This window comes from Xyrauchen texanus, chromosome 31 (assembly GCF_025860055.1).
Source record: "Xyrauchen texanus isolate HMW12.3.18 chromosome 31, RBS_HiC_50CHRs, whole genome shotgun sequence".
In the NCBI taxonomy this organism is placed as follows: Eukaryota; Metazoa; Chordata; class Actinopteri; order Cypriniformes; family Catostomidae; genus Xyrauchen; species Xyrauchen texanus.
Window position 1 is genome coordinate 33,557,455 of NC_068306.1, and position 144,179 is coordinate 33,701,633.

At 40.2% G+C, this 144,179-nt stretch overlaps 1 protein-coding gene across 2 annotated transcripts; it reads right to left on the reverse strand.

Annotated features, from left to right (window-relative positions):
• Positions 1 to 4,068: 4,068 nt before the first annotated feature.
• Positions 4,069 to 119,865, reverse strand: LOC127624600 (gamma-aminobutyric acid receptor subunit beta-4-like). Of its 2 annotated transcripts, XM_052099385.1 has the most exons (10): positions 119,741 to 119,865; positions 118,021 to 118,115; positions 65,440 to 65,507; positions 46,815 to 47,035; positions 27,811 to 27,893; positions 17,501 to 17,638; positions 9,621 to 9,773; positions 7,599 to 7,855; positions 6,060 to 6,149; positions 4,069 to 4,422 (listed from the first exon to the last, which is right to left on the reverse strand). In XM_052099385.1, exons 1-10 carry the CDS (start codon positions 119,836 to 119,838, stop codon positions 4,069 to 4,071), a joined length of 1,557 nt encoding a protein of 518 aa, XP_051955345.1. In that variant the 5' UTR covers positions 119,839 to 119,865. The 2 variants fall into 2 exon arrangements, with proteins under 2 accessions (XP_051955345.1, XP_051955346.1); XM_052099386.1 differs by lacking the exon at positions 6,060 to 6,149.
• Between the last annotated feature and the right edge of the window lie 24,314 nt (positions 119,866 to 144,179).

Genomic DNA, 144,179 nt, shown 5'->3' on the forward strand with positions numbered 1-144,179 from the left:
ATTGTCACTTCCAGTACTGATGTTGTATCGAGAGGATTGATTCTGGAGCCACATGTTTTTTTATTTGACAATTTAAAAAATGCAATACACTAAGCATCATATTATCTGCCAAAAAAACATATGTCGATGCAAGTGAAAACACTGGAGACTTTAAAACAGGCTACTGTTATAAATCATGTAACACTACATGTTCAGGAAAAAGGTGGATTGGTATTGATAGTACTTGGTGTCAGATAGGAAAGAAAATAAGTGGTATCTTTAAAGGATAAAAATCTTTAATTAGAAAACATAGATTTCTTTATTATTTCATTGCTAAATGCAGAGACAAAAGAAGTTCCTGGTCTGAGAAAATTGTTGACATGTATATTTATTATACAGTACAAACCAGTTGATGAAAGCAAACATTTGGTCTCTTACTGGATTTAATATTTAGTCTCATAGTCAATAGTCATAGATCAATTAAAAGACAATATAATCCTACACCTGTACACATTTGGTCAACAGTGGAAACGTAGCCAATGTACCAGCAATAGACAATTGTGGGAGCTTATTAGACAATATATTTTCTCAAAAATGTGTTACTGCTAACTAAACCTCAAATATCCAATGATCAAATTATAATGCTCTACAACCATTTTAAGGCTTGAATTGTTTTGAAAGAGAATCACTCTCTCATGGACTTTATGGTATTTGCATTGTATTGCTCTGAAGTATTTCATAAAATGCTTAGTGATCTCATTAAGGCAAACCTTGCAGGACAGGCATCAATGCCTGCAAACCAGGACCCTATCAAAATGTCTAATCCAGGGTTTAAGTTTACTGCAAATCAACAGAGTGCTGGTGCTACAAGAACATGTTGAATATCAACAAAAAGTTAACATCCAGCATGTCTGACAGTGGCACAGTATGGCTGCATTAGCATCTAGCTAATCCCTAGTCTTTTGAAAATTGAATTCCTTGCCGTTTGTGATTGGTCAGGACGCATGGACCAAAATTGTTTCAGGTTACCCTATGGGACAATTAACTGACCAAAGACTGCATAGTGCCAGCAAGTCTACTTGCAGATAATGAAGCTATGTAAACTAAGTAAATGGATGGCAACTTACGTGCATATATTTGTGAAACACCTTGTTCGAACTACTTCTAGGAATTTCTAATCATTCATTACACTCATGGTTATATACCAAATCAGTTTATGATTACTACATAGTGTACGTGATTGTTTTGATCTACTATCAGTTGCTCAAAAGGGAAAACTAGAGCACCTACCTACATACGTTATACGCTGGTTGATAACTTCATAGAGCACTAATATCTGATAAAAAAATATATTGATATCCTTTAAATTGTCACATTGTGCAGTCTTATCAGTTAGTGGCTGGCGCCTAAATTAAATGAAACTTAAATGTATGTGCCACCTAGTAGTCATGCCACTCTCCATTTATAATATCCCATGTATCAAAGCAAAACAAACTTTCCAGTTTCTGCAAAAATCCTAGGCCTAAACTAGTCTAAGATACTGCACTAGTAGAGGTGGATAGATATTGGAACATAACAGATCTGATCTTCATTGTAAATTAAGGTCTAAACCACATGAATTACATGTACAGTATCTATCGAATCCCAATTACACCAAAGTCTTCCAACTTGGCAAAACCTAATATTTGACTTAGAATCTTCCTTAATTAACAAAGAATGGTAGCATCTTGAATGCCTCCTGGGAGTTGTAACTAGCCAAGGCACCCACTTTCAAAATTATGGTCATGAGCAGCACTCAATCCTTATTTAGTGCAAATTTGCACTTAACTTAATTGCTACACTTAATATCTGTGCATTTGCCACTTTGCACTTGAGAATATGGACTCCCTTTCACAGGTGTTATGGCTCACAATAATATATAAAAACAAATGGAAATCCCTCCAACATGCTTGTATATTCATCTGCTGAAATTTAACTTAGGACCCTGCTTATACTGTGAAGTATAGCCTTCTGTTTCTTCAGTTGTCCCTGATTATGTTGTTTATTCATGTATGAATGTTCTGTCAGTGGTTTTGGTCTGTCAAGAGGTCTGTGGTACGATGGGGTTTTAGAGCCTAAGGATTCTGTTGAGCTCTGAGGTTTGAGACCTGCTCAAAATATTCTTATCAAGAACTCAACATAGTCCAGGTCTCTCATGGTCCTACGTCCCTAAGGCCTCCACTGGCCCCTACGTGCTTTTTCCTTTCCTAGTTATCCTGCAGTTCAAACCCTATTAAAATCTGCAAGAATGGACCCAATGTTGCTTTGAGAAACACAAGCTGGGTTGCTTTCACTCAACTGAGCTACTGAGCATTGAGATTCTAGAGGCTTTGTGAATGAGTATTGAATGAATATGGATGATAGATGTAATGGTGCATGGATTTGAGAAAGGAGTTTGAGCAGATAGAGATCTGGCAACCTCAGTGATGATGATATTGTGAAGAACCCTTCCCAGAGAATATCAATGAAGCTGAGGAAAATTAAAATAATGCAAACTCCAAAACAAAGTGGAGGTGGTGGGTAGGTCTGAGGTAAATGGTGAAAAGAGAAATGGATTATAGGCCTTTTTGGTTGTCACATCAGTTCATGGCTTGTATCGTACATGTCATTTTGCCCCGAAAAGACTCAGAAGCTTTTTTTTTCCTGATTATGCTAATGTCATCCATCTTCGAGATTCAATCACGAGATGCACAACATCAGAGCTGTGGGTGGGTCTGCAGTGCTTAAAGTGAAAGGTTTCAAAGATCAAGGGCCATTCTGCCCTCTTGCACTGAATAATGAACTGAGAACACATCCTTCAGGTATCAGACAGGCACATTTTAGAGAAACTCAAAGCGTGGATCACTACAATGACCGAATACATACGTATACAGAATCAGGTCACACTATGATAGGATTGGTCAACTTAAACATGAAACAGATAAAACTATGGTCACATCCCCTGTTTAATACATAATAATCATTTCTTTTCTTTCCTTATTTTGTACATTTTCACATATTTGATGGATTAACTTCAAATCCACTAAAGGTTTCCCTCTATTCCAAACAATGCAAAGCTCTACAAGATGAATACTATATCAATAGAACAAATGAAATGCACTAAAAACAAGAGTAAAAAAGGTAATACTACCTGACTGTGTCAATAAGGCTACTGAATGAATGAATGTACTCTTCTTTTTTTCTTAATTTTCTTAAATTCCAGATGATGAAACAGTGGCTTATAATCAATGAACTAACTCTTGAAAATGTTTTGGTGACGCCTTCCAAAAATATGATTATACCTTTAGACCAAAATGCAAAGAAAAGAGAATCGCCAAAGAAAGGGAAAAAATAAATTAAACGTACTGACTCTGGGCAGGATGCATTGGTTAAAACTCTATATGGCCGTCCAGTGTGTAAACTATTGACCAGAGCTGAGGTCTGTTAAAGAGAACACTTGTCACTTGCAAAACCAATGAATGACACATAATTCCAAAATAGGTTGCTGTACAGTGTAGAAACGGACAATTCCGTGAGTCTCTTTCCATGGGGTGGGGGAAAGCAGATCGGGTTTGGGGGTCTGCTCGGTTGACACCCCAAAACACACAAGCCACTTCTGATTTCAAGAGCTGCGGTTAAGAGAGGCTGATTACAGTATCAATAAAAAGCTGATGAGACGCTCTGACATGTCCATTTTATCTTGCAACCTTTCGTTTTCTTTTAGCAAAAATATCATGCAGTCTTTAGTTCCATACCCTCGAATGGAGGGGGGGTCTGGGTTGGGAGGTTGATGTTTGTGTATTTGTTGTTTGTCTCTGAAGGAAAAGAAACTCAAATACTTGAAATGTTTCTGTTGTATTACTCTTAAACATTCAAGTCATTCAATTTTTTTACACCAGAAAAGTCCTTTAGATTTTACACACGCATGTGTATATAGAAATATAATATATAGAAATATGCATATACATATGTATCAACTTTTCATATATGTGTACACATATTTTCCAATTGTATCAAAGCCAATTCAATGTGCTCTCAAAATATGGCCAATGTTTCCTAGGGGAACGCATATCAATTCACATAATACAACCAGTAGATAAGGTTGAAGAATCCAAAAGTGATGGGGAAAATGACCCGGGACCACTTGTCAATGGTGCTTACATCCGTCAAGTTAGGAATTTTGAGCTTCAGCTTGGATGAGCGCCTCCTTAGCCGGCAGTTGGCACGACTGCGCATGGCGCCACGGTCCAATGAGTGGTGGCTGAAGCCATCCCGTGATGCCATGGGCTTACGGAACTGCACCCCAGAGCTATCGAAGGACATGACGGAATTCCGAGAGTCACTGACGCTGCTGCCCACGTCCGATGGCATCACCTCATTGTTCATCTCCAAAGTGGTGAGAAGAATATTTCCGTAAGCATCCACCTTGAGGAAAAACAAGACAGAGATGGTGTCACGTGTGGCCACAGGAAAAGAGTGGTCCTAAACCAGGGATTAAAAACGGTTCAAGGAACAGCAAACAAAAAACAAACAATTTTTTTAACAGAACTTGAACAAAAACCCTTGAAATTGTTCCAAAGTGAAATTATTATTTTTAAATGCTGGTAACCAGTTAATATCATTATTTCTTTATTAGGGCTGTCAATCAAGTAAAATTTGTATTCAAATGAATTACATGATATGCCGATTAATTAATCGACTTAATCGCAATGAATCCCCTACACCATCTCATATAAGATCATATAAAGTTCATATAAATAATACATCATAATTAAAATATTAATAAACATAATACGTAGGGCCTATAATAAATATATAATACGGATTGAAATTCAGTTTGAAATAAATTGTGTTATTGTGGGAGATGAACTCATGTGTTTGTTTTATTCTAATGTCATTGAACAAGCCTGCAGTTGACAGCAATATGTTTGCACTGAGTTCATCAATGTGTCCAGATCTCACAGTAGGTGTTCTTGCATTCAGTCTTTGCTATTTTCAATTGTCACTCTATGTACATGAGAGATGCATTTGGAATGTCTCACTGGTATTTATTTTTAGGACGCTTTGTCAAGTTAAAGTTACTGGAATGTTTGAAAATCACATTTCAAGATTTGTATTTCTGTTGTGATTCCTACTGAAGTGAATGGTTCTCATTCTGTGGCTGGGCTGCTTGTGAGGTTTGTTGAGGCCTGCTGCCACCGATTGACGCAGCTCAAAAAAACAGATGTACTTCTATAGATTCTGTAAAATCTATACTTTTAGTACGGAATTGATGTACCCGTCAGTGGGCATGATTATTGTGTAGATTTTTTGAACGCGTTATTTTTTTAATATAATTAATCACACTAAATGAACTTGTTAAATCTGCAGACCCATTTTTTCATGAGACCATGACGTAGTTTTTAGAATTACACCCCTTCCTTATTAACCATTCTTTAATTTCATTCTAATCAGGTCCAATTGGTAGACATTATTAACAGTTCTTTTATTTTGCTCTTACTGGTTACACTTTTTATTTTTATTCTGTTCTAACGGGTTACCATTTGAAAAATTTTATTAACCGTTATTTACTTTGTTCTAGTGGGATACTATTTGGCAAATTGTATTAACCGCTCTTTTATTTAATTCTAACTGGTAACCATTTGGAAAACATAATTAACCATTTGTTTATTTTGTTCTAATAAGTTTCCATTTGGAAAATGTTATTAACTGTTATTTTATTTTGTTCTAACTGGCTACCATTTGGAAATAAACTGTGGAATGCTGCAACCAGAAAGTAAAAATACAGTTTCTGTCCAAGAACAAACAAAAAATAAATAAATAAACTCAAATCTCAAAGAGCATTACTTCCTTTAAACCTTTCATGCACATGCAATGATTATGTGATGTCAGATTTTTATTATTACTTGGCAAGAAAATTTTACAAAGCTTTGTTGAAAATGCGATTGCTGACACACACACACGCACGCACGCACAAACAAACAGTAGAATGAGAACATTTCATCCACTTCTTGGTGTAAATCTCCACTGTTTCAGTTCATTTGAGTTCTAAATGCATGTACCCCGACTTTTCTTTGTTCCTCAAGATACAGATTTCTTCGCTGTGCATATGACCTGAGGGTGTTGCTTTGAAACGGCGCTGAAATGGAGTCCTTGCGATGTGAAAGAAAAAAATGAAGAGAACATTAAAACGGCTATATAAACTCTGACAATCAAGCAACATTTTGCTAAGAATACAAAACTGTATAAACACAAGGGTCAATAACAACAACTTTGCATAAAGAGTGACATGACACACAGAGACAAATACCTTAAAGGACTACTTCACCCAAAAGTAAATATTCTGTCTTTACTCACTCTGATATTCCAAGTTCCAAGTTTCGTTTTGATTTTATGTCTTTCTGTGCAGCACAAAAGTAGAATATTTTGAAGAATCATTGATTCACGAGAAGCAATATGGTTTTGCAGTCAATGATGTCAATGACTTTGATGCACCATTTTATTTATTTATTTTTGCCTGTGTTTGACGGACCAATTTTTGGGGCTGAATTTGTGCGCAAACACAGACCAGACGTAAGCTTTGGCAAAGGGTAAAGTTATCAGTGAATAACATTCAATTTCAGTCTGTTGTGTATAATCATATGCTATCATATGACTTTTGAACTTGAAATAAAGGGCACAAGTCATCTTGACTGTTTTAATTGTGTTTTTTGTCCTATTGAAATCTTGACAGATTTGGTCACTATGAACTGTTTTATGGAAAGAGCTACGTAAATACTCAAGAGAAAAAATAACAGCATATTGGTTTGGAACAACATGAGTGTGAGTATCTAATGGCAAAATGTTATATTTTGGGTGAACTATCCCTTTAATTAAATCAAACATGTATGGAGTTTGTTCCTCATTACACTATTTTTGAGACTGAAATTAATCCACACAGTTGTGAAGTATGGAACTGGCTGACACATTTTTGTGAAGGGAAAAAAATACACCATTGTTACTAAACTAAGTTTGAATGAAGCATATGGTGGTATAGCAGGTTAGAAGATAAATCTGTCTTAATAATAAAATGTAGCTTCAATCAAATAAAATATATCACTGATTAAGAAATAACAATGGTTAATAGGCTGTTGAATGTTCATTTGTAATGGTGGTTTGAAGCGAATCATTCAGGTAATAGTTGTTTTGATGAATGAAGCTGGTCTGCTTACATACTAACTGTATCTGTAACTATTTAGACATGCACTTATGACTGAAAGTACTTATTAAAGAGATAGTCCATACAAAAATGAAAATTCTGTTTTTCATTTTTATTCAGTTACTCACCCTCAAGTCATTCCAGACCTGTATGTCTTTCCTTCTTTCATGGAACACAAAAGGAGATGTTACACAGAATGACTGAGACTAACATTCTGTCTAACATCTCCTTCAGTGCTCCACAGAAGAAAGAATGTCATACGTGTTTGGAACAACATAAGGGTGAGTAATTGATAACAAATATTTCATTTTTGGGATGAACTAACCCTTTCTAAATTAAAAGATGTCAAATTTTGATTGACACAAAGATGATATGGTGAGAGAAAAAGGTTTTATATTTGAACCTGTTCCCTTAGACGCTTCTCCTCGTAGCGCGGGCGCTCGTTGTTGGCTTTGTTTAGCCTCTCGTTAATCCTTTTCTGCTGTTGTGGTCCCCGTCCAAAGAACACGTAGTTTACAAAGGCATATTCGAGCAGGGCCAGGAACACAAAGACGAAGCAGCCCATGAGGTAGACATCGATGGCTTTCACATAGGGGATCTTTGGGAGGGTCTCCCTCAGGTGGGTGTTGATGGTTGTCATGGTGAGCACCGTAGTTACACCTGCAAGGCAGCCAAGGTCAGTTCTTAGTCATGTGAACAAAATATTGGAGTGATTTGCTATTGGTGTAAATAGCAATGGCCACAGGGGGCAGATTCGAATCAGAGTTTATATTAGCAGAAATTAAATGTTTGTTTAAAGCTGCACTACATAAGATTTTGTATTTATTTATATTTTGGTTACAATTAACAAAAGTTCATTTTTGAATGAGTACATAAAAATGCATGTTCAAAACCCTGTCCTGGTCTTACCCCAATTAAAAACGGTAAGCCACAAATAATGATTTTTATTTAGAAATGTCAGGTCGGATTTGGCTTGAAATAGCAGGCATATGTCATTCTTCCTTAAGTATTTACATCATGTCCGTAAGCTCAGAAAGAAGGATCGCCTGTTCAGTCTATGACATTAGCAGCAGGACATCAGTCTCCTAATGGATGTTTAACTAACTCAACTGTTTGACGAAGTTGTTTACCTGCTATTATGCTTGGATATGTTTTCTGGTAGGGTTGATGAAGCTTAAATTGGTTGTCATGCTTTAATGAACAGAACATTACTCATGTGTACCAATCGCAATGTGTTTAAGTTTGTTTTTTTCTCGGTGAAGTCACTGTAATACGTTTACTCATATTCATGATTTTTTAGTATTTTATAACACTGCTGCAGTTTCGAGGTTTCTTAAGTGTGTGTGCCGCTATTTTCTTATTGATTTTACTCCAGTCGCAGAAATTCACAAGCTGTTATCACTTTCCATTGTCCTTTGAGCAGACATTGTGTTTTAACAAAATGAGCCATTTCAAATTGCCTCTAAAGGTCACTAAAGGGACAAGGTGGTTCCCCATGAATGTGTCCAGATCTCAAGTTGCTTATAATATACAGATTTGCACAGTAAAGTAATATTAATTTGTTTAATGTGTAACCATCACACTATTATACATTAACTTCCAAAGAAACAATGAATTATCCATTTATTAATTGTTATATTACATATTTCTGCATATTATTTGCATGCTTAATAAAGTATGTTTCTTCCCCATCATTACTGAATATCTTTGTTTTGTGTTTTTAGATTACAGTCTTCTTTTTGCAGTGCACAGATATGCTATTGTAGTATTACCGTTCACTTGTATTGTCCACTGAGGCTGTAGATTGTAATATCAAAACAGCCATTTCACGAGTTTCACCTCTTGAATTGATATGTGCAGTACAATACAAACATTAATGTGTAGTAGATAAACACTTGAGTAATCGTATTAAAAAATGTAATTAAGTGTGTTATTTATCTTCCTCAATCAAGTAATATATTGGTTATAAATGTATAAACAAATAAAAATATCAACATGAAAGTTGTATGTCATGAATCTGGCTCTACTGGTAAAGATCTCCTAGTGATAAGGTAACCTCAAACAATGAGTTTCAACCACAGATGCTGCTAGAGAGCCCAAAGTCCCGTAGTCCAGCTAAAGCCATTAAATAATATCACATTTTCACTGAAGTGTATCTCTGAAATGTATCACAACAGTCTTTGACAGGGAAAGAAATGCATATTAACTGTCACAACTTGCTAAATTTGCACAAAAAGTTTATAGCTAGTTGACACAATTGCTAACACTTTTGGAAACAAAATTGCAATTTTTCATGTAAGTGGGCCTATTTGACCTGTAACATATATATTGTTATTTCCAACATTTGTACTCTTTGTACTCAAAAATATAAATGTTCATCAACTTCAGACTCTGAATGCATTTTGAACAAAATCCTGATATTTACCCAGGGCCACACGAGCAGCAGAGGCATCATAGTTGATCCAGAAGGAGACCCAAGACAAAATGGTGATCAAGATAGAGGGCATGTAGGTCTGCAGGATGAAGTAGCCGATGTTTCTCTTGATGCGGAAACTCAATGACAGCCGAGGGTATGAACCTTGGGAGACACAGCAGAAGCCAGAATAAGAGAGAGAGAGAGAGGCGCACGCGCGCGCGAGAGAGAGATGTCAACATGTAAGAGAAAAGACAAAAGAGCAAGCACAGGAAAAATAGAGCTACAATTTGCAACGGATAGTCATTTTCCCATTTGTTCAGATGGAGCATTTAATTTCCCCAAAGCAATGGATTCTTTCCCATGGACTCGTTCCATTCCAATTAAACATGGCAGAAAGTTGCAAACATGGCACATTTTTCTGAAAGCCCCTTCTCAGCAGACAGCAACTAGGTCCCTCTGAGAATTGTCACAAAAGACTGTAGTGTCTTTTACCATTTAGACATCTTAAACAGAGAGTTTGTGGGGATAGATCTCACTTTATATTAGGTGACATACATATTTATATTAGCTGCCTAAATGCTATGTACTTTCATAAAAAATTTAACATACAACTTAGATACAATGTGAATTACAATGTAATCAGTATTGGGAAAACTTCTCTGAAACAAGCTACTCATAACTTTTAAAACAATTGTGAGCTGCACTTCAAGCTTTTTAAAGTAGCAAACTAAATTGAAGCTATTTAAAAAAGAAAATAAGTCAATATTAAATTAACAAAAGATAATTTTTGTACACTTAGGGTGTCACTTGGGGTGAATCTATGTGTGCGCTTAGCGGTGTTGTGATGTAGGGGCATTTACATTTAACTTTTACTTTGAAGAGAGCTTGTCTGATTTCATGAGGACACACGTCAATCACTATATCAGTGCATTACTGAATGATAAGAAACAGCAAAAAAATCATAAAAGACAAAGAAAGTGCAAACAAAACCGGCGTGCTGTTTCTCCCAAACCCAGTTGAGATTTTGTAGTTCACTCACTTGACATTGTGTTGATGTAGTGACACTAGGGGTCTCTCTTGAGAGCCTCAGTTGCCTCTGAACTTGAGAAAAGTCCAATGAAAAATTGTTGAACAGAATTTGCATGTCCCTCCCCCAGACATACGGGTACAAAGGAGGGTGCAATATGCCTGTTCATTCAGATTTCTTCTTAGGAGCCGAGCAGTTGTGTGTTCAGCAAGCTGACGTTTCCACTACTGTTCCACTCACCTCTGAAGAGATTTGATGTTGGATCTTACGGCGCGATACCAGCAGCATTTCTGCTCTATGCACGCCAGTGCAATCTATGCCTCTGGGTGCTTCGACAGCGCTTCTAAAAGAGCAAATAAACTCTAAAACCATATTTTCTACACATTACACATTGGTGTTGAACATCTTTATAAAGACGTGTCTTTTTAAAGATTCCTTTCCGCCTTTGTGTAGTTCCTGGATGCAGCAGATATCTCTCCGCTTCTGACGGTCATGGGCGCTGCCTCACGTGTCTGGGCAGCGATCACACTGAGGCAGTGTTTATGAATGGTTCATGTTCTCATTGCGAGACCATGGCAACGTTGCTGTCGAGGCTTTCCTTTCTCCGAGGGAAAGCCACTTCAGCCGCCCACATACAGGACAACGTTATCCCTGGTGTCCAAAGCCTACAGAGCCACCGGACGGGCCGCTTACGCTCTGCATGCCACAGCCCTCCTGCAAACCCACCAGGCCAAGCTGGCCTCTAGACCACTCCATCCCCCGGTGGAAGGCCGGCAGGGAAACCTTTTTCCACCCCCCAAACTGGGCTGTGGTACCCAAAAGAGCAGCCTCCTCACTCCTTTATTCACATAACCAGTGTCCACACACGCTGTTCTCACGGTGGTCTGGCGTCAAACACCTACAGTCATGGCACCGTTGATGTGGTCCCTTCACCTCCTTGCCTTCAACTGTAGACTCTCGGTGGGCCGGTTCTGATGAGTCTAGAGGACGCCTCCATAGGACCTCCTCCTCAGTCACCTTCCCGCCCCCAGCCAGGTGTGTGAGCATGGTAAGTGCTTTGAGTTTTCCCTCAGCACAACTGTTTCGGGACACAAATTTGCTCCCCGACATAATATTACCTGCTCCCCTCTACTGTGAAGCCCCACCAGTTACATGAAAGGTGATCGTCCCCTTATTGCCCCCCACTCGGAGCTTGGACACGTCGCTTACACTTTCCAACCCGTCATGCTGGCTGGCCAGGTCCATCCGACTCGATTACATGATTCAGTTTGCCAGGTGCTCACCCGTTTCAGCGGCATCTGCTTCACTTCGGTGCATGGCGAGAATGACAACACCCTGCGAGCGGAAATCGCAACACTTTTACACAAGGATTTGGTAGAGCCTGTCCCAGCCGAGATGAAGAAGGGTTTCTATATCCCTCACTTCATCATACCCAAGAAACGTGGTGGGTTGTGGCCAATCTTGGACCTGCGAGTTCTGAACCGGGCCTTACACAGACTCCCGTTCAAGATGCTCACGCAGAAACTTATTCTAACGTGCGTCTAGCATCAACATTTTGCCTCGACACAGACCCGTCGTATTGCTTGCGTCCGATGGCCCGACGTAATATTTCCAGGTCCTCCTCTTCAGCTCGTCCCTGTCCCCTCGTGCCTTCATGAAGTGCCTTCCCCTCAGGGATGTCGGGAACCTAAATTGTATATGACGTCTTATGCTCCTTATGCATGCAACAGCTTTCTTGCACCTGCATCAGCAGTTCATGTAACACAGTTCAGTGTCGTGCCGTTATTGGATAGGGACCCCTAGTGTCACTACATCGACACAACGTCGGGTGAGTGACAAAAGGGGAATGTCTAGGTTACTGTTGTAACCCCTGTTCCCTGATGGAGGGAACAAGACGTTGTTTCCCTCTTGCCACAACACTGTACCAACTGATGTAACGGCCGAACATTATTCTCGGCTCCTCAGTGCAAAACCTGAATGAACAGCCGTATTGCGCCCTCCTTTGTACCCGTATGTCCGGGGAGAGACATGCAAATTCTGATTGCCAATTTTTCATAGGCCTTTTCTCAAGTTCAGAGGCAACCAAGGCTCTCAAGAGAGACCCCTAGTGTAACTACATCGATACAACATATCGTTCCCTCCATCAGGGAACGGGGGTTACAACAGTAACCTAGACGTTCTCATCCTTGGGTATCGCTTTTTAATGTTGTCCAATCAGATGATTATTTCCATTTAAATCCACACGGAATTTTAATCATTTGTTCGGCTGGTAATTGACAGGTAAGAGGTGGTGCTTCGCTGTCATCCGCGACGCAACAGGACGCTGTATTAATAAACCTAATAAACCCAGGAAGACTCCCAGGAAAAAGGTGGAAATATCTGAATCCAAATTTTTTAATAAACAGCAGCAATTAATGAAATATTTAACTTCTAAAAAATTATCTATAAAAATCCCTTCAACGCTTAGCAGGCCTCAAGTAAATCAGTGAATCATTTATGTGAACTAGTTAATTTACATGATCACTCTGAATAAACCCCTCTTACTAAATTAATAAAAAAATGCTAAATATAAGCAAATCTTTAATTTCAATCGATTGTTTACATGAACTGACAGAAAGAAACGATTCACTAAATGATTTGGATTTCCCAGCACTACATGAGAGAGAGGAGAGAGAGGATGGTATATATGAGAGAATTTGATTACCATCTCAGCTCCATTGCTGTCTTTGCAATACAATGTGACAAATGTAGCATTTTATGATGCTTCAGTGCTACTTGTAATATGTAGGTTGTTACTGGAAAAGCTACACTATTGTGAAAAAAGCTGAGCTACGGTAACACTACAAAATGTGTTTGTTAAATTAGTAGCATCGCTACTTTTAGTTAACTAGTCCCCAACACATTATTCACAATAATTACATCATATAAAAATGCTTAATTTTCTTTTTGTAGATACTGTACAAAGGTACAAAGACACTTGATTTAAAGAAAAAAAATTTAAAAGTTTGTCTTTGCAATCTTTTAGCAAAATGTAAGACTTTACTTTTCGGCTGATGTTATGAATCCCACTTCTATACCACTGGATCCATTGTGAACACCCACTTTTCACAATCCAAACAACTCTCAGTGGATCAAATTATGTCCTGCCCTACATTTTTTTAGTCAAACCCAATCCTTTTTCACTCTGAAATATTTCACATTACAGAAGTAAAAGGGGTTGGAAATAGAGCCCGAAGCCATTTGTTTTGAGAATAATGGCTGGCTGATGAAGTTATTGACTGGCTAGCCGGCTCAGCCAAAACCTAAATGGCTGCTGCAGCCGCCAAACTTTTCATAGCTGCAAATGGCTGAAGCTGCCACTTCATGTCTACAGATGTCTATGTTCAGTGGTGGACAGTAACGAAGTAAATGTAATTCGTTACTGTACTTAAGTAACTTTTTGTGTATCTGTACTTTACTGAAGTATTTAAATTTGGGGAGACTTTTACTTTAACTCCACTACATTTCAAAGTCAAATATCTTTTTACTCTACTACATTTTCAAAATCAGTCGTTCCTTTTTATTTATGAGTGGATAAAAATGTAACTGGTCAAACGAGCCACCAATCACAGTACAGCGCGCGCGCTTTGTTTTGAACTTGCCTTGGCGGCATCTACTAAGCGCAAACCAGGGGTGCGTTTCCCAAAAGCATCGTTAGCCAACTATGGTAGCAAGTTCCGTCGTTATCATCATAGTTCAACGAGTCGGTGTTTCCCGAAACCATCGTTCCAACAAACATTCGCAAACAGCATCGCAGAGTTGTGTGGTTGGAACGACAGCTCTCGACCTGTGGTTAGAAGCAGAGTTTCTTATTATTATAACATGTGGGCTTAATAAATTATTATCTTGAGCCAAATAAGCAAGATGACATTCAGTACAATCAGTATCTTTTATTTAGAAGACATACAAATGTCCTTTATGTCTTTTAGTTTGTCAATAGATTTAAAGCACCGTTTTTGAAGTGTGCGCATGTGTAAACGTGCTCTAGTGCGTAAGAACGAGCCTATGATTGAATCTGGAAATAAAGCAAATAACTGAGAAAAATATGAGAGAGTCCTCAGATGACATGTCCGTAATTTATAGCAAAACATCTAGCATTAATTCGAACAGATTCATTAAAAGTAGTTTTTAATCCACCATACTGAATTGTAGTCAGTAAAGTTTAGCCTGGGCCAAGAATTTAGAGTTGGTTTTAACCCTATGCTGGCCAGAGCTGTGGAGACACTAGGTAAAAGTAATGATGCTACAAAGTTGGTACACCAGCTAGACCAGAGCTAAATCAGCATAAACAAGCCTTGACAAGCATAGTCTTTTCTGAAGGTGTTGTCTTTTTTAATATGACATTATTTCCACATGCAGCTTTGCAGCCAAGCTAGCTGAGTATTCTAATGTCTTCTAAACTCTCTCATGTAAAGCGTTGGAAAGTCAGATACTTTTTACAAGTGGTTTACTTCTAAATATTAAGTTAAAGGTGCACTCAGTCATTTTTTGTTTATGTTGTGCTGTATGGCAGTCATCTTGCACTTACACTGACACCTAGTGGCATGGATGTAGCATCATTCAAATGCAATAGCTTTCAGTTACACATGCAATTGTAGAAATTCACAATACACAGTGAGAAATTATACATTTTCCAATAACTGGGAAGTTACTGAGATAAAGTGAGAAGTATTAAGCTGGTCAAGTGATTCTAACATGGCGGCCCCCTTGTAGAATAAACCAGCTTTAGAGGGTTACTGATGTGTCCTCATCTAAAGTGAGTGCTCATGATTTTATACATACTGTATTTTTCAAAATTGTTCTTAATTTTCTTTTTAGGAGTTAAACTTATTAATTAGGAAAATATTACTGAGTGCTCCTTTAAAAAGCTGTTCATCACTGTTTAGCATCTTTATTAGTTGTATTTAGTGTCCATTTATCATCTCAAGTTTAGTGATGTCCCCCTAATTGTGATCTTCATTGTTTTCGAGACTGCACCGATTGTACAAATACATTAAATAATCTGATACATTTTTGAATTAATATATTGCCCTTTTAAATAGCTTTGAAGTAGTTAGCTACTATTCTTTAGTAGTGAGTTGTGTAGCTAACAACTTTTTCAAAAGGGTATCTTGACTGTAGATTAACTGATTTTAAGTTCAGTCATGAAACTCTACATGGTTATTGTTATTGTTTGAATCCAAATAAACAAGAGCACACAAGGGATAAAGCACTTAAAGTGATAGCCACATTTTCAGTTGAGCAGCACATGCGACAGCCTTAAATCTTCTGGAGATCTCTTTCACCGAATTGTTGTCACCGGATCGAATCCCGCTCTGAGCGGGTCAAGCAGGACCGTTACAAAAGCTGATAGGTCCTTTGAACATGTAATCTGTTACTCAGTTGGTTTACATTACCTATGGCCTAAGCCAAAATATCTTTGAGATGTAATCTGTTAGCCAATCAACTTGCGTACACTCTCTCAATGTCTAACATTTAAATGGCTCAGTTACTTGCAGTTAGTTTTAATCTGGCATGCTAGGAGAGTATTTTTTTTTCTCTGAAAACCTCCTCCCCAGCACCACTTGTCTAGATCTGCTTCAAGGGAATTGTATGCATGTCTAATTGTGCTGCAGCAGCAGCAACATGTCTTACTTGCACAAAACGACATCCGTGTGCAGCATATCAATCCACCAAGACTAAACCTACCCCAACTTGCCATTTCCATTATAACACATTACATTTATTCTGAGAGTTGTCATGACTAAACTACTTTAGAATATAGCTGCAAGCAATATTCTAAGCCAATTATCAGCACCATGAGCAGCAAAAAATGCTTTGTGATATGTTTTTGGTTAGAGTCCGATTAACAGTGTATGAGGAGTTAGAAAAAGTAAACTTTCAATCAGAAACAAACAAGATTTGAGAATTAACTAAAAATAGCTAGTTCTTAGAATTTTTGTCCAGTGGCGCATATTATATTCTATAATAATAATTTTATTCAAAATGGCCAACATAGGAAAATGTGGTATTGTTCAACTCAGTATGTAGCACTTGATCTAAAGAGACAATTTTAATAATTTTTAAGCAAAAGATATATTTTACCTATCTCCTGACCAGTAGGGGGTAGTGCCACAGAATGCTGCAGGTAACCTCAGGGCCTAATGGTGATGACACATACCAAGTTTCATCCCAATCCCTCAAACCATTACGGAGATACAGCCTTCGATTTTGCATGTTCTTCATCAAATTCGTTAAAGCGCCATTGGAAAACGGTATGGTTTACCAAAATTCTGTGAATAACTTTTTGTCGTGTGTGTGTCTCTAGATGATTCAGGCCAATTTTCATGCAAATCTGACAAACGGCCTAGGACGAGATCGAAAAAGTAGGTTTTTCAGAAAATGTAAAATGGCGGAAACATTTTAATGACAGAAAATTACGTATTCGAATTGTCTTGAGCCCTGGAATCAGAGGAAAACATTATTTCGTTTCTAGGACACATGGTTCAAAAGTTATTAAAATAAACACTGATGTTGTCTTATAAATGCAATCAAATTGGAGAGTATCTCAAATATGAAAACTATATTGAATAATCTTTTTCCACATTATGTAAAAAAAATGTATGTTAGTAATTTATGCCAGAATTTGTATCTCAATTGGTAGAGCATGGTGCTAGCAATGCCAAGGTTTTGGATTTGATTCCCAGGAATCAGAGATTTGACTGCGCAATAAGTTGCTTTTGATAAAAGCATCAGCTATGCATGAATGAATACTGATATTATTTCCATGGCATACTCCATATATGGACTATTTCCTCTACAGTTTGAGATGATCCGTCCATACCTGTGGTGAATCTCACTTCCCTGGACACAAGACGTAGCTCCACGATGGAGAACTGAGGCAATTCCAGTTTGTCCACACCTGTGACCGCACTGTCCCCTCCTTGCCAGAAGAATATAATATCATCTGTGGTATATCCATCTGCACAGACATGGTTGGCAGAACAATTAATTCTTATGTTACATTGTGCACAATTCAACAACAATAATTTTACAAACACTTAAGCCACACCAATAAATGTATTAATGTCATTGCATTGCACTGTATAAAAAATATCAACAAAGTGGATTTTAAAGAAATATGGCCAAATCTCAAGTCAATTCGCTGCTATTCTCACTCGGTCACCAAAAGATTGCTTCAACTTGTCAATAAAATGTATTTATATTTCATTTCTACACATTCTGGCAGTCAAATGTTAGTGGAACGTGTCCATAATTAATGTGCTCAACAACTCATGAGATTAGTCTGTTAAGACACCTACGTGAACTTGAGGGAACTGACTTCATACATCCGCTAAAATCACCTTGACTCAGAAAAGTGAAGTTAGTCCTGAAAAATACTTCTAGCATTATGTAAAATTCATAAATTTTTAAATGTGGCTTAAGTGTCCAAAAGTGTTCAAAATCTTTCGGGGTATCAGTCAATGAAAAGCACTGCACGATTGTTGCAGACACATCAGAATATCAAACATTATTGTTTCAAATTAAAGAAAATGTTGAGCAAGCAATTTCGACAATTTTTATACCTCAGAAGGTATATGACCCATTGATCTGCATAAAGCGACACACAGTAGGCTAAGCAAGAAACAATGTGTATTGCATAATCATTGGAAACACAAGCCTGGCTATTTATCTGGGCTCCACTGACGTACCAGCAGGCACATGCACACATAGACATCAAAGGGGTCTTGAGCACCTGCCCTTTTTTTCCTGGGTGCATTTTTATTATTATTTAAATTAATGAAAAAAAAAATAATAATAATTATATATACTATAATTAAAATATAAAATAATTATATATACTATAAATACACTAAAAGTGTCTTACAAAAGTTAAAGTACTATATTGTTTTGTATGAATGAGAGATCAGGATGGTTTTCACATCATTTTGTAGCAAAAACTCTAGGCTACAAGATCCAGTTCTCAAAAGGTGTCATGGAATCCAGTTCCGTAATCCACCCCACTTCTTCCAGTTCCCACACTCGCTCTCAATCCCCCGAATATTAGTTTCACCTGTGCTGTTTTGGACTCTATTTATACCCTGCCAGTTCACCTTTAGTTTGTTGGTTATTGCATGTTGTTACCCTGCTTTGCTAACTCCTCTAGAGTTTACTTCTAGTTATATCTAACTTTTGCTTCGCGTTTATTCCCCACCTGCCCTGTTCCCTCTGTTTGTTTATTGGATCTCCCGGCTCTGACTTTGGACTCTGTTTTTCACCTCGATTTCTGGATTTGCCCCCTGTGTTTGTTGAGTATCCTGCATTAAACTTTTTTTGCATTTGAATCCATCTCGTCCTGTTCTTGTCACAAAAGGCTTGTGGAAAAATGTTGAGTATGTGTTATATGGCCTTATTTCAGTGACTTAAAATTTTTGTTTTTTCAAAAACCATGCATAAACATTATTTTCTCAAAAATACAAACATGTACACACATGTTGCTCACATATTATTGTAGCCCAGTTTGTGCTGAATACAGTGTTATCAGACTTTAGTCATTAATGGGTTTTGTCAACAAATGTCAAGGCATGTCAAAAAACACCCTCAGACCCCAGAGGGCTAATGGAGACAATACATGTGAATACAGTAAAATGTGTGTCTATTAACATCATATCAATTGCCTCATTGATATGGAAATGAGGCATTACCTAATTAAAATGCACAAATTTGCATACACTGAAGTGTTATGTATTCCAATATCACCAAAATAATTAAAAATATTTATGGCCTTGTGCAAAATAAACAAATTATTAGTGAAACTATGTCCCTATGTACATTTTTAAAAAATAAATAAATATGAGAAGTGCCCTTTTTTTCCACTTGAGCCCCTGCCCCCCAAAATGTCTGTGCACATCCCTGTGTACCAGTGATGGACAGAGTGCACGGCCTTGTATGGCTATCTGAATGATAGGGCAGGGCACCAAATTGCTAATTGCTACAGTACACGTTCAATCTTACCTGCATCTGTCAATTCTTCCTCAAGTCCTCAAAGTCAAAGCCCTTCAAAAGCATTTATCATGACTGACACCCAAAGACAGAGTGGACAGGACTGCAGATATGGCCGATTGCTCTAAAAGGGCTTAATGATTACGTTTGCTTACATTAGGTCTCTGTGGCGTGTGACAGAGATAAGAAGCGAAAAGTTAAATTGATAGTTGGACGTGTTTAAACTCCTGTTGGCCATGGTCACTTTTTTTTCCAAGGTGATGCGGTTTGAAAATGAGTTAGTGAGTAAAATTGCACAGAAACATTATGGCATTTGCCCAGGAGCGGACTGCCATATGGAGCACCAGGAGTTTTCTCAGTGGGCAGCAGGGCAATGTGGCCCATTCTAAAGGCGATATAGGCGGCTGCCTAAGGCACCAACATGCCTGTGAGAGCCCCATTAAAAAACAAATAATTAGCCTATGCTAACATCAATGACTTATACTTTCAAATTAACTTTCACTAAGGGCACATTTCATGTGACGCTTAAATGTGATGCTTATTATTTTATAAAAGCACCAAAATTAATTCTGTTAAAATACACACATTATTTGAGCTGTAAAGTTGTTTAAATTGTCGTTTTGACTGTAATTTTATTGTTTTAGGGTTTGTTGACTACATGGTCATCAAACAAAGTTGTAAGATTGGATATAATGTTACACAGAAAAGGTTAGTAAGAAATCTCATAATGCTAAAATCATGATAAAATGGATATTTATGTTTAAGTCTTGTAGCTATTCTTTTGAAAAAGTGAGGATGCTGCAACCTGTGACTATATACATTTTTGCAAAACTTATTATACGTGTCTCCAGGTACAATTCCCTGCAGTTTCCAGGTGAAATGAACACTAGAGGTTCTACAACAACTGTGTGTTTTATTCACTTTCACTCAAATCGTGACTTTAATGGCTGATTATGACTTTATAAATACATATTTATCGCTCTATTACTCAGACCCTTCTATTTTTTGATATCAACACACTTTTACTCTAACACATCTTTTGAAAAACAATACATTTTAATGCTTGTATTATAGACTCACCTACATATACAGTATATATATATATATATATATATATATACACACACACTTATTCCATAATGATTTGCTTGTGCAGTAGCTCACCTGATAGGGCGTCATATTTAGAGTGGGAGGTATGTTTTAAAAACATCCATCTAAAATTCACCTTAAAACCACATCTGTAAAAGACCCCATTTTACTCCCTTTTGGCATCCCCAGCTGAACATTTCACTGGAAATCTGCAGCCAAACGTGTTATAGAGTAAAGGTCGACCGATATATTGGTTTTACCAATTAATCGGCAAGGATAACGGTTTCTGGAACTATCGGTTATTGGCAAAAATCCGCACAGATAATTTCTCCCCATTGTGTCCAGTGCTGAAGTGGCTGGGAAGGGCACGCTGTCATTATACAGTATGAGAGCGGCCTTTAGAGGGAAAATAAAAACTATCACTGTTGCCTCATGGTGGTTGTTTTGACACGTGAGACTGCACATTGAATGCAGCGGAACACTGCACAGAGCTGAACAATACAGATTTAAAACAACAACAACTAAAAGGTATGTATACAGTACATGTTGTCATATCTTTATAAAGTAATTCATTTCTTGAATAGATGCTGCATTAATAGAGAACAGCAGAATGTTTGCAGACAAGGCTGAGAGGATGCTAACATTAAAGCTAACCTCAAGCAGTTAGAACAACGTAACAAAAAATTCTCAAGTCCTACCCAAATGTTTAAATAAAATGTATTACCATCTATTTGTATTAGTTTATATCCAGTCACGTTTATGCTTTAGCCATCTAAGTTGTATAAATATACAACGTATACAAAGTAGTGAGAGATTTGAGAAAAATATCTTCATGCAGTCAAGAGAAACGTATAAACAAACCAGAAACGCATCTGTGGCGAGTTTCTTGGAGAATTTAAACAAGCGTAACAGCGCAAAATACAAACAAAAATATCAATGAATCTTATAGAAGCGTTAAAAAAGCATAAGATATTGCAATTCACCAGTTTGCCCCAGTTTCACATTAAATACCCCTCACCAGAAGTGAAGTGATCAGCCACTTGAAGACGTGCAATAGCTCTGTGAATCACAAAAGGTTGTGTTTAATAAGTAAATATATAGTATGTGCAGTGCCACTGCATCAGTGAATGGTGAGGCTCTGTTTACACACACTCATAGCTATTCTTAGCCTTCACAGCAGTGCACAATATTTGAGCGCTACTCAAGAACAACATCTCAGATGTAGATGCTCAATAGTTTAGTTCACTTATAATATGCATTTAGATTGGCACCAGAGGTGCATTTGACCAGAATTTGAATAAGAAGCTAATTAAACTATTGTAAACTTGCCTACAAACAGACACATACAGAACTTCTTGGAGTTTGCATGCAATGTCAAAATAAAAGCGTGAAGGTTTAAAAAATGCTTGACTTAAATATATTACTGTTGTGAATAAAGTCAAAATAATTATATTAATAACTATTTATTATTATTATTGTCATCATTAGTATTATTTTACAATTTATAACAATATATAAATTGAATGGGTTCCAAAAAATAACTGTGAATGAAAAGTGGACTGATGTCTTACAACTAAATTAAACAAAAAAGAGATCTGAATCCTTTAAAGTGCAGATGTAAGTTGAAATATTTTTTGGGGAAAAAAGAAAGAATGAAAAATTGTTTCTTTTCTACTGAAGACTTGAAGACTGGAATTACCGTTAATTTTGCTGCTACATTATCCAGTATACTAGATAATAATAATAAAGTGTTTCTTAATAAGCTCTACATTTATATTGAAATAATGTGTAGTTAGAGGTTTGTGTTTCTTTACAAAGAGTACTCCCAATTAGTTCCACACAATAATGTAAAGATATCCTACAATGATTATGCAAAAATTAATCAATTATTAATCAATAATAAGCCACAAATGCTGTCCATTGAGCTTAATTTGTATTAAACCGGAATATTCCTTTAAGTATAAAATGAGCTCTGAATAATCACAAAATGACAACTAACTGAAAGGTACAACAAATAATAAAACAGCAGTGTAAATAAAATCTGCAAACAATAAAGTCATGAGCAGACACTGTCTTATTCATAATTAATTCATACTATTGAAGCATTACTGGGAACTGTAGCGCAGCTTCTTATCACTTATTCTCACCAAATTTTGGTGCTTATTTGTGCTTATCTTGTCTCATTAGACACAGATTGTACACATTGCTGAATAGTGTTCATCATCAGATATGCAAAAAATAAGTAATGAAAAATATTACTTAGTGGCTATTTGAGTCACTGAGACTTACTTTGTTTAAGGGATGACTGAAACAGCGTTTGTCAAATTCAAAATCAAGAATAATCTGAAGAAGTCTTTCAGACACTGCCCTCATAGAAGCAAAACAAAAAAGTCACAAAAAGGCATATTTTCTGGCTAACTTTCTGTTTTCTTTGATTGTTTTGCAGTAAATAAACATTTACACAAAGTTATGTGGGTAATTGACATGAAATTTCAAGCATTGTCAGCAGTGTCCTGCGGTGTGAAATTTTCTTCATCTAACTAATTTAAACAATATCGTACCTATTTTGCCTAGGGCCACACAAACCCCCGGGCTGTCTGTGGTAATGATAACATTGCTTCTGTCCTTTGACCCAGGTGAATGGCACATGGGGCCCACTTGATAGGGTTTAGTCCACTCCATTGAGTTACTTAAAACACGCCCCCTTTCCCACCTAAACACTAATTCAAACAGACAGTGATATTGATCTATTCTGTCTTAGATTTTGTTATAGATATCTTCAAACAGCGCTGTGGAAATAATTAATCAAATAGTTTTTCATGGATAAAAAAGCAAGTTTCCTTCACTCACCAGTCCATGGGCACAATTTACAAGACTAATTTCAAACATTTAATTCTTTAAATTATTAAGGTCTTTTGGAATATGAGAAACATTCATTCAGCCAGGTGTTCAAACTTCTGGTCGGAGCTCTGCAAGTGATGAAATTATCAAACGATGAAATGGTCTGTGTTTGATTAAGATAAACACCTGTTAATTCAAAATCCTATAGGAAATACATTTACATTTATGCATTTGGCAGACGCTTTTATCCAAAGCGACTTACAGTGCACTTATTACAGGGACAATACCCCCGGAGCAACCTGGAGTTAAGTGCCTTGCTCAAGGACACAATGGTGGTGGCTGTGGGGATCGAACCAGCTTTTGATTACCAGTTTACCAGTTATGTGGTTTAGACCACTACACCACCACCACTCCATTGACATTAAATTGAAACATTTGCAAACATTAGCCGTCAATAAATATGTCTTTTTTAACACAAACATTTAAAATTGAGCCAGAATTTTTTTTATTCCTAGTCTACACTGGTTTTCAATGGTATATGGGACACTCCTGCAGCTTCTCACAGTGTGATGAGCCAATTATCTTGGAGCATATTCCCATACAACACTTACTATTTATGAAGAATATAGTATGCACTGCAATATACTGCATATGGTGTAACATACTAGTTTAAATATTAGGCAGTATATATTGTGTACTATGCAGTAAAAAGTATGTGAGTATGTCACTGTGGCACTGATCCAGGGTTTTGGCACCAGTGTAAAGGGATCAATGGAAAGGAGGAGGCGAGAACCAGCTTGACAATATAAATAATATTTTAATTAACAACTTAAACAAAAGACAAACACACATGACGGACATGTCCGTAAACTATCTCTCTCTCCCGCACGATCCTCTGCAGTCAACCTTTATCCCTCACTGAGGCTTGACTAGCCTAATACAGGACCGGGTGTGTAGGATCACGACCCGGCCCCGCCCCGCCCTCCGCCCTGCCAGAGTCACTCTGTATCTTTATAATGTTTATCATTACATGATATTGCATACTGTTTCACATATTTTTAAAAATTGAATATTTGGCAGTATACAGTATATACTGTGCAGTTTTTAGTAAACAGCATGCTAGTTCACGTCTGTCGCTCACTTTGACGTTGTGTTGAGTGACGCGACACTAGGGGACTTTCTTGAAGTTGAGAAAAGGCCAATGAGAATTTGGAAGACAGAATTTGCATGTCCTCACCCGGACATATGGGTATAAAGGGAGGGAATCATGCCTCTGTTCATTCAGATTTCTTCTTTGGAGCCGAGCGGTTGTGCGATCAGCGAGCTGAGATCACTTACTGTTCCACTCTCCTCTGGATATCAGTGGCTTTCTCCTTCTCTGCACGACAGTGCAGCTTTGCCCCTGGGCTTCGACAGCTCTGCTAAAAGAGAGTATTTTTTCTAAAAGAGTTCATTACTCTAAAAGAGCAATACACAGTTGGTGTTGAACGTCCTTTTCAGGACGCATCTTTATAAAGATGCCCTTCCGCTTCTGTATAGTTCCTGGATGCTGTTGATTTCTCTCCACTCCTGATGGTCACAGGCATTTCCTTGTGTGTCTGGGCAGTGATCACACCGACATAGCGTTTGTGGATGGTTCGTGTTCTCACTGCGAGCATGGCAATGTTGCGGTCGCGGCTGTCCTGCTTAAAGAGCAGCTGCCATTCCAGCCGCCCCCCCGTGTCACTCCTTCTTCCCACGGGATTGAGGATGACCCGGCTAGAGATGGAGACGATTTGCGGATGGCAGCAGGTTCGGTTTCGCCGGGTAGATCCCCACGAACCACCCACCCCGGCACGCTTGTTGACTTCCATCCGAAGCCCCCCGAGTTGGATGATGAGTTCGCCGCTGCATCCGAGAGCGTTCTGGTGTCTGACACAGATTAGTCTGTCTGTGGCCTTCAGGTCGGCATGCCCAGTCTGAGGCTGAAGCCCAGATGGCCGAGTTGCTTGCCCAGGCCGCCATCAACGTGGGGTTGGACTGGAACCCTCTGTCCTCCCCACAGCCTTCACGGCTAGACGATTGGTTCCTTGGGTCTGGGCGCCGCTCACAACCCCCCCCCCCCCCAGTTCCTTTCTTCCTGAGGTGCATGATGAGCTGACAAGGCCGTGGAGGGCACCTTTCACTGTGATTGCGATCCACCTGTGTCCCGAGAATGCGGCCACCAGGTGGGATTGCCCGATGCTCCCGTCCAAGGCCTATAGGATAACGTCGTCACTGACTACCAAAGCCTACAGCCTCACTAGACAGGCCGCCTCTGCCCTCAAGGAACTCAAAGATCTGCACTTAGGTAGTCCTGTTTGTAGCAACTCCTCCCACTCAGCAGGTAGGATCTACCACCGCACCATTTCCACATGTGGCCTGAAAACCCGAGTGACGTATTTCCCCACTCTTTACCTCCCCCCAGCCTGGGTTGGTGGTGGTCTCCACGGGGTCTTTTCCCCCTGAAAGAATAGGAGTTGGAAAAGAACGCCTTCCCTGAAGCATATAATAGCGTTAAGATGACCCCAGATGCTTTAACTCTATGCAAGATACATAGAGAGAGAAAAGGCGTGGCCTGCTCCTATGATTGGCACGTCGCTTTGTTGGGGAAGTGTATGTGCAGTCTGACACAGCCTGTCGTTTTGGCACACAACTACCTGCCTGCACCTGCATCAGCAGCGCACGTACACGGTTCAGCGCATGGCGTGTTGAATAGGGACCCCTAGTGTCGCTTCACTCAACACAGTGTCGAAGTGAGCGACAGACAGGGAATGTCTAGGTTACTTTTGTAACCTCTGTTCCCTGATGGAGGGAATGAGACGTTGTGTCCCCCTGGCCACGATGCTGAACCGAGCCACTGCAATGGCCAAACTTTATTCTCGGCTCCTCAGTGCAAAACCTGAATGAACAGAGGCATGATTCCCTCCCTTATACCCGTATGTCCAGGGGAGGGACATGCAAATTCTGTATGCCAAATTCTCATTGGCCTTCACTCAAGTTCAGAGGTAACCGAGGCCTTTAAGATAGTCCCCTAGTGTCGCTTCACTCGACACAACTTCTCGTTTCCTCCATCAGGGAACACAGGTTACAACACCTAGGTAACCTAGACGTTTTCTATTACAAACAATGCAACATGCTGTTCGTTACAACATTGCATCATTACAAATTGCATACATTTTCACATACTATTTTAAAATAGGATGCAAGTATTACATATTACACAATGTAGCCCAGTACAGTTTGAAACGTTTATCTTTATATCTTGCATTCTGTTTCACATACTGTTTTTTTATTCGGAGTATCTATTTGCACCCTGTTGTAAAGAGCATCTGCCATACAGCTCAGCTATTTGCACCCCAATAGTCAGGTGGAACCACCGAAATATATGACAAACTAACCAACAGGTGTGAGTGCAGTGGCTTGGGGTGTAAAGACATTATGTGGATGTTTACTGTTGTCCTAGCGACTGCAGTTCGAATCCATGTTCTGTACCCTTCTTTTTCCCTTTCTACTCGTCTATTTCCTTTAATACTACTTAAATTTGAATAGAAAAATTCAAATTCATATTTAAGAAACAAATCATATGTAATTTAAATTCTCATCTTGGCTCTATATTTTTATGATTATAATCTGGCTGCCGAAGTGAAGTTAAATGTGTCAAATGTTTCAATACCACATGACATTCACATAAGCCTGGTGTCTTTCTCCTCCAAAAGATGGCGAGCAAGGCTGTTTTAATGTAGGATCATTCTGAAGCATCTCAATGAGGGCATGCAAAACGGAAATTAAAGCTGCTTTTGCCAGTGTATGGGATACAATGTGCTGTAGTCGCAGACTATGACTTTGCAAGCTCCGGGAAAGTTTAAACCTCCATGGCAGCGAAGTGCTGTTATCATTGGGATGGCAGCATTCTGTGAACTTGTGGCATCAACCAAATGGGTTAACAAGACATTGTGTACAACAATGTTTGAATTTGTCCCTGCAGTATATACTGTGCAGTATGCAGTTCAAAGTATGCTAGTATCACATATCGAAAATGTAGCATACTACTGTTTAAATGCATACTGTTTTTACATACTATTCGTTTAATATTAGGTAGTATGCAGTATATACTGTGCTGCAGGCAGTAAAATACTAGTTTTTCATTTTGAACATAGTGTGTGTGTGTGTTCGTGTTTCCACTCACTCAGTGATACTCACAGCTTTCAATCTCCAGGGTGCAGTTCTGTTCATCGAGAGGGTACCGCCTCAGGTCCATCATACAGGCTGCTGTCGTGGTTATTCTGGTAGAAAGACAGCGAGGAAATGAGTGATGGGTAGAAAAAAAGTAGAAGAGAGAATGAGAGCAACCGTTACCTTGGTAACCTTAAGGAAATCATAACTTAGCCTTGAATGTGCCATGTGAATATCTCTGTCATGAGTAATTTTTGCCAGCTATTTCTCATGTTCTAAGAAACAGAAAATCGGCAAAATGCAATCGTTGGTTTGCAAATGCTGTATGGAGCCTCTCGTTACTTCCTCTTAGAGGAGACCTGTGATATCCTGAATATTTCTAATGTTCTGGAATAATATGTTTTGTAAAAATATGATAAAGGAGATGTCATCTTTTTATAAGTTTATAAGCATTTGTTTGAATTGTGTGTGTGTGTGTGTGTTTATCAAGGATGCCTTGTGTCAGGCGTGTGCGTGCAAGGGTATACACAACGTTCAATTTCCATAAATCTAGCGGCCAAACAAAATGTCTTGTGTTACAAATGAGTGGCGTGTCGCCGCTTAACTGGTATTTACTAAGGCAGAACATTTTCATAATTACATTGGCGATGTTAAATCATAGTGACTTCCTTTGGTTTTCACTGATACCTTGTGAAAATGGAATGGGTTGGGGGGCATGGAAAAAATAAATACATTAATTTCAATTTATTAACTGACTAAAAACATGCAAATGCATTCATGGCACAATGAATGATGGGCTGTTAATGCATGTCTGTTTGCGCTTGTAAAGAAGTGAGAGTCTTTATGTATATTTGTAAGAGAGTGTACATTTGCATACTGAATATCTCAATATTTAGCAATATAAATTTTTGGGTGAACAAACATTTTAAGTATACATTCTTGTACCTTTGTCTTTTTGTCTGATTTTAAAATATTGTTTGGCTCATATCAAATTTTGTAATGTGATTCACATCAGAGCTGGTTGTGTTGGTTCATGGCTTAAAACTCAATTTCAATTTATGAAATCCCAATAAAAAAAAACATTATAATTCATCAAATACTTTTTCAGATGGCCAAAAAAGTGGCTTGATAACATTGTGCTCTATTATACACCTTTTGTGCATCCTTACTTTCATTTTGTTGCCAAAAAAAAAAAAATTCTGTGTTAGTAAGTGTAAAATAGAGAAAGAACTATAAATTTCCCACATCAAAATCACTTGAACATTTTGTTGTAATTACAATTTCTGAACTCGTAAGTAAGAATTTCCCAAGAGAATTGAAGGCAGCATAAGTAGAGAAAGAGGATTACATAAAAACATTCAAATACTGAAATGTTCTAATGTCGTAATTATGTGAGACCAGAAAAAAAGACAGTCCAAGTGGTTTGTTTTAGAGACATTAATAGCTCCTGATTTCTCAGAACTACACTTGGTAGTTTACTGGTTGTGAAGCGTTTCCACTGAGGAAGGGACGGAAACAGCAACAGGTTTCAGGTAAGGTTGCTTTTTAATTCTCAAATAATGTACAGATACAACACAGTAGCTTCTTGGCCTTCGTGTCGGGCTCTCCCTTGGGCTCGGTTGCTGCTGCTTTTTATGCCGCTCTCCTCACGCTACTGCAATTAGAGACAGTCGTTAGACATAATTTAGCTCAGGTGTGAGCGCCCTTACCGCTTTTCTCTCCCGGACGGGCGCTTGACCACGCCCCCCCTGCCACACTGGTAAATACATTTTTTGGTATTGGCCTTTGACTTCAAAACTCACATTCAGGTTCAACTGTATGGTGTATGCACAACCCTGACAGAAACTGCCCCCCACAGAACTCCAGAAAAAACTTTAGTTCTATATATTTGTAATGTTCATGCCACTCTCCATAGACCACAATTGTAAGTGCATGACTGTAAACATGATTTTAGAAGCCAATCCTAGCCTTTACCATTTTAAGAGCCTTAGTCATAGCAGCGAGCTGGGCAACACCCAAGGGCCTCAGTTGCCTCTGCAAACAGAATTTGCATGTCCCACCCCTGGACATACGGGTATAAAAGGAGGGAATCGTGCATCTGTTTAGTCTGGTTTTGCGCTGATGAGCCACGGGTAAGGTTCGGCCGTTACAGTGGTTGGTACGGTGTTGTGGCAAGAGGGACACAACCTCTCGTTCCCTCCATCAGTGGACGGGGGTTACAACAGTAACCTAGAGTTCCCCTTCTGTCACTCACTCGACGTTGTGTTGGTGAAGTGACACTAGGGGTCCCTATCCAATAACGCCATGACACTGAACCGTGTTACGTGAACTGCTGATGTGGATCCAAGCAAGTTGTTGCGTTCCAAAGGAGTAGCCAGGCTACACGTAACCTTCCCCAACGTCCCAAAGAAAAACGTAATACACTTACACGTAAAACGCTATAACACGCATCGGGGAAGGTGTTGTGTTCAGACTCCTATTCTTTCAGGGGGAAAAGACCCCGTGAAGACCACATCCTGCCCAGGCTGGGAGGTCACATGTGGCAAATACGTCACATGGGCTTATGAGCCACACATGGAAGTGGCTCGGTGGTAGGTCCTATGTGGTAAGGGAGGAGCTCTACAAACACAGCAACCGGGGAGAGGGGGAGCTACCCAAGGGAGACGTGGGTCCGTCGGCAGGGGGATCATACCGTGAAAATACAACACAGGGGGGTAATCGTGATGACTGTTACCTGTGGAGAACCTATTCCAGTACAGAGTAATTATTGTGTGGTCTGGTTGGGAATTCCTCCACCGAATTCGTGAGCCAGAGGGCTATGGAGGAAAATCATCCAGGGAGCGCAAACTTTTTTGGACTCACCTGGGGGTAAAAACACACGGGTTTGCCTCAGAAGAGGGGAAAGGGTGCTATGTGCAAACGGTACACCCGATCAGCTGTCCCGTGTTACCGAGTTCTACATGCTTGGACCTGAAGGGCCGGGCCAGGGCCGACTCAACCCTCGGAGGTTATTGATCTCACAAAGGTATTGGGTGTTGCCCAGCTTGCTGCTATGCCCATGTCTGCTAGAAAATGCCACGCTCCTTATAGAGCGTGCTCCAACCAGCAAGGGGCTTAACGTCCACTGCATCATGGTGGGCCAGTATAGAGGCTACAAAACTTTCAAGGTGGAGGGGGACAGCCGTGCCTCCAACCTCCTGTGCAGAAATGAGAGCACTGACCTGACTGCGCATTCACAGGGACGCCCTTGGTGAGCAGACAGGGGTCAGCTCGAGTTGGAATGGCGCAAAGGCATGAAATGCTGGATGGTCTATATCTGCTTCTTTACCGCAGAGAACTGCTGGGCGAAGTCCTTGACGGTGTTGCTGAATAGGTCGAGCTGGGAGATGGGTGCCTTGAGAAAGCGTACTTTGTCATTGTCGTGCATCTCAACCATGTTCAGCCACATATGTTGTTCCTGGACCACGAGGGTGGCCATCAGCTGTCTGGGTGCCTGCGCTGTGACCTTGCAGCTCCTGCAGCACGTTAGGATCAGGCCTACCCAAATGCAGATCTTTTAGCACCTCGGCCTGGTGAACTTGCAAGAGGGCCATGGCATGCAGGGCGGAGGCGGCCTGTCCAGTGGCACTGTAGGCTTTCGCCGTCAGGGATGATGTCGTTCTACAGGCCTTGGGAAGATCCCGCCAAGTGGCTGCGTTCTGTGGGCACAGGTGCATCGCAACCACTTTGTCTACCTGGGGGACCTACGTGTACCTGTGGGCCACCCCATCGTCGAGGGTAGTGAGAGTGGACGAGCGAGGATATCAGATTTGGGAAGTAAAAGGTGCCCTCCACGACTTCATCAGCTCGTCATGCACTTCCGGGAAGAAGGGGACCGGGGCATGGCTGTGAGCAGCGCCCTAACCCGAGGAACCAATCATCTAACCGCAAGGGTGTGGGGAGGATGGAGGGTTCCAGTCCAGCCCCACGCACATAGTGGCCCGGGCAAGCATGTCAGCCATCTACACGTCGGCCTCAAACCGGGCGAGCTGACCCGAAGGTGGCAGCCCAGTCGAGTCCTCCTTGTCAGACACCGCGACGCTCTCCGATGTAGCGGCAACATCATCATCCAGCCCGGGGGGTCTGAAGTAGACATCAGACTGGCTGTGTGGTGAGCTTGTCTCATCTCGGACCCAGACAGAAGCAGACGGGCGTGCTGGGGAGCGGGTGGTTTGTGGGGTTGGTTTGTGGGGTTTTTACCTGGCGAAGCCATGCCCGCTGAACTCCCCAAATCGCATCCATCGCCAGCCGGGTCGACCTCCATCCCGTGGGAGGAAGGCGCGATGCAGGGGGCCGCTGGAGTGGTGTTTCCTTTCAGAAAGGAAAGCTGCGACTGCAACATTGTCATGGCCAAGTTTTCACAGTGAGAACAAGAACCATCCACAAATGTTGCCTCTGTGTGATCACAACCCAGACACAGGAGGCAGTGCCTATGACTGTCAGAGGCGGAGAGACATCTGCCGTATCCAGGAACTACACACAGGTGGAAAGGCATCTTCAAAAAGATGCGTCTAAAGACGTTCAATGCCAAATTAGGATTTATGCTCTTTTAGAAGTGCCCAGGGGTGTAGACTGCACGGGCATGCAGAGAAGAGTAAGCCACTGGTAACGTTTCTCTAGCCTTTGCACAACTGCTTCTGGGTACCTTGAGACTGGTGGAAGCAAAAGGTATATTGGTTATTAATTGATCAGAAATGCATCATTTAGCATCCAAGAACAGGAGACAAAGATGAAGGCATTTCCCACTACATACTTACTCATTATTTATGTCCATGCATAGTTGCTTCTTTAACTATGGGCCTAAAAGGGGCCATTGCCGCTTAGATTTTCTTTGGAAAACCGATACATTTAAGAAACTTTATTAAAAAGACTACAGGGCTAAATATGCCCATATTTGAAGAAACACCCATATCATCAAATGTACTCATTGATGTGACAGTCTGAACCCTGTCTCTTTCCTCTTCTCTTGTCCACACTTCTCTGGACTCACTTCATCCAGGGCTGAATGATTTTTGGAGCCACACACTCAGTGCTGACTCAGTCTCTCCAGGGAGCATCTAGCTGCTCATATCTGATGCTAATAGACATGTGCACCTTAGTGAAGTGTTGATGTATGAAATATTGTGACAGACATTAAAGATCCTGTAAGAGAAGCAGATGATATACCAAATCAAGAAATGTGCAGGACTAATAATTACATTTTCAAAAGTTAGATGGTGGGTTGTCTGAAAGACAAGTAGACTAGAGCCAACAGTCCTTGCCCACTTTTTAAGTTAGTAAAGTATGTTTTCCTGTTCATGTTTTCCATAGGAATATCATAAAATCCTTTAAGCCATGAACCAACCCAACCAGCTCTGAGGTGAATCCCAAAATTTCATACAGACAAAAAGAAAAAGTTATACACTATAGTGTACTTAAAGTCTTTGAGGGAGTGAACTGCAATCCCATGAAGCATTGTGAATCAGATTTTTTTTTAAACATGGGAAAACATAGAATTATTGTATAAACGCAATATATTTTAATTCTATTGCAATATATTCAGATATATGGAAGAATCAATTGCATGGGAATGGACGGTCACTGCAGAGCATTTTTGGCGTGCTTTGTGCGCTGTAATTCTGTGATTGGTGGATAATTTCCATTAAGGATCATGGGTAGTGCAGTTCATTAAAACATCCATTTCAAATTCACCTTGAAACCTTGCCTGATTATGACACCATTTCACTTGCTTTTGGTGACCCCCTGCTGGAAATTTCTCTGGGAAACTGCAGCGAAATGTGTAATGAAGCACATAATTTTGTTTGCAAAAATGTTTCCTGGGTCAACTCATTTTCATAAAATCTGGCTGTACATTTAAGATACTGTGAAAACGGTATTTTGTAAATTTTCAGTGTCTATCCAAACATACATAAATATGAAATCATCCTGATTGTTTCTGCATTGACAATATAAACAACTGTCAAATTTGCATATTGCAGGGCATATGCAGCTCATGGTAATGTTCATTCACTTTAATGTTTTATATTAAGGGAAGGGTTTGCTACTGTGTTGACACTTGATTTTCAATGTTAAATCTAGGTTCTGAAGAAAATACAGTTGAGAACCACTGATATAAATTATCCTTACAGAAAATTGCAATGAATATGACAAGAGTGAACACCATACACATTGATTGTGAGGTTAAATTAGGTAATGAGCATGGGCGTAACATAGTAATGTGTTTACTACACTGCCTTCTGTGCATTTAACAGTGAGCGTCTTATAATTCATATTTTGTGTTGTGTTTGTTTTTAGCCACAGAACATTTTGAATCGCAACAGCATTATGTGGCTAAGAAGCAAACAACATCCGTATAAACCCATTATTTCTATTTAACATACTTTGCGTAAATAAGAGCTGTGTGTTGGACATGAAATGATGGACATGAAAAAATGGAAAAACACTCTGTCACTCTGAATTCTGCCAAGATTTCTGAAAAATATGGAGTAAAGAGTCCAATACCTTAGATGCTCAATAAAACATTCTCTAAAATATGTTCCCATTTAACACTGCTTTGAGCATTAGCCTTTTCCCTCCAAATCTCCATAAAGCACACCCTCTGCATATTTATAAATCTGTGCATTTATGGGTCATATGGAGGATGCTTTGCATACATACTGAAGCTGTATTAATCTGACTAAGGCACATTAATTTGGATTCCTTTTTAGACATAACAGGGCATATTATGATAATTAATCATTAACAACAGCTCTGGCTTATGAATAATTTACAACTAAAAAAGGCTCATCTTAAGGCATTTCAAAAAATGGAAATATCGATAATGCAAACATTGCAACATTCACGCTGTAGCCTCCCTCACATTGATATTCTCCACAGCTACACAGGTTTGAATAGGGTGAGCTCATTCATAATCACACAACATGGTCTCATAGAATCATTTTACTCTACCTACATATGGCAGTGGGGGCGTGGTCGAGCATCTGTCCGGAGTGAGGGAAAGCGGTAAGGGCACATACCCCTGAGGCAGATTATGTCAAACACCTGTCTCTAATTTCAGTGAGCATGGGGAGAGCTGCATATAAATGGCCACGCCACCAGCAGAGGCAGAGAGAGTCTGGCACAAGGAAGCCTACGATGCTTGAGAAGCTAATGAGTTTATGTTGTGAAGCTAATGTGTTTATGTTGTGAAGCTAAATTAGTTTGACTGTCTACGTGCCTCTGAAACTGTTGAGTATGTGAAAGTTGTAAAGCATTGAAGTGGCGATTAAAAGTCTTACCTGAGTCTGGAAAACCTGCTTCCCTGTGTCCTCCTTCACTATTGTTGTGGAGTCATTCACACAGGTGCCGAAAACTGAGTTTGAATTTGGAGGAAGTATGCCCCATAGAGCCCTCGCAGTTGGCAGAGATCCTCTAGTTCCTCGCCGGCCTACACCAGTTCCACCAACTTTCCCTGCTTGAGCTTCTCGAAGACCAAGATCGCTGGTTCTGCTAGATCATACAAGCTCAAGCAGAGGACCTGCATGTGATCCGGAGCCGCCTCAGCCAGGATAAAGCCTGGCTGAGACCCTGGACAACCCCAGCCCCATACCCCCACCCACGCTATTGAATATGGGGGCAGAAGATGACCCTGAAGCCTTCTTCGACTTGTTCGAGCAGACCGCAGAGATCTGGGGCTGGCCACATGACCAGTGGGTGGCTAGGCTCCTCCTTTTGCTGTCCGGGGAAGCCCAGCTTGCTGTTCAACAACTGCTGGCGGCTAACCTCCTGGCTAATGAGCACCTGAAGAAGTCCATCCTGCAGTGGGTTGGCCACAGCTGTTTCATTCCATGAAGCTGGAGAGGACCGGCCGCCAGTTTTCCTTCACCCAATGGCGCCGAGACGCATGCAGGAAATGGCTGAAGGCTGGGGCTTGCAATGTTTTGGGAGTGATCAACCAGGTGGTGCGGCTAATCCATCAATTAGCAAAAGGGAAGGCAGAGTAGGTCCAGTGCCACAGTGCGGTGTTGCTGGAGGAAGCTGTACGACTGGTGGAGGACCATATGGCGGAGTACCTGAGGGCAGAAGAGCCCCCCTACTCTCTCTCCCCCTATGTTTTCCACTCTGCTCTCTCTCCAGAGCCTGTTCCTGCCCTGCGGATGTGAGGAGCCCCACCACTGAGGCTCAATCTGGGTTTGCACCGACCCCTGTATCTACAGTGCCCAACCAACCTCCCCCTTAGGTGGAAGTGTCCGTCTGTACAGGTACGGGCGTGGCACCTGGTCCAGCCTGCTGGAGTTGTGGGAATCCGGGACACTTCTGGGATCAATGCCCTGTGATAGAGCTTGGGATGGTGGTCCGGGTCCCTAACACTCCGAAGGCTTCACCCGACCGTTCAAAGCATACCGGATAGCGGTAAGTGGTAATTGTCAAGGGGCGTACTCACTAAGCATTGGTGGACATGGGCTGCAATCAAACCACTATCCACCAATGCTTGGTTCAACACAGGGCTTTGGGCTCAGCTAAAACGGTGAGGGTGAAGTGTGTGCATGGGGATATAAACTCGGATATAAAACCAGGATCTGAGGAGACAGGTGGACCTTCTTGAGTCTCCTCAGAAAGAAGAGACGCTGGTGAGCCTTCTTGATCAGGGTAGAGGTGTAGAGGTGTTGAGGGTCCAAGAGAGGTCCTCAGAGATGTGGACACCCAGAAACTGGAAGCTGGTTACACGCTCCACCTCAGTCCCGTTGATAGAAATGGGTGTGTGTGCCAGCTTTAGACTTCCTGAAGTCCACATTGAGCTCTTTGGTCTTCTTGGTGTTGAGAGCCAGGTTGTTGTCAGTGCACCACGATGATAGGTGCTGGACCTCCTCGCTGTAGGCTGTCTCATCGTTGTTACTGATGAGACCAATCACCGTAGTGTCGTCTGCGAACTTGACAATGGTGTTAGAGCCATGTACAGGTGTGCAGTCGTAGGTGAAGAGGGAGTAAAGGAGAGGGCTCAGCACACATCCTTGTGGTACGCCGGTGTTCAGGGTGATGGTTGAGGAGGTGTGGTCTGCTAACCTAACAGACTGAGGTCTGTTGGTTAGGAAGTCCAGAATTCAGTTACAGAGGGAGGAATTGATGCCCAGTTCACTGAGTTTGGTGATGAGTTTGGAGGGGATGATGGTGTTGAAAGTCAATGAACAGCATTCTCACATAGGTGTTGCTATTGTCAAGGTGGGACAGGGAGAGTGAAGTGCCGTAGAAATGGCATCCTCTGTGCTCCTGTTCTGATGGTAGGCGAATTGGAAGGGGTCCAGTAAGGGTGATAAGCAGGTCTTGAAATGGGCCAGGACCAGCCTCTTGAAGCACTTCATAATGATGGGGGTGAGTGCAACGGGACGGAAGTCGTTAAGGCTTGTTGCATTGGTGTGTTTTGGCACCGGCACGATTGAGGTGGTTTTAAAGCACACAGGGACAGCTGCTTGGTCTAGTGACAGATTAAATATGTCGGTCCAAACCTCAGTCAGCTGCACAGCACAGGCCCGGAGTACCCGTCCGGGGATACCATCAGGACCAGCAGCCTTGCGTGCATTAATTCTGCTCAGTGCCGCACACACATCGGTTGAGGAGAGTGTGAGGGGCTGGTGAACTGCAGAGACCACAGCCTTGATGGCCACTTCCTTGTTGTCCTACAACAACTTGTTGTCTCTACGCAGCATCTCAGCACATAGTGTTGCAGAGGCACTCTTTAAAATAATCTCCTGGGTGTGGATTCCAAAAGAAATCCTCACCGACCAGGGCACAATCTTTATGTCATGGACACTATGTGAGCTTTACTAATTATTTGGCATTAAGTCAATTCGCACCAGCATTTACCATCCACAAACAGATAGCCTGGTGGAGCGATTTAATAAAACCCTCAAAATCATGATTCATATATTCTTGCACAAGGATGCTATAAATTGGGACAAATGGCTCGATCCGCAGTTATTCGCAGTCGAGAGGTCATGCAAGCCTCCACTGGGTTTTCCCCATTCGAGCTACTGTATGGGAAGAACCGGCGCGACGTGCTTGATGTCATACGCAAAGCTTAGGAGGAGGGACTTTCAACCAGTAAAAGTGAAATTCAATATGTTCTTGATCTTAGAGCAAAACTCCACACCTTGAGGCAAATAACAGGAGAATTTGCTCCAAGCTCAAGTTCTAATCATCTCACCCCGATCGCTTGCGGAGCCCACCTCTCACCGTATCAAGTCGCAGAGGTTGCCAAATTTCAACAGGAATTTTCTGAATTTTTTCCCTTTACCGGGTTGTCCGAACCTCATCCAGCACCACATCGAGACCAAGCCGGGGGTGGTGGTACATCCCGACCGATTGCCCAAGCACAAAAAGAAAATAGTTTGGGATGAATTGAATGTTATGTTTGATATGGGGGCAATAGAGGAATCCCACAGTGATTGGTCCATCACGGTTGTTCTAGTTACTAACAGCGATGGGTCTGTATGCTTCTGTGTGGATTATAGAAAAGTCAATGTGGTGTCTAAATTTGACGCATACCCAATGCCTCTCATTGATGATTTACTCAATCGGTTGGGCACTCCTTGATTTTATTCGACATTGGATTTGACAAAGGGTTATTGGCTGATTCCCTTGACACCAATTTCCCATGAGAAAACAGACTTCTCCACACTGTTTGGATTACATCAATTTGTGACGCTTCCATTCGGTTTGTTTGGGGCTCTGGCTACGTGTCAGTGCCTCATGGACCGAATCCTCAGACTGCATTCAACGTACGCACCTGCCTCTTTAGATGACATCATCATTTACAGTAATGATTTTCAGCGGCATATGCAGCATCTAAGTATGGTTCTGAGATTGCTGTGACGGGCGGGGCTCACAGCAAACCCAAGAAGTGCGTGGTTGGGCATGTGGGGGTACGGTATCTGGGGTTCCACTTGGGCCACTGTTCAGGTGTGTCCCCAAATTGACAAGACTGCAGCGATTGCGTCCTGCCCGAGACCCAAGACCAAAAAGGGGGTATGACAGTTCCTGGAGCTGGCTGGCTATTATAAGAGGTTTGTGCCTAATTATTTGGACGTCACCAGCCCACTGACTGATCTCGCTAAAAATGGAGCTCCAGACCCGGTCCAGTGGATGGAGCAATGTCAACAGGCATTTACTGTATGTGCACCAAATTCCTCTCTCCCTTTCGTATTGCAAAAGGACGCTTCAGACAGGGCTGGGAGCCGTACTCTTACAGATGGTGGAGGGGGAGGAGCGCCCGGTGCTGTACATCAGCTGCAAGCTACCCTTGAGGGATCAAAGTACAGCACCATGGAGAAAGAATGTCTGGCCATCAAGTGGGTGGTCCTCACTCTCTGTTGCTACCTGCTGGGCGGGCCTTCACCCTCTGCTCTAATCACGGCCCACTCCAATGGATCCACAGCATGAAGGACACCAATGTGTGAATCGGTGGTATCTGGCTCTCCAGCCCTTTAAATTCAAGGTGTTCCACAGACTGGGGGCGCAGATGGCTGTCGCTGACTTCCTTTCCAGAAATGAGGAGGGGGTATGTGGCAGCGGGGGCGTGGTCAAGCCTCCGTCTGGAGTGAGGGAAAGTGGTAAGTGTGCTTATGCCTGAGCCAGATTATGTCGAACACCTGTCTCTTATTCCAGTGAGCATGGGGAGAGCGGCATATAAACAGCCACGCCACCAGCAGAGGCAGAGTGAGTCTAGCACAAGGAAGCCTACGATGCTTGTGAAGCTAATGAGTTTATGTTGTGAAGCTAAATGAGTTTGACTGTCTACGTACCTCTGAATCTGTTGAGTCTGTGAAAGTTGTAAAGCATTAAAGTGGCGATTAAAAGCCTTACCTGAGTCTGGAAAACCTGCTTCTCTGTGTCCTCCTTCCCTAGTGTTGTGGAGTCTTTCACACAAAATTTTTGCTAAATGATTTTTACGTGGCTCGTTGTGTCACAAAAGTTTCCTGAGGAAATTAACACTAGTGGCACAACAACAACTTTTAAAGTTCATGAGATAAATGGCATATTATTAATTTCAAGCTTAATAATATATATATATATATATATATATATATATATATATATATATATATATATATATATATATATATATATATAGATATAATTTATTCAATTAAAACTTAACCTAAAAGCATTAACCTAAAAAGCCTCATCTGTTAGGGGTACAATTTATATAACTTTTAGCACCACACAGTGGAAATTTCACCTCAGAACTCTAGCATGCTGTGTAATAAAGCAATTAATATAATTTTGCAAGAAGCATGTCACATTCACGTAATTTTCACGATATCAGACTTTAATCGTATTCATATACATGAATACTCACTCTGTATCTTCAAAAAATGGCTAAAAACACATCTTTTCCAAAAGCACTTACAAGTCAATAAAAAAATTATAATAAATAAATAAAAATTATTTACAATTCTTGCTGCACTTAAATCTGTTTTGTATACTATTCTGATGATAGTGAAACTTTGTAGTATGGCACTTTTCGTACCACTGTCTCCTTAAGATGATTCGCTTATGTTTTCCTCTTTTGTAAGATGCTTTGGATAAAAGCGTCTGCCAAATGAATAAATGTGAATGTAAATATACATACAACATACACATTTATTTAATTTTTTTTATGTTTACATAGATACAGATAATATATGTATTTATTAACAGCATCTAAAACATAAACCATTTTACTTATGTAAAACTTTAGGGACATACAAATCTTAATGAGTCTACTGACAACTGGTCTCAACTGAAATTGCCTGAACCTTTGCGAGAATACAGCCACAGGTGAATGAACACAACACTCTCATAAAAAGCAGGACTCTTATTTATTATTAAATGATAGATAAACTTTGTCTGAAAAGGACCTTTTTAATGGATGGGACTCATAAAATAAAGCAACTTGCACTTTTTTTGTATAAAATACCATGGGTAAAATGTCCAATTAAGTAAATTTGTTAACTGTAATAAATAAATATAATTGAGTTTGACGTATATATATTTTTATGAAAAAACAAACATGAATCCAACATGGATTTGATCACAAGGGAAATCAACATTCTGCTTTCGAATGTTAATGTACCCTGAAATTGCCTTCAATTCCAACACGATCACACAGGAAGTCGGAATGCTGTTTCCAAAAGTTACGGTACCCTAGGATCGACATCAGTATGCCGACTCACTGACATGCCCTATCTCCCATTGGACATATTTGGAATGGCTCAACAACAATTAATTTTCCTTGTGTTACAACTGGTAGCACTTTGTATCAGTTGCATGGGAGACCACAGTGCAATCCCCATTCAAACGAAAAAATAATCACATTTGTATAAATAATCACGAGCGTGACAATTTTATCTCTAACATTGCATTTTGTCTCTATTAATGGTTAGAGTTAGATTTGGGTTTTGGTTGGGGGGCAGATTTATTAAAATAAACATTTCTCTTCTTTGATTTACACCCTGTTCAGCTGAAAACAACTGGCTTCTGGAGACCTCTCTGATATATATGGATGGCACACTTGTTTACATGCTCTGAAACACTAACCGTTTTAGCCTCTGGGTGCAGTGTTTTCAAATTTGGTGAACGTATACCGATTTCGGCCAAAAAAAAAATCGGCACACACATATCACAATTTTTATGTGAGATCAGGCTGCCAATTTTGCCGAATTACTGACAAGCACCATCCACATCAGACATAGTCATTGTATTAATTCGGAATTGTTCACTATTCCCTCTAATGCTACTGAATGTGTGTTCTGTGAATGTGTGCAGCCTCAGAGACATGTGTAATGGTCCCTTGGTAACCAGGAAGTAATAACATTCACATAAAAATGGTGAGTGTGATTCTGACTGCTATGCTGCTTGGTACTGCACCCAAGACTTTCACCCACTGTTGCATTTATGTATATGGTTGAGTGACAATAAAGTGATTTGATTTGATTAGGATGTTGCAATATTGCTTTAAAATTACATTTTGACTCCACTTACGGTTACATTTAGGATTGGGGTTTGGGTGTATGGTTAATAAAATATCCCCTCCTGTTAGCTGAATTCCAAAATGTACAAAAAAATTAATAAATAGCTTTTGACGCCACCCTGTGGACATTTTACCCGGAAAGTGGTCAACATTTCCAGCTTCAGCCACTGGGGCAGTTGTTCAAATTTTGGTACGTGCAGACCGTTTTCAACTGAAAAATGTACCTACTGTCATCAAATTCAAAAGAATACCTCAAACATTTTGTATACATTTTTGCAAATCCTTTATGTTGTAGATGCTATCCATATGTTTATGTTGGGTCCATCCAAACTTACAAAATTACTGTGTGCTAGAACCTTTATGTATGCAAACCACGAATACTAATGAGATCACGTTCATTTGAGAGCCCTTCAGGGAGAAAATGCTCCCAACTCCCTCATTCCTCTTCCTCATTTCCACCTGTGTCTGAGCCTCTTGGAAGAGGAAAAAGTTTGTCATCTTTTATAATTGATAGTCTGATTGAGTGGGGCACCCAGAGCTTCCTATCCGCCTTGCCAGAGCAGATCCAGGTTACTGCATCGCAGAGTAGGGAGGGAGAGTGGTTTGTTTTTACGTTTTTTTGTTTTTGATTTTAAGAAGAAATAACATTTATATCCAAACAGAAATATCCAAATTTACGTTTTTAGCAAATCAGGACAATCTTATCCAATCTTAAATTCAGCCACGGAAAGAAAATTTTTTGACAAAGTAGTTTGAAAGGCAATGCTTCTTCATGTGATCACATATTCCACCAATATCACTGGCACCTTTATTTTTAACACGGTCTGTCAGTGCTGTGAACCACTAAAATATGTATTTCACACACCCCAAATAGATGTCTTCCCATAGATAAAATGTCCCCTCAGAGTGATATCAAGAGTGATTTGAAGTTTTGCCTACAATTACAGTTAAGCAAAAAAACGTTGATATTGCTACAACGGTGACAGTTATAAAAGGTTTAAACTGTTATTTTTTTCAAACGTGACCACATGGGAAATCAACATGTAGCTTCCAAAAGTTCATGTATCCTGAAATAAACCCGTTACTGCTGAATTACTGAAAAGCACCACTCCCCATCAGACATTTTTGTATCAAATAAAGTGTGAAAACCTTTTACTCTAGCACTACTGATAGTAGTACTGTGGATAGTTGGACTGCTCCTATGGAAACCAGGAAGTAATCACGTTACTTAAACAATTGTAAGCAGTGGTGGTGGTGTAGTGAGTGGTGGTGGTGTAGTGGTCTAAACCACATAACTGGTAAACTGGTAATCAGAAGGACGCTGGTTCAATCCCCACAGCCACCACCATTGTGTCCTTGAGCAAGGAACTTAACTCCAGTTTGCTCCGGGGGGATTGTCCCTGTAAGAAGGGCTCTGTAAGTCACTTTGAATAAAAGCGTCTGCCAAATGCATAAATGTAAATGTAAATGTAAGCATTATTCGGAGGATGTTCTTTTGCTCTAAAGTTCAATTTTTACTCCTCTGATTGTTATGTTTAGGGTTGGGGTTTGCCTTTGGGCATATGGTTAATAAAATATGCATTCCTGGTGACTATTATATCATTTACAACTAAAAATCAAACGCGATTTTGGTGACGGAATTCATAGGGAGACTGGCACGCCCTTGCCCATACAATTAACAACACTTCCTGCTTCAGCCACTGGGGGCAGTAGTACGGATGTTGGTAAACACAGATCAATTTCAGCTGAAGAACTTTGGACCTACTGTTGCCGAACTCATTGGGCACTTCTCAATTGGAAAACTGCAGCTCAGTTAGGCTGTGTCCTTCCTAGACCAGTCCTTCTGAGGCTGTAGGCTAGGCTCCTCCTCAGCATTCAGTGCTAGAATGAGATGGTCTAGTAAGTGTGTATGGCTACGTCATAAAGGTTTCCACCACTGCGGTCACAGCATGAAAACTTTTAAAGAGAACAAGCGACATTGAAGATGACAGATGTGTAAATTGTGCTGATCCTCAAGAAGTTCTTTGTAGATATGGAGGAAGAAACCAGGACAGTGCACAGTCTTGCAAAAATAAAATACTTTATATACTGTATATGTTTTTTTATTTCTCACAAATGTTCATGTGATGAGTAAAGATGTGATGTTATTGCTTTAAGACAGCAAGTTCATCAGTTTCCATGAAATACATGTTTATTGAAATGTACGTGAAATACAGTTTTAAACCATGTAAATAAAGGAGTTTAAGAAATCTATTTAATTCAAATATGTATATGTTAAATGTAAAATGAATATGTAATATGTACAGATAATTTGTAAGTCACGGCAGGCTGAAATTTTAAGTTCAGTTTAGTTCAAATCAATGCAAACTTAGTTTAAGTTCTACAAACATGTAATGTTTTACACTATTAATAATTAATAATAAATATAATAAAGTGCAATAATGTATAAAACACCACCTATAGACATTTGCATTGCTTTTATTTCAATATATTAAATACATTTTAATTTTATGGACCGTGGTGTGCTAATTTGTTCAATATATTAAACAAACACATTTTGAATTTATTTTATGAAGTTATCTGAAAAGTGTGGTAAGCCATTTCTGGTGCTGTGCAGCAAAAACAAAATCTTTCTTAATTAATTTATTTATTTTTAGAGACAAATTGTATGTCTATAAGGTAAAAAAAATAATAATTCCACCTATTAGGGAATAAAAATGGGATACTTAGTCAAAAAGAATAATGTCATTATTTGTAACAAAATGTGTCTTGGACTAATTCAATTGTGTAGTCTTACGGTGTTGAACTTGTTTGAATTGCAATTCAGTACATTTCAAAGACCCTGCCCAAAGGGTCACGCTGGTTGCTGTAGCCTAAGCCATTTGGTAGAACGTAAGAATTGCGTTACTGTGCTGAGGGTGGATGTGAGGGGATGCCATCCCCCTTGTTGCAAGAAATACCAAAAAGTCTCCCCCTTGTAAAACCACCCCCATTAGATCAATTGTGTCATGTATTTTTAGAACTATTCATGCAATTAAAATATTTAATATACGTTTGATAAATAACTGACTTTAAGTAAGGGCGATTTGCTGGTCAGAATTAGATTTCGACATGTGAAATCCACCAAATAGAACATGACACTAATACAGTTTGGATATATGCTGCCAGGGTGACGCTTAATAAAGCAATCTGGCAACCTTCAGCAAGCAAGCTCAAGATGCCGGTTTTCTGAAAACACATTAAAATAGGTATTTCGGAGTTTGCGATGGGTTGACTTGTCGTTCCTAGTGTTCACATAAAACTTACTCACGCACTTTTAAACATGGTCAAGTAGTAGATTGGAGTATAACAAATGTGTGTCAGCAAGTGGGTGAGCGATCTAGAAAAAAAAACCTTTTCATGATCATAACATGGATTCTTTTCACAAAATTAATCAGAAAATACAATTACAGAGGGTAACAGGTGCATATTATGGCCATGTGTCCTAAGGGTCAATGAAGTGACAATTTACAAGAATAATAGATCCCCCCTCCCAAAAAAAACCAAAAACAAACTTTGACTACACTTTGACGACACAAGTCGACCACTGTTACTAAGATTTTGTATTTATGCTTTTCCCAAAATAATTCACGTAACATTAATAAAAGAGCCACTTGTATATGAATTTCCTTATCTACTTCAACATCTTTTTAAGGAGAGTTTTTACTTGCCATTTTCTCCTTTGGATTGACAAATGGGAGATTTTATAAGCACAATTGTAAAATGTTTTTGGAGCAATATTTACAGTTGCGAAAATTGTGATACAAATAAATGGAATTGAATCCATTAAATGTGACATTTACAAAATTACATTTTACACAATAAGTAAACAAATGTGTGCATGCCATATACTACATGTTTGCCTTTAATGCCTTGTCACCTGACTTGTCTTGGCAAAAGTTAATTGCAGCTGAACCAATTATTCATTCTTGAATATCATAGCATATGTACGGGTTCTGGAAACAGTTGTTAGAAAACTGCATTCTTTCGTTTATGAGGATCTTAATAACTTTGCAGTGTTATTAGGAAAACTAAGCCCTTATCTAAAGTACAACAAACTTGGGTAACAGTGGTATAACAACAGTGTTGTGGAGCAACTGAATACATGTAACGGAATTACATATTTAAAATACATAATATAAGTAACTGTATTCCACTACAGTTACAATTTAAATAATTGGTAATTATAATACAGTTACATTCAAAAAGTATTTTGAATACTGAAGATATTACATATTGGATTTTATTTTCATTTGTTTAATTTTATATTTAGTCCTTTCAGATGGAAAACATTCACACATAAAAATGATGCAATCCAAAGTGCATTTGAACAGCGGTGAAACACTTTCTTATGATGTGTTACATTCATACAAGCAGACAGAGAAATAAGTTTGAGGAATAAAAAGTTTCTTGCAGAAGAAATAGAAATAAACCATGCGTAAATTGTTAGCTTTACGCTAAGTTTCTAGCCATTTTACATGCACGTTACCAGACACAATCCTATTTTTCTCAAGAAAATTCACGTTGGATCATAATTTCTTTTTTTTTACTAGGAAGAAGAAAAAAATCTATTATTTTTTTAAGTTGTAAGATCTACTACTAGATTATGGCAAAAATCGTATTCTTGATAATAATTGTTGTGTTGTTTTCCTGTAAAAATATCAAAAAAATATTAAACCAAGTTTTAGAAACAACACTGCATAAGATATTTAGGTTTTTCAGAGAATGTATTTTTAACATGTGTATTTTGTCTTACTGTACTGGCAAAGTTTTTATAGTCAAAACTTGTGAAAACATCTACCAGTGCTGAACAAGTAATCCAAAGTGTTTAGAAAACGTTAATGACCTTGAGTAATCCAACAGAATACGCTACAAATAAAATTTTACAGCATGTGATCTGTAATCTGTAGTGGAATACATTTCAAAAGTAACCCTCCCAACCCTGTATAACAATAGCAATGTGTACCTCAGTCCATACAGAACGGTGCCATCTGGGTGGAGCCGAATCATTCGGTTCTTCACTGTCACTCCATGCAGGAAGGACTTCTTGTCATTTAGGAAGTAGGTGTCTGGCAGCCATAAATGATCAGCCACACGGTTGTCTAGAGTGAGATTCAAAGCCATCTCCGAGTAGGCCAAACGCTTATCCCTCCAGCTCTGTTGGAAATACATGGTGATGGTGTAGTCCTGGGGAAAAAAAAAACAACAACATAAAAACACACACACAAAAAACAAAAACAAACAAACAGAGGAACGAAGGTTAGTCCAGTTTAGTCTAGTATACAATACACTTCTGAAAAAAACAAAACAATCATATTAGCATTTATTGTATTTTAAGATCATTAAAAATGCATTGAATTAATGGTTCCATGAAACACATCCATGTCTCTGTCATGACATGGCAACATTTATTATGATGATGATGATGATTATTAATATAGTTCTTTTTACTGCTGCTGATATTTTTATTTTTTTTTCCATCAAATTATAATTTTTATATTTTGTGTGTGTGTGTATGTATTTGCCAATGGTAATGGGAAAACAAGTTTATTTTTCTAACCCCATTGGCAAATATTTTTTTTTTAATGTTTAAACATTTATTCCAACAAATTGTGTTAGATTCCTTTAAAAACAAAGACATATACGTTGTATGCCATTTTGCTTTTCTGTTAAATCTATTTTGTAGAAATGGAAGCGCAGCGTAGTTCTAGCGGGAAGACTAGCAGCTGTATATCATCACATCATTAGCTGGGTAACTCCTAGCCAATCGCATGTGAGCCATTGCTTTATAAGTCTGCTCACAATCTATCACATTGCTGTTTCAGTGTGCTAACTGGCAACCTCCACCACCCCACCACCACCAGTTGGTAGGCTCCTCGCCCCTGCCTCCTATCTCCGGTAGGATATGATGGTTCCGAGTACAACTCCCTCGGACCGCTAGACGGGGCCTACGCCAAAGAGAGACATTACTTTTCTGTTTTACATTCATCAAATAAATGCCATCTTAAACCTCACTCAAGCCGATAGAAAGGATATTTCTTGTGATGTAAAAAACAAAAAATACCTTTTGATCTAAAGACCTAGACAAAAATGTGTGAAATTACCATGTAAACAAATATTAATTTGCCCTAACCTCCCACTCCACCCACTTTTTACTTAACAAAACTTACCATTTTTTCATACTTAAATTTAGGACAAGAAATGCTCCTTTGGCATTGTTAAAAAAAACATTTTGATTTGTTTTGTTTTGCCAAAATTTTGATAGTTTTGCTTAAATGTGAAAAATAATAATAATAAAAAGAATGGTGTTTACAGGTGAACTTGTCATTTATTAAATACTTGCTTCATTGAGCAAATCTGTTCACTGCATTGTAATTCTTTTGAATGCAAATTAAAATTAATCCAATCAATATATTTTACAAGACACTAAACTGCGCCTATGAGTTTGTTTAATTAACTAAATTGCAAATTAAACAGTTGAATTTGAAACACTTATTACGTTGTATCAACCCTAATTGAGTATCTCACCTGAAATGAATAGGCCTATGAAAAGAAAGCATATATACTGTATCAAGTCCATGTATGTGTTTGTTCTGGTCTGACAGCATTAAAATACCCAGGACAGCCAACTCATTTTAAGCCATTTTCTATTGAATGAGAAGGTAATGCAAACATATCTAAATTGATTAGGGTGGGTACCAACATTGATATTGATTAATTAAGCAGCAAGAATAAACTGCTTTGAATGGATGAAGTACATTTGAGTAGTGACTTTTTGATGTGGGGCAAACAGCATTGGTGAAGGACACACTTAAGATCTACTGATATGACTCATTACAGCTTCAACGCTAACTGAGAACTGGAGCAGCATCTTTAACAAAACAGCATTAGGCTAAGCAACAAGCAAAGCTTCACACTTGTTCTTTTAGAAGAAGGAATAAAAAGGAGTGAAGGAAAGCGAATTCATACTTGAGTAATACTTGGAAAAAATAAAATAAAATGTTCTGCCCGGAACAGGATGGAAAACCTCTATTGGATCCAAATGGAAGAATTGCAGTTAGGAGAAAACAGCATCAGATATCTTGGTCTCTCTTCCTGCCTCTAGTGTCTGATATCTTTTTATTCCTCATTCTATCTCACTTTCTCTTTGTCTCATTGAATAAAGCAGCATATGAACTGTTAACTTTAAAGTCAACAGCAACTTTGAAGTCGCTCATCCAATTGCACACTTCTTGGGGATTGCCGTGAGTCCCGCCCCTCGTGGCAACCTCCGAACCGCCCTCAACCCCCTGCACATGCCACTGACAATCATTACAGTATATAATGATGTCATCCAGGCAGTGGCGAACCGAACGGAAGGGTCACGAATTGGGGTAAACCAAACGGTGTGGAGAAGGCTGTTTTCTCATTGGTGTTAAGGGGATCTGCTTTAAATCCAGTGTCGAATAAAAGTGAGTTTGGGCCTAGAGGAGTGCAATGAACTGCTGCTCGAGGTGCAGTTCTAGTGCACAGCTCAAGGAGGATCTGATGCATGCTGGCGAGGGTCTTGAACACATCCTCCAGAGGTGAGGCATCCATGGTGGCGTTCTTCCTCCCTTAATCCCAGGTTTCTGCACCAGTATAACCAAGTTCTTCAAAAACAACTTAAATGCAATGTAGACCATACATTTGGGATTGTTCCTGTTTTACGGAGTGTAAGCAGTCCATGGCAGCCAATCAAAACAATGAGTAAATCTACATTGCTGTGTCTCCCTTCACATGAAATTCTGAAGGGTTTTGTAATTAATTTGTATTAGTATAGTGATGTAGCGGCTCGTGACCACAGATATATTTTAGAAAAAATCTTGCAAAAAAATTTTTTTTACATTATTCAATTTGTAACTCGTTCATAAAATAATGAACAATATAGCAGAACAATCCACATGCCATTTAAATGTTTGCACAGTACTAAAAACTAAATGTTTAATAACAACAACATTAATAATAATACTAATAATAATGTTTCAAATCACAATAAGTTTCTAGTAAACGGGTTCGCAGTAGAAATGTTACAAATCACATGTCACTGTACACATCCCCTGTTGCTTTGCAAAATATGAATGAAAAAGTAAATATAGGAAACATAATATTTTATTCAGTTTACACAAAGCAAAGTTTTTTTGACATACAAATTTTTTTTTCCTCACACAATAAATATAATGTCTTATCACCTAACCTTGTCTTTTGATTTCCAAACTAATTTTATTTCTAGCTTGTCAGGTTTAAAGTTGTTTGAAGGTCAATTTGTCTGAATTTGCAATAGAAAAGACATGCTGTTACACTCACGTTCAATGTTACCTTTGGTTTGGCTCTTCGTTTATGGGCTGATTAATTTCTACCCCAATGCGTCTCAATGAGGGCTTGTTGCAGTACCATATTTGACCACAGATTTCTAAAGATCATTTCAAGGACAGTTCTTTGGTTACATCAAGTGACATCATTGTTCCATGAACATTTCCTGCTTGTCAAAACTGAGACTCTTTAGCAGAGATGGGCCATTTCTATTATAATGAATGGGAGAAATTGGAATACTCAACGTCAGTCAACAGTCAACCTACTTTACAGGTAAAATGGCAAATCACCTTTTAGATACAGAAATCAGCTGTCAATCAACTCAAGAACATGCATGCGCATTAGCTAAACAAGATGGTATAATTGCCTTTTTAGTGTAATTTGAGGTAAAGAAACACAATTTATTATACCAGTTTCGATGGAGCAACATGCCCTTCCCATGGATCATCGTTGCCCCACCTTGCATGATGGGGCTTGCGTGATCCCAAGGAATGGGATAGTCACCACTGCTCTCCTTGGGAGACCAGTCTCTACCTGCTGTCGTGAACAGAGCAAGCAGGGTCCAGTGTGAGTTAGATGCATAACCGGACTCACACCCTAGAAACCCAGCATGAGTTGGAGCACGCATCGCGGCTGACGGGCCAGGATGCTGAGTAAGTGCCGAGGCCCAGAGAAGCCGGACAACTTGAGTGAAGCCGCAGAGTGTTGTCAGATTTTACTGCTTATTTGAAATATGTTTTTTTATCGTAATCTTGACCAACCATTTTTGGAGATTTCGGTGTTTCCCCATTCAAGTTGATAGGAGCTGCACTTTCATGTTTTACATGTTCGTCTCTGTTTATATAGAAGAATCAATGGCAAAACTGCCCAAGACGTCCCAAAAACAGCCGTCGAGTGGACTGACTTGCCTTGAAAAAGAGAATTTGTTGAAAGGATCCCGAAATATGTCTGGACCATTCTAATTCCTTTGTTTTGGTTTTCATTCTTGATATGGTCTATTGGAAAATATTAGGGGCGCTGTGGAGTTTGGGAGAGCAGTAGATTCTCTGCCCCACACGCATGTTTATCTAGTGTATGTCAGACACAGTGTTTCACAGAGGTTTCAGTAACATTATGACTTAAAAAGGACATATGGCAGCATTTTGAACACATTTACAGGTAAACAAATTACATTACCGACAGTTCATAGTATGCATTTATGTTTTCAAGTGGATGAATATTAAGGCAGGGCTTTGCCTTACATGCCCATATGGACGCACTGCACCTGGCAGAGTGGCAGAATGGCAGAATGGCAGAAAATCTGACCAATCAAGTTTATTTTTCACCTGGGAGGTTGGGCATCAGCAATCTGCACCTTCACAGCTCCGATGAGAAAGTGTTATACTTTGCAAGTCAGGAAAGTTTACCTTACTGCAGTCGTGTATCCCTCTCTACCTGAGGTGATTAACAGTGGGACATATCCAGCTACATGCAGAGCAAGCAGTCTTGACATTATTTATTGACATTATTTTGTTAAGAATTGAAGGTGTACCCAGATTATACACCGCACATCACCGTTTTTTGCAAACTCACTGCAAAAAGGCCGGTGGAAGAGGTTGGAGAGGGTAAAATGTTTCGATTTACGGGAGGTAGTTAAATAGGAAATGTCCACTTTGTAATTTTGATTTTATTTTAATTTTATTTGAAGGGTAATTTTAATTTACAAACATTTTTGGTAAATAGTTTTTGTGTGTATCAATACATTTATTGAATTTTAGAAGTAAAGTGCATGCAAAAATCCAGAGCCTAACCTGGAAGGCCAAAACAATCACTGTTAATACTAGCCCTGTTCCCCTTCTGTCACTCACTCGACATTGTGTCGATTGAAGTGACACAAGGGGTCTTCCTTGGGAGCCTGCGTACCTCTGTACTTGAGAAAAGGCCAATGTGAAATTGGCAGACAGAATTTGCATGTCCCGCCCCAGGACATACACGTATAAAGGGAGCGGACGTGTGTCTGTCAGTCAGATTTTTTTCTTCGGAGCCGAGCAGTTGTGCAACAGCAAGCTGAGTTCACCACAGTTCCACTCACCTCTGTTGGCAAGAAGCACTGCTGTTGGATATTACGGCACATTTCCAGCTGGTGGTCTCTCTCTCTGCACGCTGTGCAGTCCATGCCCCTAGGCACTTCGACAGCGCTTTCATTGCCCGAAAGAGTGTTTCACCTCCTAAAAAGAGTTTATTTCCTCTAAAAGAGTTTGAGTTCCCACTCATAAAAGACCAATACACAGCAGTCTTTTCAGGACGCGTCTTTTTAAAGATGTCTTTCCGCCTCTGTATAGTTCTTGGATGTGGTCGATTTCTCTCCACTTCTGACGGTCATAAAATCTGCCTTGCATGCCTGGGCTACGATCACACGCAGGTACCATTTTATGAATGGTTCATGTTCTCAGTGCGAGAACATAGCCATGGCAACGTTGCAGTCACGGCTTTCTTTCCTCATGAGAGAAAGCCACTTCAGCCGCCCCCACTTGCTTGCTTGCGATGAAGGCGATTTATGGATGAAGACGGGCTCGGTTTTGCTGGGTACATCGCTATGAACCACCCGCCCCCCGGCACGCACGCTTGCTTCCGTCCAAGCTCAGGATGAGTGTGGCCACACCCTATGCAAGAGACATAGAGAGAGAAAAGGCCGTGGCTGCCAGGCTTGCTCCTATGCTAGTCATGTCGCCTGTTCCCGTACGGGTACTGGGAACCTAAGTGCGGTATATGACACCTTTTATTGGGGGCATTGGGCAGGGTTATGTGCGGCCAACACAGCTGCTTCTAGCACTCAACAGCCTGCTTTCACCTGTCTCAGCAGTTCATGTAACACGGTTTAGTGCATGCCATTTTTAAATGGGACCCCTTGTGTCACTACAATTGACACAACGTTGAGTGGTTACTGTTGTAACCTCCATTCCCCGATGGAAGGAACGAGACGTTGTGTCCCTCTTGCCATGGCACTATTCCTACCACTGTAACACGCCGTACCTTATTCTCGGCTCCTCAGTGCAAAAAACCTGACTGACAGATGCACGTCCGCTCCCTTTATACCCGTATTTCCAGTGGTGGGACATGCAAATTCTGAATGCCAATTTCACACTGGCCTTTTCTCAAGTTCAGAGGTACACAATGCTCCCAAGGAAGACCCATTATGTCACTACAATCGACACAATGTCTTGTTCTCTCCATCAGGGAACGGAGGTTACAACAGCAACCATGACGATTTACTGTATGTGTCACTTGACATGCAATGATCTGGTGAATCATGGACATTTTGTACTGCATAGTGACAAAAAGGTGTTTAGGAAAGCGCTGTGGTTGTTTTTGTTGCTATTTAGTAGTGCAGCGAAGCCATTATCTGTATTTGTGTCTGTATCTGTTCATATGGAAAACTTATCTGTATCTGTCTCTGTATTAGAATGGAACCGTGCGTGGGCTTGGCTTAAACCGAAAGTGCGTCAAAACTAAATGAAATACCCATTTTTACATGTTACTCTTACATTTATAGTTTATTTTGATAAAATATGTCTTGTATATGCAATTTCATAATAACAGCCTAATAATAATAAGAATTATTATTATTATATAACTATTATTTATAATATTATTTCATTCAAATTTTTTCTTTCCAGATAACGCTGAAATTGTAGGCTACATTAATGGTGGAATATGTTAGCTGTGGTTTCTCCTGCTATTTCTGATATTGATATCTGTATGAAACAGAATTTTCATTTGTCTGTGCATGTATAACAACATTATTCTGGAGGCTGGAGGTGTCAAGCAAAATGTGAAATGTCAAGCACACATTTTGCAGTGAATAATAAATATAAATTCAAACATTAAAAGAAGTGGCAGATTTAGGCACAGACAAGTGGGCGCTCTGAACTCCACCAGCCATCTCATTCACAGTTTTTTGTAAGGTGCTCTCAAAATAGGGATCATGGACTAAAAGGTCTTTAACGTCATTGATAAGATTCTGGACATACTAATTGCTAACTACTAGAAGGCCACATCCACACTAAACGTGTTTAAAAACATATTAATTTAGACATATTTATGCTTCTCATCCACACTAGAATGGCATTTTCCTTCACTGAAAATGGAGATTTAAAAAAAGGCTCTTCATAACTGCATAATTTGGACAACAATGTCATTCAGAAACTGAAAACAGAGTTTTAAAACTTAAAGGGATTAGTGTCTTTGTGGCCAAAAATGAGCAACGCTACTAACTTAACTACAATAGTGTGACAGTAGCTCAGCTGTTTTCAAAATTGAGTATCTTTCTCAGTTATAAAAGATAATTTCTCCTACATGTGTCAGTTGTTTTTTTTTTTTTTACATACTGTATAGCAATAATCAAATGCACTCAACTAAACATAATGTAGAACCAAAACGTCGGTTTCGACGGGGAAGCCGTCCTTTCCCGTTCCTATTCTTTCAGGGGGAAAAGGCCACGACCTGCCCAAACTGGGGGGAGGTAACTTGTGGTTAATACACATGGGGGTTGTCAAGCCACCCATGGACATGGTTCGGTGGTAGATCCTGCCTGACAAGGGAGGAGTTGCTACAGACACGGCGAGAGGACTGCCACAGGGAGACGCGGGTCCTGCCAGTGGGGGGACCGTACCGTGGAAAATACATCACAGGGAGTTGCCTGAAGCGGGAACTAGAATTGAGCTCGAGTGAATCAAGCGGCTCGAAGGGGGGTCTCTGAAGGCCCTAGAGGACCACTGAGAGATCCCAGGAGGGGAACAGGTTTGGCCGGGAAGGGTTCGATTTATGTACGCTACCGTGGCGGTGCTGTCTGAACAGATCAAGATGTGCTTGCCAAGGAGCAAGGAGTACAGCCAACAACTCAAGGCAGTTGATGTGCCAAAACAGGTGGGGCCCCGTCCAGAAGCCAGCGCCTGCGTGCCCATAGCACACGGCGCTCCAACCCAGTTGAGAGGTGTCTGTGGTGACCACGACATATCTGGACACCTGCTGTAGGGGGACTCCTGTCCGCAGAAATCAGAGGTCTGTCAAAGGGTTGAAATTCTAATGGCAGAAAGGGGTGATAAACACACGGTATATGCTGCGGCACCATGCCCATCTCGAGACTCGAGTCTGAAGCCAGTGCTGGAGCGGTCTCATATGCATCAAACCGAGCAGCGTGACCGCGTCCAAGGATGCCTTATGCCCTTGGAGCCTCTGGAACTGTTTGAGAGGAACCGCTGTGCCTAGCTTGAAGCGAGCCAGGCACGTAAGCACTGACTGCGCATGCTCGGTTGTGAGGCGTGCTGACATTGAGACTGAGTCTAACTCTAAACTGATAAAAGAGATCTCTGAACCGGAGAGAGCTTGCTTCTTTCTCAGTTGACCTGAAGCCCTACAGAAGTGAGGAAATTGCTCTTTGACAATTTGGGTACCGCAGCCCGAAGTGGGGTGCGGCGATGAAAAAGGGAGAACTGAGGATTGTCTTCCCGGACCTCCACCGGGGGTCGGAGTGGTCTTGCTACCAGCTCCGGAGCAAATGTCTGGCTTCCTGGGTGTACCACCTCACAAACGCTTGGGAGTTTTAGGGGCCCTAGAGGGGGTCCTGGAGACAGGGAGGAATGCTCCACCTGCAGGTGCTCGACACTGGGGCTGAAAGCTGTGCCCAGTTTGAGGTGGAGCTGCCATTGGCTTTTTCGCAGGGGGACGCCCACAGTGAGCAGACGGGGGACAGCCTGCGCTACGATGGCGCGGCGTGATGTGGGAGATGGCCTCTGTCTGTTTCTTCATCGCCGAGAACTGCTGGGCGAAGTCGTCGACGGTGTTGCCGAATAGACCAAACTGGGAGATGGGGCGTTGAGGAAGCTGGCTTTGTCAACGTTGCGCATCTCGACCAAGTTCAGCTATAGATGCTGTTCCTGGACTACTAAGGTGGTCATTGCCCGCCCAAGTACTTGTGCTGTGACCTTCGTAGCTCTGAGAGCGAGGTCGGTGGCAGAGCGCAGTTCCTGCAGCACGTCAGGATCAGGACTATCCAGGTGCAGATCTTTGAGTGCCTTGGCTTGTTGTACTTGCAGGAGAGCCATGGCATGCAAGGTGGAGGCGGCCTGTCCAGTGCCGCTTTAAGCTTTCACAGTCAGTGATGACGTTGTCCTACAGGCCTTGGAGGGGAGTACCGGAAGGTCATTCTCGGGACACAGGTGGATCGCAACCGCTCTGTCCACCTGAGGAACCTCCGTGTAACAGTGGGCCACCCCTCCGTCCAGGGTAGTGAGAGCGGACGAGCGAGGAGGTCGGTTCCGGGTAGTAAAAGGTGTCCTCCACGAACTCGTCAGCTCGTCATGCACTTCCAGGAAGAAAGGTACTGGGGGGTTGGGAGGGGGGGGGGCGTGGCTATGAGCGGCGCCCTGGCCCACGGAACCAATCGAGTAGCCGTGGGGGGGCAGAGGTTTCCAGTCCACCTCGTGATCAGGGCGGCCCGGGAAAGCATAGCGGACATCCGTGCGTCAGGCTCAGATTGGGCGAGCGGACCTGAAGGTGGCAGCCCAGGCAAGTCATCAGCATCACACGCCGTGATGCTTTCCGATGCAGCGGCGAAATCATCATCCAATTCCGGGGGCTCGAAGGAGAATGCCGGCTGGCTCCCTTTATACCCATATGTCCGGGGCGGGGCATGCAAATTCTGTCTGCCAACTTGACATTGGCCTTTTCTCAAGTTCAAGTTCAAATGTACGCAAGGCTCTCAGAAGAGACCCCTTGTGTCACTACAATTGACACAACGTCGAGTGAGTGATAGAAGGTGAATCATTGCTACCTTCTACGGCTTTGTTTCTGTAGTGAAATATTAAGCTAAAATTTTGCATGCAAAGTTGGTGCAACTGTTTAGTGAATGTAATTCTTGGTGTATAATTATTTCTGCTACACTTTCAGAACTGTTTTAACAAAAAAAAATGATTGACTGTGGTAATCAACAACATGTCACAGATACTGTCGATAAAACATAAATTGTATTGAACCCAGAACATTCCTATAAGGGTAACCAGGCATTTTGATTAATTATTCTTGCTTCAGAAGCCTGGCAGAAATCTTTATTTGCTGCTTATTTTCAAAATAATTACTTAACCAGGAATCAATGGATGAGTTTAGACTGTTTTTATCTGTAAATTTTCTGTCAATTAGAAATGAAGCATTTGCTAAGCTAGCATGCTGTCTCCTCAGTGCCTGGGAGCGATTTCAAGCAAAGTTTAATCTAGAAACAGCACAGCTCTCTGTTATCGGATTTTAATTGAATTTTACTTGGAGCTTGATAATGCTGTGACCAGAGCTAATTAACTCACCTGCAGCTTAGTACAAGAAACACATGAACAAGACAGCCTGAAGCATCAACACTGTCTGTACCTGAAAATGGGATTACAACCATTCATTATACAGCTGTAACAGTCAACTGTACTCAACTAACTACTACAATTAGTTGGATAAACAACACATGGGTAGCTGATGCATAACATGTCCATAAGTTGTAAAACTTGTTTATTGTTTAATATTATAGGTTGTAACTTTTAGCGATGTGTAAGGGAAGTGCATATTTTAAAAAGGGTGTGACATCCAAAATTCTAAAGTATGAACTTCCACCCCAAAAAACTTGAACACATCATATTTTCAAACAGTGGTCAGTTTTTTACACCATTGTGATAGTCTTATCACCCTATTTCTCGCAAAATTAGATAATGAAAATGTCAAAGCTGTTAAACTAATGACGTCAAAAGTGCCTTCAAACTACCTCTCTGAAAGAGGCATATTGTTTTGTCAGGAAAAAATTGAAGTGATGAGTTTCTTAAAAATGAGGAGCTAATGTATTCTGAGCACAGCATCTTTGCAAAAAAAATATGCAAACTGAGTTATTTTCGTCTGGTGCCGACTACTGCCTGTGATGACTGTGGAAGGGCCCTCTCTGATGATGAGGTCACGGTATGCCTCTGGTGCTTTGTAAAACATCAGAAACCTATAACATCTTATTTCCAAAGAGGGTCTGAAGGTGGCATCACATGATACCTTATTCTTCTGTTTTAATTGTTCATGATTTCCCTTCTTGTGGAGTTTTCATCTTTCATATTTTTATAATGATCAGGCTTCAGTGGACAGGTAAATCCCAGTAACTCTCTCAAGAGAGGTGAATCCGCTGTTCACTGCAAACTTCACTCATTCATGTGCGTGTACAAATCTTAAACTCAGGATCAAAGCCTGAGTTGACAGAAAAAGTTGATGAGCAGCATCACGGTATCAATTAAGACTGATTTGATTGGTTTGGTTTTACCAACTTGAAACCAAACCTGTAAAGTATTGGAACCTCGACCGTGATGATACAAAAAAAGTACCAGGTACCATCCACAGTGGAAAAGCCCCATAAAAGGTAATTATCTCTTTCACCTTACAGCCGTTGACCGTTGGGCACTAGAGCTTCTTGGTTGGGCGTTCCAATTGCTCACATTCAATTAAATAGAAGTGGCCCATCTCTGGTAATAAATAGTCTCTAGGCTGTCTACACTGGAGGCGTCGACACAAACGTTCTTAACCATTTAATTTGTGTAGTTGCAGCAGCGTGTGATGCGCAAAATTTAACGTGACACCCACTGCGGTCACTTCCAGTGTAGACAGCATCCAAAATGTTGGACTTGAAGTGTACATGTAACCGAATTGAGCACTGTCTAGAAGGCTATATCTTATAAAGTCTATTAATCAAACAACAATCACAAGGAAATGAGAAAACCACTCACTACTTTTGGCTGAATAACTTGAGTAGCTTTAAAAGTATTAATGTAATTGTTAGTTTTTAAGAATACCGACCCCAACTGTAGAAAGTGTGTTAATTTGTATAATAAATTATCAGGAAAGTAGAGATGTTTTTAGTAGAGAAATATGCTTAGCCTTTATCATGTTTTTCTAATGCATTCCACCAGTCACAAACTTCATAAAATTTTGCATCATGCATTAGAATGAGAACACAACTATTTCTGGGTATAAAGGGATCAATGGAAAGGAGGAGGCGAGAACCGGCTTGATAATATAAATAATAGTTTAATTGGTAAACTTAAAAGACACAAACACACACATGACGGACATGTCTGTAAACTATCTCTCTCTCCCGCACGATCCTCTGCAGTTGACCTTTATCCCTCTCGGGAGGCTTGATTAGCCTAATACGGGACCGGGTGTGTACAATCATGACCCGGCCCGCCCTCCACCCTGCCACACTGGGCTTAAAGATACAAAAACTAAATCAATGTGGAACATTGTATCTCAAAAGGAGGACAATGTGGCCCCCCATGTGCTACTTAAATAAATAGATAACTCAAAAATAAAATTTATCTTATTTATTCACCCTCATGCCATCCCAGATGTCTATGACTTTCTTTCTTCTGCAGAACACAAATTAAGATTTTTAGAAGAATATTTCAGCTCTGTTGGTCCATACAGTACAAGTGAATGGGTGCCACAATTTTGCCACTCCATAAAGCACATAAAGGCAGCATAAAAGTAATCCATATGACTTCAGTCTGGACCTATATATTCTTCTAAAAATCTTAATTTGTGTTCTGCTGAAAAAAGAAAGTCATACACAGTCTGGGATGGCATAAGGGTGACTAATTGATGAGATAATTTCCATTTTTGTGTGAACAATTGCTCTACCATCTCTATTGTGCAGGATATGATGCGCCAAGTGACCCTGCTTTTCTTTTTGCATTCCTTGCATTAGGGAAATTTAGACCCTACACATAAACTGATTTGAATGTAATTGTTTCATACATTGTGATATTGAAAATAACTTTTCATTTCTGTAATCATATCACCCTTTTATTTATTTTTTAAAAACTGATTAATTTAGTGTTTACAGTATCATAGATAATAGATGTATTTTAAAAGTTGTCAATCACAAACACCTATAAAATACCTATATTTGTTTCTGGTAAACAGCCATAAAAGGAAATGTAAATAACGGTATGTTTGATACATTTTTAAATTGCAGCATAGAGTTTTTATTGTAAAGGGGCATAGCTTTCGCAACTCAGTAGTGAATACTCACTACTCATGAGTACTTTTAAATGAGCTACTCTTTTATTCTTACTTGAGTAGTTTTTAGGAAAGGTACTTTTATTTTACTAAAACTGCATTTTTTATGAAGTAAAAGTACTTTTCCTTGAATATTATTTTTCAGTACTCTTTCCACCCCTGATGAAAAATAAGGCCACATCCACACTAATGTGTTTTTGTTTGAAACTTCTCAATTTCTTAATGTTGTTGTTTTCAAAATTATGCAGAAATGAAGAACGGTTTTGAAATGCTGAATATTCAGTGGAAAAAAACACTGATCCTGTGTGAACAAGAGTATTCAAAAGAAAACATACAGTATTAGTGTGAATGGGGCCTGAATTTAGACTTTTTCATGAAGAGAAATAAAAATGAAACCTAACATAAATGGAAAAACTAAACAAAACAAAATTAATCTCTAACAATTAGACCAAAACTAAATAATAATAATAATAAAAAAATCACAAATAATTTTAGATGTAGTTTTTGATGCAGACAGTATATATTATTACATTTGAAACCTTTACAAGTTGTTTTCAATAAACAATAAAATATCAGCAAAAAATGAATGTATCACTACACAGTCCTGAGAAATGTGTGTTAAATATATTTGAATGATATCAGTAACACATTAACTATGGCAGTGCTAAAATACAAAAAAATAAAATTAATTAAAAATGAAATATTCTGAAAAACTAAAAGTAAAGTGAAACTAGAAAAACTAAAAATATTTAGTTATGAATGTTATTTATGCACAAAAACAGATTATTGCAAAAACAATTTGCAAATAAAGAAGCGATTTCATTCCATGTGTTCAAAATTGTCACTTCTGGGAAAATTGTCGCAAAGAAGAACTGAACATGGAATATGAAACCACTCTATTTAATTTATAAATTTTTTACAATCATAGTTTATGCACTAACTAATCCAGGGCAAGCACGTCTTGATCCGAGCAGACAGCACCGCGACGGTAGCATACATAAATCGCCAAGGCAGCGTGCGCTCTCGTCATATGTCTCAACTCGCCCACCATCTCCTCCTTTGGAGTCAGCCGCGACTCAGGTTGCTGCGTGCCACTCACATCCCTGGCAATCACAACACGACAGTGGACAGGTTTCGCCCAGTGGAGAGTGGAGGCTCCATCCCCAGGTGGTCCAGCTGGACCAGTTCGGCAAGGCACAGATAGATCTCTTTGCCTCCCAAGACAACTCCCACTGCCAGCTCTGGTACTCCCTGAAAGGATCTCCTCTCGGGACAGACGCGCTGGCCACAACTGGCCCCCGGAGGCTGCGCAAGTACACATTTACCCCAGTGAGCCTTCTTGCACCGGTGCTGTGCAAGATCAGTGAGGACGAGGAACAGGTCATCCTGGTGGCCCCTTACTGGCCCACCCGGGCCTGGTTCTCGGATCTTACGCTCCTTGCCACAGCACCTGCCTGGAAAATTCCCCTGAGGAAGGACCTTCTTTCTCAGGGACGGGGCACCCTCTGGCACCCGCACCCAGACCTCTGGAACCTCCACGCCTGCCCCCTGGACGGGATGCGGAAGATCTAATTGATCTACCACCTGCAGTTGTAGACACGATCAACCAAGCCAGAGCTCCCTCCACCAGGCAACTTTACGTCCTAAAGTGGCGCTTGTTCACAAATTGGTGTTCTTCTCGAGCCGAAGACCCATTGAGGTGTATAGTTTGGTCAGTGCTTTCATTCCAGAAGGAGAGGCTGGAGGGGAGGCTATCCCCCTCCACCTTGTAGGTGTATGTAGCTGCTATCGCAGCCCACCACGATGCAGTAGATGGCAAGTCCCTAGGTAAGCACAACTTGATTATCAGGTTCCTGAAAGGCACCCGGAGACTGAACCCTCCCCGGTCTAGCCTGTTCCCCTCCCGAGATCTCTCTGTGGTCTTCTCGGGCCTTCAGAGACCCCCCTTCGAGGGATGGGGACCTGCATGCATTCTCTGTCAGCGACACCTGCCTGGAGTTCAGTCCGGCACATTCTCATGTTATCCTGAGGCCGCGACCGGGCTACATGCCCAAGGTTTCTATGACCCCCTTCAGGGACCAGGTTGTGAGTCTGCAAGCAAGCTACCCCGGGAGGAGGCAGACCCAGCCATCTTGTTGCTGTGTCCAGTACATGCTTTGCGTATCTATTTGGACCTCACGCAGAGCTCTAGATGTTCTGAGCAGCTCTTTGTCTGCTTTGGCAGATGACGGAAAGGGATCGCCGTCTCCAAACAGAGGTTAGCTACCTGGGTCGTTGATGCTATTTCCTTAGCTTATCACACCCAGGCCATGCCCGCCCCCTTGCAGGTTCTACGAGAAGTGTGGTATCCTCGTGGGCGTTGGCCCATGGCACCTCCTTAGCAGACATCTGCAGAGCAGCAGGCTGGGCAACACCCAATACCTTTGCCAGATTTTACAATCTCAGGGTTGAGTCGATCTTGTCCCGTGTTTTGTCAGGTCCGAGCCGTTAGAACTCGGTAACGCGGCACAACCTGCCGGGTGTTCCGCTTGAACATAGCACCCTTCACCAAGTTGATCTAGTGCGCCTTCTATCACAGGTTAGCCACTAAGCATCGCTCCCTGGATGTTCTCCTCCCTAGCCTTCTGGCCAGCGAATTCAGCGGAGCAATTTGCGGCCAGACCCACTATGGGTCACAGGTGCTCTGTACTGGGGTCGGGCTACATGGGCTTAGTTCCATTTTCAGGAAAATTTTCCTGCGGTATCGTCCCCCTGTCAGCGGACCCGATCACTGTGGTTGCAGAGTCCCCCCTCATCAGGCTGGACCTACCACCGAGCCATTTCCCACTTATGGCTTCACAACCCTCATGGTGTATTTGCCACATGTTACCTCCGCCTAGACTGGGCAGGATGTGGCCACCGCAGGGTCTTTTCTCCCTGAAAGAATAGGACCGGGAAAGACTGCCTTCCCCGACGCATTTCATAGCGTTAAGATAGCCCCAACCGCTTCAAGTCCTATATGAGAGACACAGTGAGAGAGAAGGTCTACTTCCCATGCTAGTCATGTAGCACCTGTTCCACCCCTCAGGGGTGCAGGGAACCTAAGGTCTGTATGTGACATCTCTTTGGGGGAGTTGGGGAGGGCTACATGCAGCCGACACAGTTGCCTCTAGCACGCAGTAGCCTGCTTGCACCTGTCTCGACAGTTCATGTAACACAGTCAGTGCGTGCCGTTTTTATATGGGACCCCTTGTGTCACTTCATTCAAAACAACGTCGAGTGAGTGACAGAAGGGGAACGTCATGGTTACTGTGTAACCTCCGTTCCCGAGGGAAGGAACGAGACTTTGTGTCCCTCCTGCCACTGCACTAGACCTACCACTGTAAATGGCTGTACCTTATTTTCGGCTCCTCAGTGCAAAATCCTGACTGGCACTCGCTGCCCCGCTTCCCTTTATACCCATATTGTCTGGGGCAGAGCATGCAAATTCTGTCTGCCAACTGGACATTGGCCTTTTCTCAGGTTCAGATGTATGTTTGGTGTCCCAGTAAGACCCCTTGTGTCGATTCATTCGACACAATGTATCGTTCCTTCCCTCGGGAAACAGAGGTTACAACAGTAACCATGATGTTTTTTTTATGCATATTGTAGAGATTTTCCTTGATTTTGGTGTTTCCATCCTGCATTTACTATGCAAAATCCCCAAATATGCATAAAAATATATGTGGTTGGAAACCCAGAAATAGATTAGAATAAGGATAGCTAAACTAAATTAAAAGGACCAATTGAAAATAAAATAGAAATAAAATGTAAATTAAAATTATAACCTGTAATACCCTGATCTGATCTATGATCATATTTCCTGCTGTCAAACCATTCCAATAAAACAGATAGTTCAGATTCTGAAAGATATTTTTATAAAACAATAAGCCACTCAAGTCTGTGCATAACAGTAATTTTACCACAGGTAGAACACCCCTTACCTATGACAAAAATCATTGTAATGCACAACCTACTGTTGCTTATTGCTTTATTATTCAACATTAACCTGAAAGAAGAACCAATCCAGGTGCAGTACTTCTGTTCGGAGGTATTTTATGGATTCAGGCTGACTCGTTGAAGCGAGGTGCTAATAAAACCAAAGTCCCTGACTCTGCACGAGAAAATGATGAATGCAATAACACTCTATGGGGTCTCTACGGTAAGTATGTATGGGGAGTTGTCAGCAGAAATGCAGATGACTGCTCTTTAAATAAACTGCTTTTTAAAGGCTCCAGGGTGGTGTTTAACTTGAGGTGATGGTCCAAAGCCAAAAGGTCTACTAGTGCTACATAATTGGTCATGACCGCAGTTATTCATAATCATGCATACTGATCATTTTCTTATTGAGCACCATAAAGTACATAATAGAACAGGCCTTTAAACATATGTTAAACGAGAACGGATGCTAAATTATACCCAAATGGCCACTAATATACAAATATTACTGACCTATGGAATTTGATAAATGTGAAACACGAGGACTTTTTAATGTGTAACAACTGAATTTACAAGATAAGCACAACCCTTATAAAATATTTTGAGTTTGGACAAACTCATGACAACTAAATAATCATGGCGGAACTAATTTATAGGTCATAATTAAGTTGTGAATGTTGACTGTAAAGTTTTTGAGCATTTTGTGCATTGTTGATGATGAATAGCTATAAAGCTGCCTGAAAATACTACTCATTTAGCCGTGGCATGCAATATTGTGTCTCCCCATGAAATTCTGTATCCATTTGGGGTAGATGTTTGTAATGCCTGATCAGAAATGTCTGATGCTAATTTGTACTGTAGCTGATCACATAAATGCAGTATATCCATTTACCATACAGCACAGATTCAACATTTAAAATATAATAATGTGATGTATTTGCACTGGATAGACAATATTAGCTTAGTAGGATAATTGAATAGCTTGCTAACTATAAGCTATGCATGATGAAATGTTAGCTTAGCAGGCAAATCGCTTAGCATACTACATGAAAAAAACATATAACATTTGTAGCTTTGGTTAAATCATCTTATATGTCATATAATGTTTATATGACATTCATTAATTTCATTGGGGGACTGTATAATGAATGAGTTTATTTCAGTAGTGCTTAAAAAGCTTCGGTAGAAACAACTGACAGTAATAACATTATAATAATGCCCAAATCATTGTTACGAACCATGTTGACTTCTGAAATGGAGTCTATACTGGCTATATTTATGCTCATTCCCACGATGACTGGAGGACCTGAAGAAAAGAGAGAGAAAGAGAGAGAAAACATCAGTGAATTAGAACATGCAACCAATTATGCCTTGAAAATAACTAATAAACTCTTTGTGTGATGTGACATGTATTGAAACTTTGAGTCCCCATTTACATTCACTACATGGAAAAGAGTGGCCAGTGCATTGATCAACATTTCTCATTTTGTGTTCCACAGAAGAAAGAGAGTCATTAAGTGTTTGGAATGACATCAGGATGAGAAAATAATAACAAAATGTAAATTTTTGGGGAAGCTATTTCTTTAAAATCAATAAGTGACACAATAGTGGTGCCGATGTGCTTGTCAGGCTGAACTCTTCAAATATACATCTTAAAGCTCTATTTTTGTTATTAGAGAAATAATAGTGTAACTTATAACAAACAAGTCAGATGCCATTTGTTTTATAGTTGTGCTGTACAGTATAGGCAGGGGCGGTTCTAGATCATTTTGGCCTACAACCGGCCTAGTGAATATTTAATAAATATTGTACTTAAATTCAGCTTAACTGCACTAATAATTCTTATGCAATCATAATGTATTGATGGTTTGTTTAAATATAATTTGTTTGGTTTATTTACTATGATGTGGGGTCACTGAACTCTCATTGAGATGGAAAATGAGAATGTCACTCTTACCATTCTACCACTCCAATTTAGGGGCACCACTAGAACCGCCCTTGAGTATACATGATATATACATTCAATATGTTGTATTCTAGTGTCTCGTGCCATAACCAGTAAATTTTTAAGATGCTTTGTCAAGTTAAAAACTATTAAAAAAAAAATGTTCGTTCTTTTGCGCTTTATAAACGTGTCCTAAGTGAACACCTCCAAACTTATACTGTGCTGCCAGTTCTCTGTAAGCGAGATTTATTTTTGTGGTTGTTGATGTAATTAATCGCACCAAATGAACATGTTAAATTCACAGCCCTAGTTTAAACAGTGCAATTAAAAATAAGATATGATGGAAAGAAAAAAAAACAACAATAAAAAGCAGATTTTTCAAAATTGTGTTCCAGTACTCTAATCTGATTTTTCAATAAGCATTTCAAATTAACTGGCCATATTGTGTCTAAAATGAAATTACTTGATATCAGCCTCCTACCGGGGCTGTGCTTGCAGGTTCACTACCTGGTCCCTGAAGGGAGTGGTAGGAACTTTTGGCACATAGCCCGGTTGCGGTCTTAGGATCACATGAGTGTCTGCCGGGCCGAACTCCAGGCAGGTGTCGCTGACAGAGAACGCTTGCAGGTCCCCGACCCTTTTCATGGAGGCGAGAGCGATCAGGAGGGCCGTCTTCAGGGAGAGGGCCCTGAGTCCAACTGATTCTAGCGGCTCGAAGGGGGGGTCTCTGAAGGCCCGAGAGGACCACTGAGAGATCCCGGGAGGGGAACAGGGTTGGCCGGGAGGGATTTAACCTCCGGGCACACCTTAGGAACCGGATAATTAAGTTGTGGTGGGCCGCGATAGCAGCTACATACACCTTCAAGGTGGAGGGGGATAGCCTCCCCTCCAACCTCTCCTGCATGAATGAAAGCACTGACCTAACTGCGTACCTCTGTGGGTCTTCAGCCCAGAAACAACACCAATTTGCGAACAAGCGCCACTTCAGGGCAACATCAGATGAAGAAAGGAAGTCCCGCCTTACAGTTAAAAGAGCCAATCACCTATTAGATACAGACATCGCCTATCAAACAACTCGAGAACACACATGCGCATTAGCTTTACAAGCCGGGAAAATTGCTTTTTTAGCTAAATCTGAGGTAAAGAATCACAATTTATGATACCAGTGCTGTCAGATTTTACTGCTGATTTAAAATATGTTCTTTTATCATAATCTTGACCAACTGTTTTGGACATTTCTGTCTTTCCCCATTAAAGTAGATAGGAGCTGCACTTGTATGCCGCTTGTTTAGAAAAATAGCTGCCGGGGAGCGTTTGAAAGATGGACGCTGAGTGAACTGACTTTGTATCAACTGCTTGTTAATCTCAGCCATGCTGATATTAAGTAAAATAACACTTTTTCTCATGTGATATTGCTTAAATAAATCCCAGTTATTAGCAGTTTTAAAATTGTGTGGTTACACATGATGACACTTTTGTCTACCACAAAATTGTGTGTGATATTTGTGTGCCAGCTTGTGTCAAACATTATTTGTGAATCCACCTCAAAGTTACATCCTCCTTAATGCTACACCATTATTGTATTTTTTTTTTTTAACATAATTGTTGCAAGTAAACATACAAAGAAAAAGAAAAAAAAAATCGTTATGTAAAAAAGTTATTATAAAAGTACTTTTAGCATACCATAAAATCCAAATAAAAGTTTGTTAAAAATAGTCAAATACATTATCATTATCAGTACTAAATCTTATGTGGTTAAGTTTTCCATTCCAAGAAAGATAATTTTGTACTTGTTTTCCACCTTGATTTGTACACATATCAATATTGTGACCAGGGAATGGAATACAGTGGCTGGAAATTGAGGCAAATGGGAGGCAAGCACAGAAGAGAAACTTCTTGTTTAAGCACTATTTCTGAGGCTGTCCTGAATTAGGCCTGGCCCCCCACTGACCCCCCTTAAATAGAGTGGTAGTATAGTAAGAGAGGTATTCTTATTTTCCATCCCACTGAGAGTTCAGTGACCCCACATCATAGTAAATAGGCCATATTATATTTAAACAAACCATCAATACATTATGACTGATTAATAATATTTAGTGGGGTAAAGTTTAATTTAAGTTCAATATTTATTAAATGTTTGCTTATGGTTAGTAAGTGATCATCTGAAATGTTCACACACTGTGTTCAATGTGTTCAAGTGTTCAATGCAACTGTGATGTTTCGTATTTTCTTTAGTCAAATTTTTAGAAATGCGCAATAAAAATGCTAAACATTTGATGGAAACCCAGCTAATGAAGCAACTCTGATGAAACAGCATGCGGGATCAGATGTAAAGAAACAGGTAGATGAAGAAAGAGCAGATAGCATTATACAGGGTCACACCGCACCTGCAATGGCAAATTTATTATGAATGCACTTCAAAAAACTAAAATAATTTGGAACCCTTTATGAATCACCATACTAAATCCCAAATAAATGCCTTACCTTCCGTGAGAAAGGCTTTAACCATAAACTAAGCTCACCAAATTAACGCACTTCAACCTAATAATATATACAGATTAATATTGGTACCGTTGGGATCAGGCACAAGAATTAAAAGCAAAGATGCAACTAACCGGAAGAGAGAGAACAAAGCTGCAGTGTTGAACCTGCTGCTTCAAGAGAAGCACTAAATAGTTTACTAGGGAGATAACAAACATGACATCCTCTTTATGAACATTTATAAATCAAATACTTAACGTGCTGTGCACCAATCAAAAGGGAGAGACACACGTGTGCTCAGTAATGGAGAATTGAACTGCATTTTCTAATGAACATTTGTTTTTTACTTTTTTACTCAAATTTGGTGAATCTTTGGTTGTCTTAAAAAATTGCATATTTACAAATATTAAAACAAATTATGTTTTACATGTGTATGGGGGATATTTAAGGTATAATACAGTTTCCCCCCTACAAGCACACCTGGCCCCACCCAGTCAAAATGGTCTAGAACCGCCCCTGACAGTAATAGTTTTACAACAGAAATCTATGCAGCAAGGCATTGCACCAAGATAAACATTAAAATACACACTGTTGTAAAAGTATTGCCACAAGACTTTATGCTAAGGTATATATCTAATATATACCAATATTTAACTCCAGTCTGGACAATGTAAAGCTGGTAAACACAGTATGTTTCACATAATATGTGGAAGGACTTTTTACATAGTGAAAAATTGGTAATGCATCACCAGAACTTTATCTGCAAGGAACAGTAGCCCCACCACTTAAAGGATGAATTTGTCAACTTCACAGCTCAAATGACTCTCATTTTTGTACATAAGAATTAATATAAGTGTTTTAACAAAAATATGTGCTTCACATCTCTGCCTTTAAACCCTGCGGTACACTTGTCCCATGGAATTCCATTTAAAAAGTGCATTACAGTAAATGCATTTTTTAAAATACATGATTAATAGTAAAGCTTAGAGAATTGTATCTACAGTTGGGCAAGCCAGCGAAATCAGGTGTGTTTTGTTGGATTATAATTGCTGAGATTTTCACAGTCAAACATTTACACTGTGACTGAAATGGCTGCTGTTTCCACCAATATTTTCTTTGTTGCATTAAAAATTCAGAAGCATGTTTTAACCACAGTGAGTTTCTTTCTATGAATCCATTTGAACAAGAGCAAGACATCCCTGGTGTGACTTTTGGCTGTCTTGCCCATGAGGGCCAAATAAAAGGCTTTCCATGGTTCAACAAAAGACATTTTTGACATATTTAGAATATTCAATGAGTACAGATTCAAATAATACAGTTATATATATGTCTTTCATTCACCTTCAATGCTTTTTTAGTGTAAGGAAAACTCAAACCTTTTGAGAAAATATGGGGTTCCATTCTGCACTGCAAATTAATGTCAAATTAGTTCCATTTGACTACTTTATATTTTCTTTCTTTTGTTTTTGTTTCTTTTCTTCATAATGTAAAAAAAAAAAAAATAGCTTGTTTTGATTATTGAGGGGTTGCCTCTACCCCATCCCCCCAGAATCTATGTACCTGGCTACCGCGCAAGCTAATCACATTTTTTCAAATGATGTGTAATAGTAAAAGTTTTTTATATCATAACATAGCAGTGAGTAATATAGTGAAAAAAAACAAGTGTTTGTGAAGTTATAATCAGCCATTATAGGCCTACTCATGATTTGTGTGAAAGTAAATATGTAAAAGCCAGTTGTTGTAGCTCCTCTAGTGTTAAAGTCATCCAGGAAACTGCAGCAAAACATAAAATGCGATACAAAATTTTGTTATATCATAACTCTAAAATATTTTTGTACAACCGTTAAAATCTTCAGAACAATGATTTTCCTCCTAACATTTCCTTTGTTTGTCATACATCTACTCTGCTCTCCTAAAGATGTCATCCAGAGCCACAGGAAAGAACCCAAAATTACAACATTCCTTTGACTGCACATTTTGAAATATTTACTAAGTGAACACTTGAATGAGAGTGCAGGCTTCTACTCTACTCTCTGTGCATCCTCTCCATACTGTTTTTGCAGCCCTACTTTTCACCCCCCTTTCAGTGCTGACATGTTAGCACAGAAACCCTGCCGCACACTTAAATGCTTGCAGTTCCATTATTTCCTGACCCCATCTCTCTCGCTCTCAGAAAAAACAGAAGAGAGAGTGAGCGAGCAATGCTCGTTGAGTGAAGGAAAAAGTGAAGCCATTTTCCTGTGTGCTTTGTGAACGCAACCAGCAAGAATTTTCCCAGGAGATGTCAAAGTACATTCATTAGCTAGTTGTAAACAGTGAGGCCTGAGATTTCCAGCACACGCCTGCTGCTACATATTTGTGACCCGGGCTTCTATGAAAAGTAGAAATGTTGGAAAAAGTTGTCAGCATATAGGGCTTACAACGCCACAGATCAAAATAAAACCACTTACCTGCATCCGAGGCTCTTAGAGTGAAAGCATGTTTTGACTCGATCTCCTATTACACTGACCATTTTAAAGTGGTGCAAATGTTTGCCATCTTTGTAGTGTTCTTACGATCCTATCATACATGGCGAACTGGTCACTTGCGTGGCAGTTAAAAGCAGTGGTTTGGTATGGAGCTAGAATTATTAGTAAAAAAACAAAAATAAAACAAATACTGCATTAATTGTGTTCATTTCTTTATTGCTTTCATATTGCAAAACATATTAATCGCAGAAATTAACGCCTTACATTTTCCACCTCTAATATAAATACAGTATATGCAATGTAATATATGCAATTTCAGGACATAATTTTATTGAAACATTTCAAATTTTAAAAAGCTAAAATGTGACCAAAAACAAAAACAAACTTTGTAAAATGTATTTTTTCATAATGTACTTGTCACGATCTCTTGTGGTCTGCCCTGTGTTTCTTGTTTTCACATGTCACCTAGCACATTTCTTGTCACGTTTCCTTGTTGTCTGGCCTGTGTTTCACTAGTCTTTGTCATAAAACTACACTTCCCAGAGTTCCCTGCACTCATCACTGCCAGCAGTCACTCATTGTTCTCACCTGTGTCCCGTTTCATCATCACTCTCCCTGTGCATTTAAACCCTGTTTGTTCCACAATCTTTGTCGATCGTTAAATGTAGTTGGCACGTCTGTCGTGGTATGTGTTTTGATCCTGTGCCTTGATGCTGTGCCTCACCCGTGTTAATGCTTGCTCCTGTTTATTTCAGTTTCCCATCGTGGATGTTTTGATTTGTTCCCGTGTCTACCTGTTTTTGTATTTTATTTATAATTTCATTAAAACCTCTAACCGCATCTGGATCCAGCCTTCTTGTCTTCCCTTCTTCTGTCGTAACAGTACTAAGTTAAAAATTCTTTTGTAAGATTAACAGCATTATCTGAGAAAGAATTTCTTTCATGTGTAAGCAAAATCGACAGCATTGAAGTATCAGATTTACAGGTCAAGTACAGATGTTGCACTAAAAATATCAGAGGAAGGGGTTGTAAAATTTTAACCATGGCCTATTTTATCCATCCTATTATTTTACGTTTCCCTGATAAGCAGTATATTTCAAAGTCAGTTTTTTTTTTCAACATTTCAACAAATCAACATTTATGATTCTGGTTGAGAGGGCAGAGCACATCTGGTGACATTTTGTTTACACACATACAGTGCGCGGCTGCGTGCAGAAAGCAAGTGGACAGGCAAAAGAGAGATTTAATTTTTTAAATTTTTTAAATAAAAAGGCCTGAGCCCACGCCTGTCACGGTGAGCGAGCCTGAGCCAATGCCAGCCACGGTCAGCAAGCCTGTGCCCACTCCTGCCACGGCCAGCGAGCCTGAGGCCACGCCAACCACGAACAGCGTTCCAGCGTTGTCAGCCTCATCCGCCCGGAGGAAGAGGAGAAGGGGAAGGGTCTCTGCTCTCCAGCCTCCGTCTACTGCAGCTCCGTCCCCAGAATCCCCCGTGGCTCGGCCCCCAGCGTCCAGCGAACCCAAGCTCGCGCATACCACGGTCAACCAGCAAATGCCGATAGCCTCAAACGTCAATGAGCCAGTGCCTGTAGCCTCAGATGTCCGTGAGCCAGCGCCTGTAGCCTCGACCGTCCAAGAGCCAGTGCCAGTAGCCCTGACCGTCCAAGAGCCAGCGCCAGTAGCCATGACCGTCCAAGAGCCAGTGCCAGTAGCCCTGACCGTCCAAGAGCCAGTGCCAGTAGCCATGACCGTCCAAGAGCCAGTGCCAGTAGCCATGACCGTCCAAGATCCAGCGCCAGTAGCCATGACCTTCCAAGAGCCAGCGCCAGCAGCCATGACCGTCCCAGAGCCAGCGCCAGCAGCTATGATCGTCCCAGAGCCAGCGCCAGCAGCCATGACCGTTCAAGATCCAAGGCCTCCTGAGCTTTCCAGAGCTCCACCTTCCGAACCTCCCGAGCTTTCCAGAGCTCCGCCTTCCGAGCTTCCTAGAGCTCCTCCTCCCGAGCCTCCCAGGGCTCTGCCTCTCAAGTCTCTTGAGCCTCCCAGGGCTTCACCTCTCAAGTCTTCCAGGGCTCCTCCTTTCGAGCCTTCCAGGGCTCCGCCTCTCAAGTCTCCTGAGCCTCCCAGGGCTCCTCTCGAGCCTCCCAGGGCTCCGCCTCTCAAGCCTCTTGAGCCTTCTAGGGCTCCGCCCCTCAAGTCTCTCGAGCCTCCCAGGGCTCCACCCCTCAAGCCTCTCGAGCCTTCCAGGGCTCCGCCTCTCAAGCCTCTCGAGCCTTCCAGGGCTCCGCCTCTCAAGTCTCCCGAGCCACGCAGGGCTCCTCCTCCCAAGCCACCTAGGGCTCCGCATCCCAGGGCTCCATCTCTCAAGTCTCTCGAGTCTGCCAGGGCTCCTCCTCCCGAGATACCCAGGGCTCCGCCTCTCGAGCCTCCCTCTGCTCTGCCTCCTGAGCCTCCCATGGCTCCGCCCCCTGAGGCCTCTGAGCCTCCAGAGCCTCCCTCAGCTCCGCCTCCAGAGCCTCCCTCAGCTGAGCCTCCCTCGGCTCTGCCTCCTGAACCTCCAGAGCCTCCCTCAGCTCCACCTCCAGAGCCTCCCGAGCCTCCTACGGCTCTGCTCCCGAGCCTCCTATGGCTCCGCCTCCCGAGCCTCCTACGGCTCTGCCCCCCGAGCCTCCTATGGCTCCGCCTCCCGAGCCTCCTACGGCTCTGCCTCCCGAACCTCCTATGGCTCTGCCCCCAGAGCCCCCCGAGCCTCCTACGGCCCTTGCCTTGTGGCCAGCCTCCGGGCCACCTAAACCTGTCCCTGCCCGGTGGACGCCTCCCAGACCACCTAAACCTGTCCCTGTCCGGTCAATACCTCCCTGGCCTCCTAAACCTTTCCCTTTGTGCCCCCGTGGACTGCCTAATTGCCCCTTGTGCCTTCGTGGACTGCCTGTCTGCCCCTTGTGCCTCCTTAGTCTGTCTCCTTGCCCCTTGTGCCCCCATGGACTGTCTGTTTTCCTCCCTGTTCTAGCCCCTCACTCCCTGGACATTTTGTTGTTTTTGTTGTTTTTTGTGGTTTCTTTTGGACCATCTGGAATCCGGTCCTTTTAGGGGGGGGTTATGTCACGTTTCCTTGTTGTCTGGCCCGTGTTTCACTAGTCTTTGTCATAAAACTACACTTCTCAGAGTTCCCTGCACTCATCACTGCCAGCAGTCACTCATTGTTCTCACCTGTGTCCCGTTTCATCATCACTCTCCCTGTGCATTTAAACCCTGTTTGTTCCACAATCTTTGTCGATCGTTAAATGTAGTTGGCACGTCTGTCGTGGTATGTGTTTTGATCCTGTGCCTCACCCGTGTTAATGTTTGCTCCTGTTTATTTCAGTTTCCCATCGTGGATGTTTTGATTTGTTCCCGTGTCTACCTGTTTTTGTATTTTATTTATAATTTCATTAAAACCTCTAACCGCATCTGGATCCAGCCTTCTTGTCTTCCCTTCTTCAGTCATAACAGTACTAAGTTAAAAATTCTTTTGTAAGATTAACAGCATTATCTGAGAAAGAATTTCTTTCATGTGTAAGCAAAATCGACAGCATTGAAGTATCAGATTTACAGGTCAAGTACAGATGTTGCACTAAAAATATCAGAGGAAGGGGTTGTAAAATTTTAACCATGGCCTATTTTATCCATCCTAATATTTTACGTTTCCCTGATAAGCAGTATATTTCAAAATCAATTTTTTTTCAACATTTCAACAAATCAACATTTATGATTCTGGTTGAGAGGGCAGAGCACATCTGGTGACATTTTGTTTACGCACATACAGTGCGCGGCTGCGTGCAGAAAGCAAGTGGACAGGCAAAAGAGAGATTTAATTTTTTTAAAGACTGCCCACTAAGGGTGCTACTCAAATGGAAGGCTGCAGCCTAGTAAGGCTGTGTCCTTCCTAGACCAGTCCTTCAGAGGCTGTAGGCAAGCACTCAATGCTAGAATGAGACGGTCTAGTAAGTGCAAGGCGAACCATAAGCTTAGAACTATGTGATATTTTACTTTGTTTAGAAAGCCCATATACTTCAGAAAACGAGAAATACGTCCTTAATCCCTTAATTATTTTAGCAAAATGTTTTATTCACAAAGCTAGAGTCAAAAAAGCCTTTATATAATAGATGACATTTTGCAACACTGATCTTAGAATTTAAATTTAAACCCTTTCAAATATGAAAAAACAAAACCCTAGACTTGTAAAACTATAAAACTTTTAAAGATTTTCATCCATCCATCCATCTTCAACCGCTTATCCGAAGTCGGGTCGCGGGGGCAGCTGCTCCAGCAGGGCGCCCCAAACTTCCCTATCCCGAGCCACATTAATCAGCTCTGACTGGGAGACCCCGAGGCGTTCCCAGGCCAGTGTGGAGATGTAATCTCTCCACCTAGTCCTGGGTCTTCCCCGAGGCCTCCTCCCAGCTGGACGTGCCTGAAACACCTCCCTAGGGAGGCGGCTAGGGGGCATCCTTACCAGATGCCCAAACCACCTCAACTGACTCCTTTCAACGCAAAGGAGCAGTGGCTCTACTCCGAGCTCCTCACGGATGACTGAGCTCCTCACCCTATCTCTAAGGGAGAAGCCCGCCACCCTTCTGAGGAAGCCCATTTCGGCCGCTTGTACTCGCGACCTAGTTCTTTCAGTCATGACCCAACCTTCATGACCATAGGTGAGGGTAGGAACAAAAATTGACTGGTAGATCGAGAGCTTTGCCTTTCGGCTCAGCTCTCTTTTCGTGACAACGGTGCGATAGAGCAAATGCAATACCGCCCCCGCTGCCCCGATTCTCCGGCCAACATTCCGCTCCATTGTCCCCTCACTCGTGAACAAGACCCCGAGGTACTTGAGCTCCTTTACTTGGGGCAAAACCTCATTCCCTACCTGGAGTACGCACTCCATCGGTTTCCTGCTGAGAACCATGGCCTCAGATTTAGAGGTGCTAATCCTCATCCCAGCTGCTTCACACTCGACTGCCAAGCGATCCAGTGAGAGCTGAAGGTCACGGACCGATGATGACATGAAGACAACATCATCTGCAAAAAGCAGCGATGAGATCCCCAGCCCACCGAACCGCACACCGTCCCCACCCCGACTACGCCTCGATATCCTGTCCATGAATATCACAAACAGGATTGGTGACAAAGCGCAGCCTTGGCGGAGACCAACCCCCACATGGAATGAACTCAACTTCGTGCTGAGTACCCGGACACAGCTCTCGCTTTGGACGTATAGGGATTGGATCGCCCTAAGAAGGGATCCCCCCACCCCGTACTCCCGCAGCACCTCCCACAGTCTCTCCCGGGGGACCTGGTCATACGCCTTCTCCAGATCCACAAAACACATGTAGACCAGATGGGCATACTCCCAGGCCCCCTCCAGGATCCTTGCGAGAGTAAAGATCTGGTCCGTCGTTCCACGGCCAGGACGAAAACCGCATTGTTCCTCTTCAATCTGAGGTTCGACAATCGGCCGAACCCTCCTCTCCAGCACCTTGGAGTAAACTTTACCGGGAGGCTGAGAAGTGTGATACCCCTGTAGTTGGCACACACTCTCTGATCCCCCTTTTTGAAGAGGGAACCACCACCCCGTTCTGCCACTCCTTAGGCACTGTCCCAGATTTCCACGCAATGTTGAAGAGGCATGTCATCCATGACACCCCCTCCACATCCAAAGCTTTCAGCATTTCTGGTCGGAACTCATCAATCCCCGGGGCTTTGCCACTGCGGAGTTGTTTGACTACCTCAGTGACCTCCCCCAGGGAAATAGAATCTGATCCCCCATCAGCCTCCGGCTCTGCCTCTACCATAGAGGGCGTGTTGGGATTTAGGAGTTCTTCAAAGTGTTCCTTCCACCGCTCAATAACCTCCTCGGTTGAGGTCAACAGCGTCCCATCTTTGCTGTATACAGCTTGGATGGTTCCCCGTTTCCCCCTCCTAAGGTGGCGGACGGTTTTCCAGAAGCACTTTGGTGCGGACCGAAAGTCCTTCTCCATGGCTTCTCCGAACTTTTCCCACACCCACTGCTTTGCCTCCCTCACGGCCGAGGCCGCAGCCCTTCGGGCCTGTCGGTACCTTGCAACTGCCTCCGGAGACCTCCGGGACAACAAATCCCGGAAGGCCTCTTTCTTCAGTCGGACGGCTTCCCTGACCACAAGTGTCCACCACGGTGTTCGAGGGTTACCACCCCTTGCGGCACCTAAAACCTTGAGGCCGCAGCTCTCCACCGCGGCTTCGGCAATGGAAGCTTTGAACATTGCCCACTCCGGTTCAATGTCCCCAACCTCCACAGGGATGCGTGAAAGCTCCGCCGGAGGTGTGAGTTGAAGATCTCGCGGACAGGGACCTCCTCCAAATGTTCCCAGTTCACCCGCACTACTCGCTTGGGCTTCCCAGGTCTGTCCAGAGTCTTTCACCTCCCCCTGACCCAACTCACCACCAGATGGTGATCGGTTGACAGCTCTGCCCCTCTCTTCACCAAAACATATGGTGTCCAAACATATGGTGTCCAAAACATATGGCCTCAGATCCAACGACACGATTACAAAATCGATCATCGACCTTCGGCCTAGGGTGCTCTGGTACCACGTACACTTATGAGCATCCTTATGTTCGAACATGGTGTTTGTTATAGATAATCCATGACTAGCACAGAAGTCTAATAGCAAACATCCACTTGAGTTCAGATCAGGGAGGCCGTTCCTCCCAATCACGCCTTTCCAGGTGTCCCTGTCATTTCCCACGTGTGCGTTAAAGATTTTCAAATTCATGTAATGACCCTTTTATTAATTGTATCTATTTATTTATTTGTACTTTGTATCTTTTAATTTGTTGTATTGTCTAAACTAATTGCATTTTCTAGTTTTCTACATATTATCTTAGTACAAATGTGAATAAATACTTGAAGAGAGAAAGAAAAAGTAAGCAGCGTCATAAAGGTTTCTGCCTCCGCGGTCACACAACTTGTTTTCCACACTTTTTAAAAATAATTAGGGACATGTGCAAAGCATAGTGGGTGATTGAAGGATACACCCAACGGATCCTCCAAAATATGGCAAAGAAGGCTGTGAAATGATGCTGCCTTTCTAGTGTCCTCATAATTGAGGTGGCCTTCGGTGGTTTTTGATGACGTGGCAGCCGAGATATCCAGCCTAACAAGACTGCAGCCAAGAACACTTTAGTCTGCTGCTCTCTGTCAGAATAATCCCGTAAAGGCACATGAACATGAAAACTGGTGTGGAGTATCAAATACACAGAATGTATGACTGCACATCAATAACTGCACATCAATATGAAGAAAGCCAAATCTTGAACATTTGTAGCTAATTTTGAGATCCCGGCCGGACTCTTTTGCGGGGAAAAAGAGGACATGTGGTCACTCTAACTAAAATTTACCCATATGAATCAGAATCGAATAGCATAGAATCAGAATTTGTGAATTGTAGAGAGAGAGAGAATGACATGCAGCTGCTCTGTGTTTATATTTGTGTGTTTTCCGTTCAGTTTATCATTAAACTATTATTTATATTGCCAATTTGGTTCTCGCCTCCTCCTTTCCCTTAACCCGCTTTACATTGGTGCCGAAACCCGGGAAGGAGGAGGGATGCCCGTCGCAGAGTCCTCGACACTGCCGTCCACCGAGGGGAGTGCTTTTGCCATCTGCCAGGGGATGGAGTAGCCCGATCGGCCAGATGTGCTGTCCGTGAGGCGAGTCGGGACTGGACTCCCCGACCGCCTGGAGTGACGAAGGAGTGCCCTGCCATCCCCCAGAAATGCGGAGGGGTTGAGAGGACCACCGTCCGCGAGGGGAGGAGGAAAGCGACCCCCCGACCGCCAGGAGTGGTAGGGCTGCTGCCAGGGGAGGAGGAGAGTCCCCACGGGTCACCGAGAACACGGAGGGGCATCAGCCTGATGGGGGCACGTGAGGGATAAAGGCGGCCGGTGACGACGGTTAGAGAGAGAGAGAATGACATGCAGCTACCCTGTGTTTATGTTTGTGTGTTTTCCGTTCAGTTTATCATTAAACTATTATTTATATTGCCAAGCCGGTTCTCGCCACCTCCTTTCCCTTAACCCAGTTTATAGAGTATATTTATGAGTGTGTGTTTGTCAGCCTCAAATCCAGCTCATTCCAGTTTAAAGATGAGCTCAGAATATATAGCACCTCCTAAAATTTTAGAAGGAGCATGCAGGACCTTGAGGGCTTTTGATGATTTGACAGTAGATGCACCCAATTTGTTGAGGTTTAAATCTGAGGCCAAATAAAAGGCAGGAAGCATTGTGCTTAATCAGGTTTTGAACTGCATACATTTGTCTCTGATACAGGCTAGTTCAATATAACCACTCAAAGCAATCCTTTAGAAGAAGGGGGCCAAATCATTTCATTTGCATTTTTCTATTGTGAACAGGAACATTAAATATTCACAAATCGATGAAAATACATGCGGTCAACTTAGCTTATTTGTAACAATTATGCCCTGCTGTTTTAATTTGTATAAAAAGGAAGCCTGTTCTGCATTTCTTGTTTAATTGGGGGAAGAAAAAAAATCTAAGTATAAAACAACAACTAATTTGTTTAAAACTGATTAAAGAGAAACATTAAAGTTTTACAAATGTTCCAAACAATAGTGAAAAATTCAACATAATATAACTTGGTCATTAGCAGCTTTTAGGTCATCTTTGTACAAGCAGAAATATTACAAAAGTTAATACAATACAACAGTACAATGTTTTATTATAATAAGGGCTGTCAACAGATGTTGTCTTGACTCCATCCAGGCTTGGCCAGCTTGCTAGGTAGGGTAGAGTCAGAGACTATTTAGTAGAGATGGGCCACTTCTATTAAAATGTAGAAAGGAAAGGTCTGTAAAAGGTACAGACCTCAGAGCTGTACATTTTAGATACAGATCTGAGGTAAAGAAGCACAATTTATGAGATCAATGTAGTCAGAGTTTACTGCTGATTTCCAACAGTTTTGGAGATTTCTGTCTTTCCTCATTCAAGTAGATAGGAGCTGCACTGGCATGCCGCTTGTTTACATAGAAAAAAGGCAGCCCGGGAGTGTTCCATAGATGGTTGCAGAGTGAACTGACTTGCTTAAAAGACTTTGATAGAATCACATGGGTTACATTCCTCGTGCTAAGTCTTTGCAGCAACGTGCTCAGCGTGGGCTGACTGTCCCGGGAGCAGAGGCTACTGAGATTCATCTTCCGCCACTCAGATTGAGGCAAGAATTCCCACCATGAGGAATTAGAGAGCAGTATTGGGAATTGGACATGCCAAATCATGGAGAAAAGGGCATAAAATAAAATAAAAGTTAATCAAGTAAATTACATGGTATCCTGATTAATCAATGAAAAGATTGTCATTGCTCAGTGTTTGCTAAAAAAGTCCCCAAATGAAGATAATTCATATATGTGTCAATAATTAAAAGAAGACATTACAAAAAGTGGCTTAAAAAGATACTATTTTGTCTGTTCTATTTTCATGTCATTGAACCTAATGGCCTACAGTCCACAGCAACCCATTCAAATGAGTTTGTCAAAGCCGTAATAATAATATGAGATGGCAAATTTGTTAGAAATCATTGGCTCGTACACAAACTTACAACTTTTACTCCCCCATTGAAAAATAAATGCATTTTACAGGTATACATCAGTCATTTGTATAGCATTATATATATAGAATTAGAAACCAAATTTTATCTCAGACATTACCTTTCTTAAAATAAAATGGCTAAATAGGAGGCTAGTAAAAATGTTATGCCTGTATTATATCGATTTAATATTCTGTTTGTTGAGTTGTCATGTTGGTCATTGTCTTTGTTGTGTCACATCTTGTTGTTTTTCAGAATCTTGCACAATGAGTGAGGTTCAACTTTTAAAAACGTGTCTTGGGCACATACATTCTCTTCCATTCTGTTAAGTTCCATCAACCTGCTTTTGAATGAAAGAATGTGTCCTGTGGAATACTTTTAATTTCTATGATGGTAAGAACAATACCTTATTACTTATTACACAGTATTAATTTCTTTACTTTTAAGTTATTTTCTAAAACACTTTTCAGTTTTGTTTTTTTTGCTCAACATGTTCCAAATAATGTCTATATGCCCTGTATGTCCATTGTCACTGTCAAAAATTTAAACAGACATTCATGTGAACATAATTAATATTTTACTGTATATGTATTACAAATAAATATAATTTTTTTAGAAATATGTGTAACCCATGTAATGCACTTAAAAGTAACTTAATTAAAAGTCAATAACTGTAATCTGATTACAAGAATAAAAAAATGTAATGTGCTACATTACTTATTAAAGCTGATAATAATTAAGTAACAGTTACTAATTACTTTGTAATAAGATTATTCCCAACCATGATTACTTGACACTCAAAACATTTTCGATTGAAAGTACATGAGGCAAAGCAAACTGCCTCCACCACACACAAACAGAGAGAGCACAAAATGGCAGATCATTTTAACCAGAAGATGTCAAATCTCCAATAGGACTTGGAGATTTGACATCTTACTTTGCGCAGTCGCTCCTTTTGCATTTCTTTTCTTAATGCTACAGGGCACCTCTACCACCCTAAAAAACCCTCCACCATCTCAAGAATTCAAACAATTTCCACTGGCAGATGGCACCATCATCTGTGTACATATTTATATGACAAATGTAAGGCAGGTGCCTTCTCAGGAGACACTGACTCCATTCAGAAGACTGCTTCGCTTTCCCAATGCCTTTGTTTTCCTAAACTGTGGGCAAATCACAAGTTCCCCTGCCCAAACGCGGCAAAAAAGAGACAACTAAGCAGAAACAGCAAAAATAGCAGTTATGACGGAACAGGAGTTCCAAGGATACAACGTCCCAAGCTGAAATCTCGTGGGCCGATGATTTTCCCCTTAGCAGGTTTTCACTGACACAGCAGTGTTGCTCTCCTACAGGTAATGATGATGGTAATGCCAGGTGTTTGTGTTGTACCTCTTTGCTTAGGAGGGAGCTAAAAGTGCTTACTGGTAAGGAGGTGAAGGGAATGCACAGCAGTCATACGGATGATGTATAGCCACAAGTGTTCTGTATAACAGTGGATTGCTGAGGATTTATTGCCCCAATTACTTCAGGAGTTGATGAGCAACAGTATTACGGCATAAGTGAGCGTGATACAAGTGGTTCTCAGTCTGCGTTAAATACACACCAAATTCACTGGTCAGGAGTCCCTCTTTCTAGGTACGATTGTGTGCTGTACCCTAGACCTCACTCTACTGATGCTACAAGTTCATGTCATGGATAATTCCCATTCTTGTGATTGCACTGAAGAATGCCATTTTGAGACAAAACTGAGCCATCACTGATGTGGATAGAGGCACGTTAAAAACTTACTTTTGATGTTTTGCAATGTGTTTTTCTAGTGGTTTGAGCAGATTTTGCCATTTACTAAGTGTTTCTAAAATAACACCCCCCCACCCTCGCCCCCCAACATTTATACAACCTATACATCTTCTACAAAGAAACAAATGAAGCAAATATTAAACACGGAGAGCAATTGATTTGCAAAACAACTGAAATTGCCAAAACCTTGCAAAATAAATATGTATAGAAATATACCTGCAAATATCCAATGAAACTAATTTATTAGCACGTTGTGATCATTGTCACATGGTCACAGTAAAAATAGGACTCAGAAGATGAGAAATATACTGTATATTTTTAAGATAAAAGCTTTGTTGACTTTATGTTTTATGTACTTACTGTACATAACACTTTAATGTTCAATGTGAATGCTTCATAAATGGGTTCATTAATAACTAGTCAACATGCATTAAAAGGGAAACTTTCATCCAATACTTGCTAATATTTTTAAAGGTAAAAGCATTGTTGAACATATATGTTTGTGGTAACACTTTACATTAATCTACCATTTGTTAATGGTTTAAAAAGGGGTTCATTAATGACTATGTAATTTATATATGCATAATAAAAACATTTAATGCAGTCATAGCAACATACAAAAAAGGGGCAACTTTCATCCAATACTAGCTCACATTTTTTAAAGATAAAAGCATTGTTGATTGTTTATTTTTTGCAATATCAATTTACAATAATGTTACCTATATTAAGTGTTTATAAAGGTGCTCATTAATGACTTATAGTCATTTAAAAAATGCAATCTAAATCATTTTAATGCATTTATAGCAACATACATAAAAAAAGGCAACCTTCATTCAATACTTGCTTTAGAAATATTTTGTGGTGCATGGAAGGATAGTGTCTGTAGCTACAGACAGGCACTAAAAGCTGCCAGGTAAGCATATTTTAGCAAACATAGAAAATAACCACAACAATCCTAGGTGTTTATTCAGTACTGTGGCTAAATTGGTTAGGAATAAAGCTTCAACAGAACCAGATATTATGTCGCAGCACAAGCATAATGACTTCATGAATTTCTTTACAGATAAAATTGAAATAATCAGAAATAAAATTGGAATTATGCAATCATCTGTCAGCACCTCAGAAAAAAGTGTCTAATAATTTTCCTCATGTGCAACTTCAATCCTTCGCTGTCATAGGTCATGAGGAGCTAACAAAACTTATCAAAAAGAAACTTATCAAAAGCCACAACATGTTTGTTAGATCCAACACCAACTAAGCTCTTAAAAGAGGTATCTCCTGTAATTTCAGAACCTCTTCTTAATATTATTAACTCCTCGCTATGCTTAGGACATGTCCCAAGAAACTTTAAAACGGCATTTATCAAATCGCTTATTAAGAAGCCACAACTTGATCCTGGAGAACTGGCTAATTATAAACCGATTTCAAATTTCCCGTTTATGTCGAAAATACTAGAAATGGTATTATCCTCCCAAACATGTTCATTTCTACAGAGAAATAGTATATATGATGAATTTCAGTCAGGATTTAGGCCTCATCATTGTACAGAGACTGCACTTATCAGATTTACAAATGACTTGCTCTTATCATCTGATTGCGACTGCATTTCTCTTCTAGTGCTTTTAGATCTTAGTGCTGCATTCGACACGATAGATCACGACATTCTCTTGAATAGGTTAGAGAATTATGTTGGCATTTGTGGAGTTGAATTAGCATGGTTTAGTTCCTATTTAGCAGACCGCTACCACATTGTCTATGTAACTATGGAATTGTCAAACCAAACAATAGTAAAATATGGAGTGCTACAGGTATCAGTTTTAGGGCCTCTGCTTTTCTCCTTGTATATGCTTCCCCTAGAAGATATTATCAGGAATCCTGGAACAAGTTTCCACTACTATTGTTATGATGAGTAGGTAAAGGCAGATGAGGGTGAGGATCTAAATGCAGTTGGTTTTTTATTGAACGTGAAAACAGACAAAACAGGAACAAACGAAACATCCACGATGGGAAAAGAAAAATAAAAGCACAAAAACATCAAGGGACCACGAACGGGGAGAACAGGTTGAACAGGGCGAAGAACAAACATCCATACACATCAACAGTCGACAGGGGAATGAAGAAACAACAGGGTTTAAATACACAGGAGACATGATGATGACAAAACGAGACACAGGTGAGAACAATGATGCAAAGATGGCAGTGATGAGATCAGGGAATTGTGGGAAGTGTAGTTTTTAGACAGACAAGTGAAACACGGGGCAGACAACAAGGAAAATGTGACATGGAATGTGATCAGTGACGAGTGAAACAGAAAACATGGGGCAGACAACAAGCTCCTAAGAAACAAAGAGAAAAGGGAATACTCAAAAAAAAAAATCGTCCAAGGAGCGAGGGGGGGAGCAAACAGACAGACCAAGGGAGCACAAGGGGCAAACAGACAGACCAAGGGAGTACAAGGGGCAAACAGACAGACCAAGGGAGCACAAGGGGCAAGCAGACAGACCAAGGGAGCACAAGGGGCAAACAGACAGACCAAAGGGGCACAAGAGCAGACAGGTAGTCCAAGGAGGCATAGGGGGGCAGACAGGCAGTCCAAGGAGGCATGGGGGGCAGATAGGCAGTCCAAGGGGGACAGACAGGCAGTCCAAGGAGGCACAGGGGGCAGACAGGCAGTCCAAGGAGGCACAGGGGGCAGACAAGCAGTCCAAGGTGACCACAAGAGGACTGGATCAGGTGGTCTGGGAGCTGGCCACAGAGCAAAGACAGGTTCAGGAGGCCTGGGAGGCGGCCTCAGGACCACAGCCATGGGGGACTCCGAGGGCGGAGCCGAGGTAGGCGGAGCCGTGGACTGCTCAGGAGACCACATCGTAGAAGGCTCTGGAGGCGGAGCTGAGGGAGGCTCTGGAGGCTCAGGAGGCGGAGCTGAGGGAGGCTCTGGAGGCTCAGGAGGCTGAGCCAAGGAAGGCCTAGGAGGCGGAGCCGACGGAGACTCAGGAGGCGGAGCCATGGGAGGCTCAGGAGACAGAGCAGAGGGAGGCTCTGGAGGCTGGGCCGAGGAAGGCTCAGGATGCGGAGCCGAGGAAGGCAGCGCCATAGGAGGCTTTAGAGGCGGAGCCCTGGAAGGCTCAGGAGGTGGAGCCGTGGGAGGCTCAGGAGACAGAGCCGAGGGAGGCTCTGGAGGCTGGGCCGAGGAAGGTGGCGCCGTAGGAGGCTTTAGATGCGGAGCCCTGGAAGGCTCAGGAGGCGGAGCCGAGGAAGGCGGCGCCGTAGGAGGCTTTAGAGGCGGAGCCCTGGAAGGCTCTGTAGGCGGAGCCGAGGGAGGTAGCGCCGTAGGAGGCTCTAGAGGTGAAGACCTGGAAGGCTCTGGAGGCGGGGTCATAGGAGGCTCCGGAGGCAGAGCCGAGGGAGGTAGAGCCGTAGGAGGCTCGGGAGGCTGAACCGAGGGAGATGGCGCCGTAGGAGGCTCTAGAAGCGAAGACCTGGAAGGCACTGGAGGCGGAGCTGTAGGAGGCTCTGGAGGCGGAGCCGAGGGGGATGGCGCCGTAGGAGGCTCTAGAGGTGAAGACCTGGAAGGCTCTGGAGGCGGAGCCGAGGGAGATGGCGCCATAGGAGGCTCGAGAGGCTCAGGGTGCTCGGGAGGCGGAGCCCTAGGAGGCTCTGGGGGCGGAGCCCTGGGAGGCTCGAGAGGCGGAGCCCTGTGTGGATCGAGAGGCGGAGCCCTGTGTGGATCGAGAGGCGGAGCCCTGGAAGGCTCGAGAGGCGGAGCCCTGGAAGGCTCGAGAGGCGGATCCCTGGAAGGCTCGAGAGGCGGAGCCCTGGGAGGCTCGAGAGACTTGAGAGGTGGAGCCCTGGAAGACTCAGGAGGCAGCACCCTAGAAGGCTCAGGAGGCGGAGCCCTGGAAGGCTCGAGATGCGCTGGCTCTGGGACGGTTGAGGCTACAGGTGCTGGCGCTAGGACGGTCGAGGCTACAGGCGCTGGCTCGGAGACGATCGAGGCTACAGGCACTGGCTCACTGACGTTCGAGGCTACAGGCTCTGGCTCACTGACGTTCGAGGCTACAGGCACTGGCTCACTGACGTTCGAGGCTACAGGTGCTGGCTCATTGACGTTCGGGGCTGCAGGCATTGGCTGGTTGGCCGTGGTTAGCGGAGGCTGGAGAGCAGAGGCCTTTCTTCTCCTCCTCCGGGCGGATGAAGTTGGCAGCGCTGGTTCGTTGACCACGGCAGGCGTGGGGGTTGGCTCACTCACCGTGGCTGGCGAGGAAAGCCCAGAGGAGGGAGCCGGGATCAGGAGAGGTGGCTCCCCGGCAGCGAACTCCTCCAGGATGAGTCCCACATACTCCCGCCAGGTGCAGTCTCTGGTCTCCGGCAGTTCCCACCACCGGTGTTTGGGAACACTGAACCGGTACGCCACCTTCAGAGTGTGGTCATCCCAGCCGGTGTAACTGGCCACGCTGGTGAAGAAGTGGGAGAACTCCCGGACAGACAAGTCCGCCTGTGTCAGTTCCGTGAGGAACCCTGCTAGATCCATTGTTGGTCGACTGTTCTGTTACGATGAGTAGGTAAAGGCAGACGAGGGTGAGGATCTAAATGCAGTTGGTTTTTTATTTAACGTGAAAACAGACAAGACAGGAACAAACGAAACATCCACGATGGGAAAATAAAAATAAAAGCACAAAAACATCTAGGGACCATGAACGGGGAGAACAGATTGAACAGGGCGAAGAACAAACATCCATACACATCAACAGTCGACAGGGGAATGAAGAAACAACAGGGTTTAAATACACAGGAGACATGATGATGACAAAACGAGACACAGGTGAGAACAATGATGCAAAGATGGCAGTGATGAGATCAGGGAATTGTGGGAAGTGTAGTTTTTAGACAGACAAGTGAAACACGGGGCAGACAACAAGGAAAACGTGACATGGAATGTGATGAGTGACGAGTGAAACAGAAAACATGGGGCAGACAACAAGGGAATCGTGAAATCTATGCCGACTATACACAACTTTATATTTCCTCAAAACCTGATGAGATTTCACAATTCTCCAAATTAGCAGAGCGTATTAATGAAATAAAAGATTGGATGGCCAGAAATGTCCTTCTACTCAATTCTGACAAAACAGAGGTACTAATTATCGGACCAAAAAACTCTAATAATAAGCCACTGAAATATTATTTGACTCTCGATAGATGTTGTTACATCATCTTCAACAGCAAAAAACTTTGGTGTTATATTTGATACCAATCTGTCCTTTTGAAAATCAAATGATCAGTGTTTGTAGAAAAGCATTCTTCCACCTAAGAAATATCGCTAAATTACGGCACATGCTCTCTGTTGCTGATGCCGAAAAACGAATTAATGCGTTCATGACCTCAAAACTAGATTATTGTAATGCATTACTGGGTGGATGTCCAGCAAGATCAATAAATAAACTTCAATTCATTCAAAATGCAGCAGACAGAGTGCTAACGAGAACCAAGAAATATGATCACATTAGCCCCATTTTATCATCGTTACATTGGCTACCTGTTCAATTTCGTATTGATTAAAAAATTCTGTTAACTACATACAAAGCTTTCAATGGTCTAGCTCTACCACGCTATATTCCATCACGTTCATTACAATCGCAAAATTCTGGCCTGTTAATAGTTCCTAGAATATCAAAATCCACAAAAGGAGGTAGATCCTTTTCATATTTGGCTCCTAAACAATGGAATAGTCTCCCTAACACTGTTCGAGATGCAGACACACTCCCTCAGTTTAAGTCTAGACTAAAGACTCATCTATTTAGCCAGGCATACACCTAATTTATCCTCCAACCCACAATTAGGCTGCTTTAGTTTAGTCTGCCGGAACCAGAAACCAGAAACATTGATCATGATCTAGAACTCTGCCATAAATTGAATGGCATCTATGGCTATATTATTTTATTTGTTTCCCTGTCTTAACCTCGGGACTCCTATACTGAGGTCACCAGAACTGGCTGGATCCAGCTCCATTCCTGCTTTGTGTTGGACTCCACTGCTACGTGTTGCTGTGTGATGACTAAATGCAGCTGGTGCCAACCAAACATCACTTCAGTCTATTATGATGGACTGGAGGATGAACTGATGCCAACTCCAACCATAAGACATGGGATACGTCAAATGCCATTGTCTGAACCTTGGATTTAGGATGGACTACACCAAACCTCACCGAAATTACCGGTTGAACTGCAATGCACCTCACTGATCTCTGCCAGCATCCGTCTATTGATGGACTACACTATTATAATGGAATACATAGACTATCAATTGCCAAAAAAAGCCTTCATCAGCCAATTAACAAGGACAATGGCATCTATGTGAACTAATCCAGGATGGACTTAAATGACATTAGTCATTAATCTTACATTTCATACTAAATCTATGTTTAAACACTGACCCAAAACACTTACTTAGTTTAATAATTTTAAACCATGACTTGAACTAAACATAATTAATATTTACTGTACATTATATTCATGATGTTAGCCAGAGGGGAACTGGCCCCCACAGTGAGTCTGGTTTCTCCCAAGGTTATTTTTCTCCATTAATCAATATCTTATGGAGTTTTGTGTTCCTTGTCACAGTCACCTTCAGCTTGCTCATTGGGGTTATTAATACAATTATTATTTAATTAATAATAATAATTTTTAAACATGATTAACAATCGTATTTTATCTAACTACACAATGATGATTCATCAACATTATAGACTGTGGCAGCGGGGGGCGTGGTCAAGCGTTCGTCCGGGAGAGAAAGCGGTAAGGGTGCTTGCGCCTGAGATAAATTATATCTAACACCTGTCTCTAATTTCAGTAAGCACGGGAGAGCGGCATAAGAGAGCAGCCACAGAGCCTCCAGTAGACAGAGAGAGACAGAGAACCTGATAAGCCAACCCAATGCGCTTATAGTCATTGTCTTATGTGTACATACTGTATCAGAGAAAACGGCAATGAAAGCCTCACCTGTATTTCCGAAGCCTTGTTTCCTGTGTCCTCCTTCTCTACTTGAAGACAAGTCCTACATAGACATTACAGTTTTATCTTCTGTTAATATCTGATCTTCTGTAAAGCTGCTTTTAAATTATGTGTATTGTGAAAGGTGCTATACAAATAAAATTGACTTGACTTGACTTGCTCATATTTTTTAAGTTAATAGCATTGTTGACTATTTTTGTGGTAACAATTTACAATAATGTTACATATATTAAGGGTTTATAAAGGGGCTTATTAATGACTAATAAGTAATTTACAAATGCATTATAAATCATGTATATGGAGTTAGAGCAACATGTAAAAATAGCTACTTTCATTCAATACTTTACAAATAGAAAGCATTATAACTTATGTTATTATTGTTTAATTTATACACTTATATTACATTGCAAGACTTTGGGAGCCGCAACTTGGGCGTGTCTTTTAGTAGTTTTCGCAGACAGACCCTTCTCAATGTTGCAGGGTATTTGCAGCATACAAATATTAATCGAAAACATCCTAAAATGCCCTTATTCCAGATGTAAGTCTTGACTCACTTGTGTTGTCACGTTTCTTGTCATGTTGATGTTTGGAAACTAGTCCTGGTTACCTAAAGTCCTCTGCAAAAACCTGTTTTAGTTATCCATGCTCATTCATAGCATAAACATTAAACAATACTGAATTGTGTACAGGTTTCATGTTGCCAACTCCTTAAAAAAAGCTGCAAATGTGCCCAATTGTCATTTAAGGTACATATACAGAGGTTCTAATAATAAGCTTTGAGGTGAGGTAAAATTGCTCAATATTTGGCTGGTATTGAAACTCACCCTTTTTTTTTTTTGCATGTTATAACTGCATATCAATGATTTATAATGAATTTGTAAATGACTTATTAGTCATTAATGAACCCCTTTATAACCCCTTAACATAGGGAACATTAATGCATATTGTTACCATTGGTTTGTTTAATCTATGGTAGAATTGGCTAAATGCATGTGAATTGAGATACGGACAGGCTAACATGCATTTCATCAACACAGTCACGCACATCGAGAGCAGCCAGCACCATAAATGGAGATATAGTGTGGCGAAGAAAATACCACTCTTCTACCTAATTCAGAATTCTAATCATCAACTCATTGCTTAGCAACAGAGGGGTTCCATAGCATCAAGGCAGCATTGTCACTCTTACATTGCAATGGTAGACAAAGTGCTCCTCATACATTGTGTTCAATATGCTTCTAATTTCCACCCCATCTCATGAATTGCGAATGTCATTTGTTTTGCTTTGAGAAACATCTATATACGATGAATCTGTTAAGATGGTACACTGCGGACTGGACGAACATATTGCTAGATGTTATAGTCTAAAGTCATGTTTGAAACATCAAGGTTTCACATGTGCAAGGATGAAATTATAATTTATAGTTATTAACACGTTGTTGACAATTAAAATACATTTGTTTCTAGATTTTATCTATTTGTATCTATCCATCACCCGCTTTGGTAATATTTTCATAAGCAATTTTCAAAGCTCTTTGTAAAAACACCAAACTGCAACTGCATACAGAACTACAATGTTCTCAAAGGCACAAGTCTAAAGAAGTTATGTTTTAAATTTGAAGATGATCTATCAACAAATGAGGTTCCTGCAAGCTTTTTTCTCTGTAAATCGCTGCCAGTGTACAGAGTAAAATTAAGGCTCCGCCTTTCAAGAAAATAGACTTTGGAGACACGCTAATTTTTTTATTAGACTCTAATATATAAGCTAATATACAGTTTTACAACATGAATGCTGCTCAGATTGCATAGTTTGTTAAAGAACGATGATGAATGGTAAATCTTCATGGCGAGATCTCATGTAAACAATGGAGAATATATCAATATTTCCCAGATTGATCAATTTTATGGACAAAAAGTGCAATTGGATGTTTTTCAATGAATGCTTGTCATGGACAATTGACCCAAGTGTGGTGAACTGGATTCATCTGGCAATCGCGATTTCAAAACAAAAGTATGAAGTCCCATTTTTGCATGTTTTCATTTGTACTCCTGGCACAAATAACTAAATTGCTGTTTCTCGAGCATTGCTATCGTGAAACAGAGATCGGATCTCAATGTTGAACCCTTAGACCTTTGAAAAGATGTATAATTTGTTAACATTAATTACATTTATAGATTGTAAATTATATTGTAAATGTAAGCAGAGTGACGTCACTCCCGAGTGTGGTGAAATTGCGTATCAACAGGTTAAATTAGATTTTGAATCCCAGATGAGCAATGTGGTCTCAGACTTTTTTGGTCCTCACTGTTTGTGTCATGCAAAGACTCCTCTTGTTATTTAGACATTACTGTGGCTGGCACTATTTGCCAAGTCAGTATAGTACTTTAACATTAATGCACATTAGAGAGGCCGTTTGAATATCTGTAGCTAACAAAACAGCTTCGTAACACTCAGACTATGATGAATTAAACACTTCACAAACTCCACAAAAAGGCCAGAACTACGAAACAAATGAGCACAGTGTTTTGCAAGTTTTGGGACTCGTAAAAAAAGAAACTCAGCAAGCAGCCATATGGCTCTTCACGTTTGCAGAAATACACATCAGCACTAAGAAACAACTACTTTATCGAGCCTGCATCATCCAACACCTTCAGTAAGGCATGGAGAAATACAAAGCTGCCACACCACAACACTGATCTTAGTAATCAAAACCACCATACTGTATGCGAAAAGAATGTTAGTTAAAGAAAAATCTCTTCTAGGTTTTTGTAAGTGACAGTGATAATAAAAGCAAGATGCTCAAACAAATAGTAAGAGCAATTTTGAAAGCATCACAAAACCACAGTGTGTTCAGATTTCAAGGAAATAAACCAATGGATTACATTAATCTGGGATGTGTTTTGTATAATTGTGCAGCAGCATATCCTCATGATTTACAGTATATCTGTGTATTTTCTAGCAGTAGCATGTCTCCATTCTTGCTCTACAGCAGCAGCGTAGCAGATCTAGTCTGCCAAGACCAATAGCCTATCAATATGTCATACCCACATTAACATGCTAAATCTTTTCAAGAGTTGTCATGACTGACAAACAGTCGTACAGGCTTGGAATGACATGACAGTGAGTAAATGTTCACAGATTGTAATTTTTGGGTGAACTAATCCTAAAACATCGGGTTGGGACTTCACCTTTAACCAAGACTATAAGAAATTGCTGTAAATTTATGATAAAATGCTACTGCAAAAGTACTGTAAGTATTTTGCAATGCATTGTGGGACATGTGACATACAGACATACATCCAGCATTTTACTGTTTATAAATATATATGTATATATCCAATATATATATATATATATATATATATATATATATATATAGAAAGTATATAAACTACATACTGTATATCAAAGTTATTTTTATGGCGGAGAAAGAGAAACATTATTAATGCTCAAATATTTAGTTACCTTAGAAATCACATTATACACAATTCAGTTTGATAATTTCTGCCATGTGATACAGTCATTTAAATATGTCATTATGTCTGTTGTAAATAATAGATATATATATTTGTATTATTATAATTTTTTTATGACAGCATAAAATCATTTTCCTGTTAATCAAGATTTAAGACACCTGACCTGTAGAGGGCATGCCAACTGATCATATCCTGCAACATTGAGAAGGGTCTGTCTGCAAAAACTACTAAAAGACACGCCCACAACAAGTTGCACCCCTGAAAGTCTCGCAATGTAATATTCATTCACTGTGTTTGTTGTGTTTATTTGGAGTCTCTCTACCCCAAACCTAACCCTAACCACGAAGATTAAAAAATGAAAGGTAAAAAAAAAAAAAAAAAACTTTTTTAAAAGTTGGATACAATGATACCTCCGTATCACTAGGTGGTGACAGTGAGGGGAAATGTTATGAAAATGAAGAGGAGAAGAAGCTAGCAGTATGCTAATCTTATAGGCTAACCGGTTAGCTTCAGCAAATTGGAGAAAATTTTATAGATTAATGTTTAATTTCACCATGTGTATAATGATAATATGATACTGTATGTGACAAGATTAGCCTTTATTAGCAAGATACATTTCATTTGTATTTAAGTCGAGAGAGTTTTCATTGTCACCCCATCCATAAACAAGGAAAAAATAAGAACTGTGGTAAAATTTGTCTCTGCATTTTGCTTTTACAAATCAAGAACGAGGGAAAAAAGTCTCTTTCTCGGTCTTAACTTTTTAAACGTTTCGAAACGCAAAACAGGAAACCATCTCAGATCTTCACTCACCCACACCTCAAAAGTTACATTTCGCCCCTTCTCTCAGTCTGTCACAAAATTATGCGTAAAGTCATCATAATTCAATATTTAAGTCCATATATTTCATAATTCATAATTTTCCCTTTGAATATTTAAATATTTACACATTTATTACACATTTGAGATATTTTATGTAGTTGTCATGCATAATCTGTTCTGTTTACAACATTATTACGTTGATTTTGCATTGAGTTGTTTAGTAGGCACTGAAAATGGTACTGGCTCTTCAAGACGAGCGGCAGCAGGACACACAGGTGTTTGGAGTTTAGCGCAATATTAGGAGAAAGGAGTCACACATTTATTGGTGTATATGTGTGATTAGGTAGAAATTTAATTTTTCCATTCATTTCTTTTTTTTTCTTTTGAGATATTGATCAATGCAAATTAATTATGTGGATATCAGCTTTGTTTGGATGTACATCACAAGAGTCAAACCAACTTATACTCTTGTAATGTGTATTGAAATCAAACATTATGTGCTTATACGCTTTCCTTTTTTTTCTTTTTCTGTTACATCGACCAACTATAAGAAAGCTAACCATTTCTTTCTCATTTACATGGGCAACAATTAATTGTATGGTATGCATTAAAGAACAAAATTAAATGAATTGTAAATCTTTTATCTTGTTCAATAACTGAGTAAATATATGTTCAAACTAACATGCACATGCAGCATCATTACAACTTAAAGATTATCGGAGCGGTCGCACAAAAGCGTTCCGAAAGAATGTTTCAGTTGCATAAGCAACAGCAAGCAGTGTCCTGCTGTGAAGTGCCTTTATTCTTATTGTGAGTGTGTGCAAAGACATGGTAATCAGAACAGGCACGGGAACCCGCATTTCGGGGAGAAAAGCAGCATAAAATACTCTAAAGATTACAGTAAAGTATTATTCAAACAGGTTTTGCCTGTAAAGTACATTCATCTATATAAAACAGTAAGCAAAATGTATTTGTATATGGTAAATTGTTGTAATTAGAATTACGGTACCATGTGACCTATACTGCCAGTAATTTACTGTAAATTAACAGGTACATTTTTTAAATTGAAGCTAAATTTTTAAAATGGTGGGTCGAAATTGTGACTTTGTAGTTCTAACAGCATCTGGAAGTTCAGCAGCTCTCAAAGGCTCTTTTGAGGTATAATAATAAAATGGCCTTTTAACCTGTTGATACGCATTCGTTCGCAATCGGTGGTGACATCACTCTGTTTACATTTAATATATAATTTACCGTCTATAAATGTAATTAATGTTAACAAATTATACATCTTTTTAAAGGTCTAAGGTTTCAACATTGAGATCCGATCTCTGTTTCACAATAGCCATGCTCCAGAAACAGCAATTTAGTTATTTGTGCCAGGAGTACAAATGAAAACATGCAATATCAAAATGGGACTTCATACATTTTGTTTTGAAATTGCGATCGCCAGATGAATCCAGTTCACCACATTTGGGTCAATTGTCCATGACAAGCATTCATTGAAAAACATCCAATAGCACTTTTTGTCCATAAAAATTATAAATCTGTGAAATATTGATATATTCTCCATTGTTTACATGAGATCTCGCCTGGAAGATTTACCATTCATCATCGTTCTTCAACAAACTATGCAATCTGAGCAGCATTCATGTTGTAAAACTGTATATTAGCTTATATATTAGAGTCTAATAAACAAAAATAAGCCTGTCTCCAAAGTCTATTTAAAAAAATACAGCATAGTTTCATTCATATAGCCAATCAGTGTAGTCAGAGATTGTGTTGACTTTGAGAGGCGGAGCCTTAATTTTACTCTGTACACTGGCAGCGATTTTACAGAGAAAAAAGCTTGCAGGAACTTTTGTAGGATTTTTGTTAGATCATCTTCAAATTTGAAACGTAAATTCTTTAGACTTGTGGCTTTGAGAACATTGTATTTCTGGGTTGTATTGGCACTTTTATTATAGTTTTTTTTTTTTATTATTATAAATATATGTTCAGCACAACATATTTCCATTTCTAAAAATGTCATAGTTCTCTAACTTTTAAAAATAACAACATATATTAATTATGAATTAATTATGGAAATAAATCTCAAAGTGTCTTCTTTCAAAAGATACTACAACTGTTAATACTCCAAAGGGTCCAGTAAATACCACCATTTAAGTTCAGGTATGTCATTTTCATGGTTTGTGCTCAAAAAAGGGGTGCACATCAACAGGTTAAACATGCTTCCTGGCTGCTGAGCCGGTCGCATTCATCTCAGGCCTGCAATAAATGACGTCTTTCTCTGTGTGTTTATCTGAGACGATCACAGGGCTGTATAATGTCCTTGACAGATCCCCCCTGGCTCCCAAGGATTAGTCTTCCCCATCCATCACCCGAGGGTGTGAAGACAGTCCCACGGGAGTGCGCATTATTGTGTAGTGCCTCCATCTACCACGTGTCCCCTCAAAGCTGCTAAAGCATGCACTTTGTAGGTGAACAATGAAGTAGGCTTTCTGTGGTTATGTGCCCACTAATAGGCCTACTTTTTACCTTCCAAGCATAACCACAGAATACGCATACACAAAGCACGTTCTTCCAGTCCGGGGCTATTCAACAAGCATCACATTGGCCAAATTCAGCCCATCTGATTGATTGTGACTAAACTGCTGAGCTTCATGTTACTTCAGAGCACTCTCTGCGCAAAACTCAGCACTGAATAAAAACAACACTGAGCAGTGAGTTTAACAACAAAGAATGTGCAAATGCACAAGAAGAGGCTAACAGGCTGGACCAAAAAAACTTTGAATACCCATCATAATTTTTATGTAAATACAGAAATATAATATATGGCAATATAAGTAAAACACGTATATAATATGTATGGTTTTCACTGATATAAGGAATTCACATAATTCCATAATGCAGTATATGCACCAAATATGTAAAAATGCAAAAACGAAATTGCATATATATAATCTTTATTTTCCCATTTAGTAATTGAATTTAATACATTTACATATATGTTTTTAGTGTCTGTGAATGATTGAATATTAATGTTAACTTACATTTAAAAAATGGCTGTTTTCGTATATTGTCCAATTAAATGGATGAATTTGAAATGTGTACATACAATATATGCATATAGCATCTGCTTAATGACTAAATGTAAATGTACATTTTAAAATGGCACTTTTTATATATGTAAAATATATTTTGCAATAAAATAGTTGAATTTTAAATATTTCCATATATGCATTCAACATCTGACAAATGATTCAATTTTATTGTAAATGTACATTTCAAAAATGTTTTTTGTCACATACTGTATGTAACCTATATTTTCCTATTTAATTGTTCCATTTGATGTATATATAAATGTAGCATCTGCTAAATTACTTAATACAGAATGTGAACTATAATTTTATATTATGGCTTATATATATGGCCATCCATCAGATATTTGTATTGGACAGTATTAAGGAAGTTTGCTATTGTTTTAACGTTAACTGAATTTCACGATTATACACAATGAAAGTGCTAAGATGAAAAAACAAAAATCCCCCTTAAGAAAGAAGTTTTTGAAAGAGTCTTGCTGTAGTCAAAAAAGACAAGAGGAACAGCCTCCTCAAGCTTGTCCTCTTCGTATGGGCTCTCTCTCCATAAATCTGCAGGCTTTCTCTACTCATCGGTATACAGATCATTCCAGCACTGCTCATCCATTTATCATCCTGCTCTGACCAATGCACACTTTTGTGCTGAACGTGCTCTACTTTTGTATTCAGCTATGATGTGCGTTCAACCCACACATGCCAAGAATGCTCCTTTTATTTTAAGTGTCGGCAGTGTGGCTGCTTGCATGAGTCAAATTAATTTATAGGGACCTAGCTGGAGCATTGTAGGTGTATTTATTATTAATTAAGAGACTTTATGCCAGCTGGGAGAGATTGCAGCAATTAAGGGAGATTTTGCACTGTGGAGTTGGCCTTGGGAAATGGGAGTGTGTCCCCTGTGAGGCACAGCATGGTCGAAGGGTTATCAAATCTACAACATTCCATTTGAGCGGCAGTTGCATTTTATTACTTGTATCACTTTCTCAGGGTGTGGTGGATTTCTGCTGTAGGCAGCCTGAAACTTGATTATGTGAATATACTCTAGGTACAGTGTATAAAGTGAACAGTAGCAATTCTTTTTGAATTAGTAAGCAATTAACATGATAAATCTCATGAAGGACACATCCAGGTCATATTCCACCCAAATATCAGAAGAACATAGCAAATTTTTATTTTGCATGAAGTAAATTAAGCCTATTTGGGACTATTTAAAATTGTGATCTGAATGCAAAAACGTATTTGAATATCAGACAAAAACACATTTTCTAGTAAGACCTTTGATATTAGGGCAAAAATCATATTCCTTATAATAATTTTTGTATTGCTTTCCTGTAAAAATATAAAAAAATCCTTAAAACAAGATAAATTAGATTTATTTAATTTTAGAAACAACACTGCATAAGATATTTAGGTTTTTCAGAGAATGTATTTTTAACATGAGTATTTTGTCCTACTGTACTGGCAAAGTTTTTAATAGTCAAAACTCGCTGAAAAAGTAATCCAAAGTATTAGAATACATTACTGACCTTGAGTAATCTAACGGAATACGCTATAAAGGATATTTTACAGCATGTGATCTGTAATCTGTAGTGGAATACATTTCAAAAGTAACCCTCCCAATGCTGTATAACAATAGCAATGTTGCAAAGTGTACAACATATTTGATTGGTGGAGCTCTTTTTTTTTAGGATTATGGGTAGTGTAGTTCTTTACCAGGAACCATGCTAAAAAATGCCTTATTTATTTTTTATTGAAGCAGAAATGACATGGACTGATGGCTTCAAAAGAAACACCGATTAACATATCAGAACTCACTGTAGGTCTGTCTTAAAAGGTTTATCAATTATAATTTTCTAGCCTATGGAGAAAACGAATAGCAGCTTTTCTTCCAGGAATCATATTGCACTCTGAACTATAAAGGTCTCATAATGCATATTGTTGAATAAAGTTTAAGTAGGCCATCTTGTCTGTTTTAAATTGTTTTAAAAGGAAGTCATTAGAACAAGATCCTAATTCCATATTTCAAGAACGCATAATCATAGTGATTTTTTGACCCCATATTGGCCAGTCTTTAAAATATTGTGTAGGCTATTTGCCACTGCACCAATACCAGCCTTCCTGTTCCTCCAGTGCTGTCTGTCTAAGACTACTGCCTTTCCAGTAATCTGACTACAGTCTGACCTCATGAAAGCCAGTGTCACATGTCCCTGATCTTCAAGATGGCGCATGTTAGCGATTCGGCCAGAGTGTCTGCAAAGTATTTTGAGAATGTGCTGGTTTCCATGACAACTCAGATGGAATGGAATTGAATGCAGCAACATTATGTAATGTAGAACAAATCTGAGTGTCAATTCTCACTGTTGTGGGACTATCATTTTCACCTACTGCAGCATGTGACATAAAGGATTAGATGTTTTACAGCATGAAAATGTTGTATATAATAGTGAAGTCTCTCTTGTACCCCTTAATGGCTAATGGCATTCTTTGCATTGCACTGTTGTATACCTCAAGAAGCTACACAATTTGAATTATAATTTTTGTCATGAATGGGCTGAATTAAGTTGTGCACCGAAGTTTAATATTTAGGGTTATGGGTTTTGTTCAAATCCATATTGCATATCTGAATATGCTCTTAGACCACAGAAAACAGCAATGCGTCTATGCAGTAGTTGCAGCCTGGTTTGATATCAAGATTCAAGGCATAACCAAATGCCTAGATTGGCTCCACTCTTGAGCGAGAGTGTGCAGTGTTCGCAGCCCAATGGATGTATCGCCACCATTTCAAGCTTTGTTAATGGCGGTGAGCTGAGACCATTGACAGCTATATTTAAAGTGCTGTCTCCAGGGTGAGGGGCTGTAACGGAAAGGGTGGGTGGTAAGTTTTTTGCCGTCTCTCCCCCTCTCTCTTTTTGCACCTTTTGTGCATTATTACTTCACTGTGGCTCCCCTTCTCAAAGTTAGGGGAGCTCCACTTCATGCTGGTGACTCACCATTCCAGTTTTTCTTCTCAAATCAAACATGGCAGACACATGTTTGTACCATTTCCTGCACACTAAAGGATCTCAGTGAACATGCCTTAGCATAGTTGAAATAGTACCCTGTTTATGGAATGTCCTCTTATTGACTAACTCCACAACATCATCCATTTTATCAGATGTGTTTGTTACAGAATTTTGAATCTACAGCACAAAATATATAGTGTGACCAGAGTAGTCCAGTTTCTGAACAAATGATTCTTATAAGATGGTTCTTTTAGTGAATCAAAAACAAAGAGTGCAGTCTGATTCACAAACAAATGACTCATATGTGTCGGTTCTTTTTGAATCTACAGCGCAAAACATACATTGTGACCAATGTAGTCTAGTCTGATTCCTGAAGGAATGACTCTTATGAGCTGATTCTTCTGAATCTTCAGTGTGAATCATACAGCGTGACCAGTGTAGTCTGATTCCTGAACGAACGACTCTTTTGAATCTACAGCATAAAACATATAGAGCAACCAGTGTAGTCCGATTCCTAAATGAACGATTCTTATGAGCTGGTTCATTTGAATCTAACAAAATACAACATAGGCACCAGATCTGATCGATTTACAGATATTAACCATTTAAATCCAATGCCCCTAGAAGGCTTAGTGTACAAAATAGTGCTGAAGTCATATGGACAATTTTTTTTATTATAGAGTTTGACAGACATGGTCAATATGGACTGTGTGGAAAATAGCCATGAAAAGATTCTTCTGAATTTTTCGTTTGTGTTCCACGGACAACATAACAGCTAACGACTCTGGAGCGACATAAGATAAATAACAAGAGAATTTTCATTTTTGTGTGAACTCTTTAAGTATGTATAGCTATGTGCTGATGTAAAGTTGCCAAAATACAGACAAATTATATATTAATGACAACTTAAAATCACAGCTGACATCATGGATGGTGAGCAGCAAATGTTGCGGCTATATAGCAGCCTAGCTTTACATAGTTTTCTGACACAAGTCCCTGAGAGACGCAGAAAATGGAACATCACTATAACGTGCCGGCCTGCATTAGACAGCATACAGACACCCTCTCAAGTTACAATTCATCCGAAGCACCGTGCCCATGACAGTCACATGTAATGCACAGCAATGCATAAAGCTTTAAGGAGAAATGTCAGCTTGTATGTTCCATCAGAGTGACTACATTTCATCAAACTCTCTCTCTCTCTCTCTCTCACACACACACACACACACACACAAACACACACACACCGTTGTCTAAAGCTGGGGATGGTAAATCACTATGTTAATGAGATGGTCTGCCCTCTGGCTACTCTACACTGCTATTTGTCTGGGACTTGGCATCCATTGGGATTATATATCGGCCCTGTGATCCAAATGAATGTTAGACGCGACCTCACGTAGCACTCAAAATAGGAATCCTATATGTTTGCATCCAGAAATTGGCACATTAAAGTGCACTTAAACCAAAGATGCCCCCATTACTCTAATCTAATTTTTTATGGGGTTTGTTTTTCATCCTTTTTGGTTTAAAAGGTTATTATTAAATTTAGTTTAAGGGAAAACGGCAGCATAATAGAGAATTGCATAAAAGCCAATCCGCCATATGGATCACAAAGTGTTCCAAAATAGAACAGAAATAAATGCATTATAAATGCTCTATTACATGATTATAACATACTTCCAGCATATCTGTGCCATTTCTGTGGCTTTTCTTCCCATTCAAACCCAATATACGCAGTGTTGATGTAACAAAGCTTTTAAAACATTGCCCAGATTACAAAAGTTGAAGGAGAAGCCAATAACCCAGTGCAGGAAAAACACTTACAGCAACAATTTACAGGCCACTGCTTTTTATTAGATTTTCTGCAGTCTGTGGGGGCCACTTACATCTAAAATGGTGAGCTCCTCAAAGATAATGTAATTAGCGGCCTTCAGTTCATAGTTTTATTTCAATGGTCTTTCTCTCAGACCACAGGCCTAATCCTTAGGGAGCTTCATGTGAGAAGCACCTCCCTATTTTTTATTTAAAGGTTTGTTAGTAATCTGGTAATGGTGTACACTGAGGGTGAAAGTTAGTGCCGAACTGGGAGAAGCCTGTTTAAAAAAAAAAAAGCAAACAAAACAAACATATGTTATTATTTTAGGGGAGTCAAACAAAATCTGCAATTAGATCTTGAACACTTGAGGCACTACAACAACGACTTTTATTCACTTTCAAACAAATTACAAGTAAAATGCCAGATTATCATTTTATAAACACTTACTTTTCACCCTGTTCCTCACACAATGCTTTCTTATGAAATCTTTTACTACAGTGCATGATTTGTAAGGGGATATTTAACATTTGCATTAACAAATTAGAACAGATTCAAATATGATCAAATTGCACAGAAACTTAACTGATGAAGCTTGCAATGCGAAGGACCAATGTACAATGTTAAGCTCAGTTGACAAAAGGATGTGGCTGCTTCAGCAATTGTGTTTTTCATCTCACATTTTCTTATTATGACAATATCGGTTAGGTTTAGGTTGAAGTTTTAGGGTTGGGAGGTTTTGTTGATTTAAAACTCGATAGACCATTAGACTTTATAACCTCATCAGTTGGATGAAAAATGTAATCGCTTTTTGTGCCACTCTGTGGACATTTCACTTTGTAACTGCCGTGATACATTTAATGAACCACGTATAATCATTTTGCAAGAATATTACCTCAGTCACATAATTTTCCTGAAATTGGGCTGCAAATAAGATATGAAAGCTGAGTCATAGGGCAAGATTTTGTTTTAAAATTAGAGTCAAATTAAACTTTTAATTTTAGTTTGTCTCACAGAGCTATCGTATTGCTTCAGAGGATTTGTATTATAGAGCACAATTAGTCTGACAGCACCTGGCCACTGCATGCTTTTGTTGTGTGGGGGAAAAAAGCAGTGTGAAACTTCTTCAAATTGTATAATATTATGTTCATTGGATGATAAAAAGTCAACACTACTGTAGAACAACGTGAGGATGAGTAAACTATTTTTTATTTTGTTTGTGTAAGGCATGTGGGAGCTCCATTTATGACCAGAACAGGTCACCAAATGTTCCTTTCAGCTGTACAGGATGTAATACAGTGAATGCATATTTTATGGACCCCCCAACCCAATCCCAAACCTAAACCTTACCTAGTAGTGTAAAATTTAAATAGAGGGAAAAGTGCAACCACCAAATCACGCTCGTCACTTATGAATACTTCCTGGTTTCAAGATGGATGTGAACCAGAGTCTCCCACGCTACTGTCGCAACATGCTGCCGGTCAAGCCACATGAAAAGATAAGCACACTGAAACCAATGAAAAATATCTGGTGGGAAATGCTGCATGTCAGTGAGTCGGCATACCATCGCCGACCCCTGGGTACCAGAACTTTTGGAAAAAGAATGCAGAATGCATGCAGCGTGTGATCATTGTCAATTGAGCAGATGATTATCAGTGAATTAAACAATTACACTTTGGTCTGTTTTTTAAAACAAAGAAAAATTGCTTTAGAAAACTTGGGAAATAGCCATAAGTCATTTGGACTCATTTTATGGTGCTTTTTGCCCAATCTCCATTCACTTTCATTATATGGAAAAAAGCTGCCAGCATATTTTTGGAACAATGTGAATGTGACTAAATTACAATATATTGTATATACTGTGAAATATTCCTTTCATTTGTACAATCAAACCTATGTATGTGTGATTAAGTGTCATTAAGTACACATTTCATTAGGTGAGTGTATATTGAAGTGTTTGTGCTGAACACATGGTCTAAGTGCTGTAAGCTCCCATTAGTGGCAGAAAGTCTGAATAAAACACACTCACAATTTTACATATTTACACTAAATCTGCCTTATTAACCCTCCACTATCACTGTTACGAATTGCAGATACAGCGGAGGGAGACGATGGTTGAGGATCCAAATGCAGCAACTTTATTAACATAAACGAACACAAAGGAAAACCCACAATGGGGAAATAAACATGAACAGAGAACTCGGGAAGGGAACACAGAGCAGGCTTAACAACTTTCATAGACATTCACTAACATTCAACGATCGACAGTGACTGAACAAACAGACAGGGTATAAATACATGAAAGGGCCAATGACCAAACAGAACTCAAAATAACATGACAAGGTGCTAAATAGAAACCAATGAGAAACTAACGAGGACAGGTGAAAACAATGAACAATGAACACGAGGGCTAACAAGACTGTGGAGTTACAGACAGGTCAAAAGTGAAAACGAAAGTGACAAAAATGGAAGACAAAGGGGAAACAGTAGAACAAGACAAGGTCATACATTACAATCACCTAAAACAAGAGTTAATAATTATTCCTTTTTCATTTTCATTATTTCATTATTTTATTCATTTTTCACATTTGCAAATATGTCTTTATTGAGAAATTAATTTTACTATCACTAATCACAATTACCATTATCAAAACAAAGACACAAAAATTGCTGATAGAAAAAAAAAACATGTCATTGATTTATGGCCTCGGGTGTGACATGTTGCATATCTAGGCAACTGCTTCCATGTTCCATTCTGTTGATTAATCTTTCAGCATTTTTTTTATTTTTTTTTATGGGCAGCACATAAACAGCCGAACTCAACTGGACCCAGCTGGAAGAGGGCACGTGGAGGTATCTTTTGTATGAAAGGATGACTTGAAATGAGAAACGGCAATCTTGTAAATTCAAGGTCTTCGAAGACCTTCTGAGGCTGCCCTAATTATTGAGGTTGCAAATAAGGCCAGCAGTGTCTAATTCAGTGTCTTTCTCTTCTTGTCAATGGATTTCATTTACATGGAGCAAAATGTTTTTTTTACATTGGCATTTTTCCATAGGGATATTGGCTGTGTTTTGTGAGTAATATACACCGATCAGCCAAAATATTAAAACCACCTGCCTAATATTATGTAGGTCCCCCTCACGTTGCCAAAACAGTACTAACCTGCATCTCAGAATAGCATTCTGAGTTGTTATTCTTCTCACCACAATTGTACAGAGCGGTTATCTGAGTTACAATAGACTTTGTCAGTTTGAACCAGTCAAAACAAAAACATCCAGTGAGCGGCAGTTCTGTGGACGAAAATGCTTTGTTGATGAGAGAGGTCAACAGAGAATGGCCAGACTGGTTTTAACTGATAAAGTCTACGGTAACTCAGATAACTGCTCTGTACAATTGTGATGAGAAGAACATCATCTCAGAATGATGTTCTGAGATGAGTGTTGGCGCTGTTTTGGCAGCATATAGGGAGCCTCCTATATTTGACACCCATCTCCCGCCACCCTCCCGTTTTGGTATTTCTCCCGGGAAAATCCCGTAATTTGTATGGCCCAAACCTCGTTATATGAATAATCACATCAATATATTATTCCAAGGTTGTCCAGTTGCCAGATCTTGTATGAAACTCATCCTACTCACACAATCAACACATCATAGACATTTCAGTGACCTCAACCTGGCAACTTCAACCCAGTTGCGCTGTTGATATCTGCGCAGGTAGTAGAAGTTGACTCAAGCATCACTAGTAGATGGGAGGAGAAGACTCCCACAAACAAAATATACATGTAAGTTTAACAACAGCTGGACGGAAGATTTTAATTTCATATCTCGAAGCCATATTGACAATGCCCACGGGTTTTACAAAGTGTGTCGCACTGATTTTAATATCGGACACGATGGGAAAAATGACAATACTCAGCACATTTAATCACAACGGCACAATTTTTTTTAATGTATTTAGCCTGCCTCTGCCATCCAGCATCCCCCCCCAATCAGAGGTCTCCTGGATTTTGGTACCCAAATGTTGACAGGTATGGTGTAAGTGGCTTAATTTTCAGCTTGGTAGAGTTTAACCTTTTAATGAGTAGTGTCTAAATTCCCCTGTAGTGCCCCATAGGGTGAGTTATTTCTGCACGTGACACTACACAGCCAGTAGAGGTGGGCAGAGTGTCGACGAGTATTTTTTCTTTACATTTTTTATTTCTTGTCATTCCCAAAAATTAAATACTGCAGTAAACATGTGAACAAGTGGGCTTATTTTATTTATTTTGTTTAAATATAGCTATAAAAAATAAAACAAACAAATAATATCAGCAGTCCGGTTTGCCTATGCACTGTTTGACATCTCAGACAGTCAGTGTGTGTGTGTGTGTGTGTGTGTGTGTGTGTGTGTGTGTGTGTGTGTGTGTGAGCGTGTATTTATCACTTTGTGGGGACCAAATGTCCCCATAAGGATAGTAAAACCCGAAATTTTTGACCTTGTGGGGACATTTTGTCGGTCCCCATGAGGAAAACAGCTTATAAATCATACTAAATTATGTTTTTTGAAAAGGTAAAAATGCAGAAAGTTTTCTGTGAGGGTTAGGTTTAGGGGTAGGGTTAGGTTTAGGGGATAGAATATAAAGTTTGTACAGTATAAAAACCATTATGTCTATGGAAAGTCCCCATAAAACATGGAAACACAACGTGTGTGTGTGTGTGTGTGTGTGTGACAAGCACTAATGTAAACAGACGTGGCTGCGTGATAATCACGCTCAGCATGTGTTCACTTTGAGTAGAAGAGTTTTAAACTGTTATTGTGGTGCTTTTGTGATAGTTTGGCTGCCTGTTTCAGAAAACAAACATATTGTATGCCTGAAAAGACAGTTTGAGTTGCTGTTTTTGCGAATGAAAACCACATCTGCACTTAATGAGCAGATGTAGCTGCGTGCATGGGAAGATCACGTTTAGATATGATGGCTGTGCATATACAAGCTGTGAACTGTTTAGTGGTACTTTGGTGACAATTTGGCTGTTTGTTACATAAAATAAACACACTATGTGCTTGAAAACACTCTTTGAGTTGCTGTTTTTGTGACGAATTGCACACATACAAACAGACAAACTACCTAAAGATAGTTAGGTGGTGAATTTTGTATGGAAGAAAAATAATTGGGTTAGGCTTACCGAACATATATCAGCGGTGTGCTGATTTAAAATTAAAAATGTGAAAGATTGAAAAAAGAGAATGATCAATAAATTATTAACAATTAACTGCCGTTTAATAATTTGAGGGGTGCTTACGTCCACAAATTCAGGAACATTTTCACAAATGTAAAAATATGAAGGAAATTTTCATATTTTTATGTTTTCCCCCATGATGCTGATAGAGGTCTAGGTCCTCAATCAATGACAGAATTGCAATTTGTGATGTAAAGTTATAAAAGATGCAAACATACATCCAAATGCTTCTTTAGATTTGATGTAGAATTCTTTGCAGTTAACAGGATATTAACTTTTGGAAGGCAGAGATTACATTGCACAGTGATTTTTTTGCCCCATGTCTTCTTAAAAATGAAATTATCTCTATATTTCCAGTGGTTAAATGCTGAGTTAGCCACTCCATCTTCACATAACTGGCTAGTAGCTATTATCAGTTCTGAGTGTAATACACACAACCCTCCCCCTTGCTTCCGAAAACACTCAAAGACTTACCAGATGTATATCAGCGATGTGCTGATTTAGAATGAAAAATGTAAAAGATTGAATAAAGAGAATGATTAGGATGATCAATCAGTGATTAACAATTTACTGCCATGCCTTGTGTGGCAAGGAGGAGGGTGGGGCTGGGCCGTAATGACACATCCCTGGCCCCTAATCAGGCAAATGAAGTCCATAAGAGGGATAAAGGCTGCCCTGTATGCATTTGTGTTGATGTTTTGTCTTTTTAATTTTGTTATTTACTATTAAATATTATTTTGATGGTTTGTCCGGTTTCTGCCTCCTCCTTTCCTTATTTTAATACAGTTTGTTAACATGTAATCATGTAATCTACAAAAAAGTAACTGTGGTCCGATTACATATATTGTAAAATGTAATGTAATACAATTAAAAGTACTTTATGTTTGAATCTGATTATGTAATACAGATTACATGTAATCCGTTACTACACAGCACTGCGTAGGGAGCTTTTTTTTTTGTGTATGTTATTTTGTTTGATTTTCTGACTTGCACAGTTGCTACCTATGATATGTGTGTCATTTTGGTCACTTCTGAGAGGTTCCAATAAGGTTAGTATGCTGCCTTAGAGCGTAGTTGCCAATTTAGGCAGTAGACAGCAAGGCAGCTCACTACGTTTTGGAAAAGAGCTCAATCTCACAGTGACAGTCAGACTTTTCACATTTTTCGCACAGGTTCCATATGAAGTCTTTGAAATATGAAATCTAATATTAATCTTGTTACTATACCAATTGTTTTTACATTTTTTGGGTAAAGTGTCCAAAAAATGACATGGTTCCTTCAGAAATTAGTTTTTCATCTCACATTTGCTGTTATGACACTATTGGTTAGGTTTATGTTTAAGATTTAAGAAAGGGAGGTAGATATTGTTGATTTAAAGCTCAATAGTGGATTAAAAGGATAGTTCAACCAAATCCTCATGTCATGCCACCCCAGATGTGTATAACTTTCTTTCCTCTACTTCTTTACTATATTGTTCTATTTTTGAAGAATATCTGAGCTCTGTAGGTCCACGCAGTGTACTATAAGTGAATTGGTGGATTGGTTCACTGATTGTATAAAAGTCCACACCATAAGATCAGTGACTGAAAAACTAAAACATTTGGAGTGTTTTCTCTCTCAGGAAAAAAGTAACAAAAGTAACATTATAACAGAGAGTAAAAACAGTGAGCGGGAAAATGTTGTTTTAGGTACAATGTTCATCTATGGCAGGGGTACTCAACAGGCAGACTCCGGACTGAGCTCTAAATCTTTGTGTTAGTTATCTGACACCTGGCTAAGTGATTGTGTTAGCATATGTGTATACGCGAGAGGAGCGGAAATAAAGCACATTCAGCACTGCACAATTTATTCCCGCTCTAAGAGCCTCTCTCCCTGCTATAGATATGAGGTGCCGCATAAAGCGTAATTTACTGTATGTACGAGTTGCAGGTGTGGTTATTTTAACGTAAAAAATATTAACATCAAAAACATTAACGTTATAGTATAGCTGTCTCTGGGCCTCATCCCTGCCCAGTTTTGAAGAGACCATTTTGACTGTTTAGGAATAGATACAGTATATATATATTTTTAATATATATACATTTTAAAGGACATCTTAAAGTATTCAAACTGCGCTAAAACATTGGTGACGCTCAAGCGTTAATTCAACTTGCATGTTCTAATTAAAAAAACTATGTTGTTTTAAATATAAACAGTGCATATATATATATATATATATATATATATATATATATATATATATATATATATATATATATATATGCACTGTATATATTTAAAACAACATTGTTTATATATATATATATATATATATATATATATATATATATATATATACAGTGAGGAAAATAAGTATTTGAACACCCTGCTATTTTGCAAGTTCTCCCACTTGGAAATCATGGAGGGTCTGAAATTGTCATCGTAGGTGCATGTCCACTGTGAGAGACATAATCTAAAAACAAAATCCAGAAATCACAATGTATGATTTTTTAACTATTTATTTGTATGATACAGCTGCAAATAAGTATTTGAACACCTGTCTATCAGCTAGAATTCTGACCCTCAAAGACCTGTTAGTCTGCCTTTAAAATGTCCACCTCCACTCCATTTATTATCCTAAATTAGATGCACCTGTTTGAGGTCGTTAGCTGCATAAAGACACCTGTCCACCCCATACAATCAGTAAGAATCCAACTACTAACATGGCCAAGACCAAAGAGCTATCCAAAGACACTAGAGACAAAATTGTACACCTCCACAAGGCTGGAAAGGGCTACGGGGAAATTGCCAAGCAGCTTGGTGAAAAAAGGTCCACTGTTGGAGCAATCATTAGAAAATGGAAGAAGCTAAACATGACTGTCAGTCTCCCTCGGACTGGGGCTCCATGCAAGATCTCACCTCGTGTGGTCTCAATGATCCTAAGAAAGGTGAGAAATCAGCCCAGAACTACACGGGAGGAGCTGGTCAATGACCTGAAAAGAGCTGGGACCACCGTTTCCAAGGTTACTGTTGGTAATACACTGAGACGTCATGGTTTGAAATCATGCATGGCACGGAAGGTTCCCCTGCTTAAACCAGCACATGTCAAGGCCCGTCTTTAGTTTCCAATGACCATTTGGATGATCCAGAGGAGTCATGGGAGAAAGTCATGTGGTCAGATGAGACCAAAATAGAACTTTTTGGTCATAATTCCACTAACCGTGTTTGGAGGAAGAAGAATGATGAGTACCATCCCAAGAACACCATCCCTACTGTGAAGCATGGGGGTGGTAGCATCATGCTTTGGGGGTGTTTTTCTGCACATGGGACAGGGCTGACTGCACTGTATTAAGGAGAGGATGACCGGGGCCATGTATTGCGTGATTTTGGGGAACAACCTCCTTCTCTCAGTTAGAGCATTGAAGATGGGTCGAGGCTGGGTCTTCCAACATGACAATGACCCGAAGCACACAGCCAGGATAACCAAGGAGTGGCTCTGTAAGAAGCATATCAAGGTTCTGGCGTGGCCTAGCCAGTCTCCAGACCTAAACCCAATAGAGAATCTTTGGAGGGAGCTCAAACTCCGTGTTTCTCAGCGACAGCCCAGAAACCTGACTGATCTAGAGAAGATCTGTGTGGAGGAGTGGGCCAAAATCCCTCCTGCAGTGTGTGCAAACGTTTGACCTCTGTAATTGCAAACAAAGGCTAATGTACCAAATATTAACATTGATTTTCTCAGGTGTTCAAATACTTATTTGCAGCTGTATCATACAAATAAATAGTTAAAAAATCATACATTGTGATTTCTGGATTTTTTTTTTTAGATTATGTCTCTCACAGTGGACATGCACCTACGATGACAATTTCAGACCCCTCCATGATTTCTAAGTGGGAGAACTTGCAAAATAGCAGGGTGTTCAAATACTTATTTTCCTCACTGTATATATATATATACAATTTCCAAGTATCTCTAATTATATGGCTACAGTATTCAATTGTTTTAGAAAAAAACAAAAAACAGTAAAATTCATCAAGATGTAATTTTAACATTACAAAGGTTATATCAGTGCGTTGAATGACTGACTTGAATAATTTTTTTTTTTTTTGTATTATTATTTTAAATACATTATTGAATACTGTATATGTATAATTCCACATGCTGGGAAACTCTCACCTAGAGTAAGTCAGCATAACTAATAGCAGCCTTCTACAAACTTTACAATAATAAAATAATATCTGGGTAAAATTTCAGCAATATATTTTCTAAAATAAATCACTTCTCATAATGGGACATGCTGGCTTCAATTGTAGAAAGTGAGCAACACGTCAGCAGTCTACGGCAACCTTAAGAATGTGAAAATGCTTTTTTAATAACCATGTTTGTCATGTTAGAATTTGCAAGTCAATTGAGTGAATGAATGCTTTGGACACCAGCGTTTTAGTGCAGTTTGTGGAATTTTTAGATGGCCTCTTACACACCATAGATGAACATTGTTCCTAAAACTTTTCCCGCTCGCTGTTTTTGCTCTCTGTGTTATAAAGTGTCTCATTACTGTTTTACTGATTGTCAAACCACTCACAATTTTCAATTATTTAGCATTTGGAATGTATTTTGAAATAATCACGCAAGTGGGCAGAGAACCAGTCCTGAGGAAAGGAGGTATTCTCCACACAGCCATTCAGGTGAGAAGCTATGGTACCTACACTTTCTGTTTCTAATTAATTGCTGTTGTGTTTTTTGTATTGTCGTTGTGTTTTATAACTTGTTGTTTTGTTTCTGGATTTGGTGTTGTGTTTTCTGATTTGCTCTTTTGTTTTCTGATTTGCAGTTGTGTTTTCTGATTTGATGATGTGTTTCTGAATTGTTATTTTGTCTATGGATTTGCCGTTGTGTTTTAAGATTTGTTGTTTTGTTTTGCATTTCACGGCCACACGTGCGTTCTTACACACACCCATCATCTCCTGTCTGGATACATTAATTTATCCACTGGAGTTGGATTCATTTTATGCTCCCTTTATGTGGATTTTGGAGCTTCAAAATGTTTGCACCCATTCACTTATGTTGTATGAACCTACAGAGCTTAAATATTCTTCTAAAAATCTTCTTTTATGTTCTGCAGAAGGAAGAAAGTCATACACATCTGGGATGCCAGGAGGGTGAGTAAATGATGAGAGACATTTTTGGGTGAACTCTCCCTTTAACCTTAAAAACCTCACCTGTTTGGCAGAACATTTAACTCGCTTTTAGCGACACTCAGCGGAAATTTCAAAATTGCTGCCACACGTGTTAGAAGCCACGTAATATCATTTCACATAAATCACATAGTTTTCATGAGATCAGGCCAGAATAACAACAATGATGATTACAAAATGATGGATAATCACACAAATAAGAATCCTATGCAGTCCCTTTCTGTGAATGCATCAATATTTGAATATTCTGTCCCTGTCAGCACAATTCAATTGAGCCAAAACCTCCCACAGGTTTGAATTCTGCTCAGGAAGGTTTCCTTCTCAGAACACACATCCATGGGCTATTTGTTGAAAGATGGAGCCAAAGCCAATAAACTATAACTCAAGCATGAAAGGCAGTAGAGTCAATTGTAAAGTAAGACTGAAAAAATGACTCATCATCTGTTTCTGCTGAAACAATGAACACAGTACGGGTGAGAGATGCACAAAACAAGCTATAAAGCAATGTTTCTGAGTAACAGAGGCTAGAATCTGATGAATGTGCTTTGCAAATTTGCATTGTCATATACAGTTTAGTCTCAAACGGTATGCCCATGGACCACCTACTGTACACCCCATCACTAATCGTGTGATGGATATTCCACGTAAAACTGGAAAGTTCTTGTGAAAATCGCAAGCTTCAATCAGATTGTCCAACTGCAACGCAACTTCCAAGGATTGATGCATGAGTTTTTTTTTTTTTTTTTTAAACCTCATAGAGCGGTAACTTTAAAAACATCATGTGTTTGGGAGAGTCTTTCAAAGCATGATGAAATATATGTAAAGGAAAACCACATTTTTGTACATATATCAACACATCCAAAAGATTTCATGTAGTATGTGTATCATGTATGCATGTATACTGCACATACACGTATAAGCAGGCTTTGCCTTTATGTGTGTGGCGTGATGTTAAGCATGCATGCACACACACACACACACACAAAAACACTAGGGCCAAACCCAGGGGCTATGCCTCCAGCCGGCCAAAGAGATAGAGCACTGTCAGAGCGGCCTGGTTTCCCGACTGCCTAACTGGACTCTTTCTTCCTCTCCTTTTTTCTGCCCTTCCTCCCTCCCTCCCTGGCTGGCTGAGCTGTGGTCTGGGTCCAATTAAAATGCACGGCGCTCCTGAAGCTGAAGTTGGTCAGCAGTTGTGTCATGTGAGTTGGGCTCTGACTGATGATGGAATTATAAGGATGTGATAGACTACAGTTCCCTGGCCTGCATCAGAGCGGATGCTGCTCCAGCTACAAGCGTGCATTGCTGCAGGACAACTGACCTCGCATCAGTGCTCTGTGGAGGGGCCATCACTGCTGACTGAGTGACGAGCCAGTGCAGTAAATAGAAAAGAAATAAATATTGTGTCTATATGCCTATTGTACAAATGGTCGATGGAGAAAACAAATAATGCATTATTTCAGGGTGATCTCATTAGTATGCCATAAGTAATGTCATAAGTAACATACACATATATATTTGTATGTTTGGACAGACACTAAAATGTGACACAATATCTACAAATTTACAGCATCTAACACATAATTGCTTTTATGTATGCATGTATGCTTTAGAGACGTACAAATCATAACAAACTCCTTAATGACTGGTGGGAACAGAAATTCCCAAACCACAATCACATTGCGGAACTCTCATTGATCATAAAATGAAAATCTAGATGGAATTTATAATTGTCAGGTAATCTTAACTCTTCTAAAAAAAAAAATATCTAAAAATGCATGTGATAACATCTAAATTAAAGGAATATAAGTTCAATCGACAGCATTTGTGGCATAATATTGATTACCTCAAAAAACTATTTCGACTCATCCCTCCTTTTCTTTAAAATAATAAAAAAAATTAAGTTACTCTGAGGCACTTATAATGGAAGTGAATGGTGCCCGTTTTTGGAGGGTTTAAATTTTTTTTGAAGCTTTACATATTATTAAAGCACTTCCATTAATTGTTCTGATATAACTTGTGTATTATTTGAGCTGTAAAGTTGTTTAAATCATCGTTTTTGGGTTTTAGGGTTTATGCTGTCATGTTGCCATGGTAAAAATGTTCTTAAAAATTTGTGATCGACTGATATGTCGTAGAGGCCGATAAATAGGCCAGTATTCAGATTTTTTTAATAATCAGCATCGGCCGATGTTTGGCTGATTTTTTTCTTGAGGGCACTAAAAATCGCCTGCTTGCATGTGAAGTGCTGAGACATGTAAACGATCAGTCATGGTTCATTTTGTTGTTACGAGCCATCTTGTTACTACAATAATAGACACACAGTGCAACACAGAGTCCTTTAAACGGTCTGCATATCAGAGCCACGAGAGACACGTTTGAGCTCATAATGTTAAAATGCTCGCCTGTTTCATTCTTCCTCTCTCTCTTCAACAGTTCCCTGTAACTTGTAACTGTCTTGTCTAATGATAAAAAGGCAAATATCAATAAAACTAATATCATATACCGTATGCAAATATGCACACATCTCGTTTAAACAGATATAATAAACAAACCTCACACAGCTTCAGTAGATTCAGCATCCTGTGGAATGCTCATAAATTTTCCTCTGAAGCACATGTTCTAACAGTCTTTCCTCAACATTTCCCTATACCTTTTCTAACAGAATATCAATAAAACTTCTAATTTATATACTGTCTGCAAATCTGCAGATATCTAGTTTAAAAAGATGTAATTCAGGAACCTCGTGAAATTCCAGCATTTTCTTCCCGTCGCACGCTCATCTAATATCTTCCTCCGCATGTGTTCAGCCAGAATCAAAACTTCAGGATCAGGATCAAAGGTTCCTCTGATTCACAAATCATGATGGTCAGTGGTCACAATCCAAGCAGGCTATCCATGCTGTTTAATTTGTCAGGAGATTGCTGCTGCTCACTGGATTCACATGAGAGCTTGAGTGCAACCAAACTCTTTCAAGCAAGTTGGCAATTGTCGGCCATGTTTGGAACACTCTCGGGAGGCTATTTCCAGTCATGTCAGTGCAGATCCTATCTACTTGAATGGCTAAAGACCGAAATCTCCAAAATGGTTGGTAAAGATTGGTACACTGTTGGAAGGTTGGAACACTGATATCATAAATGGTGCATCTTTACCTCAGATTACGCTAAAGTTTTTTATATAAGCTTTTATAGCTAATGCGCATGCACATTCTCGAATTGATTGACAGGCAATGTCTGTATCTAAAAGGTTGGCTCTTTTAAATGTAAGGCGGGACCTCCTATCAACATCCGTTGACTGTTGGTTGCAGTTGGGCATTTTAATTTCTCCCATTCATTTTAATAGGAGTGGCCCGTCTCGGCTAAATAATCTGTGCTGCAACTTCAAGGTAAAAGCGCTTCACGTGTGCTGTAAGTAAATGTATTAATCACTGTGCACTGTATGTACAATTAGTTTGATTCTGTATTTTTTGAGTAATATGTAACTTTATATTAATATATATAAACTCAAAAAACATCCTCTTGCTTTCAACTGCTTTTATTTTCAGTAAACTTAACATATGTAAATATTTGTATGAACATAAAAAGATTCAACAACTAAAACATAAACTGAACAAGTTTCACAGACATGTGACTAACAGAAATGGAATAATGTGTCCCTGAACAAGGGTTTTGGGAGTCAGTATCTGGTGTGGCCACCAGCTGCATTAAGTACTGCACTGCATCTCCTCCTCATGGACTGCACCAGATTTGCCAGTTCTTGCTGCGAGATGTTACTCCATTCTTCCACCAAAGCACTAGCACGTTCCCGGACATTTCTGGGGGGAATGGTCCTAGCCCTCCATCTGATCCAACAGGTCCCAGAAGTGCTCAATGGGATTCAGATCCAGGCTCTTTGCTGGCCATGACAGAACACTGACATTCCTGCCTGGATGGAAATCACGCACAGAACCAGCAGTATGGCTGATAGCATTGTCATGCTGGAGGGTCATATCAGGATGAGCCTGTACAAAGGGTACCGCATGAGGGAGGAGGATGTCCTCATCATTGTTGCTGGTGATGTCTGGTAAGGACCTGCCTTACAACAGGTCTACAAGCCCTCAGTCCAGCCTCTCTCAGCCTATTGTGGTCCTGGTGTAACTCAGGCAGTTGTTGTTGCCATCCTGTACCTGTACCGCAGGTGTGGTATTTGGATGTACCGATCCTGTGCAGGTGTTGTTACACATGATCTGCCACTGCGAGAACAATCAGCTGTCCTTCCTCTCTCCCTGTAGAACTGTCTTAGGCATCTTATAGTACGAAATATTGCCCTGGCCACATCTGCAGTCCTCATGCCTCCAAGCAGCATGCCTAAGGCACGTTCACACAGATGAGCAGGGACCCTGGGTTTCTTTATTTTGGTGTTTTTCAGTCAGTAGAAAGGTCTCTTTAGTGTCCTAAGTTTTTAAAGCTGTGACCTTAATTGCCTACTGTCTGTAAACTGTTAGTGTGTTAATAACTGTTCCTCAGGTGCATGTTCATTAATTGTTTATGGTTCATTGAACAAGCATTGACAACCTTGTTCTTTTTTTTGCTGAGTTTTATATTATTGTCTTGTGCATTTCTATATATACTTATATTTATATTCACTTTTTATTTTTATTCTATTTTATTTCTATTATTATTGTTGTTGTTGTTATCTTGTCGTCTTATTGTTTGTGCACTGGAAGCTTCTGTCACCAAGAACAAATCCTTTCATGTGGAAGCATACTTGGCAATAAAGCTCATTCTGATTCTGATTCTAAAATGCAATTGCTAACGTGGACATGCCATCCATGGTTGCTGGACTATTGTGTGTACTGTTATTTCCTTCTTCTTTTTAAAAAGTTAAAGTTTAGTGTGAAAATTAGTAAATATAGTGATAAAGAAGAGTTCATACATTTTTAAGCAATATTATATTTATGTTATTTATGTAGAAAAATGTTGTGATATATCAGCATTTTATTGGCCTATCAGCCACCCTGCTCTCTGGATATTGGCATCATCCATTAAAAAACCCTTTCCCATTCTGGATGTAACTTTACACAGAAAAGGTTAGTAAGTGATTTTATCACAATAAAATCATGTTAACATGCATGTTGTTTACGTCTCGTGGCTTTAGTGTATTGACTACATTCATGAATACTACATAAATTATATCTGAATGGTGGGACACTGTAAAGTGGACATGAATCACAAATAGGTCAAGGGTTGGTAGAATAGATGGATGGATGTTATAGATAGATAGATGAACGGATGGACGGACGGGCGGGCGGGCTTATGGACGGACGGACGGACAGACAGACAGATAGATAGATAGAAATTTCCCTCAATTTTGTCATTTGCAAAGCATCTAGTTGTCCTTCAACAAATTGGGCATGTGCAGAAATATAGACCATGAGCTGCAACCTAAAATTGTGTGCTCAGCCTTTCTAAATCATGTACACACATCTTTTTTTATTGGAGGGAGGGGGTACACATTGCAAAAACACAAAGCAAAGCATTTTCATGAGAAAGAGTACTTTGTTCTCTCTAAATACAGCAGTTCCTTTCACACCACGAGGTGTTTCACCAGATTTCGAAAATGTCAACCTTCAAACACACTCATTTTATGATAAGCCCAACTCTTGAAAAGAAACCATGAATAAGGAGTCTTGCACAATATTTTCCAATCACCTACGCTCAGAATTATATACATTGATGGATGTCTACATTACAACCAAACAATAAAGCGAGAACGCTGTATATTTGTTTCTGAGATTCCACAGCATTCCAAAACTGGGTATTTTTGATCAGCTGTGCAGTGGGGAACATACTAAATAACCATATACAAATTCACCCTGGTCTATGAGGATATAAGCTAACTGAATTTTAAGAAAGGATCTGGTGTACCTCCAAAGTCTGGCCGGAGACGGATGTCATACCCCTTCAGCAATTTGTCCACTGTCGTCTTGGCCACAGATATTCCAGTATTTCCAGTGGAGGTGCTGCAGAAGAGAGAATTGAGAAGGATATTTGACTAATATTAATGTAAAATAAATATATTTTCCTAATTCAGTTGATTCTGACATGTGATTGCTCATTAAACATTCTTTTGCGATGTGATTTCTATTTATTCACACCTACACTTTGCATGTTTTCTTCTTGCATACTTGGCGCAGTTGCCAATAGAAATGACAATCTCCAGATCAATATGCCCAGCACATAGTCATTCACATAAATGTGATTTAATTATTCATTTTCTCTAAGGAATCCAATACTAATGCAAACACAATATCCACTGTTCTTTAAAGTTAACCTTAAAACATTTCAAAAATGACAACAATTCATACTGTCATATTAAATCATATTGTCAGCAACAATAATGACTGTTGAACAACAGAGAATGTTCAGTACACCATGTAACTTTAGTAACTAGTGTGGTTGGTTTTATCAGGATAAAAAAACAAGTCCAGAGCCAGGGTTTTCAACCGGGCCTCCGTGAAAGTACAGCCAGAGGTCCATGAATAAATGTATAAAACTTAAAGAGTTTCTGATAGATGGATGGATGGATGGATGGATGGATGGATAGATAGATAGATAGATATGTGGTACATTCACAAAGACACAGAAAATGTAGATATAGTCGAGGACCATGGGTTGGCTGACAGTCTGGTTGGGGGGTCCCTGAGTCTGTAAAGGTTGAATACCCTTGGTCTGATTCTGTTTCTGATGACAAATTATTTGCACATGCCAGCATACATATCTTCAAACCTTTATACATATGAAAAGAGACAGTATTTTTCAGTACATCTCAGCCAAGCACACTGTACCGAAATGAAAATAGCAAAACATCAAAATGGAAGACATTGGGTTTTAGGCCAGTCCCGTAAACTATAGGTAAAAATGAACACATAATTAGGCTTGTCATTTGGCATTCATCTTACAGGTGTTCTACAAAGTATATTGAGATGTAAATTATATGCGTATTAGTAAATGTCGGCCTCAACGACTTCAAACCCACGTTGTATCTCAATGATCACAAGTGAACACATGTCTTTGGCCATTGCTGACTGATAGCCGTCGTCGTTTTTATTTTTATTGGCTGGACGATGATGGATCTCCATTTTTGCGCGACATGGTGGCATGGGTGGGGGTATATTAGAAGAGCATCATTGATCAAATGCAATTTATTGAGCGATATTACACTCATCGCACCTTTGCATCACAAATATATAGGTTTGAGATCTTGGAAAACATGACTATGAGATTCAAAAAGCAGCTACACTAACAGCTCTATCGTGACCTGGTTTTATTGATGCCAGGATACTGAGATGTCACTCTAAGCACAATGCCAAGCTTATAGAGAGTATGATCACAATGATTGTGTTTAATTTTGGACAAATAATGTACACGTTTCACAAATGGATGCGAGGATGTTTCTCATGCACACACACACAAATCTCAAGTGTTTAATCTGGTAAAGAGAGAGAGAGAGAGAGAGAGAGAGAGAGAGAGAGAGAGAGAGAGAGATTCATCTGTGATGTCTCTTTAGATCTGAACAACATGTGGACTGATGTTTATGATCCAATGTTTATAGTAAAAAAAAAAAAAAAAAAAAAAAAAATATTACCTTTCTGCAAAGCAGACAAATGACAAAGCCGCCAGAGCAGAAACAATTCCACATAATTTGTCTTCTTGAGGACCCAACATTTCCACAAATCCTTTCATTCACTTTCAGTAATCCAACCACCTCCAATGTGATATTCAAAAATGATATTGTTAAAAAAAGAATCCAACAGAATGAGATGGAAGTAAAAGCACAAACGAATGATTGAGATCAAACCACCAAAACACACACGTGTAATGGCCCTGCAAAGAAAGAAGAAAAAAAAAAAAAAGTCTTAATTGGTCCCCAGCTGTTTTTTTTTTTTTTTTTTTCTTCAGCTATGGAAATCCATGCAGGTCAGACACCCCCTCGATCAACACCAGAAGATCAGACATATCTCTTAGTTTCGACAGGACTTCTGGAAAAGTGCTGGATCTTCGTAGTCTTCAGGCAAACCATGGAGAAAAATACAAAAAGAAAAGGATAAAAATGAAAATAAAAAAGGAAGATAACCAGTCTTCTTTTACACCTGTCGTCGGAGTTTCCAGGTCCAAATCAGTGGACCTGCCATGGCCCCAGTGATGTTCCTTCAAAGAGGAGGGGGATGCTCCACTGTATATGATATGTTTTATTTATTTTCCCCCCTCAGGTTGGGGGTGCGTAGAGGTGAAAGAAGGCAAAATGAAATCTGCATCCCCTACTGCTGATGCTCGAGATTTCCCTCTCATTTAAAGAAATGCAGCAGAGAATATCCGATGCAGACCCCAGAGCTTGAAGTCACAGCCGTGTAGGAAGAAGAACAAGAAGAAAAGCCCAGAGAAAAATGTAGGTAACCGGTCCAAAAAAAAACACAAAAAAGAAAGAAAGAAAGAAAGAAAGAAAGAAAGAAAGAAAGAAAGAAAGAAAAAGAAAATGATATGTATCTCAATTAAATTATTGGAAATGTCCAATAGTTCTTTATCGTACTGGAAAAGCCCCTTTATCTCTCGATTGAATCCCCGAGCATGTTCTTTCTCTTGTTCAAGAGAGGAACACAAACGCACAAACGATGACACACACACACACGCACACTTCAATCGCAAAAATACCTCCAGGAACCTCAAAAATAATCAAGAGCGCAACATATATCTCCGGCTTACACGATCGTATTTGAAAAGAAAAGAAAAGGACATGGTCCTTCGTTGAATGTGCTGAGCAAAACGCCGGTGGTTGTTGAAAAAGAAAAGAGAAAACGCACTAAAGAGGAAAGGCAGTCTGTCCACGCGCTTGTCTCGCGGAGGAATGATGTCTGTACTTGTCGGCTCGCGCGCTGCAACCTATTGAAATGTTGCGAGTGTATCCCAGTGCATTTTTATACATTTCTACCACTTCGCCACATTCTTCATCTCAGGACTACGCGCAGTACGCTCACAAACACGAGCGTACAATCGCTAATGAATGCAAATAATTATGGATGGAGAAGCATTAGGTTTCAGTGGTGGTCCTTGCGCATGCCAACCTGCACTTTACAATATGACAATAAGACATGCCCAAGTCCTGGCATAAATGTTTTTTTTTTTTTTTTTTTTGTCAAATAGGGGCACAATCCACAAACAGATAAGAAGTGTGAATTTCCCCCCATTTATTCTTGCACAGAAGATGAGGGATGCAGAAATATATGTGCTGTCTAGTTGCTAGGCAACCCTGCGAGCGGTGACGCAGAGCCATGGTGTTTGGATGGCACATTTAAAGGAGCTGAGGGCATCTGTGTTGCATCTTCTGGACAGGAGGGCCAATGGTGATGTGGGCATCCTCGGCCCCCAATCGACTGCTTTAACGGGGCGGCATGTTCTCTGATCGTCCCCCTTGAAACGTGGGGGGCATTGAAATGAAGGACAGAGATAGAAGGCCGTCAGCACTATCTATGGTAGTTCAGCTACACTTTACAAGATTAGATTAATGAGGCATTACAAGCCATATCAGTAACACTCCCTGACTCTATATCATATGTTTACTGAATGTAATGTGGAGTGGACATGGATGTGTGTTTGGCAGTGGTCAAGGCAGTGTGACCATTGCATGAAATCTCAATGAGCGTCGAATCTGAGAATGGGGTTAGTTCACCCAAACCTGAACATTTTGTTGTTATTTACCACCATGTTGATCCGAGCCAGCAGTATTATTTCTTTCTTCAATAAAACACTTAAGGAGATGTTAGGCAGAATGTCTGAGCTCTCCTTTTAAATACACAAAACTGGATGGTGATTCATACAACCAAGATCCAAAAAGAACCATAAAAACACATTAAAAGTTAAATGAAAGTGCTCTATGTGACTTGCATGCTATAGCACTGTGACAGGAATATACTGAAATATAAGATGATTGTCTGTAATCTTCCCCTTCGCTAGAGCTCAAAAATCTCACTCCATGCGGGATTTGAACCGGGACCTCCTGCATGGGAGGCAGGCATACTAACGAGGAGGCTAAAGGTTATAAACTCTAGTGTCATTCGCTAGTGTGCCTCTTGAGGCCAGGGGAGAAATGTTTACACATACCATACACCTATCACATACCAGCTTATTCCTGTTACTCTTGAAAAACACTGCCTTTGAACAAATCATGGAATCGGTTCTCAAGTGTCATGTGACCGATCGTAACAACACATTTAAAAAGAGACTAAAATAATTACTTAGATCTGTTACTAATTCAAATTCAAAAATATAACTTCAGAAGACTCGTACAATAGCACAATAATAATGTAAACTATTTTTTTATTATTATCTTTTTCTGTTATATCTGTTAAAAATAAATCATCATTTTCGTTCTTTGGAAAAAGTTTAGACATTCTGCCTAAGATTGGCTTTTGTGTTTCATGGAAGAAAGAAATGAAGCCAGGGTTGAAACAACATGAGGGTGAGTAAATGATGACAAATGGTTCATTGTTGAGTGAACTATTTCTTTTAAGTCTTACTAGTGCTAATTTATATGTCCCTACAAATGTAAATACAAGCTCAAAATTATTTAATATATTCATATGCAATATTAGGTGTAATCTTATTTAAAAGTAATTAGTTACTGTAATCTAAATAACTTTGTCAAAAGTTATTAAAATCTTGCAATTATTTTACAGTTAATGACTTTTATTTAAGTTAATTACTTTACTTAAATTACTTTGGTCACACATATTTTTAAAAGAAGAGTAAGTTAAGGACAGTGGCATTAAATGTAGAAGTAGAACTCAGCTGAAACAGATCAAATGCAGGTGTTTAATTTTATTTCAAATTGAATAATGTATATTGTTATGCATCTTTTTGTTTCTTGCCATCATATATTTTGTGTAATAATGCTTTAGCAATATTGTATGTAAACACAATCATGAAAATAAAGTACTTCAAATTTGAAATTGAATTCAAGACCACGGATAGCAGCAATGAAACTCAATGCACAAAAGTAAGTTCAGGACTATGGGCAGCAACAAGTTGCCTTAATGCAACAAAAGTCAGAACCATGGACAGCGGCACTAAACGCAGAAGAGTGAGTTCCGACTCCTCTCTCCACTCCGGCTTCAGGGTCATGGCACACAGCTCACCCATCCAGTGTAAATTAACTGTAACCTGAAGACACAGGCTGCATGTGATAACTTCGAAATGCTGCCTTCAGAGTCTGTGTAATGAGGCAGGATGACAATAAGGTGCATTTCAAACTGTTCTGAGACCAGTTTTCTTAAAGGTATAGTTCACCCAAAAATGTAAATTCTCTCATCATCTAATCCCCCACATGCCATCCCAGATGTGTTTGACTTTGACAATACAAGTGAAGATGTTTAGAAGAATATGTCAGCTCTGAAGGTCATTTCACTGTAATTGAATAGTGATCAAGGCTGTGATGTTCCAAAAAGGGATTAAGTCAGCATAAAGGTAATCCACAAGACTCCTGTAGTTTACAAAATGAAGTGATCCAGTTGGTTTTGGGTAAGAACAGACAAAAATATAACTCCATTTTCAATGTACATCTTGACAGCAGTGTCTAGGGACAATCATGATTTCAAGCTCAATTACACTTCCTAGTGCTTGACATCCACAGACCACTAGAAGGCGCTATAGGAAGTATAATCAAGCTTGAAATCACGATCGCCAAGGAGACTGCTGTCAAGATGTACAGTGAAAAAGAATTACATTTTGGTCTATATAATATCGATATAATATATAATACCATTACCTGTCTGTCATTCTGTATTAAATAATTTTGCTTGTCTTTTTTGTTCAGCATGAGAAATCTCCCATTTCAGGAATGTGAAATGTCCTACAGTATGTTGATTACACAGCTCTTTGTATCTTGATCAGTGATACAGATTAATTTGAGATTTATTGAAAACTGTCAATGCAACACTAAATATAAACTGATTATTGATGGCACAATGCAAACTGAAAAAAAGCCCAAGTTAGCAATGCTAAATACTCAGGTTGAATCCATATGGTCTTCAATTTATACAAACCAATGTAGACAGAGCATTAGTAAAAATCCAAAGAGAGAGTGGATTACACCTGCTCTGGAAACACTGTACAAGTTTATTTTGTCTTTTAGGACAAATTTTTTCCTTATGTTTTGAAGACTGTCCATTGTTGTTGTGCTCAAAGTTCTGGCATAAAAACTCCAGTGGAGATGTGGACAAAATGGGTGAATGCAGACATTTGCATTTTTACTGTCTTTATACTCGATTTTGTCCTTTGTCTTATACAGTATATTTATAGGGGAAGATGGGGGAAGATGCTCCCGGGGTAAGATGGCAAAAAATCTCATCTCAACACCTTTATTAAATGTCTGTGCTCCTCTTAATCTTGATATTTCATCTGAATATCAACATTTGGGATATTCCCCCTTTTAACAACCCTTATGGGGTTATTGTTAAATACATCCATGCATTAGATGTACATTTCAAACATCTATTCCATAGATCCTAATAGGCTAATTGGACTTCAATCTAAATTCATAGTATTGCTATGATGAAGTGCCTTCAAGTAAATCTTTGTATATATATATATATATATATATTCATAGGCTTGCACAGCATATAATTAATAGAATAAATTCAATTTAATTACATTTAAATTTAAGAAATGCATTACTAAGTACAATTTCAGATGTGATTTACACAATCTTTAAAAATCGAATTATACCTGGGACAAATGTACCCAAAGTTCTTGCCTCAGGTGGGGGGTCATCTTGCCCAAGTAGTAGGCCAAGTTGGCCCCTTTTCATAATTTGTATTTTGTGCCTTGACAACAAAATTAGTAAATGTTTCTATTTATTTCCCTTGTGGAGAGTTAGAAGGTCATTCAGAAATATTACCTAGTTACTTTGAAGTTTCACCCTCTATCCAACCTCGGGATAAAGATGCAAGACATCTTTACAGTCATCTCATTAAAGTAAGGTACTTTAGCGAGAGCTCCAGGCTGTCCGAGCACCATTAGATGCTTTAATGAATTAGAATGACAGCTATAATATTAAAGACCACTGTGGGATAATGACAATAAATGACAGTGCTCTTTTGACACAACTGTATGTGTGGTTATTTCATCTAAATAGCTCTATAGTCAAGCAATAGAAGAAACATGACTGAAGGAACAAAACATCATATTTTTCAAGGCTGTTTTCTGTTTGTCAGTGCCATCATCATCATCATCATCATCATCATCATCATATCATCCTCTTTCTTTTTTACTTCTTTCTCTTTTAGTTTTTCTTCCTCTTCTTCCGCCTCACCCTCTTCTTCTTCCTTTACCTTATCTTCCTCTTCCACATATTCTCCTTTTCCCTTTCCTCTTCTTGTTCCTCCTATTCTTCTTCTTATTTCTTTTCTTCCTTCCCCTCCTCATCCCCTCCCTCTTCTTTTGCTTCCTCTTCTTCCTTTCCCTCCCTCTTCTTCTTCCTCCTCCTCCTCTCTTACTACTTCTTTTTCTTATTTGTCTTTTTCCTCTTCCTCCCATGCTTCTCTTTCTTCTTCTTCTTCTTCTTCTTCTTACCTTTCCTCTTTTCTGTTCCTCCACATCCTTTTCTTACTTGTCTACCTTGTCTTCACTAATTTTTCTTAATTGTCCTTTTCCATCACCATTACTTCTTCCTCTTCCTTCCCTACACTGTGTTCTTCCTTTTCTTTCTCCTCTTTTTATTCTTAATTTTTCTCTTCTTCTTCCTCATCTTCCTTGACCCTTTCCTCCTCCTCTTCTTCTTTCTCTCCTACCTCTTCTTCTTCTTTTTTCCTCTTCCCCATTCTTCCTTTTCCTCTTTTTCTTCCTCACCTTCCTCTTCTTCTTCCTCCCCTTAATTTCTTTTTTTATTCTTCCATGTCCTCTTCCTTGTCTTCATTTTGTTCTTCCTCTTTCTGATGAGACGTTAAACTGAGGTCCTTTCTCTCTGTGGTCATTCAAAAGTGTAGGGTGTCCTGGTGTCCTGGCCAAATTCCCCCATTGGCCCTCATCAATCATGGCTTCCTAACAATCCCCATCATTTACTTGGCTCACTCTACTATCTCCTCTTCACCAATAGCTGATGTGTGGTGAGTATACTGGTGCACTATGGCTGTCGTCGCATCATCCAGGTGGATTCTGCACACCGGTGGTGGGTGAGGAGAACCCCCTGTTCACTGCGTAAAGCACTTTGAGTGTAGTGTCAGAAAATATTCTTTGTCTTCCTTTTCCTATTCTTCTTCTTCTTCTTCCTCTCCTTCTTTTTCTCTTCCTCTTCTTCCCACCTCCTCCTTTTTGTTCTTTAGCATCTTCTTCCTTTTCCACTTCTTCCTTTCCTTCCTTTCCTCTTCAGCGTCCTCCCCTTCATTTCTTCTTCATCGTCTTATTCTTCTATTTCCTCTTACTCCTCTTTTTGTTCTTCTTTCATTTCTTCTTCCCTTTATTCTTTATCTTCTCCTTCCTCCCCTTTCTCCATTGTTTGCTTCTTCTTCTATGTACTGATAGACAAAACTAATGATAATACACTGAGCTTATCTTCACACTGTTTAGAGAGGGTGCTATGAGTTAGAAAGCAATAGTCAACTATCATCAGTCACAGATTTTTCACAAACTGCACATTTTATTTTGTGTAGTCTCAAGGGAGAGCGTTAAAGGAGAATGTGCTTCTGTCTCCATTAAAATATCAATCAAAAGGTAAATTCGAACAGCTACAAAAATTTCACTTGTGCTGACTCGCCCAAAAAAATGAACTTTGGAAGTGCTACAACACTTGAATTTGTTTGTTGCAAATTCACTTATTAAAAATGTCACTCAGTTGTGTTGTTAAAGGCTAATTAAGTTTTTTTTTTTTTTTCCACTCTCCCTGTGAGGTTTACCTCCTGATGTATTGCTTTATCTGTAGGAATGCAGTCCTGAATAGACATTCTTATTTTGTAGTCGAATGCACTTTGGGCAGTTTGTTGGTGCTTACACTAATTATTTCAAAATTTGCTTGAGCACAATGTGCAGTTGAGAGGTATGAATGTTCAAAGTGGGCAATACACTATAGAGGACACTGCATCATTCACCCACTTAAAAGTGCTAAATGTACAAATTAAATACTTGTATGTTCTGACATAACATTAATTTGGTCTTACAACTTTTTGCATTTTCTGTAAAACACAAATGTCTCACTTGACATGTGAGGCCCTAAAAAACATGAGTACTTGCAGTTAAAATTTCGTAATTTTTTACTAGTTGTCATTGCAGTGCATCTGATAAATGCCATTGCATTAAATAACAAATATCAAACCAAGAGCATTTATTTTAAAGTAATAATGCACAAGCACACTTATCAATCAAAACATTTCAAGAAAAGAGGTTTTATGTAACAAAACTTAAGATTACATGTTCAAAATGAAAACAAAATTATTTGGACACTTTCTGGTTGTTATATATAGAATTAATGTGTTCAATTAAACATGAGGTTGGTTACTCTGTTAGGACACCTGTGTGAACTTGCGGGGTACCGACATTAAATCAAGGTACTCTTCTAAAAATCATATTGACAGCAGTTACTTATGAACATAAAGCATTTACTTCAAGAAAATAAATGTCAGTGAAGTTCACAGCATCATAGCATTCTTGCATCATTTGTTTGCAGATGACAATTTGTTTTATTTTTTTATTTATTTGTCTGTCATCTAATGGAATGGTGTTCAGACTTTTGTTGCTGTTGCTGCCTTGCCTCAAACCTTTCTAAAGTTACCTGTCAGACAGAAACCGGTGTTAATGGGCTCTACATCCACCATTTGTACAACTGGAATATAGACACAATATTTATTTCTTTTCTATTTACTGCACTGGCTCGTCACTCAGTCAGCAGTGATGACCCCTCCACAGAGCACTGATGCGAGGTCAGTTGTCCTGCATTAATGCACGCTTGTAGCTGGAGCAGCATCCGCTCTGATGCAGGCCAGGGAACTGTAGTCTATCACATCCTTATAATTCCATCATCAGTCAGAGCCCAACTCACATGACACAACTGCTGACCAACTTCAGCTTCAGGAGCGCCGTGCATTTTAATTGGACCCAGACCACAGCTCAGCCAGCCAGGGAGGGAGGGAGGAAGGGCAGAAAAAAGACAGAAAAAAAAAGAGTCCAGTTGGGTGGTCAGGAATCCAGGCCGCTCTGACAGTGCTCCAACTCTTTGGCAGGCTGGAGGCATAGCCCCTGGGTTTGGCCCTAGTGTTTTTGCGTGTGTGTGTGTGTGCATGCATGCTTAACATCACTCCACACACATGAAGGCAAAGCCTGCTTATACGTGTATGTGCAGTATACATGCATACATGACTTCACACACACTACATGAAATAATTTGGATGTGTTGATATTCGTACAAAAAGTGTGATTTTCCTCAACATATATTTTCTTTTGTTTGGAAAGACTCTCCCAAACAGATGATGTTTTTAAAGTTACCGCTCTATGGGGTTTTAAATAGAAAAATAAAAAAGTTGCGTTGCAGTTGGACAATCTGATTGAAGCTTGCGATTTTCACAAGAACTTTCCAGTTTTACGTGGAATATCCATCACACGATTAGTGATGGGGTGTACAGTAGGTGGTCCATGGGCATACCGTTTGAGACTAAACTGTATATGACAATGCAAATTTGCAAAGCACATTCATCAGATTCTAGCCTCTGTTACTCAGAAACATTGCTTTATAGCTTGTTTTGTGCATCTCTCACCCGTACTGTGTTCATTGTTTCAGCAGAAACAGATGATGAGTCATTTTTTCAGTCTTACTTTACAATTGACTCTACTGCCTTTCATGCTTGAGTTATAGTTTATTGGCTTTGGCTCCATCTTTCAACAAATAGCCCATGGATGTGTGTTCTGAGAAGGAAACCTTCCTGAGCAGAACTCAAACCTGTGGGAGGTTTTGGCTCAATTGAATTGTGCTGACAGGGACAGAATATTCAAATATTGATGCATTCACAGAAAGGGACTGCATATGATTCTTATTTGTGTGATTATCCATCATTTTGTAATCATCATTGTTGTTATTCTGGCCTGATCTCATGAAAACTATGTGATTTATGTGAAATGATATTACGTGGCTTCTAACACGTGTGACAGCAATTTTGAAATTTCCACTGAGTGGCACTAAGAGCGAGTTAAATGTTCAAACAGGTGAGGTTTTTAAGGTTAAAGGAAGAGTTCACCCAAAAATGTCTCTCATCATTTACTCACCCTACTGGCATCCCAGATGTGTATGACTTTCTTTCTTCTGCAGAACACAAAATCATATTTTTAGAATTTTTCACCTCTGTAGGTTCATACAATGCAAGTGAATAGGTGCCAAAATTGTGATGCTCCAAAAAGCATATAAAGTCAACATTAAAACACTGGACTTTATGGATTACTTTTAACCATATTTTCAGAAGTAATATGAGAGGTATTAGATCAGTGATTTTCTAATCCAAACTGCTTTTAATATAGAGTCTGGACTGGTTTTCTTTGGTCCTCTTGCCTCCAGAGGGGACAGAGCATTCCAGTATCCACAAAGACACAAGGTTGAAAAATACATCCTTCCAACGAGTCTCACTTTGATGGGAAGTGCCACAGCGGGAGAGCTTGCGGCATGTGAAAATCAATGGTTGTAAATCTGACAAATGCTCGAGACTTTACCCTCGTATCATCTCGCTGAGGACTTTCATTCATCTGTTTTCTACTGCCAACCCCACAACCTGAATCTTCTCATCAGCCATCCTGGGATACAAATGGTCGCTGAAGCCTCTTCTTTGACCAATGGTGGCCTTGTGCACCTCATCTAAATCTGGAGGTACATAATTATGTAATTATGTAATTATTGAGGGATAATTCACTCAAAAATAAAAGTGTTCTCAACATTTAATCACTCTTATATTGTCCCAGTCGTATTTGGCATTCTTTCTTCTATGCAAAACAAAAAATCACAATAAAACTGACTTAAAAACATTTACCAGGTCTTCTTTTCTCTCATTTTCTGTTATTTTTCAAATGTTTTTATGTATATATTTTACTGTTAAACCTGGTCTCAGACCCAGGCTTAATAATAAACCATTCAAAGGGTCATGTTATTCATTTTAAACATATGGCAAATTTTTCATGATTGATTAGGCAATCTAATTCACAGATGTTGCATAATAAAATATTTGTAATGATGACAAATCATCTTTACATATGTTCAAATTGTGATATATATAATATATTCAGAGCTTAAATAAGCAGACTTTGTCTCTCACTTTGTATTAGTTCACCTGGGATAACACACACACACACACACACACACACACACACACACACACATGACGTTCATTAATCTAACACACACAGTCAATTAGATGCTTGTAAAGTGCACTAAAAAGGTTAATTTACACAATAGTATCATTGCGCTATTTCGCCCCTCAGTCAGACATGGCATATGAGGTTTAATTAGCGTGTTAACTGCACATCTTCATACCTATGTACCTCCTTCACAGATGCACAGACACACACACATATACAAATAACAGTTACTTTTATGTATACACTTTATATCTTACAAAAAAAATTATATAGAAATGACATGTTTCATCAAGAACATGAATCCTATTATTAGGACCCTGATGGAGGGAACGAGACATCGTATCGATTGTACTTACACAAGGGATCTTCCTTGGGAGCCTCTCATACCTCTGAACTTGAGAAAAGCACAGAATTTGCATGAATTTTTGCAACGGACATATGGGTATAAAGGGAAGCGGGTGTGCGTCTGTCAGTCAGGTTTTTGCACAGAGGAGCCGAGAATAAGGTATGGCATGTTACAGTTATAGAAATAGTGTCATGGCAAGGGGGACACAACGTCTTGTTCCCTCCATCAGGGAACGGAGGTTACAACAGTAACCATGATGTTCCCCTTCTGTCACTCACTTGACGTTTTGTCGATTGTAGTGGCAGAAGGTGTCCCATTTAAAAAGGGCATGCACTAAACCGTGCTACGTGAACTACTGAGACAGGTGCAAGCAGGCTGTTTTGTGCTAGAAGCAGCTGTGTTGGCTGCACGTACTCCTCCCCAATGCCCCCCAAAAAAGGTGTCATAAACCGCTCTTAGGTTCCCAGTACCCACACGGGAACAGGCGACATGACTTGACATAGGAGCAAGCCGGCCAGCCGAGGCCTTTTCTCTCTCTATGTTTCTCGTCATAGAGTTCAAAGCGGCTGTGTTTAAATCTTCATTCTACAGATGCTTCGGATAAGGCGTCTGTAAAGGGATCAATGGAAAGGAGGAGGCAAGAACTGGCTTGACGATGTAAATAATATTTTAATAGTAAATTTAAACAAGGGGAGGGAAACAGATATAATTAAACTGGGGGGGTACTTCCTGTAACAGTGTAGTACCCCCCCAAAAAACACTGTAAAATTTAAAGGAGAGGGAAAAGGCCAACGCAGAGCGGCAGTGAGAGAGAGAGAGGATCACGACCCGGCCCCGCCCTCTGCCCTGCCACAGTGTCCTATTCCGTTCCTATTCTTTCAGGGGGAAAAGGCTCTGCGGAGACCATAACCTGCCACGGGGGAGGTAATTTGTAGCCAATACACACAGGGGTTGTCAAGCCACACATGGACATGGTGCGGTGGTAGATCCTGCCTGACAATGGAGGAGTTACTACAGACAAGGCGACCGGGGGACAGCCGGAACTGCCCAGGGGAGAAGAGGGCCCTGCCAGCAGGGGGACCGTACCGTGGAAAATACATCACAAGGAGTTGCCTTAAGTGGGAGTTATGCCTGTGGAGCCCAAGCCCAACATGGAGCACTTGACTCGTGGTGGATCTAGCAGCGAATTCCTCCACTGAATTCGCAGGCCAGAGGGCTATGGAGGAAGAACATCCAGGAAGCGAGAGCTTAGTGGCTAATCTGGAAGAGAAGGTGCACTGGATCAACTTGGTGAAGGGCGCAAGCTGCAAGCAGAACACCCGGTCGGCTGTTCCGTATTACCAAGTTCTACAGGCTCAGACTTAACAAAACACAGAATGAGACTGACTCAACCCTGAGGTTGTAGTATCTAGCAAAGGTGTTGGGTGTTGCCCAGCCCGCTGCTCTGCAGATGTCACGAGGATACCACACTCCTTGTAGAGTGTGCTCAAACCTGCAAGGGGGCAGGCATGGCCTGGGTGTGAAAGGCTAGGGAGATCGCATCAACAATCCAATGAGCCAACCTCTGTTTGGAGACGGCGTTCCCATTCTGCCTTTCGCCAAAGCAGACATAGAGCTGCTCAGAGCATCTAAAGCCCTGCGTTCGGTCCATATAGATACACAAAGCAACGAAGAGGCTGGGTCTGCCTCCTCCTGGGGCAGCGCTTGGAGGTTAATGACCTGGTCCCTGAAGGGGGTCATAGGAACCTTGGGTACATAGCCCGGTCGCGGTCTTTGGATGACATGAGCATCTGCCGGACCGAACTCCAAGCAAATGTCGCTGACAGAGAAAGCTTGCAGGTCCCCAACCCTCTTGATGGAAGAAAGCACGATCAGGAGGGCCATCTTCAAGGAGAGGTCTTTGAACTTGAATGAATCAAGCTGCTCAAAGGGGGGTCTCTGAAGGCCTGAGAGGACCACTGAGAGATTCCAGGAGGGGAACAGGCTTGGCTGGGAAGGGGTCAACCTCCGGGCACCTCTAAGGAACCTGATAATCAGGTTGTGCTTACCAAGGGACTTGCCATCCACTGCGCTCTCCAATGCAGCAGCAATGTCATTATCCCGACCTGACTCTAGGGAGGAAGCATGGAGGACATGAGGAAGCAAATGAGCGTGCCGGGGGGCGGGGGGTTTGTGGGGCTGTGCCCGGTGAAATCGAGCCCGCTGCCATCCCCAAATCGCCTCTATTGCCAGCCGGGTTGACGGGGGACGGGGGGGGGGGTCAGCTGGTGTGGCATTCGTCTTTAAGAACAAAATCCTCGACCGCAACATTGCCATGGTCATGTTCTCGCAGAAAGAACATGCAAATGCCTCCTCAGTGTGATCGCGACACAGGCACACGAGGCATCATCTGTAACCGTCGAATCTGGAGAGATATCTGCCACATCCAGGATAAACACAGCGGTGGAAGGACATCTTTACAAAGATGCGTCCTGAAAAGGACGTTCAACACTTGTGTATGTTGCTCTTTTGCCTGAATAAACTCTTTAACAGAAAATAAACTCTTTTAGAGAAATCACTCTCTTTTGTGAGAGAATCTCTGTCGAAGCACCCAGGGGCAGAGGCTGCACAGCATGCAGAGAGGAGAAAGCCACTGGAATGCGCCGTAAGATCCAACAAAAGCTCTCTTGCAGAGGTGGGTGAAGCAGTCGTGAACACAACTCGCTGATCACACAACCGCTCTGCTCAAAAGAAAAAAATCTGACTGATAGACACATGCCCACTTCCCTTTCTACCCGAATGTCCGGGGGCGGGACATGCAAATTCTGTCTGCCAATTTCACATTGGCCTTTTCTCAAGTTCAGAGGTACGCAAGGCTCCCAAGGAAGACCCCTTGTATCACTACAATCGACACAATGTCAAGTGAGTGACAGAAGGGGAAACAACTATAAGTAAGCCATTTGAAGATTGATTTCCCTCAAATAAATTAAACACTGTGACTCTGTGGTGCTTTCAAAACTGTTTTTTTGTTTGAGCATCCAAATTAGCCTGACATAGCAAAATTGGCAAGTGTTTGAATCAGGGCTATCTGTTTTTCAGACCAACTGAATACAAGGGGGAGTGTTCAGGCAACATAATCACATGGGAAATCAACATGATGCCTCTAGAAGTTAATGTACCCTGAAATCAACCCCATTCTTCAGCTATAAAATTAAATGTTTACTCCGACGATTGTAAGGTTTAGGGTTGGGGGTTGGGTTGTGGAAATGGTTGGTAAAATACACATTCCTGTTGACTGCACTGAATCATTTACAACTAAAAATACAACTTGCTTTTGGTGCCACTCTGTGGACAGTTCACAGGCCAATACGTTAATCAACACTTCAAGCTTTGGCCACTGGGTGGCAGTGATTAGGGAATTGGTTAGCACAGATTGGCCACTGGGTGGCATTGATTAGGGAATTGGTTAGCACAGATTGAATTCAGAGGCAGAACTTTCAACCTGCTGTAGCCAAATTCAAGTCTGCATTCTTTTTCCACCCGAAATATGCTCGAATTCTGCACAGGACTGAAAATGAAGCCCTTAGCTAGCCTGTACTCAAGGCAATGTGACCCGACCGGTAACATCAAATTTTAAAAAGGGTGTTTCCCTGCTTTCGGCCCAAGACAGCTGGGACAGCATTATCCACGACCCTGCATAGGACAAGCAGCTATAAAAGACAGAGGGATGTATGCATTTATTTTTCCTTCACATGTACTTCTTGTCTTGATAACTCAGTGAAGTCTTTCTAGCAAGTCAGTCCACTGTCGGCCATCTTTGGAACTCTCTCTGGAGGCTATTTCCAATCATGCCAGTTCAGCTCCTATCTACTTGAACGGAGAAAGACCAAAATCTTTTCCTCAAATTACGCTAAAAGTGAAATTTTCCTGAGTTGTATAGCTAATGCGCATGCTCATTCTAGAGTTAATTAACAGGTTATATCTGTATCTAAAAGGTGATTGGCTCTTTTAACTGTAAGGTGGGACTTCCTATGTACATCCTTGGTTAAGCGTTCCATTTTCTCCCATTCATTTAAATAGAAGTTATGGGCCCTGCTAAATAATCTCTGATTTTAATACATCAGCAACAAAGGAAATCCCACACAAACCTTATGCATACACACATAAAACGATGACATATGTGTCTGTTGTGTTTCTAATGCAGTCTGCTGTAAATAGCAACGCTTCTGCTTTTGCTTTAGACCATAAGAGTGTGTGGGCTAACAGTGAGGAATGCCTGGGAGAGGGGGTTAACAAATCTTTCTCGCAGATAGATATTGCCATGGAAACAGCTGCGTGACTGCTTGCAGCATGTATTCAGTACACACAGGCGAGGGGGGGTAGTTCAGAGACTGAGAAAGAGACACTGACAGAAAAATAGCGACAGAAATATTTTACAATTCAGAGAGCACTGACGTTCAAAGCATACATTGATCGTATTTAAGAATTAAGAAGGATGGAGTTGATTAAAAATGAACAGTAGGCACTCGGACAGCAGATATCACCCTTTTCCAGTGCCAGCCAACTGCATGTCTGTGCCCACATCACCCCACCATCTATTCAGTCTATCTATGCAGGGTGTTCCTATGCAGGTTTGTGCAGCATTGTGCGCAACAAATCTGGTTTGTTGTTGATTCTGAGGCTGCTCTGACACTGCGCTTCCTGTTGATGCCAAAATGCATTGAATGCATGATGAAAACATGCATTCAATAAATAAATGAATTAATTGTCAAAGTAAATACCTGAGGCACTTTTTCTGAGTGGAAATACAGGGAGAGAGAGAGAGAGAGAGAGAGGGGGGTGGTGGCAAATAGAGGATCTCCTCCCTCCTCCTCCTCTTGTTGCCTCCATCTTATTCCTCCTCATTTCCCTCAGACTGTGGACAGAGGCGTGCTGCGTTTCATTCAATCATTCGTCTGGCACTCTGGGCACATTCAGAATCACTCCTCACTGCCTGAGGTGACTGGGTGAATGTATTAAAGCTCATGGAAAGGCTTCATTGTGAATACTGTTAATACGTTTATACTTTGTGTAAAATAACTTTTATGATTAATACTTTATTATAATAATGCATATCAAGGTGTAAAACTGTTCAAAGAACCAAAACAAACAGATACTCAAATAATCTAGTGGAAACACAGACATTGAAGACAAACTGTGACCCTAGTGTTGCTTCAGTGGTTTATTGTGTAAAGATGCATGAATTTCTTTTTTTCATTTGGGACCCGGTTCGATTCCACCTTTTGTCCCACCTTTTCCAAACTTGTCTCCACTGTAAATATTTACTTTAAAGTGGTGCTGTGTAATGTGAACCAAAAATCATATCTCTATATTTTTAGGCTGAATCGCGATACACAATATATATCTCTGTATTATCTACGAATTGGGCTAAATGTTCAAGTTGTAAGTCAAAGCCAAATCAGAGATGGTAAATGAAGCTTGCTACATGCTTAATCCACCACAATTTTTTTCCTGTTTTAGAAAGACATTCAAACGTAATAGTGGATTTTTTCTTTTGGTCTAGGAGCAGATGGGTAAGTGAATATAATATTTGCTGTGATCTCCCATTCACCGCTGTCGAAGTTTATCCTGCAAACATTTACTTCCACGTTCCAAAATCCGGAGTGTGAAAAAGGTCTATATCACTGTACGTTTGAATATCTTCAACGGCAATGAATGATAGTGTCATTTATACAGTGATGGTGCTGATAAATAACAGCTGCCCTACAATGCACAAGCTCGATAACTGATTGAGTCATAAATGACGCAATGTTCAGTGGATCAGTACCTTTACCAGCACCTGAATATGTGTTCACGATATGCTGATTCATGACATAGGGAGCAAGGGAGCTGATTGTGACACAGGATGAGTTTTCTTCAGCAGTGTGGACCGGCACTGTCTCCTTCCGTGTTGCAGGAGATCTTGGCCGTGTCCTCTTCAGGTTGCATTTGTCGGCTGCATACGTTATCGACATATATAATACTAATTAAATACTAACTTACATTACAGATCTGCTGTTGCTAAAACAAATGATGTGTCCAAGCCTCTCAAAAACACCACTTTAGAACTACTCATGGCTTGGGCTGTTTCTAACATATTATTGGAGAAACAAGGATGTACCTGCATGTGTGTGTGTGTGTGTGTGTGAGTGTGTGTGTTTGTGTGTGTGTGGGAAGAGTGAGAGAGAGAGAGAGAGAGAGAGAGAGAGAGCATGTGCGATCACCTGTTGATGATGTCTGTTAGTAAGCTTTCTGAAGATAATGTTAGTTTGGTGAAATGCATCCTATTTTCCCAGTGGAAAAATGCAGTCCAAGTGGAGGTATTCCTCCCTATTTTGTGGTAGACGGTGTGCAAAATCTTTCACTATAGAGCCGTAATGTCCTCTGAAATTTTGAACAGTATGTCCTCTCCAGTATGGAAACTCCAGTAAGAGACTTATGTTATGTCTCTCTGCTGTAATAAGCCTTAATGCTGAAGTTGTTAGTTTAAAGCTGTTTAAAGCTATTTCCTAGCTTTAGTAGTGTAGCAGTTATACGAGCGATCACGTAGTGCTGATGAATGAAAACACTGACTGACTAATTTCATGTCACCAACTGGGTCATATTACATAAAATGGTCTTTTGCTTCCACCTGCTTGCTAAAATATGTAATGTCACAAAATGAAATGTAAAGAGACATATATGATCTCAAGCGCACTGAGCTGGGTTAATTATGCACACATGCAGCTCATTATCATCTCGTTTGGACTTGCACTTAAACCCCACACTCACACACAGTCAGTGCCTGGCCTTGTTGGAGGTACATTGGACTTACCTTTTGCCATGCCACAGTGGTAAACTCCTTTTCTGTTTATTACTTACCTGACTGTCAATTATCTGTTCTGGATACACAAGATATGTGACTGTGAATTCTGAGAATACAGCATACCTACTCACATGTGTTAACCTCACCTGTTTGTCAACGATCAATTCTGGATATACAAGCTAAGTGACTTATGGGAGTTTACTGCATATCTACTTACCTATGTGAAACTTGTTTGTTGTTATACAGCGAACCGCTCTGAAAGTGCTGGAAACATGACTTTGAGAACTCTGAATGTACTAGGTATCTTGATACAAGCCTGCTCTTCATTTTATGGAAGGGACTCACCTTAGGCCCAGTCTGAAGTTTTTTGACAAGTGTTGGTTTGGAATTAACGATTTGTGGATCTGTGCCTTCTGCCTTAGTTCGCTGTATAACCAAAGACAGTGTTCAAAAACTTTGTACCTAACCTGAATACTCCCCTCATTACTTGCCTGTCACTCCTGTTTTCTGTGCAATAAACTACCGCATCTGGGTTCATCTCAGCTCCAAAGTTGGTGTGTCATTACACATATAGCTCTTAACACATCTGTACTGCTCTTACACATTAGTTTAGAATGGCACATACACAAGTGGATTGATACACACAGTGAAGTGTCTTGAGTGCTGATGGTGTAAGACCGGAACTAACTGTTGGGTGTGTATATATAAAAACTGAGGATAAAGTCCCAAAGAGTGAAAACTATTTCAGATTGTTTCTGTGTTTGAACAGTTTGGATGCGCAAACAGATGAATTGTCATAGCTCCACAAAGCCACAATGAACATGATTATAGGCAAACCAATATACTGACGACAACAACCAAAAATAATATTATTTTAAAATAAACTGATAAAGAAAGAAAACGTCTAAGTAACGTATGTAATCTCTGACACAACATCTCGTTCCCTCCATCAGGGAACAAGAGGTTGTGTCAAAGAAGCGACACTAGGGATCTCTCTCGAATATACCTCTGATCTATGAAAAATGGCCAATGAGAAGTTGGCAGACAGAATTTACATGTCCCGCCCCCGGACATACGGGTATAAAGGTGGGGAAATGCGTCTGTTTCACTTTTCTACGGAGCCGGAAATGGTCTGGCCACAACAGTGGCTTGGCTCAGTGAGGTGGCCGGGAGGACACAACGTCTCATTCCCTCCATCAGGGAACAGAGGTTACATACGTAACCTAGACGTTTCCCGTCTGTCGCTCACTTCGACGTTGTGTCGAAGAAGTGACACTAGGGGTCCAATTTAAATCACGGCATGCGCTGAACCGTGTACGTGTACTGCTGACACAGCATCGGGCAGGTACTTGATGTGCCAAAATGACCAGTTGTATCAGACTGCACGTAACCTTCCCCAATTCCCCATAAAGTCATCTGAACCCTTATAGTTACCCTAGACAGGGTAACAAGGCGACGCCTGCCAACCTGGGAATGGGCAGAGCCTAGCTGGGCCTCTTTTCTGTATATGTTTCTCGCATAGAGCAAAAACAGCTGGGGCCCTTACAAGCATCGTGGGAAAGGGGTCTTACCCAGTTTTCTATTCTTTCAGGGGGAAAAGACCCTGCGGAGACCACACCCGCCAGTGAGGGTGAGGTAAAAGTGGCAAAATACACCACATGGGCTTTTAGGTCACATGTGGGAAGTGGCGCGGTGGTAGATCCGCCTCTTCGGAGGGAGGAGTTGCTACAGACATGGCGGCCGGGGGGCAGCAGGAACTGCCCAAGGGAGATTTGAAATAATCAGATTATTCTCTGCTTTGACAAAACAGATTGATAAGCAGCTAAGAAAACCGGTAAAGGTGTTTACATGTGAAAGCAGAGTAATGGACAAAAATGCTCTGTGAAAAACTTATGTGAAATCTATCTACAAACGGCTTACTTATAACTGACTAACCATGTTAAGATGAAATATGGGAATGCACACTGAAAAAATTACACTATTTTAAAAAAATATTTTTGGTTTAAATGTTACCACAAGAATCACATTTTACCAGGCAAAACCCTTTGTGTCCTACATCTGATTCTCATGTTAACTGTATTTCGTAATCAACAGCTTTTTTATTCTATTTTTTATTTTATTTATGAAAATGTTATGGCAAATGTGAATTAATTTCAGGTCATAAATATTCTGATATCCATTGAAAAGCTTTGCAGTCCAGGGAGACTAGTGCCCAGTACTGCACTGGTTTCTTGGAAAATTATAAACAGAGCTGTCCATATTGGTTTGCTAAAAATCCTGACCTCTCATGAGCCTTCTTTTCTTTCATTCTCATTTCTACCAGAAAGACAAGAATATAGAGATAGAATAATAATTTATTTTGCATCAGCCCCGTCCTGTTGTTCAGCACTCAGATTCTTGCCTGAACTGTCCGATCCTGCCAGAAGAGGCAGGATTGGATTTGGTCTGCCAGGATCGAGGCAGGATCGCATCCGGTCCGCCTCTGATGACGACATCGAGGTTTACGCTGACAGCGTAACGTGTTTCATCAGGAAGTGCATAGAGGACGTTGTTCCGACCAAAACTATACGGCTATAACCCAACCAGAAACCATGGGTTAATGGCGAGGTTCGCGCGGACCTCCGCTTTTAATTCTTCTAACACGGAGGAGCGTAAACAAGCCAGTTATGCCCTCCGTAACACCATCAGTGAAGCCAAACGCCAGTACAGGCACAAACTTGAAGGTCAGTTCAACACCACTGACTCCAGAAGTATGTGGCAGGGAATTAACACAATCACGGACTACAAACGGAATAAAGTCTCCGCCATGAACACCGCTGCATCTCTCCCGGACGAACTTAATACATTTTATGCTCGTTTCGAGGACTACACCACCGCCCTCGCGGAGAGAGCACTCGCGGCTGATGCTACAGAGGCTGATTCACTCTCCGTCTCTGTTGTGGATGTAACCCGATCCTTCCGATGGGTGAACATCCATAAAGCTTCGGGTCCAGACGGCATTCCGGGCCACGTCATCAGAGCGTGCGTGAATCAACTGGCTGGTGTTTTTACGGACATATTCAATCTGTCCCTCTCCCTGTCTGTAGTCCCCACATGCTTTAAAACATCAACCATTGTGCCTGTACCACAGCAAGCCACAATCACTTGCTTAAATGACTGGCGTCCTGTTGCTCTGACCCCCATCATCAGCAAATGCTTTGAGAGGTTAATCAGAGATCACATCTGCTCTGTTCTGCCCAGCTCTTTGGACCCATTGCAGTTTGCCTACCGCAACAACCGCTCCACTGATGATGTCATTGCATCTACACTACACACTGCTCTCTCCCATCTGGAAAAAAGGAACACATATGTGAGAATGCTGTTTGTAGACTACAGCTCAGCATTCAACACCATAGTGCCCTCCAAGCTTGATGAGAAACTCCGGGCTCTGGGCTTAAACAGCTCGCTGTGCAGCTGGATCCTGGATTTCCTGTCAGGCAGACGTCAGGTGGTTAGAATGGGCAGCAACACCTCGTCATCACTGACCCTCAACACTGGAGCCCCACATGGCTGTGTTCTCAGCCCACTCCTGTATTCCCTGTACACACATGACTGTGTGGCAACACATAGCTCCAATGTCATCATTAAGTTTGCTGACGATACGACGGTGGTAGGTCTGATCACTGACAATGATGAAAGAGCCTACAGAGAGGAGGTGCACACTCTGACACGCTGGTGTCAAGAGCACAACCTCTCCCTCAACGTCAGTAAAACCAAGGAGCTTGTTGTGGACTTCAGGAAGAAAGACGGAGAACACAGCCCCATCACCATCAATGGAGCACCGGTGGAGAGAGTCAGCAGTTTCAAGTTCCTCGGTGTCCACATCACTGAAGAACTCACATGGTCCATCCACACTGAGGCCATTGTGAAGAAGGCTCACCAGCGCCTCTTCTTCCTGAGACGGCTGAGGAAGTTTGGAATGAACCACCACATCCTCACATGGTTCTACACCAGCACTGTAGAGAGCATCCTGACTGGCTGCATCACCGCCTGGTATGGCAATAGCACCGCGCACAACTGCAAAGCTCTGCAAAGGGTGGTGCGAACTGCCAGGAACATCATCGGAGGTGAGCTTCCCTCCCTCCAGGACATATATAACAGGCGGTGTGTGAAAAAAGCTCGGAGGATCATCAGAGACTCCAGTCACCCGAGTCATGGGCTGTTCTCACTGCTACATCAGGCAGGCAGTATCGCAGCATCAGGACCCGCACCAGCCGACTACATGATAGCTTTTTCCCCCAAGCAATCAGACTGTTGAACACTTGATCTATCAGGATCAATAATTAGCACTGCACTTTATTCAACTGTAATCTCACACTGGACTGTCAACATATTCTCCTCAATATACTACTTCATATATATATATATATATATATATATATATATATATATATATATATATATATATTTCATATACTCCTTACTTATTGTATTGCATATTGTGTATTCTATATTGTGTGTATTGTATATAATTATCGTGTTGTGTAAGTATGTGTACATTTGATATGTAAATTGTGTTGTGTAAGTATGTTGTTTACTGTAATTGGTATATGTCTCGTCACTGTCATGACTGCTATGTTGCTCAGAACTGCACACAAGAATTTCACCTACTGTTGCACTTGTGTACATGGTAGTGTGACAATAAAGTGATTTGATTTGATTTGATTTGAAGAGGATGACGGCAAGGGAGAGGAATTTACAATACAACAGGACGGGATTATGAGGCTGGATTATGATTGGATGAAAACCTGAATTTAATGAATAGAATAGTATGAATGGCATAGACTCTTCCTGACAGAATTACAGCTAACACTTCCATTTCTAATCAACATATTTTGAAGTAACACATTCTGTTGTTTTCAGTCTGCTCTTGTATTTGGCAGAGGGGATTCTGAGGAAATGGTGCCATTTCTGTCCCCATGACTATGAATGTGTCCCCTGTGACTTATCTTCTTACTTTTTTATTATTATTATTAATGTTGGAACAAAGTAGAATATTGAACATGTATGTTATTTAATCTATTACATGAATATATTATTAATTGTAAATTGTAAAAATACAATTGTTCATTGTGAGTTCATGGTAGTTCATTGCGCATTAATACAACTACAACAATTTATTAGTATTTGTTCAAATTAACTAAGAATTATAAATTCTGAAAATAAAGCCTATTGTTAATTTTTTGTGTATGCAGAGGTAGGTAGAGTTGCCAAAAACTGTACTCAAGTAAAAGTACAATTTACTTCAAAAACATAATTACTCAAGTAGAAGTAAAAGTAAAGTAAGGAAGTATCAAATTAAAAGATACTCAAGTAGTGAATAACTCGTTACCTTCAAAAATGACATAATGGATGTTTACTCCACTATATTCCATTACATAATACACATTGAACATGTACTATAGAATTTTAGTCATCATTTACCATCATGTTGTTCCAAACCCGAATGACTTTCTTTCTACCATGCAGCACAATAAGCAGATATTAGACAGAATGTTTGCCTGAGTCACTATTTTTATATGACAAGCCTGTCAACCTGGAGTTAAGTGCCTTCCTCAAGGACACAATGGTGGTGGTTGTGGGGATCGAACCAGCGACCTTCTGATTAACAGTTATGTGCTTTAGCCCACTATGCCAACACCACTCCCATTCACTTATTTCATTCACTTACTGCTGAGATATTGCTCAATAACTGCCATTCACTATATAGGAAATAGTGAATGAGTAAATGATAGCGGACACAGCCAATCTCGTCGCCACTATCGCCTCGAGCCCACACATCTCACATGTGTGCACCCTGCGCACCCGTTGTGTCTGTTCGTGCTCCAGTTGTCGATCACATGAATGGCAGTGATTTACGCTCAATTTGGATGTTTACATGAATTTATACAGTTAATCTGCCTGAAGTAGCTGTGATAGTTTCCAGTACCCCTGGTGATAAAAAAAACTGATATCATAAGAGCCCAGTTACAGAATCATCTTGAAAATGACCATCTCATTACACAGAAAAGCCTGTGTTAGAATTAGAGCCAAAACTTACCTTGACATGCTGCCTGAAGTTGGAGCTGTGACTTTAATCTTGAAATATCAACTTGTCTTGGTGTTAAATTAAGTCATTGCATGATGAAACTATTATTTTTTTCACAGTGCAGAGTGAAGTTTTTCACTTTGGAGAGTTTGATTCTGCTGTACTGATGACTTGAGTGGCAGTATCATCACTCAAGTGGGAGCGTCTCATCATGTGCAGCTGTGTGAACTTCCGCTATCGTAAAAGTCCCATTCAATAATATCTAAATAAATTGCACATTAATTCAAATGAAACCCAGTAATGTAACGACAGTAATGCCACAGATTGTAAAGAAGTAAATGTTAAAAAAAAATCATTCGACATTTACTTGAGCGAGAGTAAAAAGCACCCACTTTTAAACCTATTCTAAAAGTACATTTTCCCTCAAAAAGTTACTCAAGTTAACGTAACAAAGTCAATGTAACACGTTACTA

Excerpts from the sequence above, each read along its gene's own strand:
- LOC127624600 (XM_052099385.1), bottom strand. The coding sequence starts at position 119,838 with ATGAAAGGATTTGTGGAAATGTTGGGTCCTCAAGAAGACAAATTATGT. Across the intron at positions 7,856-9,620 it reads TGCTGCTCGTGTGGCCCTGG|GTGTAACTACGGTGCTCACC; the intron begins GTAAATATCAGG and ends GCTGCCTTGCAG. Across the intron at positions 4,423-6,059 it reads AGGAACAAAGAAAAGTCGGG|GTGGATGCTTACGGAAATAT; the intron begins GTACATGCATTT and ends TTTTTCCTCAAG.